The sequence below is a fragment of the Mustela erminea genome, chromosome 14 (assembly GCF_009829155.1).
Source record: "Mustela erminea isolate mMusErm1 chromosome 14, mMusErm1.Pri, whole genome shotgun sequence".
Classification (NCBI taxonomy): Eukaryota; Metazoa; Chordata; class Mammalia; order Carnivora; family Mustelidae; genus Mustela; species Mustela erminea.
The window spans coordinates 61,888,568-62,027,486 of NC_045627.1; the positions used below are offsets into that span (position 1 = coordinate 61,888,568).

At 47.9% G+C, this 138,919-nt stretch overlaps 8 protein-coding genes across 21 annotated transcripts in view; 6 read left to right on the plus strand and 2 right to left on the minus strand.

Annotated features, from left to right (window-relative positions):
* The first annotated feature begins 300 nt into the window (after positions 1–300).
* Positions 301–9,941, plus strand: ANKRD2 (ankyrin repeat domain 2). Its single transcript, XM_032312489.1, is given in 10 exon segments — positions 301–907; positions 909–998; positions 4,337–4,438; positions 5,377–5,535; positions 5,636–5,743; positions 7,197–7,295; positions 7,613–7,711; positions 8,531–8,629; positions 8,736–8,834; positions 9,631–9,941. Coding segments are annotated over 10 exon segments (1,092 nt in total). The 5' UTR covers positions 301–826; the 3' UTR covers positions 9,787–9,941.
* A 322-nt stretch (positions 9,942–10,263) lies between these two features.
* On the plus strand, positions 10,264–33,618 carry HOGA1 (4-hydroxy-2-oxoglutarate aldolase 1). Its single transcript, XM_032312490.1, has 7 exons — positions 10,264–10,950; positions 21,216–21,344; positions 21,573–21,700; positions 22,178–22,312; positions 22,565–22,661; positions 24,262–24,395; positions 32,671–33,618. Exons 1-7 carry the CDS (start codon positions 10,740–10,742, stop codon positions 32,818–32,820), a joined length of 984 nt encoding a protein of 327 aa, XP_032168381.1. The 5' UTR covers positions 10,264–10,739; the 3' UTR covers positions 32,821–33,618.
* C14H10orf62 (chromosome 14 C10orf62 homolog) lies at positions 14,168–16,482 on the plus strand. The gene has a single exon (XM_032312494.1). The coding sequence runs from the start codon at positions 15,228–15,230 to the stop codon at positions 15,912–15,914; it is 687 nt and encodes a 228-aa protein (XP_032168385.1). The 5' UTR covers positions 14,168–15,227; the 3' UTR covers positions 15,915–16,482.
* A 1,160-nt stretch (positions 33,619–34,778) lies between the features above and the next one.
* Positions 34,779–45,871, minus strand: MORN4 (MORN repeat containing 4). 4 transcript variants are annotated; one of them, XM_032312500.1, is made up of 6 exons: positions 45,757–45,855; positions 42,113–42,227; positions 38,695–38,792; positions 36,868–36,982; positions 36,378–36,487; positions 34,779–36,119 (listed from the first exon to the last, which is right to left on the minus strand). In XM_032312500.1, the coding sequence occupies exons 3-6, from the start codon at positions 38,759–38,761 to the stop codon at positions 35,971–35,973; spliced, it is 441 nt and encodes a 146-aa protein (XP_032168391.1). In that variant the 5' UTR covers positions 38,762–38,792; positions 42,113–42,227; positions 45,757–45,855; the 3' UTR covers positions 34,779–35,970. The 4 variants fall into 4 exon arrangements, with proteins under 4 accessions (XP_032168391.1, XP_032168390.1, XP_032168392.1 ...); XM_032312499.1 differs by lacking the exon at positions 42,113–42,227 and having other exon boundaries at positions 45,757–45,871; XM_032312501.1 differs by lacking the exons at positions 42,113–42,227; positions 45,757–45,855 and adding an exon at positions 45,555–45,745.
* Positions 45,872–50,735: 4,864 nt separating this feature from the next.
* Positions 50,736–81,041, plus strand: PI4K2A (phosphatidylinositol 4-kinase type 2 alpha). Its single transcript, XM_032312480.1, has 9 exons — positions 50,736–51,309; positions 58,647–58,847; positions 64,039–64,170; positions 64,527–64,680; positions 70,797–70,858; positions 72,295–72,394; positions 73,095–73,228; positions 73,741–73,800; positions 78,620–81,041. The coding sequence occupies exons 1-9, from the start codon at positions 50,875–50,877 to the stop codon at positions 78,779–78,781; spliced, it is 1,440 nt and encodes a 479-aa protein (XP_032168371.1). The 5' UTR covers positions 50,736–50,874; the 3' UTR covers positions 78,782–81,041.
* Positions 81,042–82,099: 1,058 nt separating this feature from the next.
* Positions 82,100–89,875, minus strand: AVPI1 (arginine vasopressin induced 1). Its single transcript, XM_032312498.1, has 3 exons — positions 89,579–89,875; positions 83,639–83,935; positions 82,100–82,687 (listed from the first exon to the last, which is right to left on the minus strand). Exons 2-3 carry the CDS (start codon positions 83,923–83,925, stop codon positions 82,528–82,530), a joined length of 447 nt encoding a protein of 148 aa, XP_032168389.1. The 5' UTR covers positions 83,926–83,935; positions 89,579–89,875; the 3' UTR covers positions 82,100–82,527.
* Positions 89,876–106,136: 16,261 nt separating this feature from the next.
* On the plus strand, positions 106,137–110,505 carry MARVELD1 (MARVEL domain containing 1). Of its 3 annotated transcripts, none has more exons than XM_032312715.1 (3): positions 106,137–108,533; positions 108,964–109,130; positions 109,544–110,505. In XM_032312715.1, exon 1 carries the CDS (start codon positions 106,187–106,189, stop codon positions 107,012–107,014), a length of 828 nt encoding a protein of 275 aa, XP_032168606.1. In that variant the 5' UTR covers positions 106,137–106,186; the 3' UTR covers positions 107,015–108,533; positions 108,964–109,130; positions 109,544–110,505. The 3 variants fall into 3 exon arrangements, with proteins under 3 accessions (XP_032168606.1, XP_032168607.1, XP_032168604.1); XM_032312716.1 differs by lacking the exon at positions 108,964–109,130 and having other exon boundaries at positions 106,137–107,839; positions 108,380–108,533; XM_032312713.1 differs by lacking the exon at positions 108,964–109,130.
* Positions 110,506–122,189: 11,684 nt separating this feature from the next.
* Positions 122,190–138,919, plus strand: part of ZFYVE27 (zinc finger FYVE-type containing 27) — a 38,780-nt gene continuing 22,050 nt past the window's right edge. For 7 of the 9 annotated variants that reach the window (XR_004278498.1, XR_004278499.1, XM_032311979.1 and 4 more), the window contains exons 1-10: positions 122,190–122,402; positions 123,633–123,830; positions 128,083–128,153; positions 129,643–129,829; positions 132,630–132,725; positions 133,067–133,179; positions 133,916–134,055; positions 134,623–134,694; positions 136,068–136,088; positions 136,252–136,396. Coding sequence is in view for 7 of the 9 variants with exons in the window: in XM_032311979.1 (XP_032167870.1) it covers positions 123,634–123,830; positions 128,083–128,153; positions 129,643–129,829; positions 132,630–132,725; positions 133,067–133,179; positions 133,916–134,055; positions 134,623–134,694; positions 136,068–136,088; positions 136,252–136,396 (1,042 nt within the window). In the remaining 2 variants the exon portion in view is untranslated. The remainder of the gene's footprint in view (positions 122,403–123,632; positions 123,831–128,082; positions 128,154–129,642; positions 129,830–132,629; positions 132,726–133,066; positions 133,180–133,915; positions 134,056–134,622; positions 134,695–136,067; positions 136,089–136,251; positions 136,397–138,919) is intronic. The other 2 variants (XM_032311980.1, XM_032311982.1) reach the window with 1 other exon arrangement.

Sequence of the window (138,919 nt, forward strand, 5' to 3'; positions counted from 1 at the left end):
ATGGCCCAGGGCTCACTCCCGGAGTTCTAGGTATGGAGCAAATTCAGGTCTGCTTTTTCTCCATTGAGAGTATTTTCCTTCTCAGCGAGCATGGCCAGACCCCGGTCAGGGTGGCCTGACAAGGCAGGATGATCAGAAGGGGCTGGTTGTCACCAAGGCTCGGGACTGCACTCTGGCCCTTTTAGGGTGGCTTCCTGACACCCTTCCTGAAGCAAGACCTTTTAAGTTTTGCAGAGGCCTGGTGAGACAGAGGGTCAAGGTTTTGTCAGAGGCTAATGGACCAGCAGGCACATACAGCAACGCCTCACTAGGGGGCGCTGTGGGACTCCAGAGACACAAAAGCCGGCCTGAGCTGTGAGCGAAGAGGCAGGCACCTGCTCTTACTCCTGCCCACCACCTTGACACTCCAGCCCCAACATAGCAGAGTCGGCCCCGCCACAGAGCAAGCAGAGTCTGTTCACAGGACAGCTGGGGACACAGGCCTCCATTGGGTCCTTACAGTTGTCTTTCAGTTCCCCTCACTGACAATGGTGGGCAGTTGCCAGGCGTCCAGCAGGTGGCACTGTCATCAGGGTTAGGGGCAGCCAGTGGGTCCTTTGTGCAGCCCAGCTGCCACCACTAAGGCCCAGCCCAACCCAAGCATTCAGGACAGAGGCTAGGCGGGCTCCTTCCTGCAGCCCTGCTCTTTTGGGGCACTGGGCCCTTCAGCTCCAGCAGGTCGGGGGTGGGTGGGGCAAACTGCCCCTGCTTCCCTCAGCTCCCCGGGGCTGCCCGGGGTGAAGGTGACAGGTGGGGGAGGCAGGTGGAGAATTGGGCCAGTGAGCTCATGGCAAAGGCGCCCAGCGGGGTGGGGGTGGGGGGTGCCCTGCCTTATAAAGCCCCCGAGGCCCTGGGGCCTGCAGAGGCCGGCGATAGACAGCACCATGGAGGGCTCCGAGGCAGTGCAGAGGGCCACGGCGCTTATCGAGGAGCGGCTGGCACAGGAGGAAGAGAATGAGGTACAGGCATGGGTGTGGGGACCCAAGGGGATTCTAAGGAGATCCAGCTCTACTGTCAAGGGAGGTAAGAGCCTGGCTGCCGCATCTGTGGTAGAAAGGAGGGCAGATGTCCCCAGGGGCCCAATGGCTCCATTCCAGCCCCAGGGTGCTCCTGGTGGAGGGGTTTGCTGCCAGTGGGAGACTGAGGCTTCAACCCCCAAGAACTGAGAGACGGTGGGGTGGGCGAGCCAAGCTGGGCTCCTGATATCCTGTACCCACCTGGACCTCGAGGAGGTGGGCCAGGCCGCACTAGAGCAGGACAGCTGGGATGCTGCCTGAGAACAGGGGAGTCTGGGGCCCTGAGAGATCCCAGCTGCTGGGCGGGAGGCCGAGACAGGAGAAACTCCTGCATTTGGTCCCTGAAGAATAGAGACTGGGAGCAGAGCAAGGAAGCGGTGCCGGGAAAGGAAGCATGGGTTTTCCCAGGACGACCATCTGCGCTCGGGGAGGCCACTGGAGCACTGCAGCTCTGGGCAACTGGCATTTGCTCTGGGAAAAAGGAGTGGGGAGAGGGGACGAAGGTGCAGGCTTGTCTACTCTTCATTCTGTTTAAACTACTATTTGACTTAGAGTCTGCTCTGCCAAGTGCCAGGGGCTGTGAGGAGTAAGAGGCTCAGTAGGGCCAGCCCCTGCCTCCTCCTTACCAACCCTACAGTCATTCTAGCCAGGATCTGTCAGGGACATAGTCCGCAGAGAAACAGGCAGAGTGAGGCAATGGTGAAATAGAGCTGTTAAGTTAGCAGGGAAGGGGCACAAAAGGTAGGTGCGTCACTCTGACTGTGGGTGCTCAAGGACTCCTGGGAACAAGATGACATTTGAGCAGGACCTTCAAGGCTGGTGAGTGGAGATCAGAGAGGGAGGGAATTCCAGGCTAAGGAAAAGATAGGCACTAAAAAGTTTAGGTGAGTGATGGTGGGGCCGTTGTGAGAAAATCTGGTAGGGCCTAAGGCTGGGTACAAACCCTCGAGGGCCATGGGAAAGATATTTATTCTTTGGGCAATGGGGAGCCACTAAGTGTTGCTGAGTGAGGGTGAGTGGTGCCATCTGACCTATTTTTAGGAAGGCAGCTCTGACAGCCTGGGGAGGACACATCGGCAAAAGACAGGCCCTAACAGGAATGGGAGGAAGGAGACAAATCAGTTTGGAAGTAGGCTCTGTTCACCAAAAGAGTGGCTGAATAGAGGTGGAGAAGAGGGAAGGACCAGGACTCTGGTGGAAGAAGAGATGTAAACCAGAGGCGGGGGGGGGGGGGCGCGGGGTAGGGGGGACAGGCTTGTGGGGGAAGAGTTTGGGCTGAGCCCAATGAGTCCAGGCTGGGGCATCCTTGGATCTCTAGGAATGCCACTTCTCCCCTGGGGCCAGGTAGGTGAGTCATGCCACTGTGCCATTTCTGGAGTGCTGGCGTTGGACAGAGACCTTCAGCAGGGGGACACGGAGCTGTCCTCATCCATCCATTCACCCAACAAATATAGCAGCACGGCTGTCGGGACACCGGGTGCCCACAGAGCCACCCTTCCCACCAATGCCTGCCACATGCCAGGCACTGTGCTAAGCTCTGTACAGGCATACTTTTTTTTTTTTTTTAAGATTTTATTTATTTGACAGCGATCACAAGCAGGCAGAGAGGCAGGCAGAGAGAGAGAAAGAGAGGAGGAAGCAGGCTCCCTGTTGAACAGAGAGCCTGATGCAGGGCTCCATCCCAGGACCCTGGGATCATGACCTGAGCTGAAGTCAGAGGCTTTAATCCACTGAGCCCCCCAGGCCCCCCCAGGCATACTTTCATTTAATCTGTACAATGATCTGCAGAGTAAGGTGGGCCCTTGTTTCATTGTGTTTCACCCACTAGCACCCAGTTCAATAAAAACTGAGTACTGACAGTGTGTCATCCCCCAAAGACAAATCTGAAGTGAAGGACTAGAGAGTCTGGGTAAGGCCTGTGTGAGCACGAGAGTCTCTAGTTGTTCCCACTAAGTCCCAGCCCAGCAAAATTCTCAGAGGGGAGCCTCTGTCCAGCCTGCTCCCCCTTCTTGGTGTGGGAGGCGAAGGAGAATCCCGAAGCCCAGGGCTTGGCTCTGTCACGGGAGCATACTAGGTCAGGTCATCACTGAGGACTTACGGGTGGGCAAAGATGCTGAGCGCCTCCTGTCGTGATCCATTCACTCACTCACTCGTTTATTCTCCAACATTCACTGAGCACCTGCTGTATGCTAGAGCCCATCATAGGTGCTAGGGCTACCAAGCTAATGGCAACCCAAGCCTACCCTTGGGATGCTCCATGAGGAACCCAGCCAGGATCCCCCAGGCTGCAGCTCAAGGTCATCTGTTGTTCCTGTAGGAAGATGTAGTGTTTCAGGTGAGGCCAATACTGGGGATACCTCAAACCATGTAAGCCCAACACAGAAGGGAACAGCCAGTGGGCACCAGGACCTCCTGAATGAAGACTGGAGAAATCGGCCCTCAAAACAGCCCTAGAGGAGTATCCCACCAGAGCTCAGTGGAAAAGGCACAAGGCAGCTGAGAGCTCTGTAAGGGTGGGCCATTCCTCCTAGCCGCCATCCGGACTCTGTGTCCTCTACCCGGGGTGAATTTCCCGGCACACAGAGATGGGTGTCAGCCTGTCACAAAAAGTGGCTTCCTTTAAAACAGAGGAGGGGGTCCTGAGAAAGCGGTCCAGGCAAGTCAAAACTACAAAGGGGGAGTTGGAAGGAGTTTCACCCATCCAATTACAATGAGAGTCCCTTCAAACTGAAGCCTTAGGTCGCTGTGGCTCTTGTCCCTCAGTTTCCCTGACAAGTTTCCAGCTCCAGGATCTCATGGAGCAGTAAAATCTGAGGGAAAAAAGTTGGTATCTGAGAGTTGCCACATTTTTGTATTGACACATGAATCTATTTAAAAAATAACTATCAATTCTTACCACAATCATTTCATCTATGTGAATCTTTAATGGCGGCAAAGAAATCACCACCACCACCACCACCACCATCATCGTCATCTCGGTGCTTTGAAAGTGAATATATTTAATTTCATGAAAACTCATTCCAGTAGCCCTTAAACTTGTCTTGCTGAGGACACATGACCACCAGTGGACAGGTGTTTGAGCTGAGGTTGGGATAGGGTTGAGCTGGAGAACTATGGGAGCTGGCTCTCCAGGACCAGTCGGGAGTGGGGCTCTGAAGTGCTCGGATGTCACACAGTAGGAAGTCCTTGGGGTTTCCTTGGAGTGGGTTGGGGGAGAGGCTACCTGCCGCCCTGGGTACTATGGGCAGGTGCTGGAGAACATCCTCTCCTTGGCTCACCAGAAACTCCGAGGAACCACACAGCAGAAGCTGCCCATGGACATGCTGGTGTTGGAGGATGAGAAGCACCACGGGGCTCAGAGTCTGGCCTTACAGAAGGTTAAGGTAAACGTGAGGAAAGTCCAACCTCTGCACTCAGGGGACAGGACAGGCAAGCTATGGCTTTGCTCCCCCTAGCTAGTATGCAAACCCATTATCTCAGCACCCCCTACCCCAGGAGCATGCTAACGACACAGAATCTTGGCCCCACCCCAGACCTGCTGAGTCACAATCTGCGTATGTACAAGATCCCAGGGGATGGACTCATTTTGGAAGCCCCCGCTGATGGGATCGCAATACAGCTGGGCACTATGCCCGTGTTAAGGGGCTCGGGAGGTTGTGTGTGCTGACAGGAGAGACCTCTGTGCTGCTGAGAGGAAAACCAGAGTTTCCAGAACACTGGTGTGGAGGGTGATCCCAAAGGATGCTTGTCTGAAGGGCACCAACCAGGCCATAATGGAAGTTACCTCTGGGAGAGAAGGGCTTTCTCTTCAACCCTTTTATGTTTGTATGTTTGTTTGTTTGTGTATTTGTTTTTTAGATTTTTTAAAAAATTTGAGAGAGCACGAGCAGAGGGAGGGGCAGAGGGAGCGGGAGAAGCAGGCTGCCCACTCAGCAGGGATCCCAGGACCCTGAGATCATGACCTGAGCCGAAGGCAGACTTTTAACTGACGGAGCCACCCAGACGCCCCTGTTTCTGTATTGTTTATGATCTCACACACACATGAAACTGCATGGAGAGCTGAGGACTCAGATTCCATTCTCAAGGGCTGGGCTACCTCTGAGAGTCCCTCCTCTTGCCCTTCACCTACATGAAGGCTCAAAGCTGGCAGCTCCTACGCCGTCACCTCAAGTCTCCCCTTGTCCCCTGATTGGAGCCGTCTGTGTCCCGGTCTCATCTGGATTCTCCCTCTCCTGAAAAGCTCTCCCTATCCATCTCCCCAAGCTTGACTCAGGGGTCCCCAAGGCCCCAGCATGGGGTTTGATGAGCCACCTCCATGCAGGGCCAAGAGCGTGTGCGCAAGACGTCCCTAGATCTTCGCCGGGAGATCATTGACGTGGGGGGGATCCAGAACCTCATCGAGCTGCGGAAAAAACGCAAGCAGAAGAAGCGGGAAGCCCTGGCAGCCTCCCAGGAGCCACCTCCAGAGCCTGAGGAGATCGTAAGGGTCTTGGGGAGGACCCCTGTGTCGGCGGGGGGAGCCCAGGAGGGCCTCTGATCACTGCAGGGCAGCCCTCCATGACTGCATTCGTTCCTTCCAGACTTGCCCTGTGGAAGAAGAGACATTCCTGAAAGCAGCAGTGGAAGGGAAAATGAAGGTCATTGAGAAGTTCCTGGCCGACGGGGGTTCCCCGGACACCTGTGATCAGGTGAAGTTCTACATGTACCTTCTGTCTGCCTCCCTTTCAGAGTTGCCTCCCCACTCCGCCCACCCACTTGTGGGCCTGAGAACAGGTGTTGGGGGTCCTTCGGTAGGGGGTTTGGGTGACCCCTTGCCCACGCAGGAATTTATCTAAGTCCTTAGGCCCTTTTCACCTTGAACTACCTCCAGAGTAACAAATGTCATGTTGTCTTCTAGGGAAGAAAGGGGAATGGAATTAAATAATAAGAGCCCAAACCAAGAATTTGGGGCTCAAATCCCATCTCTATGACTCCCTAACTATGTGACCTTCGGCTAGCTCTGGGCCTCAGTTTCCTCCTCTGTAAAACGGCCTGCTTCCCTCGGAGCATGTCACAGGGACCAAATGGAATATTAATTCCTCAGTTAGTATTTAGTGAATAGAGAAAAAAACGATAGCACATGTAGGATATGATATTGTTTTTGTGCTGCATTGTATATTACACTTCCTTTTAAAACGTATTGATTGTTGGATAGTGGCGAAATACATATAACCTGAAACATGCCACTTTAGTCATTTTAAGTGTACAGTTCAGTGCCATTCGTTGTATTTCCCATGCTGTGCAACCATCACCATGATTTTCAAAATGTTTCCATCGCCCCTCACACTTCTGTTTTCCCTGAAACCGCCTCTTTCACATTTCACATGCATCTCCTGGGACTGAGAAATTTGATGGTCCTCCCCTGCAGCCTGCATTACTGTGGGCTTAGACTACATGGCCTTTCCCTTCCCTGAGACTCAGGAGTCTCAGTCCTCTTGATCCATCCAAACACCTTCTACCTTCAAGCCCTGTGCCGGGTGCTGGGAGTACAAAAAAGGAAAGACCAGCGTTGAGAGAAGGGGGACATCCACACATAACCATATCTTCACTATGGGAAGATATGCCTCATGGCCTGAGGGTTTCAAGAGACCAAAGCAAAATGCTGAAGTTCATTCCTTCCTTGAATCAGGCATGGGTGTGCTCCTGCCCCTTCTGGCCCTGGGCTAGGCACCCAGGGGAAACAGTCTAGTAAGTCTTGGCCTGCCCTTCCAATACCCTCTCTGAAAGGTTCTCTGGGACCTCTGGGGCCAGCTCGGGCCTAGAGGTTTTAAGATAATGGCACTTGAGCTGTCCCGCCTCTTGAAGGAGTAGCAAGAATTCATCAAGCACTCATAGGAAGTAAGGGCAAAATGGGCATTCCCAGCAGAGGGAACAGCCTGTGTCAAGGCCTAGTTTGATGTGCTTGGGGGTGGGGGACGGTGAGAAGGTCAGAGTTCCCAGGATACAAGAGGGTTCCAAGGCTGGTCTGGATAGAACATGAAGGGACTGCCAGAACATGGAAATGATGGGGACCAAACACAGGGATCAGATTCAAAATGGTTGGTAAGGTCTATCCTCAGCCTGAGGCCAGAAATCAGGCCCTGACGGTCTCTCTGGGGACAGTTCCGCCGGACAGCACTTCATCGAGCTTCCCTGGAAGGTCACATGGAGATCCTGGAGAAGCTTCTGGAGCATGGGGCTACTGTAGACTTCCAGGATCGGGTGAGTAAGAGATGCCTATTGGGTGGGAGGTAGGAGGTGGGCCCAACACCAGTGGACCCTCCCTCCGGCCAACCTGGGACACAAACAGGTTTCCTCTGGGGCCAGCCCCCACCTCCAGTGAGTTGTATGGCCTGGCGCCATCCTCCATAAACCTGGCTTGGACCTGAGGCTTCTCCTGCTCCGCTCGGTCCACTGCCCAGGCACAGACGTGCCTTGCCCCTTCCCTGTCCTCTTTCCCTGGATTCCTCCAGCCCTCTTAGCTGAGGTCCTTTCCCCTAGGGCACTTCCTCCCCTACAGCCCCATCTTTCCCTTCTAGCTGGACTGCACAGCCATGCACTGGGCCTGTCGTGGGGGCCACTTGGAGGTCGTAAAACTCCTGCAAAGCCGAGGAGCAGACACGAACAAGAGGGACAAGGTGAGGCAATAATGCTCACAGGTGTTAAGACGGGTGGGAAGGGAGGGCAAGGGGCAGAGACCAGAAAAGCCCAGGAGGCAGGATAGTGAGCTAGTCTGATTTCTAGAGGGGCTGCAGAGTCCAGGAAGGGGTCCTTGGAGACGCCGTCTGGGGATGGGAGCAGGAAGGACAGAGGAGAGAGGATGAGAAGAAATCCACTATTTAGGGGGCTTTGAGATCACCCCAAAGAGGTGGGATTTGTTCATCCCTGTAATCCTTCATCATCCTTTGTCTATCTGTCCGTCCATCCCTCCATTCACTTATTCATCTGTTCGCTTGTTTCTTCATTCACCGTTTTTCTATTCATTCATTCCTTTGTGTGCAGCCTTGAACTAGGGACTGCCGCTGAGCCTCTGTGGCGCATCTATCACATGTCTTACAGAATTCTTATATAACTAGATGGGGAAGTGTATGTAAATTATTTATTGAGCATAAGGCTGATGTTTTATAAGCTTCTGCCATGCCCGTCCCATAGTTACCTCTCAGTAAATAGCACCTATTATAATCATTAAGAGAAGGGCAGCAGAGCTCACAGCTGTTTCCAGTTGGGTGAGAGGGGAACCATAGAAGGCCTCGCAGAGGACGAGGCATCAAATGCTTCTGAGGTAGACCACTGAATAGGATGGTGGAAATGGTAGAACTCCCAGTCCTTATGGGGCTCAGGCCCTGGCACTGGGACTTGGGGAGGGGATTAGGCTGGAGCTTGGACAACCGCCCTCCCAGAAGCACCACAGTCCAGATGGCCCTTGAGCCAGCGGTTCCTGCTTCCTTCCCACACAGCTGCTGAGTACCCCCCTGCATGTGGCAGTCCGGACGGGGCACATGGAGATTGTGCAGCACTTTCTATCCCTGGGCCTGGACATCAATGCCAAGGACAGAGTAAGTGTCCAGCTCCCCTTCTGCTCAGCCACATCCCAGGAGTGCAGGAAGCCCGAGGGTATCCACATGCCCCTGTGGGCCATACTGACTGTCACATTGGCTCTAGGAAGGGGACAGTGCCCTGCATGATGCTGTGAGGCTCAACCGCTACAAAATCATCAAACTGCTGCTCCTGCACGGGGCCGACATGTTGACCAAGAACCTAGTAAGTCCATTCCTTCCCTGATTCGGTAACGAGTGTGCACCGCTCACACAGGCTCTGCGCTGGGCACTCAGAGGAAACACAGAACCAAGAAAGACTCTGCCTGCCCTCGGAGCACACTCACAGTGGAGGGTCTCTCGGGGCATCCTGGGAATTTGGGGCCCACCCACCTTCCCAGATCTCTGTATGCTTATCTCTGTCCAGAGGGCAAGTGCAGAGAAACAGCCAGAAAGGACAGTAAGAGGACTTCCCAAAGGTCTCCAAATAGATCCGAGGGGGTCCTATTGTCCAGGCCTAAGGAGGCCAAAATCATGGAGGAACCCAACTGAAGGGAACCTAAGCGTTTGGTTGGCACGACCACCCCTAGCACACTGTGTGGGTCTAGAGTTCTCTTGGGCTCCTACGTTGCTTAGTCCACGCTCTTCTTTGGAGCCCAGAGCAATCACGAAAGAGGGGAATGGGAAGGTCCCCCTGACTCAAGAAAGACTAAAGGGATAGTGGGAAAGTCAGGAAGCTGTGCGGAGGTGGTGGGTGGGGATTTCTCAACCAGGACATTACTGACATTTGGGGCTGGAAATTTATTTGTTATGAGAGAACTCTCCTGTGCATTACAGGATCTTTAAGCAGCATCCCTGGCCTCTAGTCACCAAATGCCAGTAGTCCCCACACCCCTCACTGTGACAATCACAAACATTCTAAATATTGCTGCTTGCCCCTGATTGGAACCCCTGGTATAGATGAGGGAACCTACTGGTACAAACTTCTGAGCAGTGACAAGATCTCCGCTTGGTTCTCCCAGGCAGGAAAGACCCCGACGGACCTGGTGCAGCTGTGGCAAGCTGACACCCGGCAGGCTCTGGAGCCCCCGGAGCCAGAGCCAGGGTCAGAGCAGAATGGACTGCAAGGTCCCTCGGAGACCCAGCAGGAGCCCCCACAGCCTGTGCCAGTCCAGTAAACACCTGGCCCAGGCCAGCTGGGCACCCCTCTGGCCTGCGTGCAGCCAGAGGGTCATTAAGAACGGCCCACAGAGCCGAGGATCCTGCCATTCCTCTGCGTGCGATTCGGGACACCCACAAACTACCGCAATAAAAAAATAAAAAGTTTTTGCAATTGGTTATGTTTGTTTCCATTTGTGTCTGCAACATTCAGTAATGAGGGAAAATGGAACAAGGATAGGTTCAGGGAAGAGTGGGGTTGGAGCCCTTTGGACCCAGCTCTATGGTTTTTCCTACCCGGGCGTCTTCTTGCTTCTTTCCTGCCAGCGCTCTTCCCAAATCCCAGCGTGGGTCATCTGCTCCCGGCACCTCCGCTGCGCACCCCCCCACCCCGGTCCTGGTGACCGCTGTCCCGCAGGGCCGTGTGTAGCCAGCGCAGGCTCGTCACGTGGCGGCCCGCCCGCGCAGGAGGAGCCTGGCAGGGGATCAGGGGCCTTGGAGCGCCGGCGGGGAGTCAAGGTTCCCAGGCGGCAGCTCAGCAACCACGCTTCCACCCCGCAGGGCAGGGGCGGCTCAGCCAATCGGCTCGGGCTCCGCCAGCCGCGGCCCTACAAGCGGAAGTCGGCCTTCCGGGCGGGGCTGGCAACTGGAGGAGGAGGGCCCGACTGGGCCCCCACTAGAGAAGCTCTCCGGGGTCCGGAGTCGTACTCCAGGAACCCGCCCCCGCGCCTGGCCAGAGGGACACTGGGCTGTGGCATTTGTCCAGCCGCTCCCTAAGGGAAGAATAGCCATGGGGCCTACAGGCTTAGCCTCTGACCCTGGGGACGCTCAGCCCAGGCCTGCCCCAGCGCCAACAGTCAGGGGGCAGCAAATTTTTAACTAGACACACTGATCATTAACAAGGGTAGGAAGGAGTGTAAACTCTGTGTCACGCAGGGGCAGAGACCAGCTGGGCCTCGGGCCTCTCGCAGAGATGCTGGGCCGTGGAATCTGGTCCTCTGTGAGGCAGGGGCTGAGCAGGGGCTTGTCCAGGAAGGTGGGGGCCTGGGCGTCGGGGGAGGGGAGGAAGGTGGACATTGCAGGCATCTACCCCCCTGTGACCACCCCCTTCACTGCCACGGCAGAGGTGGACTATGAGAAACTGGAGGAGAATCTGCACAAATTGGGTACCTTACCATTCCGAGGTAAGTGGGATCTGTCCTCTGGGGGAGTGGGGGAAGATGGGAATGACCCCAGGCTCCTCAGCCAGGGAGCTGCTCAGAGACAGTCAGGTGCCCAGGGGTCATTTTATTATGGGAGAGGAGCAGATGGGACTGTTCTGGAGTTAAGAGGCAGGAAGCTCCTTGCTAGCTTGCAACCTTGACTGAGTCTCGTCTGCCTCAGTTTCCCCGGTTGTAAACTACCAGGGTGCCTTCCTAGCCCAGCATTATTGTGGGGCTCAGACTAGATAATGGGGACGAAAGTCCTTGTCAACCGAACACTGTGCGGCTGTGAAGGCAGCGAGGGGTGTCACATGGTAACGCAGCCAGTGGGCTCCTCTCCCTAAAAGCCTCGTTTGCACACTCTCTTCTGAGCCAAGCCTTCCTTAGCACAACTAATCCTGTTCTGGATCCTCTGACTCATTTCTCTCTTTACACATGGGTCTCCCCTCGCCGAGGTCAGGGACCAGACACTTATAACACTCCATGTGCGACACAGCCACAGGCACAGTAAGTGAAGGGAAGAAGAAGGGGTCAATTCCCCCCATCCTGCCCACCCTTGTCTGTCACCCATGACAAGTCCCTGAGGCGGTAACCTCACTAGCCCCATTTCACAGATGGGAAGCTGGGCCTCAGAGTGACACAGTCGCTCGCCCAAGGTCATTGCTAACACACGGTGGAGCTGGGATTTGAACCCAAGTCTGACTGAAGGACTACGCTGGGGTGTTTCACTCCACCTACACCAACCGCTGAGTTGCTAGACCACACTGTTTCAACGAATAAAGTCCGGTTGGCACCAGCTCTGGAAATGGGAGAGGTTCTGACTGCGGCGGGGCGGTGGACTCTAGATTCAAATCACAGCTCTGCCGCTGAGTTAGCTGTGAGATCATCTCTTTAAACCTCAGTCTCCCCATCTGACACCTGGGAGTAGTAATGCCCACATCGCGGGCTGGCTGGGAGAAAAATCTGAGAGAGGACAAACGAAAGCACGCAGTGAATAGGGAAGGGTTATGTACCTTAGAAGTTACAGATCCAGTGGTCACAGTCACTAGGACCACAGTGCTGTTGGCACTGTGGGCAGAGCCGCTTTGTGACAGTGACTGCTGGCCTGACTCAAACCCCATCCACATCTCAGGGCGGAGGTGCAGGCGAGCCTTCCCTAGGGCACGGTGAATGCCCTGTGAATGCCCACGGTGAGCAGTGACACAAACTCGAAGTAAATTTCTGCTCGGGCTCAGCTCGCTGGGGCCTGAAAGTCTGCACAGAGGCCAGGGTTTCTTGAAGCAAAGGGAGAAGCTCCTTGAATCTTTCATTTAAAAAAAAAATTTTTTTTAAGTAATCTCTACGCCCATTGTGGGGTTCGAACTCATGACCCCAAGATCAAGAGTCACATGCTTCACTAACTGGCACCCCTCACTTCTTGAATCTTAAGAGGCAGGAAGACTCTGCTTCACACTCCAGGTTCAAGGACATCCTGGTGCTGGGGGTGAGGTGAACTTTGTGTCCAGTGTCTGCCTGCGACCAAGATAATCCACTGACACCCCCAGGCTCCTCTCTGGATCCTTCCTTCCCTCCTACCTGATCATCCACTCCTGCCGAGGGCATAGGCTTGTCCAGGAGCACAGGCATGGGCGAAGGGTACCTCTACTTCCTGTTCTCATGGGTGCCCACTAGCCTGTTTCTCATGCAGCCCACACAGGTTCCTGCTCCTGCCCCATCTCTCTTTTACCCACACACCAGGGAGGCAGTGGGCTGGGTAGAAAGAGCTCAGCATCTGCAGTTAGAAGGCCTGGGTAAGAATTGTGGATCTGTCAGTTATGGCGACCTTGGAGAAATCACTGAACCTCTCTAATCTGATTTCTTCATTTTAGAATGGAACTGAGCCACAGGGTTAATGCATTCCTCCCCAGGAGCTCAAGTGTGAGGTCCTGGCACAAAGAATAGAGCCCATAGGGTCCTGTCCCTGCTCCCAGGACACAGCCAGAATGCCTGGGAAAGGAGCCGTGAACAAGTTTTGCTCTACAGACGGTGTTTCTCTGGCCCTATTCTGGTCTGCCGCTTTGGTTGTGCTGCCCAAGACTCAGGGGCAGAGGAGGAAGCCATCACATACCACATTGCCAGGGCCTCCTGCAGTAAGTTAAAGGTCATCTAAAGGGGAGGTGGGAAACTGCCCTTGATGAATCAGTGAACAGTTAGAGATTCTTCTGGAAGGTATTGCCTGAAACTGTAGTTCTCTTTATTTCTAATTTTTTCATTGTTAATTTTTACTGACAATTTGTATAAAGAGTATCATTTTTAAATGAAAGTTATAACTGGAGACTGGAGGGTAAAACTGTTGCAGAGGGGCCATTTGGCCCTGAACTCACTCCCACAAACAACCTCCGAGATGAACTTTGAATTGTTATTTCCAAATGAGGTCAGCAGACAACATAGATCTACTTTAGCAGGACTAGGGAGATGATGTTTCCCATAAAACTTTGAGCATATGTCTTATTCCTTTAGTATGTACACTTCTAATTAAATAGAAGTATTTTGCTTTAAAAAGTCACAATTTTATGGGGCGCCTGGGTGGCTCAAGGGAGTTAAAGCCTCTGCCTTTGGCTCGGGTCATGATCCCAGGGTCCTGGGATTGAGCCCCGCGTCGTCGGGCTCTCTGCTCGGCAGGGAGCCTGCTTCCTCCTCTCTCTCTGCCTGCCTCTCTGCCTACTTGTGATCTCTGTCAAATAAATAAATAGAATCTTTAAAAAAAGAAAAGTTACAATTTTATGGGGAGCCGGGGTGGCTCAGTTGTTAAGCATCTGCCTTCAGCTAAGGTCATGATCCCAGGGTCCTGGGATTGAGCCCCACACTGGGCTCCCCGGGAACCTGCTTCTCCCTCTCCCACTCCCTCTGCTTGTGTTCCCTCACTCACTGTGTCTCTGTCAAATAAATAAATAAAATCTTTTTTAAGAAATCACAATTTTCACAACCCTGCTTTGGCATTTACTTCTTTTTTTTTTTTTTTTTGTAAGATTTTATTTATTTGACACAGAAAGAGAGCACAAGCAGGGGGAGCAGCAGAGGGAGAGGCAGACTCCCCACTGAGCAGGGAGCCTGATGTGGGGTGTGATCCCAGGACCCTGGGATCATGACCTGAGTTGAAGGCAGACACTTAACTGACTGAACCACATAGGTACCCTGGCATTTGCTTTTTAAAAGTGAAAATTTTTTTTTTTTTTTAAATGTGTTAGATGCCTCTGGGAGAAAAACAGAGGAGCCCAGGCCTGTTTCTATCCTGAGAGGCTCTGGATGTAATTTGGGATTATAGGCCAGACTCTCCACTGTTTGTACCTACAGAGAGCCTGGTCAGGTGGCCCACCTGCTCAGCATCTAAACTGTGCCTATTTAACCAAGGCACAGGGGGAGGGGGGCAAATTCTGGGTTTGCAGGTGCATCACTAAGGCAATACATAGCAGCCGCCATTCTGGAATGGCCCCTGGGATCTGGGATCTGGTCAAGACCCTTATCCGACCCACTCTGCCTTCTCAGCTCACTGCTTGTCTCCTCTCAGTTGTGACCTCATGTTATTCTAGAATGAGCTCCTTCCTGGGCCCCTTTCCATCTGGACCCTGCTCTGTAAAGGGGTTGGGGCTGCAAATGGGGATGGAATGAGCTCAGCTGGCAGCAGGGGTGGCCCTAAATGAAAGGAGACACCAACGTCAGACTGCCAGGAATGGAGGCCAGCCCAACCAAGGGGGTCCTTCAGTCATGGTCAGTGGCTCCTGCCCCCTGGGGGGGCCACCGGATAGAGAGGGAGAGAAACCAAAGATTGGAAAAGAAGAAGGATTGAGTCACAGAATGGATCACAAGCAGAAGGCAGAAGGGACTCAAAATTGGGGAAGCTAGTTTCCCACTGACCTTGGGGACAGCTGTCAGTGTGGGAGACCGGACTTGGGCCTCAGGGAAGGCCTGCCAGGTTGGATAGGAGGGATGCTGTGGCCTCTCCCCACCCCGCCCCCTAGCTACCTTCCTCACAATGGGCTTCATTGCTGAGGTGGGAGGGGCATCCTAGGAAGGGTCCCATTGGTGGCCTGCCTGTCAGACAGCCTCAGGGAACCTGCCCTTTCAAGCATGAACCAGACCATCCGGGCTCCCTCCCTCCCAGTGTGCTCTTAGCTCTGCCTGCCTGGCTTAGGGTCCTGGAGGCCATCTTGGAGCTCATCCAGCAACCATCATGCAAGGTGGTGCTGGGGGCTGCCCTCTTACTCGGAGGTGGAGGCCTCATGCTGTGGAAGCAGAGGAAGAAGAGACGGAAGATATTCCTTGTGCCCTCACAGGAGGAGCAGGAGCCACCAGAAGGTCACAGAGCAAAGAATGAGAACTGGATTAAATCGCACTTTAGCCGCCTTTCTGAGGAGAAGCTGGCCTCCTGCAGCAGCAGCACCGCGCCTCCGCCTGAGAGCGGCAGTGGGAAGGCCAGCACCACGGTGCACGTGGAGACCGTCACCACCAGGCAAGGCGAGGTGGGCACAGCCGTGCACCGGGAGGCCTTCACCACCAAGCAGAGGTTGTCTGGCTCCTCGGTGACCAAAGAAACACACAGGGAGTCGGGAAAATCCTCGTCCACCGACGCGGCCACGTGGGCTGCTGTGGCTGCCTGCACCAAGGAGATTGACAACCTGGGACAGCAGCTGGCTAACTCCATGTTGCAGCGCGCCATGACGTACCAGAACTCAGGCCACCTGGAGTCCAAAGACATCAACCAGGAGGAGCTGAAGGCCCTTGAGGAGGTGGAGTTGAAGCTGAAGGGGAACTTCCTCATGCAGCGAGACACCGCAGTAGCTGGCCTGAACCACACGCACACCTTCCACGGCCATGGTCCCCACGGCCACCAGGGTTATCAGAGCCACCAGAGCCATAGTCTGCCCAACCGTAGCCAGCAGACCTACCACCCCTTTGAAGCCAACTAACCACAGATGGAGATCCCCTTCCCCCAACAGGGCTGGCACATGACTGCAGGCCTGTTTTCTCTCCTGTGGGGCACCCTGTGTGGCCCAGGGTGAGAGGCTGCCAGCCGAACCCCTTCCTCCGCAGCCCCCCACAGCTCCTGGACCCCTTCAAGTCTCTGAGGAGGGTCTGCTGCAGAGAATGGCTCCTGATGGAGGGGAATATGGAAGGAAGGGAAGCAGCTGAGACACACTCAGCAGGCCCCTGAAGACCCCCTGAGAGAAGATAGGCGAGGCAGATCCCAGGAGAAGCTGAGAGCCCCAGACCGACACCAGATGCCTGGAACTGAGCCAATAAAGCCTTGTATACCCTCATTCTGAGTCGGGGGGGCTCTGTGGCCAGCCTCAGGACTGGACGGGGATACGGGGAGAGGCTTCCTACTCCCACAGTCGTCTTCATGGGGCCCTTGGCCTGGGCTTTTTGCCGGGCTGATTCAAGACTCTATAAATCAGCTTCCCCGGGTCTCAGGTTCTGGGGATGAGACGTCTCCCGGGAGCTCAGCACCCACCAACCCACTGGTGGCCGGGGAAGGAGGGAGCAGCGGGTGTCAGGAGCTAGTAAGCAAGGTGGGGTGTGGGTCTCTTGTCTTCTTGGTGTCATCTTCACCTTGTCTACTGCTGCTCAAGTCCTGCACTGGAGGGCTCTCTCCCTGCTTTCCGGGGCCACTGGGATCCCCGTGAGTGCCTCCCCCTGCCTACCTTCAGAGCTGTTGTGCCCTATACTCTCTTCGTATACTCTCTATCGTACTATGGCTGTGGCTGTGGCGGCTGCTAGCACTAACTGGGAGTATTACTAGTACTACCAGCAGCTCCCTCTTTTTTTTTCTTTCCAGTTTTTAGCATATGCCATGTTCTGTGTGAAGCGTACAGCCTGGTCCCGTGGAGACAGTATTGCGTTATCTCCATCTTGCAGATGAGACCCCTGAGGCTCAGAGACGTGATTCGCCTGACAGGGCATAGACAGTGGTGTTGCTGGAGTTAGAGCCCAGCTCTGCCCGACTCCAAGGCTCAGACCCTGAGTCCTGCTGTGTGTTGCCCCTCAGTCCAGTGCCCCTTGGCCCTTCAGAGAGGGCTCCCTCTCTCATGCTTACCCCTGTCTTCTTACCCCATGTCCTGACTCTCTGTACCCTCCCTCAAGCCTGGGACTCCCCCTGCCTCCTCTTCCTGGGTCCCAAGAAGCTGTTTCTGGGGTAAGGGGTGACCTCCAGTAAGGGGGTTCAAGGGAGGCAGCTGCCTCTCCCATGAAAGTGGGGAGAAGTCAGCTACACAGCACTGTCTAACCCCCAGCGGCTCCTTTACACGGAAATGTACCATTGGCATCTGTTAATAAGCTTACCAGTGTTTCCCAGCCTGTGGGCCTCACACTCCCAGGAGAAGGCACCCAGAAAGATCCCTCCAAAAGATGGATAAATCGACAAACACCCTAAACATTGTTGATTGATTTTATGGGGCATAATTGGAAGTATTTGATTTCCTCTATCTATCCATCTATCTATCTATTTTAAAGATTTTAAGTAATCTCTACATCCAGCATGAGGCTTGAACTCACAAACCTGAGATTAAAAGTTATATGCTGGGGCACCTGGGTGGCTCAGTGGGTTAAAGCCTCTGCCTTCGGCTCAGGTCATGATCTCAGGGTCCTGGGATCGAGTCCCGCATGGGGCTCTCTGCTCAGCAGGGAGCCTGCTTCCTCCTCTCTCTCTCTCTCTGCCTGCCTCTCTGCCTACTTGTGATCTCTCTCTGTCAAATAAATAAATAAAATATTAAAAAATAATAGTAAAATAAAATAAAAGTTATATGCTCCACGGACTAAGCCAGCCAGATGCCCCAGTATTTGAATATTTTTAAAATTACTAATAAGTGACTTTATATAAATGTTAATATATATGTGTGTGTGCATATGTATATATATACACTTTAAAGATTTTTTTTTTTTTTTATTTGACAGAGAGAGATTACAAGTAGGCAGAGAGGCAGGCAGAGAGAGAGAGAGAGGGAAGCAGGCTCCCTGCTGAGCAGAGAGCCCGATGCGGGACTCGATCCCAGGACCCTGAGATCATGACCTGAGCTGAAGGCAGCGGCTCAACCCACTGAGCCACCCAGGTGCCCGTGTATATATATACACTTTAAATTTAAAATACTTCGTAACAGGGGCACCTGGCTGCCTCAGTTGGTGGAACTCTTAATCTCAGGGTCATGAGTTCAAGCCCCACATTGTGTATGAGGCCTACATTAAAAATAATTTATCAAATAAAAAACGTAGAAAAATGCTTTGTAACAAAAATGTCAATGGAAAAAAAATATTCAGTCACTCTAGAAGATGTTGGCGGCTCCCAAAGTAGACAAAAAGCAAGGGTGGTGGGGTGCCATTCAAATTCAAAGACTGCCATTGGTATTGTACCAGTGTTAATTCTCAGCGAACAGTGCTAGGTTCTAATCTAAGCACTTTACAAATAATATCTCATTTAAGCCTCACAGCTCTTTAAGGAGGGCACTGTATGGTCCCCATTTTTCATGTGAGGAAGCTGAAATTTGGTGAAGCCATTTTAACCCCCCTCCCACCCCCAAGAAAAATCTCATAGCTGATGAGTTCCTGTGCTGAAAATTACACTCAGGCTCTCGTGAGTTCAGTCTATGCATCTGAGCCACTCCACCACACTGCTGCTCCAACACCCACTGTCTTCACTCCTGACCCATCTGGGACCCTGGCTCTCCCCCTCCTCTAGTCTCCTCTCTACACCAGGGGAGGTACAGCAGGCCTAACACTGGATATCCCACCCAGAAGAGGGAGGGGGCTCTTGGCAGCATCAATGTAAAGATTTCAAAGTGCTTTCTTATGCATTTTCTTGTCTGGGCCTTTAAAAATGATTGAAAAATTTTTTAAAGATTTTATTTCTTTGACAGACAGAGATCACAAGTAGGCAGAGAAGCAGACAGAGAGAGAGGGAGAAGCAGGCTCCCCGCTGAGCAGAGAGCCCGATGTGGGGCTCGATCCCAGGACCCTGGAATCATGACCTGAGCCGAAGGCAGAGGCTTTAACCCACTGAGCCACCCAGGCGCCCCAAACATTGAAATGTTTTTATTGTCATCCCATAGAAAAGGAAATGGGGACTCAGAGACATGATGTAACTTGCTCAAAAGGGGAGTTGGGTCCAAGCCTTCCCCGACTCTGTGATACTCCCTCCTCCCCAGCCAGGCCTGATTTCCTCCTTAGGAGTCAGGACTGGGTCACATGCTCCTTTACTTGAGACAAGGGAAAGGCCACCGGGCGAGTCTTGAGCCCAGGGTCCTGCTTCCCCTCTGAGAGTGCAAAACAGCTGGGTCCAGGAGTCCCTGGAACTGGCCACCAGAATGGAGGGGGGCTTGGGGAAGAGTGAGCACTGCTGAAGAAGTGACTGGAGCAGGAACTGGCCCGGCCCAGTGGCCCACAGGGTTTCAGAGGGAGGGAGGGAGGGAGGTGTCTTTGGAGCCATTTCCATTGAGGGAGGGGCAAAAGTTCAGTCTCAGAATCCTCGACCTCGAAGTAGAGGATGCTGGTCCATTCCTCTCCGGGGCTAGCGACCCCACAGCTGGGGACAGGGGGACCCACTGGGAAACCACTAGCACCTTTTGTAACAAGACAGGAGGAGGCTCCTGGCCTGACATGGAGAAATGGACCCCGAGGAGGTAGCACAACAGAAGCCAAAAATTATTTGCCTCAAGATGCTCCCTGCAATGCCACCAAAATGCTACTTATTCAGGGAGCCATTGTGGCAATCCACCCCATGGGATCTGGTGCTGTTGTGAGCAGCATGGAAAAAGGTTCGTGGTGAAAAGTTGACTCTCCATCACACTGTGTCCCCTAAGGATGACTCACGGGAACAGTCTCTCTTGGTCCCGATGCCAGGAAACTGTGTGTCTCTGGGGCAGCTGCTTTGCTTTTATCTTGCGTTCAGCGATCTGTCAGCTGACCACATTTCCCTTTTAGCTTTGACTGTCAGGAAGCTCCAAATCAAAGTGACGGGCCCCGTCTCTCAACTGCCTGGCAGGGATTTTGTGGATCAGTATCGCCCCCCAGCTTTCTTCTCTTTCCTTTCTCCCAAGCGGTCTCCTATTTATTAATAATCTTGTTGTGTCACAGGCTGCATTTGTCAGCTATTTCAGAACACTGTTTTTGGAGGGGAAGGGAGTGGAGAGGAGGAAGAAGGGGAAAGAGAAAGTGAAATGATGGAAGCAGAGAGGAAAATGGTTTTATACTAACATTCCCTTCGGATTCAGCCAAGGGATTGATTCACAGCATCAATTCTGTGATGTAAAAGGGTTGACACCTTCCGGGGTGGCATTGGAAACCTCTCAGGTGATCGATCAAAGAGGAAAATTCAAAATAAGATCATGAGATGTCACTTTTCACCCAGAAAATTGGAAAACATTAATTCTCACTTTCATCCAGAAAATTGGCAAAAATGAATTCTGCCCAGTGTTGGCAAGGAGGAACACTAACAGACCCTTCCATGAGCCAACGGGGTGCGAACCAGCTAATGAGGCAGACGTTTGGCACATGAAGATACATGGAGGCATAACTCAGCAGTCACACACCCAAGTGAACTGTAGAGCAGCTCAGACATGGGCACAGAAGACTTTAGTGGACGTGTTTGTTTTAGCATTATTTGTGATGGCAAAACTAAGGAAACATTCTAAATGTCCCCAACGGGAGAATGAAAAGTAAAGTATTGTCAAACCTCACCATAGATTATAAATGGCAGTTAAAATGAATGAACCAGAACTGTGTACTGCTGTGGACAAAGGTCACAACATGATCTTGAGCACAAATAGCAAACCGCAGAACGTTGTTAAGAGCTTGATTCTGTTTCTGTAAAACTTACATGGCAAAAAATGTCTTGTGTCTTGTTTATGGGTCAATGTGTACATCTTAAGGGGATAAAGACATGAAGGGGAACAATGACACCCAAGTCAGGACAGCTAGAAGAGGAAGAAAAAGGTGATCCGAGGAGGGTTGCCATGGGTGCTGGGTACACACCTGTGGATTTTATTATTATCAGTTCTTTGGGGTATAGCTAAGATAGTTCATTAACACAAAGAAAATGGTGCAGACACTGCCGTCAGAACTGGGAAAAACATTCTGCCTGCATCAGGACAAAGATGGGAAGGAAATGTGTGAAAAGCTATGGTGTTGGGGAGGTAGTCACATGGGTGCATGTACCACCAATGTCCCGGTTGCTTGCAGAGGATGGGAAGGCATTGACTGTGATGGGACTTCTCTTGCAGGCTTCGTGGTCCAGGGCTCCAATGGCGAGTTTCCCTTCCTGACCAGCAGCGAGCGGCTGGAGGTGGTGAGCCGAGTCCGCCAGGCCATGCCCAAGGACAAACTCCTGCTAGCCGGCTCCGGCTGCGAGTGTGAGACCACGGTGCTCTGGGCTCAAGGGGTTGGTGGGGTGCCTGGGGCTGGTGGGGAGCCAGATTCCTTGGCCCTGGGGCTGGTTCAGGCTACTGGTTCTGTCTCTTCTGAACCCCTTGCTTGCCCTGGGATCCTAGCCCTGCCCTTCTGCTTCCTGCTGTCCCCTGTCATGTTGCCTGCTGTGGCCTATAGGCCACAGAGGGAAGACGCCGTCTTTCTTCTTATAGCCACTCAAGCCACCGTGGAGATGACTGTGAGCATGGCCCAGGTTGGGGCTGATGCTGCCATCGTAGTGACCCCTTGCTACTATCGTGGCCGCATGAGCAGCGCGGCCCTCATTCACCACTACACCAAGGTGGGTGTGAGGCGTGGGCATGGGTTTGGGGCCTGCAGCCAAGAGGAGGCTGGAGCAGGAGACGAGACAGTGAAGCTGGGGCCCGAGAGGAGAGCCTGTTTCCGATGAATGGACTCTGGGGGAACGGGGAGGGATGCTGCTGGGCGACTGACCAACTACACTGTATGGCTGTTTCCTCACCTCTCACAGGGGAGAAGTGATGGTGGCTTCCTCATGGGGTCACTGCAAGGACCTAACTCCATCAAAATACGGAGGACTGAGAACTGAGCCTGGCATATAGAAAGCACTCACGAAATGTTATTATTATCATTTATAAGCAAGGAACGCAGCACTGTGACTCCTAGTCCAGGAGGTTGGCCTGTCCAGGAGGCCCTGCGGGGACCCAGGCCCGGAGCTGCTGGTGGTGGGCTGTGCCTGGGGCTCCTCAGGCCTGGGGCAGCTGCCCTCTGCCTCTCCCTTCTTCTCTGCCTCCCTCAGGTCGCTGACCTCTCCCCCATTCCTGTGGTGCTCTACAGCGTCCCAGCCAACACGGGGCTGGACCTGCCCGTGGATGCGGTGGTCACGCTCTCCCAGCACCCAAACATCGTGGGCATCAAGGACAGTGGTGGTGACGTGAGTGGCAGCGGCTCCCGCCGGGGTCCTTCCTCTTCTCCCGGGCTCTCAGCTTCAGGGAGGCTCTGGGACCCACTTCAATCCTGGGCTCCTGTTGGGGTTCTTCCCACTATGTGGGCTCTCTGAGGCTCTGTCCACGTTTGAGGGGAGCTCTCTGGGGCCGAGGCGCTCATTCCCCCACCCTTGCCCAGCCCCCGTCTCGCGTGGCGTGGAAGCTCCAGGCTTAGCGCTCACACAGGTTTGCTGTTGCAGGTGACCAAGATGGGGCTGCTGGTTCACAAGACCAGGAGGCAGGACTTCCAGGTGTTGGCTGGATCGGCTGGCTTCCTGCTGGCCAGCTATGCCGTGGGTAGGTCTCCTGCTGCTCTCACACTGTTGCAGTGGGTGGTATAGCCAGGCCCCGCATGAAGGCTGGGTCTGGGTCTGCAGGGTCCTTTTGCCTCACTTGTCTGACTGTTGGAGGCTTACGAGTGACCTTTCTGGGCAGAAGACAGTGGCCATGTGTAGTCCTTGGGCTGTAGCAGGGATGCTTGAAGTTTGTTCTTAGTCCCAGGCTCTCTGCTTAGTTAACAAATTTATCTCTTCTAATCTCACCTTGTAAGTCATCCTCTGAGGACAGAGGCCTTGGGGCCTTTCCTCTGGTCCAGGAGTCTGTTTTCCCCTCCCCCAGCAGCCAGGCCAGAAGGAACTGTCAGACCTAGAGGGCAGGGCCTGGGATCTTCAGAGGCCCGATTCTGTTCCAGTCCAGGATCCGAGGAATGTCACCACTAAAACAGCTGTGCTGGTCTGCTGTGGGTCAGGCTCCTTGGGTTCAGGTTGGATTTGAGCCCCAGAGCCGGGAAGAGAGGACCCATCGGCTCCCTTGGGCTGAAGCCCCAGGAAGTCCAGATCTGCGTTACTTGCCCGGCGCTGCGGGGGCAATTATGGATCCTCTCCTCTGGTCTGCACAGACTGTGGCTTGTAGCCTGGGTCCTTGCACATCTCTCCTCTGCCACGTTGCAGTCTCCAAAGTGCAAGGCCAGAAGAGGGGACCCACTGAAGCCTTGTTCCTGAGGGCGGAGTAGATGGAAAGAGCCTTGGCCCTGCAGGCAGGGGGAAGTGAGTTGGAATCTCAGCTCGGCCACTTACTGAGTACCGCCGGGCGGGGTGTACAACCTCGCTGGCCTGAGCCTCTACTCTGTAAAGCAGGGAGGTGTTGTGAGAATGTGAGAGCCTCGGCGGTGTGTCTGCATAGTGACTGGCATAGAGTGGGGATCACTAAATGGTAGCTATCTTAGCTCATTCCAAATTTCCCACTCTCCGGTCTTGAGGCCACCATGCTTAGGGTCACCCCTAACTAGCCTTAGAATCACATCGCAGGTTGGCAGAGTGGCAAGGCCTCCCGAGATCACAGCCAGCCCGTTTTCACTGCCCAGATGAGAACAGAGGACTGGGAGGTCTGTGACTCATGCAAATTCATGCTGCCAGTGGGAGGAAATACGTGGTCTCCTGACTGTGTCCAGGGCTCCTTCCACTGCCCTCTACCCCCAGCATCATCCCAGGCTGAATTCACCGCGGAGGGGGAGGAATAAGATTTCAGAGGAGCAAAGGCTTCCCGTCCACTCCACCCCCTTCCCGGACTGATGAGTCAGAGGCTAGTGGAGGTGTTGTCAACTGGCCGGTGGGACTTCAGTCTGGGAGGTGTGTTGGGGGGTGCAGGGGAGGAACTGTCCTTAAGTTAGCCTCAGGCTCTGTTTCCTGACCTTCAGCCTGTGGGGTTCTACTTCAAATATGCTGGCAGCTTTTCACTCTGGAAATCTGGACTCTGGACTCACAGAGCGTGCCTTGGACATGGCTAGCATGGAAATCCATATCCTCTTTCCCAGAATAAGAGGGGAAGGGGCTCAGGGTTTGGAATCGCCCGTGAGAAGCAGCTCTGGCTGACGTTTTGCAATCTTACTGTGGGGCAGGAGCTGTGGGGGGCGTGTGTGCCCTGGCCAACGTCCTGGGGGCTCAGGTGTGCCAGCTGGAGCGACTGTGCCTCACGGGGCAATGGGAAGATGCCCAGAAACTGCAGCACCGCCTCATTGAGCCGAACACTGCGGTGAGCTCCCGCTCGATGGCCCCAGGGCATGGGGGAGGGGTGTCTGTGCCCTCAATGGGAAGTGTCTTCCCTTTCAGAAAGTCCCTTCTGGGGCGCCTGGGTGGCTCAGTGGGTTAAAGCCTCTGCTTTCGGCTCAGGTCATGATCCCAGGGTCCTGGGATTGAGCCCCACATAGGGCTCTCTGCTCTGCAGGGAGCCTGCTTCTCCCTCTCCTTCTGCCTGCCTCTCTGCCTACTTGTGATCTCTGTCTGTCAAATAAATAAATAAAATCTTTAAAAAAAAAAGTCCCTTCAGAGTACGTCCCAGCATGGGAACTCCTTGTGCCTCTCCAGAAAATCACAACTTCAGACAAAGTTGAGCCCTGTTAGTTGCACTGGAATTTATTTAGGGAGCCTGTTAAAATTTCAGCCCTGTAGACCTGGAGTAAGCATTGAGACAAATATCCTGGCTGATCATGGTGACATTAAGTAAATCCAGGGACCTTCCTTAGAGACACGCTACCTGGAGAGGGTGAACCATGGGCCTCTCCTTCAGCTTTAGAAGGGCTCAGATCCTGGAAAACAGAATGATTAGGGGTAAAGGAGGTGTTAGGAGGCTGGGTGTATTCAGAGCCTAGATTTTCCAGGAGAGTTTTGTCTTTGAGTAATCTATTCTGCAGTCAGAGGTGTACCCTGATTCTGTATTGGGCAAGTCAAGGAAACAAGCTGAGATGGAATGCCTGTCAAGAGCCCGGCCATGTGGTGCTGAGCCGTATTGGCGTCTGACGCAGGGAGGACGATGTGTTTTCCTATAGACACGTTGTATGCATATTTTATTTATTTATTTGATAGAGAGAGATCACAAGTAGGCAAAGAGGCAGGCGGGGTGGGGAGGGGAAGCAGGCTCCTTGCTGAGCAGAGAGCCCGATGCGGGACTAGATCCCAGGACCCCGAGATCAGAGATCATGACCTGAGCCAAAGGCAGCGGCTTAACTCACTGAGCCACCCAGGCCCCCCTGTATGCATATTTTATTTTATTTTTTTATTTTTAAAGATTTTTTTATTTATGTGACACAGAGAGAGATCACAAGTAGGCAGAGACGTAGGCAGAGACAGAGAGAGAGGGGGAAGAAGGCTCTCCGCCAAGCAGAGAGCCCGATGCGGGCCTCAATCCCAGGACCCTGAGATCATGACCTGAGCTGAAGGCAGAGACTTTAACCCACTGAGCCACCCAGGTGCCCCTGTATGCATATTTTAAATTAAACTTTTAATTTTGAGATAACCGTAGATTCAGATGAAGTTGTAAAAAATAATACAGGGGCACCTGGGTGGCTCAACCAGTTAAGCATCTGCCTTTGGCTCAGGTCATGATCCCAGAGAGACTGCTTCTGCCATTTCCCTGCATGTGCTCTCTCGCTCTCTCTTTCTCTCTCTAATAAATAAATAAAAATTTTTAAAAAAGAGAGAGAGAAAGAATACAGAGAGAGTCCATGTACCCATCCATCCCCCAGTTTCCCTCCAAAATATCTTACAAAATTAAAGTACAATATCACAACCAGTATTTGGACATTGATAAGGTCCAGACACAGAGTCTTTAATCACCAGAAGGATCCTTCATATTATGCATTCATGGGTACACCTGCTCCCCTCCTTCCCCCAGCCCCTCCTTAACTGCGGCAACCACCCATACGTTCACCATTTTTATACTTTTGTCAGTTCGAGACGCCCATATGAATGGGATCATAGAGTCTGCAACCTTTGAAATTGGCTGGCTTTCATTCTGCAGAATTCCCTGCAGATCCATCCAAGTTGTTGCACGCAGCAACAGCCCGTTTCTTTTTATTAATGAACGGTGGTTCACTGTGTGGCCAGGCCACGGCTCGTGGAACTGTTCACCGGTGGAAGGACAGCTGGGGTGTTGCCAGTTTGGGGCTATGAAAAGCTGCTTGAACATTCATGCACAGGGTTTTGCATGACTGTAAGTTTTCATTTTTCTGGGATAAATCAATAATTAGTGGATCATATGATGGTTGCATGTCTAGTTTTTTAAGAAACTGCCAAACTTTTCCAGAGTGCCTATGGCATTTCGTATTTACATCAGTGTAAATGTATGATTGACTCATTCTCTCTGCATCATCACCAGCTGTAAGCATTGTGACTATTTTTTATTTTAGCCATTCTGATAGGTGTGTAGTAACATTTCGTTGTGGTTTTAGCTTTCATTTCTCTGATGACTAATGCTATTGGACATCTTTTTATGTATTTACTTGCCATCTGTATATCTTCTTAAATGTCGTATGTTTCTTGCCTATTTTATAATTGGATTTTTTAAAAAAGATTTTATTTATTTATTTGACAGAGAGAAATCACAAGTAGTCGGAGAGGCAGGCAGAGAGAGAGAGGGAAGCAGGCTCCCTGCTGAGCAGAGAGCCCGATGCGGGGCTCGATCCCAGGACCCTGAGATCATAACCTGAGCCAAAGGCAGCGGCTTAACCCACTGAGCCACCCAGGCGCCCTATAATTGGATTTTTAAAAAGATTTTATTTATTTGTCAGAGTGAAAGAGAACACACAAGCTGGGGGAGCAGCAGAAGGAGAACTAGGCTCCCCGCTGAGCAGGGAACCCGAAGCAAGACTTGATCTCAGAACCCTGGGATCATAACCTAAGCCAAAGGTAGATGCTTAGCTGACTGAGCCACCCAGGCACCCTGGATTTTTTCTTTTTACCATTGAGTTTTGGAAGTTCTTTATATCTTTTAGATACCAGCAAATATTTTAGATACCATGCAAATATTTTCTCCCCATCTGTAGCTTGTCTTGTCATTCTCTGAACAGGTCTTTTACAGAACAAAAGTTTTTAATAGTTTTGATGATGTCCAATTCATCAATATTTTCATTTGTATTTATGCTTTTAATGTCAAGTGGAAGAAGGCTTTTCCCAACAGTAGACTGTGAGGACTTTTCCCTATTTTCTTTTCCTTAAAGTTTTATAGTTTTACGTTTTGAGAGCATTTTTGTATGGAGTGTGGACTTAGGTGGAGGTTCCTTTTTTTGTTTTGTTTTGTCTTTTTGCTTCTGGATATCCACTTGCTCCATTATCATTGTCAAAAAGATCATCTGTCTTCATTGAGTTATTTTTTCACCTTTGTCAAAAATCAGTTGGGCTGGGGCACCTGGGTGGCTCAGTGGGTTAAGCCTTTGCCTTTGGCTTAGGTCGTGTTCCCAGAGTCCTGGGATTGAGCCCCGTGTCCGGCTCTCTGCTCAGCGGGGAACCTGCTTCTCCCATTCTCTGCCTGCCTCTCTGCCTACTTGTGATTTCTGTCTGTCAAATAAGTAAATAAAATCTTAAAAAAAAATCGGTCAGGCATATTTGTGCCAGTTGATTTTTGGGTTCTCTGTTGCTCCCATCATTGGTGTGTATCCCTCTGCAAGACCACACCCGATTATTCTAAAGTTTATATGGAAAGGCAAAAGAATTAAATAGCTAAAGCAATTTTGGAAAAAAAAAAATAACAAAGTGGGAGGAATTAGTCTACCTGGTTTTAAGATTTATTATGGGGCACCTGGGTGGCTCAGTGGGTTAAAACATCTGCTTTCGGCTCGGGTCATGATCCCAGGGTCCTGGGATCGAGCCCTGCATCGGGCTCTCTGCTCCACGGAGAGCCTGCTTCCTCATATCTCTTCCTACCTGACTCTCTACCTACTTGTGATCTGTCTGTCAAATAAATAAATAAAATCTTTTTAAAAAAAATATTTTTATTTATTTATTTGACAGAGAGAGATCACAAGTAGGCAGAGAGGTAGGCAGAAAGAGAGAGAGAGAGGGAAGCAGGCTCCCTGCTGAGCAGAGAGCCCGATGTGGGACTCGATCCCAGGACCCTGAGATCATGACCTGAGCCAAAGGCAGCGGCTTAACCCACCGAGCCACCCAGGCGCTCAATAAATAAAATCTTAAAAAAAAAAAAAAAAGAAGAAGATTTATTACGTACCTACAGTAATCAAGTCTGTGTGGGACTACAGGAGGCATTTTGTCAATTGCTTTTCTGCCTTGATATGATTGTGTGATTTTTTTTTTCCTCTGTAGCTGGCTAATGTGGTGAGTTACATGGATGGTTTTCTAATATTGAACTAGACTTGCATCCCTGGAATAAATCCCACCTAGTCATGATGTGTAACTCTCTTCAAATATTGCTCAGTTCCATTTGCTAACACTTAGTTGAAGATTTTTCTGTCTATATTCATAGGAGATATTGGTATGTAGCTTTCCCCTTTTTTAGCACTGCGTTTGTCTGATTTTTGGTCTCCGGATAGTAATAGGTTCATCAATTCACTGGGAAGTAGTCTCTCCTCTTCTATTTTCTGGAAGAGACTGTATAGAATTGGTGTTAAATATTCTCTAAACATTTTCTAGAATTCTCCAATGAGATCATTTGGGCCTGAAGATTTCTTTTGGGGAGGGTTTTAAAAAATTATAGCTCTGCCCCTGACTTCCACTGATACTTCCCTGACAGAAGGGGTAGGAATGCCTCCTTAATGCTTCCCATGTGGCCTCCACTGACATTACAAATATGCCTGGGGTGGGGGTGGCCTCCTTCGGTGTGGGCAGTGCTGTGTAAGCCCTAACTTTCCTCTCTGCTAAGACCATCCATTGTTGGGGAGGTGGAGAGGGCACTCTTTCCTGCCAGAGTCGGGTAGAAGTTCTGGCTCCCAATTCAACCTTTGCTGGCCTGGATGGGGATGGTAGGGATGGGGCCATGGTTTTTGCAGGGGTGCCTGGCTGGAGTAGAGTGGTGATTGTCTTAAAGTTTTCCATTTTACCAGGCTGCTCCTTCCTGGTCCTTGGCTTGAATGAATAGGAGCAGGTGAACTCAGCTTTAGAGAAAGGACAGCTGAGGAGGAGGGCTCATATATTATCTGTACCCATTGGCATTTTAGGGTTACTGCCTTCTTAAGCTTCCAGCGAGGCCAAGGAACTCATCTCTGTGTTCCTTGGGTCCTGCAGTCCCTAGCTTGTCTTCCTTCTCTCTACCTTTCAGAGTCTTACATTTGTTTTTATATAATGTCCAAGGTTTTTAGCTGTATTTGTTGGGAGGAATATGGAAAAATACATCTATTCCATCTTTCTGGAAGTGGAAACTCTAAGTATTTTCCCTTCCTCCCTCCCTCCCTTCCTTTTACTTTTTCCAACCTCAAGATCAAGAGTTGCAGGCTCGGGGCACCTGGGTGGCTCAGTCAGTCAGGCAGTGAAGCAGTTAAGCATCTGCCTTCAGCTTAGGTCATGATCCCAGGGTTCTGGGATCCAGCCCCGCTTTGGGTTCCCTGGTCAGTGGACAGGTTGGGTTCCCTGCTCAGCAGGGAGTCTGCTTCTCCCTTTTCCTCTGCCTGCCACTCCACCTGCTTGTGCTGTCTCTCTCTCTCTCTCTCTGTGTCAAATAAATAAATAAATAAAATCTTAAAAAAGACAAAAGAGAGAGTTGCAGGCTCTACCAACTGAGACAGCCAGGCGCCCCTCTAAGTATTTTTCTAAATGGTGATTTTTGCCCCCCATAGAACATCAAGCTGTTTCAAAAAAATATATTGGAAAACTTAAAAATAGGTGCATTAAAACAGCATTCTTTTAGTTTTAAATATTAAAAACATAATTTATTATAATTTAACTTTCCTGGCTTGAATGGAAACAACTTCATCAAAAATTTTCTTCCTGCATCTATTCCTAGAAAAAAAAATGAACCAGAAAAACCATACAGAACACGGGTCTAGGGGCACACATTTACTTTTGCCTCAGGCCACAATATGGCAGGGCATGGTTCTGTTGAATCCTGTCTTTTTTTTTTTTTTTTTTTTAAAGATTTTATTTATTTATTTGACACACAGAGAGAGATATCACAAGTAGACAGAAAGGCAGGCGGAGAGAGAGGGAGAAGCAGGCTTCCCGCTAAGCAGAGAGCTGGATGCAGGGCTCGATCCCAGGACCCTGAAACCACGATCTGAGCCGAAGGCAGAGGCTCAACCCACTGAGCCCATGCAGGCGCCCCTCGGATCCAGTGTTTTATTTAAAACATTGACACTGGGGCGCCTGGGTGGCTCAGTGGGTTTAGCTGCTGCCTTGGGCTCGGGTCATGATCTCAGAGTCCTGGGATCGAGCCCCGCATCGGGCTCTCTGCTCAGCAGGGAGCCTACTTCCTCCTCTCTCTCTGCCTGCCTCTCTGCCTGCTTGTGATCTCCATCTGTCAAATAAATAAATAAAATCTTAAAAAAAAAAAACCCCAACATTGACACTGTTCATTGTGGGGTTTTTTTTGCATTGATTTTGATTTTTAAGAAAATATGGCACTAAATTTTACTTAACTTGATGACTGATTTTGTTGGCACCCCCTTAAGCTTTGTATCTGAGGTGATAGTTCCAGGCTAAGCAGTAATGCTTTGTTTGGGTAAAGTGGTGGGCTCTAGATCTCTCTCCCAGCTTTGATCTTTAACACCAAGGAGCAGGTGAACTCAGCTTTAGAGAAAGGACAGCTGAGGAGGAAAGCACAAGTCTCCTTGGGTATGAAGGTTCTCCTGGGATAGGATGCTCTATTAATAGGACACAAGAACTACAGAAATGAGGGCCATTCAGCTAAGCCCCATCAGGGCACAGACTCTCTGGTATGTACTGGACACTCCAGTGGGGTGGGACCTCTGCTCTCTATGCCCACCCACCTGCAGAGAGAAGGTTCCAGAACCAGCATACCACCAGGACAGGAAAAGGAGGAGCTTTTAGATCCCTTGGGGGTGTGGTTTTGTAGTGGTATTTTCCCCCATTTGATTCTTGTGACATGGGGTAGGTGTTGTCATCTCCTCGTTTGACAGATGAAGCCGTGGGCTGCCCCTTGGGAGGAGAGGATGCTTGCTGCCCCGCTAGCTCTCCGCGTGCCATCCTGCCTTACTCTTCCCTCGGGGCCTCCTCCTGTGCCAGCTCTGGGCACACACTCAGGAATGCCTGGAACACCTTTCTGCTGCCTGGGCTGTCGGCTCAGCCACCCCAGGAGCAGCTTGATGTCACCCTGTTGCCCTGCCTTGCTTGAACACAATGTCCTTCCTCTGCCTTCCCACCCAGCCAACCTCCTGCCCTGGCTATATTTAGGACTTTCTGTGTTCTTTACCGCCAAAGCATTCCGTTATTTCTGTGGGTCTGAGGAGGGGGCAGCTCAGAGACGTCACACACCCACAGTGGAAGAAAGCTTTTCTCTAGGTACTTCTTGTTCCCATCCTCTCCCTTAGGTCTTTTGCATCTCATGTTTTGAGTGTTTTGGGTGAAAAGCTGAGGTTATTAGAACATTATGGCTGGGGCCAGGCTGGGAGGAGGATGGTGTATTACTCATTTCAAGAAAAAATTCCCTGGTCACCAGTGGTAAATGGTCATCAGTCATTCATCAGCAGCTCTCAACTTTACCCCAGCCAACCTCTTTTATTATTTTACCCTTTGTGAAACCCATACTTCTAAGGTTTTACCTTCCTTCCAAAATAAAACTTTAGTAAGTAATGATTACATTCCTAGCTTTTAGGTAGTCAGAGATTCACCCAACACTTCTGATCAGCATGAAATAACCAGTTGCTGGTTATTATGCCAAAGGCGAAGAAACTTGATGCTTCATTTTCTAGAAGACCCCATGCATGATTTTAAGTTATGACAATAGCTTCTGGTCCCCCTCACAATGGAAAACCCTCCAGATATCATGTTGTCCAGCCCCTCATTTTTTTAGGCAAGAAAACTTGCTTGGATGTAGTAAGTTTGTGATATGTGGCTACATAATGGAATTTCTCAGGACAGCTGTCACATTGTTTTTCAGATTTGGGGTCAGGAGGGAGCTATGCGTGGATCAGTGTCCCTCCTACAGGGCCAGTGGAGGTCTGGGCTATGGCCGACGCTCTCACAGACCCTTCCCTTTCTTGGCCTCCCAGGCCTGTGCCCTGGCCCTAGGTCCCTGGGAACCAGGCTGCAGACCCACGGCCTTACAATCGTCTCTGGTCCCAGGTTGATGAGTGAATGCCATGTTTCTCCTCAATGGGGTGGATTTTTCTCCTAAAATCCAAAGAGGGGACTTCTTTAATCTGAGTTGTTAGCATTGTGTTCTCTACTGCTGCCCTGCCTTCTGGTCTCTCAGTCTGAATTTCCAGTCAACCAATGTATTACCAATTTGGTAAAGTTACTTTACCAGGGGAGGTGGGGAGGAACCCTAACTTTCTAAAGTGACACGTGTGTCTAGACATGTGCAGGCAGGGACTCCCCAGTATGTTCTAACAGGCCCTGCTCCACAGGTGACCCGGCGCTTTGGGATCCCCGGGCTGAAGAAGACCATGGACTGGTTTGGCTACTACGGAGGCCCCTGCCGTGCCCCCTTGCAGGAGCTGAGCCCCACGGATGAGGAGGCGCTGCATATGGACTTCAGCAGTAATGGCTGGCTCTGAGGGCATGTGCCCCGCCTGAGCCCATCTCAGCTTCCTGCCCTGTACCTGCAGCTGAAGAGGCACATGGGGGTATGAGATTTCAAAGCCTGTTTTCCTACTTCAGTCCTCTAGGGAGCCTCTCCCAGGCTCTGCCATGCACACCCATTTCCTATGCTTGCAGCCCCATGACCACTGGCATTTGTAGCCTCAACTTTGGCTCTCTAGAGACCTTCCGTCTGGGGAGGAGGAATTGCTTGTCCCTCTCCTGTGCCTTCCTATGCCCCGCGACACATGACCAGGAACCAGCCGGCAAGAGCAGGGGGCAACTGGGGCAAAAGTAAGGTCATGTATTTTACAGATGGGACGGCCGCTTAGACTTGGGGGTACACACCTAAACCCAGCACAGTGCAGCAGGGAGCCAGGGCTCTTCCTAAGAACCTGACTCCTTCCAGAGGAACCAGGGGGTGGGGGGCAGTTCGGAAACCTAATCAGAAAAGTGTCTCTGGCCTTTGAAAGGCCCCCAAGTTACATTCTAGACACAGTGCCTTTCCTAAATCCATTTTGATCATCTCATATTCTCATCTCTACCCTTGATCTCAACTATAGAGAGTGTGGAGCTGGCCCAGGGCCTTGCCAGAGTTGGTAAATAATGACACCTGGTGGATAAATGTTACATTTTAGACTTCTAGCCAACCTGGTCTGAAACATTAGGGAAAGAGACTTGGTCTGAGACCTGGCCATACTCTTGCCTTAGGCACTGTGCTTTCTTTGTTAAAAATAATACTTTGTTCTTACAATAAAGTTGAATAACTGAAAACAGTGTGGCCTTGTACAAATAGGTCTTAGGTTTCCTGCCTGGATGTCAAGAATTGCCTAGAAGCAATTTAACTTTCAAGGTCTGCTTTCTCCCAGCTCTGAGGGAGGCCCTAGCAGTCTACAGCAAAGAAGGTATTAGATCAGTGGTGGCCTAGGGGAAAGGCTTGATGAAGTTCTGGGTGGGAGGTAGGAGGCAAAAATGTTCAACTAAGATATTTAGAAATACCTTAGCACATTAGCCAAAAAGGCTGCTTTCTCTAGAAATGTTTAACCTTATTCAGTGATACTTAACTAGTGGCATAAACCAGAGATGAATGTTTTTAAAATTACTCTGGCTAAAAAGAAAGGTAAATAGGTCCTTGTTTAGGACAAAGGCTAGAGGAGAGAATATAAAAGGTATTAATCTTCAAATGAAATTGGCCATCAGGATGGTAATGAAGCTTGGGGCTTAGCACCTGTGCTCTTCTCACAGGCAACATCAAGAAGATCTGGGCTCAGAGGAGAATCCAGCCTAGGGATGGGGCAAAAATTGAGGGCTTGGGAGGCTGGCTGGTGTACTGGTAAAGCACTCAGCCTCTGGGCTTACGTTAAACAGGCCTGGGTTTAAGTTCTTAGACCTGCCCCTTCGGGTTGGTGGGACCTTGGGCAACTACTTAAGTGCCTGATCTGATCTGTAACTTGGGGATTATAACAGTTCCTTTCTCCCAGGGCTCCACAAGATCATGCATGTAAAGGGGTTAGCACAGTAGGTGAACACTGCACATTAGCTCAGTTGGGGAGGTATTGCTGCAGGAAGAGGGGAAATCCAGGCAGGAACTGACTTGCCCAAGGTAATCCAGCAGATATGAGTGCCCCCATCTCATGACGCTCAGGGCAAGAGAAGTACAGTGGAAAGTGATTTGGAATCAGAAGAACCGGGATACAAATCCCACCCAGCTCTGCCACTTTCTAGTTTGGGCAACCTGAACCCATCTGATTTAAAAAAAAAAAAAAAGGCAGGTCATTCCCTTCTCATACCTCTCATACCTCTCGGAGGTATGGAGAATTAAGTACTGTGCAGTAGAGTCTGCAGTGTCGGTCCCAAGACCCCATCTGTGATGAACTTTTAGAAACGGCAAATGGGCTGATTCATGAGGAGGCAGAGCCAGAGTCGAGAAACTAAGTATAGGCAGTTCTGCTGATTGTTTATTCCTCATAAACACTTGTTTCTACAGTACAACTCGGAGAATAAATAGAGGCACAGGGCTATAATTTCCACCACAATCTGCTGTTAGGGTAAGGGGCTGGGAGTGGAGTGGGCATGTCTGGGTTCTGGGGTAACTGGAGGCCTCCATCATAAACTACGCAGGGGTCCCATCCATCCAGATCTGACCCCCAGGGCTGACAACCAAGCTTGTGATGGAAGAGTTAACCATGAACCAAATGCAAGGAACCAAATTCTCTTTTGGTTCACTGCAGTCCTAGAACCCATCCAATTCTCCCCAAGCTCCAAGGGGCTGAGGTGGGTCTGACCTATGGGTCCACTGGGAAGGGGCTGTGTCAGCCCAAGCCATCCCTAAAGATTCAGTTACTCCATGGTAGGGCCTGAAGTGGCCCAGAGATGTCTGTCCTCTGCCCCGGGGTAACAAATACACGTTATGAGATGACTCCTCGTATCAGTTTCTTGACTGTCCCCCAGAGGGATTCTGTCCCGTGTCTAAGGAAGGAGAGAGGCACAATGGGGCACAAATTAGCTGCTGGAACTCAGGTAAGGAAGACAGCTTGTACAATCAAGGGAGAGGGAAGTCGTATTTTTACCGAACCCTTCACAGGGGGACAAGCAGACACAGATACCAGCCTGGGGAGACAAAGTGGAAGGCCCAGAGTTATGAAGCCAACCAGCAGCCAAAGAGGGGGCGACACACAGAAACACTCTTTGACTTTCATAGGACTGAGGAGCTGTCTAAGTCACCCCCATGTTTCTCCCTGTTTCTCCAGGGTAACACAAAGCACTCACCCTAATCTGGGGCTAGGATCAACTGCCCCCAGTACAGGCAGAATGAAGAAATTCTGCCTCCATGGGCAAGAAATCAAGTAGAAGCAGGTCTGTGCTGGGCGACCTGAGGCATTAGGGACAGAGAATACCAATCAGGGAGAGAGGCAGAGACAGAACTGGTGACCCTGCTGCAGGCCGCGGGGGCCAGAGTCCTCATGACTTTCGTCATGGAATCCCCACCTGGCAGGTGAGGGGGCTCGTCTCCAGGCCTCCGCTCCATGGGCATTCTCATCTCTCACATCCAGTTCACGTATTCACCATGAGTGCATCATGGGGGCCTGCGCTGTGGCCCGAGCCCGGGCGCGGGTGCACGACGCCCGTCAGGCAGCGAGATTTCTGGCTGACTTGGAGGCGCTCTGGGCCCGCTGCACGACCGCGGAGCACTTCTCCCGCCGCAGCAGCTTGTTGTTCTCAAACAGACCTTCGTTGCGGGGTATTCCGTGAGAACCGTCAGGGAAGGTCAGCAGGCCTTTGAGGGGAACAGAGCAAATGTGGGACTGATAAGGGCGTGCGTGACTCAGAGAGCAGCTCGGTATCATGGAGCAGTGGAGAAGGAAAACCTGCTGCCCTCACTCCCGAACCCTGAGCCAGCAAGCTCCACAGGCGGGCATCGGGCCTGATCCTATGGATGGGCAGACGTCCTGGAAACATCCAAGCTAACCAGGTGTACCTCCACCCCTGGCATGCTCCCACCCCCGGGCTCCCATCCTGTGGGGCTGGGACTTACCAAAACCGTCTACTCTGCCATTTTTAAATTCCCCTTCAAATGTCATGTTGTCATGTCGGATGAAGACTCCGACGCCGTTAAACTTGCCCTGGGCGAACTCCCCCTCATACCTGCAGGAACAGGAGATGGAGGTAGTGAGTTGTCAGGTTAACTGTGTGAAGCAGCTACCAGTGGGTGTTACCTATTAATGCCAAGGAGCGGAGCGGATTCTGCTTGCCTCAGAATCCCTGCCCCCACTGCCCCACTCCCAGAGGAGGGCCAGAGGGCATGTGTGATATGCGGCTCTAATCTCAAGGAGATAACGCAAGAGAATGGCAGTCGAGTGGAAGGTCACTTGGCTCCTCGCCATTTCAAATTTTAGATCTATTTATAAAATAACTCATAAAAGAACTGCTTACTTCTTGCCTGTTTTCAGAGGGCCTGGGCCAAGCTCAGATCTGAGCAGCTATTTACCACTAGCAAAGCTCATAAAGCAATGACCAGGACTTACCTTGAGCCATCGGAGAAGGTCAGTACCCCGAAGCCATTAAAGAGCCCGTTCTCAAAATGACCCAGGTAGGTGCCACCATCTGCAAACATCAGTTGACCAAAACCATGTCTGCGGCCTGAGCAAAGAGAGACAGTTGTCAGGTTGGGATAAGGCAGCTTCAGGGACCCCCTCGCTGCCTAACATCCCTTGTCGCTCGTCACCCTACCCACAAGGGAATGAAGAGAGGCAGTGATGTTAGCAGGGCAGAGAACTGCTACCCAGAGTCAGACACCAGGAAAATCCGGCTCCTGGGACCTTCCCATCTTGTCACCAACATCAGATGTGGAGCAGGTCTCTCTCGGTATGAGTGAGAGCGCTGGAAAATAAAACTAACTACCATAGTGCCTTGACTATGGTCAGACACTCTTCTGAGCACTTCGCATTTATCAACCTATCTCATTCTCGCGATGTTAAGAGGTACTATTACTATTCCCATTCACAGACAGAGAGCACAGCACTATTATTATTCCCATTTCACAGATGCAGAAAGCAAGGCTAGGAGAGGCTATCACTTGCTCAAGACCAGAGAGCTGCTGAGTGGCAGAGCAAGAAAGCAAATGCCGCAGACATCCTGGCTGGAGAGCCCTCACCACTGACTTTTGCTGCCTCTCGGAGAGGAGACAGTGCCACAGGGCACCGTGAAGCTAGGGGGCACACCTCACGGGCTGACTGGCAATACCGATTCGGGCTTTGTTACGTCAGGAGGGCTGTGCTTACCCACGGAACTGACCAGAACACAGCAAGATGCTGGAGGAGCAATCATGTCCTTCCAGCAGCTGGGACAGAGACCGCCTGGCAGAATGGTGCCCCTAAACAGCCAGATTTCAGGGGACGGCAGGTGTTGGGGAGGTAGGAGAAAGGTGGGAGATGTACCGGGCACATCCCATCTGCCCACTTGCTCCTCTCAGGCCTCAAAAATTCACGAGCTGTAGGGATCTAACGTGAGAAGAATGGGGTACATGTCGAAACCGCCGGAACTTCTCTTCACTGGCACCACTGTAAGAAGTCAAGGCTTCTCGGGGCAGCTCGTGGCTTGCTAGGACTGGCCCCACGAGGCTTTGAAGTGGTCAGACTATGTTTCTCAGGCTCTGAAGAATTTCACCAATCCTGTGACTAGATGCTTCCGAATGCAGTGAGCTGTCACAGGTAATTCAAGGCAATGACTGTCACTTACTCTTGAGTATCTCTCTGTCCTAATTTCCAGATCTTCCTGAACTTTTAAAATTCACAGGAGCCAAGTCATTGCAATGAATTCTGCATTTTCTACTTTATAGGCACTCAAAATAATTCATTTTACTCTGCCTGGTATATAAGTATTTATAAAAAGAATTCCCTGGGGCACCTGGGTGGCTCAGTGGGTTAAAGCCTCTGCCTTCTGCTCAGGTCATGATCCCAGAGTCCTGGGATCAAGCCCAGTATCAGGCTCTCTGCTCAGCAGGGAGCCTGCTTCCTCCTCTCTCTCTGCCTGCCTCTCTGCCTACTTGTGATCTCTGTCTGTCAAATAAATAAATAAAATCTTTTAAAAAAATGAATAAAAACAATTCCCAATAATACCACTAAAGAATAAAAAGAGGTTAAAACACTTTATATTCTGACGTGGAAAGGTTTAACTCATTGCTGGAGATTGGGCAAACAATGGCATTTTCTAATGCCTTTATTTAGTCCTAAAATCAAAGAAAGGAAAGGCACTATTCAGATTAAATCCTGGAATTAGACTATGAAGACTCATCCAGTTGGCTTCTCAGCCAAAGGAAGTGTTCATCACTTGATTCCCCGGGGTCCTCTCACCTTCCTTCCACTCGCCGCGATATTCCTCGCCACTGGAGTAGGTGAAGGAACCTTTTGTCAGGGTCATGGTGACAGCTTACGGAAGAAAAGGATAAACACTGCAGGAAACAGAGGCGAGAACCAGAGTCACAGGATGGCTGGAGGAAAGGTCTGCAAAGCAATTTTACAGATATATTCTATCAACTAACCAGCTAAGTATATGTTATCTTGGATACATTTAACAAACACAACCACCTTTCCAACCCCCAACTCCCACTCCCATCATCACCACCTCTGCTCAAGCAGTCTTATTTTCCTGCTGGTTTTAAAAGTTATCAGCCTTGGGGCACCTGGGTGTCTCAGTGGGTTAAAACCTCTGCCTTTGGCTCAGGTCAGGATCCCAGGGTCCTGGGATAGAGCCCCACATCGGGCTCTGTGTTCAGCAGGGAGCCTGCTTCCGCCCCCGCTTCCCTCCCCCCGGCCCCCATGCTCTGTCTCTGCCTGCCTCTCTGCCTATTTGTGATCTCTGTCTGTCAAATAAATAAATAAAATCTTTTAAAAAAATATTTAAAAAGCAAGCAAGCATGCAAAGGGCAGTCACCCATGGAGAAAACCTGGGGAATGAAAGCACAAAGAGCCACATAACCCGGATGTTCAGTGGGAAAATAATAAGCTGGGTCTTACTGCAGTGGAAGGTTTATTTACAGAGTAAGAGGAAATAAGTTTGTCTAGGTACTCAGCCGAAATCTGAAATCTGAGGACCTTTCAGATTTAAACCTAAACTCTGTTGTTTCATAGATGGAGAGAGAGAAGTGAAAAGCTAGGCTGTGGCTGGGCTGGACTAGTGTCCCGGCCTCCCCGACTGCTGCTAGTTCTTTCTTGTCTTGCTCGCTCTGCTTTTCCGGTCAGGCTACTCTAAGGAGACCTCAGAAAGCTAGGCAGGAGAGTTTCCAGCTAATGGGGAGGGGGAAAGACGGAGGCCCTGGGGGGGTTTATGAACAGGCACATAATTCGAAAGCAGTGCTTACAGAAAATGAACATGGCAGCGGGAAACGGAAGGCTTTGGAGCATCAAGAGCCCACAGCCAGAAAAGCCTGCAAGGCAGGAGATGTAATCCTTCAGGAGACTGTGCAAATGAGCACCAATGACTCTCCTGTGCTCGCACCCTTGGGATGTGACATGGCAGCACCATGTGTCCATTCACAGGCACTTTATTCCTCCGCCCCCTGGGTCTGGGTATTATGGGACTCAGCTTGGACTAATGGAACATTAGCAAAAGGGATATAGCAGAGGTCTGGGAAGTGCTCGTCCACCGCACTTGGAACTGTCCTGCCCCCAGGTGGATGAGCCCGAGCTAGTTGGCTGGTGATGAGGGGTCATGTGGAGCTACTGTCCCAGCTGCCAACAGATGCCTGGATGAGCTTGGACATGACCAACAGACCTGCTCCTGAACCCAGGCCCAATTTACTGAGTCACAGAATGATGGACTAAATATATGGTGGTTGTTTGAAACCACTATGTTTTGGGGTGGTGTGTTATTATTACCCAGCAAAAGCTAACCGATATACCCAGGTACGTGATCATAAGGCCTGAACTAGGGGGATAACAGTATAATGGGAGCAGAAGGAAGAAATGGCTATGACAGAGATATTAGAGAAAAATAAACAACCCAGCAACATTTGGAGACTGGCCAGGTATGGATTCACATATGCACTAAATGCTTGCATTCAAAGATATCCTATAAGAAGGGGATTAAGATACCTGACTAGCATTAAATACAAACAGAAGTATTTGACACATCTTAAAAAGTGTGATCCCTAGTTCTTTTTTAATTCCCTAGGTCTGTTTACTCACCTCTTCATCTTTTCCAGATCTAAGCAATACAACAGTTTTACAAGTGACAGTAACAATGCAGAGTCCTAGACCCACCCCCAGATCTACTGAATCAGATTCTGTAAGTTAGAGCCTGGGAACCTGTAGTTTTAACAAGCACATCATTAGATTGCTACACACTTGAAAGCATGAGGACTACTACTCCTACAAACAGATACACTAGGCGTGAATGTTCTCTGATCTATAAATCACTCTATTGAAAGGTCCCCTCTTAATAAGGAACCTAGAGGGGGGTGCCTGGGTGGCTCAGTGGGTTAAGCATCTGCCTTTAGCTCAGGTCATGATCCCAGGGTCCTGGGATTGAGCCCCGTGTCAGGCTCCCTGCTTCTCCCTCCCCCACTCTCCCTGCTTGTGTTCCCTCTCTCGCTGTGTCTCTCTCTGTCAAATAAACAAATAAAATCCTTTTTTAAAAGCCATAATCTAATTTCAGCTCACAGCTTTATGAGGTGGGTAGTACTATCATTTCCATTTTACAGATTAGGGAACTGAGGGGCAGAGAGGGTAAGTAAATTCACCAAGGTCCCCCAGCTAACATGCGCAAGTTAGAAGCAGAAATTTAGGGGTCAGCCTCTGGGGCCCATGCTCCTAATGGAGAAAGTATACCTACTTCAGAGAATTGTTATGGATTGAATTAAATAAGATACACTGGGGCGCCTGGATGGCTCGGCTGGTTAAATATCTGCCTTGGCTCAGGTTATGATTTCAGGATCCTGGGATCGAGCCCCATTTCAGGCTCTCTGCTCAGCGGGGAGCCTACTTCTCCCTCTCCCTTTCCCTCTGCTGCTCCCCCTACTTGTTCTCTCTCTCTGTCAGATAAATAAAATATTTTAAAAAAATTAAATATGATACATGAAAGTACCTACACCACCACTAGGCCCTGTCCACTAAATGTTATTCTTTTCCTCCTTCAAAAACAGACGTCTCAACTCACACATTCACTTACTATAATGGAAATTTCTCCAAACTCTCAGTATAAAAATGCTACCAATATAATTCAAATAACATTTGGAAAAGAAAAACCAGCAATTTTGCCTGAGGTAAATTCTAAGCTGAGAGAAAGTAAACTACAATTGCCACTTGCCTGTTTTTTTTATCGCCACACTATGGGATATTTTAATTTTGACCTACGCCATGATGTTTTTGGATACAGATGCCGTAAGCCCAGAAACATTCTGACGTGCAAACAGTTGGGCCTAAACAGAGAAGGGCTCAGTCACATCTTCTGGGCCCCGGCCCTGTCTCACAGCTCTCATTTCCTTCTAGCTATGAGAACAGATGACTTCTGAGAATCTCTGGCTCTCGCCCAAACGGGAAGCAACATTTGCTTCTACCCCCATAATGAGGCCAGCTTGGGAAGCTCTTCCAGTGGTGTCTGCGAGCCCCTCCCACAGCTCCACCAGGGATTTTCTCTCTATTGCTACTCGGGAGCTCCATGCCCAGGCTCTCTGACACAGCAGAAGATGCCCCGAGGTAGGGATCATTTTCTTCTTGTCTTAAAGCCCCTTGAACGCTCTGGGGCTATTTCTTTGACTGGTGATGCTTATACCTGGTGTGCCATCTCTGTTCCACCAATGTTCCACAAGGTTGGCATCCGATTTCAGGCTCAACCCTCTTGTCAGCCCAGCATCAGTGTGCCTGGGGTAGAGGTCAGCACGACTCCACTGCAAATACAACATTAATGAGAGGAAGAGAAGCAGTTTTCCATCGAAACTGCAGAGGAAAACTCTTTCCAGTCCAGGCAGGCTTTGATAACTACAGGCCGTCTTCAGCGCTTCCCAAAACTAATGAAGTCAGCGTACTAAAAGTCAGCTTATGGAACAAATCTGAAATATTTCATTCCTTCAAAACAAGTCAGAATCTTAAAAGGCCGTATCTTATAATACATCTTATCACTAAACAACCATTCCGAAGCATAAACACAAAATCATGATTTATGCAGGGAGATGGTAAGACAAGGGCTATTCCTTTTGAAGTCTGGCAGCTGTAAACTTGTCCTCACTCAGAGGTCTGGAAGGAGTTACTGTGGTGGCGTGTGAGGAGTCGGTCTGACTGTCCAGGGGCTTGGGGGAGCAGACTCCAACATTTGTTTACTTTTTCTCAAGGCCACGTGAAACTTCCACATAATGGCATCCCCAGGGACCAGGAGAAGGTCGCTGAAAGGAAGGGAACAGTGTTTCTCCAGTTTGAAGACTATCTTTGGACACGGTACTAGTCAGCCCCTCAAATTGTAAACCTAGCCCCTCTTCTGGTATGCTGTGGCTCTGAAGGAGAATATTCTAAAGTTTTTAAAGAGGCCAATGAAATGGAAAAGATCATCCTCTAATTACCAAACGTGGCAGATTGTAACTTCCAAAGACATTTGTGGTCGTATCTCCTGTATTACGCGTTCTATAATTTGACCTTGCCACTGCCCCATCAAAAGGTAGAGTCTAACTCTTCTTCGAATCAGCGTAGGCTTGCGATTGCTTCAACCAATAGGACATGATGGAAGAGATGGTGTGTTCCGAGGTCAGATCAGAAAAGGTGACGCATCTTCCCTCTTGCTCACTGGTCTGCTTGCCCACGGAGGTCTGACTACCCTGGGGCCACTGTGCTGCGAGGAAGATGAGCCACAAAAAGCCACATGTGTTGGTGCTCCGGTTGGCAATGCTCATCTTTGAATCAGCCGAGCCCAGGGACCAGCTGTAAGCCAAGGAGCCTTCAGATGATTCTAGCTCCCAGCCACTGAGTTGGCATCCCATCTGAGGTATCATGGAGCAAAGCGAGGTCATCCCCACGATGACCCAGAATCTGTGAGCATCATACGGTGGTTTTAAGCAGCTATGGTTGGGGTATAATGTTACACAGCTGTAGTAACTGGATCATCATCTCTCCACCTAACCCTGCGACCTCCTCTCTCATTTGTTTTTCCAAAAGTAAATTTCCATTCCTTTCTTTATCTAGGGAGACAGAGCAAATTCCCTTCAATAGTTGCTGGTCAACATGATGTCCATTCCCAAGAGCACAACTGGAAGTGCTAACTAAAGGACACACATGGACACTATGGGTCTCAGGCCATGGTTGAACCCATTTGACTAGAAACTTCTACCTATGTCCAAATAATTGATACTGTCACCGCCAGGGACAGTGATGTCCATTTATGACTTCTAAAATTAGCCAGGCTAAGTTATCGTCAGCTGTACAGTCACTGACCCAAAAAGAAATCATGGTCATTGAAACAAATCTAGTTTAATACAGAATAGCCAGTACTGATGAAAATGACTGAAAACCCAACACTTTAATAAGGATCCAAATCAGTGTTTGTATCAGTGACCCAAAAAAATCTTCTTAGAGAACAGGTTGGGGTGCCTGGGTTAAAACCTCTGGCTCAGGTTTTGATCCCAGGGTCCTGGGGTCAGGCCCCACATTGGGCTCTCTGCTCAGCAGGGAGCCTGCTTCCCCAGAGCTCTTTCTCTGCCTGCCTCTCTGTGATCTCTGTCAAATAAATAAATAAATAAAATCTTAAAACAACAACAACAACAGGTGGGCTCGGAGTTTAGGCTTCAGCTATACATATGAAATGTAGTCTCAAACCAAGAAGATTCAGTCTTCTAAACAGATACCCACCCTTTCTGATCTTTTGATAAATGGGTTGCAAAGGATCAATCCAAACATTTACTTAAAAGAAATTGACTTTTGTCCGTGAAACAAATACACTGTTGCTCTGCACAAAAGATGATACCCCTGCTATCTTTATTTTCTCCTGATCCAGATATTTCCAGATAGAACTTGGAGACAGGAATGTTAACTTTTGTTTCCATTCCATTTGTCTTTTTTTAGAGTTTAGGAATCAAACTTGCTAAAAAAAATATTATGCATTCACACTATCTTGCATTAAATTTCGGAGTATTAAAAATCACACACACACACACACACACACACACACAAAGCTACCACGAGGAGGAACAGATTTGGGGCACCTGGGTGGCTCAGTGGGTTAAAGCCTCTGCCTTCGGCCGGGGTCATGATCCTGGGTCCTGGAATTGAGCCCCGCATCGGGCTCTCTGCTTGGCAGGGAGCCTGCTTCCTCCAATCTCTCTGTCTGCCTCTCTGCCTACTTGTGATCTCTGTCTGCCAAATACATAAATAAAATCTTAAAAAAAAAAAATAAAAAAGAGGAACAGATTTTTCACTTAAAAAGTATTGTTTTGAGGCAGCCTGCTTTCCCCACATATACCTTTACATTGTTCCTCCAAAGCCTCCCCAGAGTATGAATACCTTGCCAAAGTTCTCTTAATTATAAAGAAAGCAGTCTTTGGCTTTTAGAATACTAAAGAGAAGAAAGGAAGACTCTGGTGAACAAAAATTCTGGCTTGTAAGAAACCTAGAACAAAAAGTCACACATTCCTTTTAAAGTGTTTTAAATGAGTTTGAAATAACTGTTTTTCTTATAAATTTACAAGTCTTTTTACTATAAGTCTTCCTTGAACTCAAAAAGAAAAAAAATGTTTTGCTACTAGACAAAGGTCTTATTTAGGAAGACTGTGGGACAGTTAGATTGAAGAAAGTGGGAAGAAAATCCTGATACCAGAAAGAAGATTTAAAAAAAAAAAAAAAAGGCTTGGGGACGATGAGGACTGCCATGATACTATCCTATTTCATGAAAAAGGAAATGCGTGGAGCGGATTCTAATAAATCCGAGTTACTCCTGCGGATACCTAAGCAGTTTGCAGATGCTACCTAGCCGGTGTGCCACCATCCACAAGCCTTGTTGTGTGGGACGTCTCTCCAGCAGAGTGTGACAGGCCGGCCCAGGCCAAACAAAGCCCTAGACCCAACTAAGAACATTTCCTAGTCGATCTCCCACCCCGTTCTTGGATCCCAGCACTGATCCTTCCCTCCACCCGAGCTCTGCTCTACCGCTGGGGCCAGGTCTCTGCTCACACTGGTCCACCATCCCCTCCGGACGCAGCATCCCCCCGCCCCAACCCACTCTCCAAGCCAGGTACCGTGCGCTCTCCCTGGACTCGGCCCCACGGGTAGAGACCAGAGGTTCTCTGGTCTCACGGGTTCGGTATCCCACCGGCCCCGCCCTCTAGTCAGCGCCTTCTGGATGGAATCCCGATCCCCAGCCGGTCATCTCGGGATGGACTCCTCCTTTCTCACCGACCACAAGCTCGTGGCCCCCTCCCTCCTGCGCTACGGGCCAACCTGAGCTCCGCCTTTCGGGATGACAATCACGCCCAGACGCGGGGCTCCAGCGGCCGGGACGGCGGCTCCGCCGGGCTCGCCCCTGCCACCAGCCTCTCCACCACCTCCACCAGCGCCTGCCCCACTTGACGCCGCCATCCCGGGCGGCCGCACTGGGCGCAATTCCGGCTGTCCATTGGCTGTTACCTAGGCAACCAGTAGCAACGCCACTCTCCATTGGCTCAGCGCGGACTCTGCGCCATCTTTGTGCGGGGCGGAGGGTCTCAAGAGCTCGGGTCAAACAGCCGAAAGAGGGGTGGGGCTGAACCCGTGGTCCTACCTCGGCCACTTGAGGGAGACCTCAGGTCTCGTCTGCTCAGAGACATTCTAACCGAAATGTGGACAAAAGCAAAACAAAACCAAACCTGGGTAAAAAAAAAAAAAAACGGACCACCAACTCGAGCGCTTCGGGTCCTACGCGGACCTTCAGAGCTGTAAATGACTCTTCGCTGGAGTTTAAGCGCAGAACCCAAACCTGGATTTTGAGTTTCACCTTTGTGAATTGTAACATGCTGGACCAGGCAGCTGAGGTTTAATGAGTGTCAGCCCCGTGCCAGCACCGTGATACCAGGACACTTATGCATTCACTCGTTGTAAGGAGTTGTGTTGTCATTACTCAGATCTTTGTGTTTAAAATGTATTATCGAGATTGGAGCGAATTCTCCAAATATTACGTATGCCGATCCTTTTATCCATTTATTTACTTATCAATGTGAATGCAGCTAGAAAAGAGGATCGCTGCCCTCATGGGTCTTACAGCCTAGATGTGGAGAAGAAAAGATTCATGCACAGGGAAAAACATCAAGACTATATTTAATTATTAAAAGAAGGCAAGTGCATGAAGACAGTAAACAAACTGCTCCAATTTGGGTGTTTCTTCATCTGTGAGATAGAAAATGAAAATAATAATAATAATAATAAAAAAGACTCCCTAGCACTTATATGAGAATATAGTGTAAAATTCTCAATACTGTGTCTGTGACATTATGCTCCATAAACACCAGTTTCACATTGTTTGACAAGACTTGGATTCTATGTTCAAATTCCATGTCTGCCACCAAGTGTGTGTGTGACTCAAGCCAGTTATTAAGCTCTCCAGTCTGTAAAATGAGTTGGACTAGCAGACCTATAAGATTCCACCAGCTCTAACACTCAATGGTTAAGCATGCTAAACTGTGTGGTAGCTACTATAAATAAAAACACAGTCTTTGAGAGAATGGCATGTCAAGAAAATCCTATTAGATTAAAAAGGAAATCTAATCTAACCTAATAAGAAGACCTTATTAGATTAGAGAATGTATATTAGGGAATTTGATGAAATAAGGTTAGGTAGATTGTGTGGTTAAGTTATGGAGAAACCTGAAAAATTTGGGGGAAAATATGGTTTGCAAAATACAGTGTTTTGAATGGGCAAATTCATAAACACAGAAAGTAGAAGTTACCAGGAGCTAGAGAAAGAGGGAGTTATTGTTTAATGGATACAGAGTTTTGTTGGGTTGATGAAAAAGTTTTGGGTATAGGCAGTGGTGATGGTTATGCAACATTGTGAATGTATTTAATGTTACTGAACTGTATACTTGTGAATGGCTAAAATGATAAAAAATACATCATTTTACTGCAATAAAAATGTAGTTTCTTAATCAGAGCAGTGACACCAGGAAATCAGTGTTCTAAGATAATTAATCTGGGGGGTGCCTGGGTGGCTCAGTGGGTTCTGCTCAGGTCATGATCTCAGGGTCCTGGGATCAAGCCCCGCATCAGGCTCTCTGTTCAGCGAGGAGCCTGCTTCTTCCTCTCTCTGCCTACTTGTGATCTCTGTCTGTCAAATAAGTAAAATCTTTAAAAAAAAAAAAAAAAGGAAAAGAAAATTAATCTGGTAGTGATGTTCAGAGATAACCAGAGAGATTGGAAGTAGAAGAGCAAACTCAAGCTATTTTAATAATGTAGAAAAGAGGGGTGCCTGGATGGCTCAGTGGGTTAAAGCCTCTGCCTTTGCCTCCGGTCATGATACCAGGGTCCTGGGATCAAGCCCTGCATCCAGCTCTCTGCTCCGTGGGGAGCCTGCTTCCTCCTCTCTCTCTGCCTGCCTCTCTGCCTACTTGTGGTCTTTGTCTGTCAAATAAACAAATAAAATCTTTAAAAAAAATAATGTAGAAAAGACGTCTTGAGAGTCTCCAAAGTAATGTGGCATCAGAGAATATGGAAAGAAAGGGAGTACATAATGATGTAGGAAAGATGTTGGGGTTCAGAGCCAATGGCCTAGAAAGAATTTTTGAGACATCTTCAGTGTAAAAAGGTGGTTTTATTAAAGCATAGGGACAGATCACAGGGACAGGACCTGTGGGCAGAAAGAATTGTACTAGGGTAATGAAGAGTGACTGGTTATATACTTTCAAGTTGTGAGGGGGTTATACATAGTGTAAATCTATAAGGAATTTTGGAAATAAGGTTTCCAAGACCTTGAGGGGACTAGCTCTTGTTAGGAAAAGGTCATTTATTACTTTCTAATAAAACCTTAGTCATGAGACCCTTCAATGTGTATTGGTGGGTCATAGGATTGGGCTGATGGCCAACAGATATCTTGGGGGTAGAGATAAAGGAAGTTTCCAAAGAAATTTTTATATGTTGAAGTAGACTTACAGGATGGGGTGTGGGGATCGTTGGGATAATGTTAAGCTAAGCATTTTCCCTTAGCAAAGTATTAATGTCAGGACAGCTGAGTTCCTAGAGAAATGTCACTCTGCCTGTTTTAAGTACTTGTGAGTGGGCTTTAAGTAGCAGGGAAATTTAATTCTTCTTTTGCCTTTGCTTCCCACAACACATATGAAACACATCTCATAGAGATATTTAACAAGAGACAATATAGTGTTAAAAGCATTGAGCTAGTCTGCCTAGCTGCATGACCACATGCAAGTCACTTTACTCATTTTCCAAAATCATAAGATCTGTAATGCCGTTTATGTGTAATTCAGTTATATTCATGTAATTTACAAGAAACAATATCTGGCATTTGGTGAGTGCTAGCTCTTCATAGGTAATAGAGAATATATTAATATATATTAATTATATATATATTAATATATATTAATATATATTATATAATATATTATATAATATATTAATATATAATATATATAATATATTAATATATTAATATATTGACCTTTTTTTTTTTTTTTTTGGTCCAGTAGAACAAGTTCTAAGTGGTAGAATCAAAAATAGATTTTGAGAATTTCCCTTAGAGTTCTCAAGGGAGAACTCTAAATCTTGCAGCTTTCCTTGACAATAATTTGAAGCTTATGGGCTAAATGAGATGAATAATACCAAGAGATCATCTTTGTGGATGTGACCCCTGGGGTGCAAGAGGCAAGTATTACTGAATTATTTGGTGTCTGGATGGAAAGGAAAATACATGTCTTCTAACTAAAAGAGGAAACTGTATGGAAAACTGTATGAACCTTTGCCTAAAATGCCAAAAAAAGTTTAAGGCATTCTCACACTTACAATTAAACAATAGTTTTTTCAGTGCAATTCAATGCAGTTCAGTACTTCTAGTATTTCTAGTACTGTGACAATAATTTGATTCAAGGAAGAATGACTATGAAATATTGGTTACAATATGGCTGATTATCTCCTGTGAAAACCCATGTCTCTAGTCTGCTGGTGATTCTAAGCACAAAAACAAAAACAACATCAATGATAAAAATGTGGTACCATTTGTTGAGTATACTAATCACTGTGCTAAGTGTTTTACTATCTTGATTCTTATTTGAGGGAGGGATGATCATTTTTAGTGCACTTTTTAGGTACTAAGCACTATGCTCAGTGTTTTATATACATTATTGTCATTCTTATTTAATTGAGGAAGGGATAGTAAAACACTTAGCACAGGTGGCCTTCAAACTCAAATGACTTTGATTCCCTCTTTTCTCCCTCTCCCCTTATCTAATTACATTCTTTCTTTAAAACCTATCTCATACAACGACCTCTTTAAGGCCTTTGCTGACTTTCTAGCCTACCCCCAAATCGCTGAACTTCTATTATGAGTTTTCAGTTTTCAGTGTTGGCGCCTTTTCTCTTGCTGCCTCAGAGAGCTGTATGTCTTCCCCTTGAGGGCAAGGACAGTTTTTTCTTCTCTTTTCCGCTAATAAAAATATACAGAGTCCCTATCGTGTCTGGACAGCAAGGTTTTACAATGGTGAATAAAACAGTCACGTACTCAGCTCAGGGAACTTTCTAATCTAATAAGATCATATCTTTCTTCAATGGACAAAGAAGCATAGAGCATTCGGGCCGGACACTGTGTAAATTGCATTAAGCCTGTGGTTTTTATAAACCTTTTTATTTAGGTAGATTAGGGATTTTTTTTTAAGATTTTGTTTATTTATTTGACAGAGATCACAAGTAGGCAGAGAGGCAGGCAGAGAGAGAGAGGAGGAAGCAGGCTCCCTGCCGAGCAGAGAGCCCTATGCCGGGCTCGATTCCTCATGACCTGAGCAGAAGGCAGAGGCTTTAACCCACTGAGCCACCCAAGCCCCCAGATTAGGGATTTTTGTTTCTTTGCTTCAGTTTTGTCTCTCTAGAATTTAGGACATAGTAAGTGCTTGATAAGTGTTTTATGAATGCATGATTGAATGAATGCAGATACAAAGATTAGATTTCTCTACTTTCATAGCAGGTTGGTTCATAGTACACACTCAACAAATGACTGATTAAGTAGTCTACTGAAAGCTCCTCAAGACAGCTCAGCAATTGAAGCTAGGGGAGGGGCTGGGTTGGTAAGAGCAGGGGGCGTGTCTGACCCGGGTTTGGCTCCTGGAGCATGCGCAATCTCCACAGACGGTGACGGGCGAAAAATGCGGAGGGCGCGATTACGTAGACGCTAGTTCTGATTGGCTACCGTTCGCGCGCGAGGGGTCGTGCCTACTCGTCGCCAAGTAAACAGGCTAGGTGAGGGCGGGGCCAACGAGGCGCCGCGACCTGGTTGGCCAGGCGTGGGTTGGGGGTTTCGCGGATTGGTCCCGGCCGGGAGCTCAGCTGTGTGGAGCGCACCGGGACTCGGAGCCGGCGGCCTGAGGGATGGACGAAACGAGCCCACTGGTGTCCCCCGAGCGGGCCCAACCCCCGGACTACACCTTCCCGTCCGGCTCGGGCGCTCACTTTCCGCAGGTGCCGGGGGGCGCGGTCCGAGTGGCGGCGGCTGCCGGCCCGGCCCCCTCTCCGCCGGGCTCCCCAGGCCACGACCGCGAGCGGCAGCCGCTGCTGGACCGGGCTCGGGGCGCGGCGGCCCAAGGCCAGACCCAAACCGTGGCGGCGCAGGCCCAAGCCCTGGCCGCCCAGGCGGCGGCGGCGGCCCACGCCGCGCAGGCCCACCGCGAGCGGAACGAGTTCCCGGAGGACCCCGAGTTCGAGGCGGTAGTGCGGCAGGCCGAGCTGGCCATCGAACGCTGCATCTTCCCCGAGCGCATCTACCAAGGCTCCAGCGGAAGCTACTTCGTCAAGGACCCTCAGGGGGTGAGAGCGGGGTGGGGGCCGCCGCCGCCCCCGCCTTCGGGGAGGGTGGGCCTGTCCGGGGGAGTTAGCCGCTTCGCACAGCGAGAGGGAGAAGGGGGGTTGAAAGGCTGCGAAAGGGAGAAACTTCACAGTGCAGAGCCCCTTGGCAAGATTTTGGAATGCCCCTGAGGACTGGAGATGGAGAAGCTCTGCGAACTGAAGAAATAAATCAGAACCTATTTGGTGGGGGAGGAGTGAGCGGAGAATGAAAAGAGGAAATTGACCAGATACAGGCGAGGGGCCCGGCGGTGTGGTGGGGCAATCGGCCTGTCGACAGAGACGCGCGGGGAGATGCTGCCTTCTAGTAGGTTCCTTAGCTTTAAACTACGGAGACTGCTATTCGGCCATTGTCCTACAGATTTGAGCTTTGGGCCCATTTTCTCTTTTTGGACCGAACCAGCGTTGTCGCTGTTCACTGGAGGACGGGTGATCGATCAAGGGATCTGAGGGTTCAGTTCCAGCCTTCTGTGTTGTGGGGATCTACCACCGTCCCAGGGCTCTTACTGGCAGACGTCAGTGATGGAGTGGGTGGACTTAAACCAGTTTCATCTGTCCTGGTTATTGCTCACTTCTGGGAAATTGTTCAAATTCTTTTTTATCGTTCTTCAGTAAAGAATGCGGAGTTTTAGAAACAAAGGACTGCCTGCTACATTTTACTTTTATTTCTCTCCCAGGACTATCAGCAGTTTGCTTTTTAGCTAAGGCAAAGCTGACCTTTATTTTGTCCCTTGTATGTGTTTAAAGGGAGATGGGGATGATTGGGTTGGGAATGGACATGCGGTGACCAGGGCAGCTGAGAGGTGACTATTCTTTTGATAGCTGCAGAAGAATTTAAGGCATTTATATCAAACCAGAGGTATCATTGGAATATCAGTGGGTCAAACCATGTTTTTCCTGTCAGAGTTCTCAGATGGGCCAGAATGGTTTATTGGAAAAATACACTATTGTTATACTTATTAAAATAATGGTTGTCAAATCCTGAGAATTTTCATTGCATTTCTCCCGTGTGAACTCTTTAGCTGGGTGGTGTGCTGTTCTTCTTCTTCTTTTTTTTTTTTTTAAGATTTTATTTATTTATTTGACAGACAGAGATCGCAAGTAGGCAGAGAGGGAGGCAGAGAGAGAGAGAGAGAGGGAAGCAGGCTCCCCAGGCTCCCCAGGCTCCTCGCTGAGCAGAGAGCCTGAGGCGGGACTCGATCCCAGGACCCTGGGATCAGGTCTGACCTGAACCGAAGGCAGAGGTTTTAACCCACTAAGCCACCCAGGTGCCCCTGGTGTGCTGTTCTTGTAGGAGTGCTGAGTGGCCAGGATGGACTCTGACTTGTAGCCCTTGGTTGGGTTCATTGAATGATCTGGTCATTCTCCCAGATGTTGTTGTTCCTTAATTATCAAGAACCAGAAGGCAATTCTGCCATCAATGCAGTTAACATAAACTGAATTGGGGAAGTTGGGGAAAACTTTGAGAATAAGAGTTCTTTCCAAGTCTGTCAAGTAAGGGAGCAGTGAGTTAAATTGAAAGCTCAAAGGGGAACCATTACTTCTAGAAGAAAAGGAGAGTGGGTATCCTGAAGCCTAAATGTTAGCAATATACTTTTGTTTTTTATGTAAGTGTTTTTTATTTTTTATTTCATTTTCCTTTTTTTTTATCTTGTTGGCTGATGTAAGAAGGGGCTAATTATCTTTAATAGGTATAGGAACAGGAGGAAGGTTTTTATTTTTCTTTCATGACACTATTACAGCTTTGTTGGAAGTGTGTCAGGTCAGCTGAGAAGTGATCTGGTGCTCTGGCAGGTGGGAGTAATAAGATCTCTCACTTCTACCTGGCAGGTAAAGCACTACCACCTCTGTGCATAGGCTACAGAGAATGACAGATTACGGGTATGTTTCTTGGTGATTTGTAGGACCCCAGGGTCTAAAATTTCCTGGCCACTGCCCTTTCTTAGAGAGGAAGTCGAAACACATATGCCCTGACAAAACTTACTGATATAACCATCTTGCTCACATTGAAGAAAATGTGGTTCAGAGCAGAGGACCACTTCCTAAATGCTGTGGTGAGTTTCAATGAACCACAGACCCCCTGTGGTTGGTCGTGTCATCTTTGACCCTGCTCCAAATGTGTTTGTTTATTTTATTTAATAAATGCATAGATAGCACTTACTATATGCTATGTAATGTTTTAAGTGCTTTACGAATAATAATTCACTTAGCACTTAGAGCAATACCCTTGGAGGTAGGTACTGTTATTATCCCCACAGATGATGACAATGATGACATCAGGGCACATAGTGTAACTAATATGCTTAGGGTCTTAACAGCTAGTAAGTGGGAGGCAGGATTCAGACCCAGACCAACTGGCTCCAGAATTCATGCTCCTAAGCATTATGCAGTGCTGCCTTAAAGTTAGTCATCTGAATTTCTGCTTCCCCTTTTCATCTTCCATATTGGTTAAGATTATATTTGGTTATTTGGCAGAAAATTTAAAATAATAATGACTCGAATAAAGGTACATTGAACTCTTTGTAGATGAACTCTCATAGATGAGCTCCCTAGGCTGCCTGGGGCTGGCATGACAATATGAACAGTGTGCATCCTTCCATCCAGCTGGTGAGCCATCCCTAGCATGTGGGTTCCACTTCATGATCCAAGATGGCTGCTCAGACTGCAGACATCTTGTCTGTTTTTCAGCCAGTTGGATGAAGGAAAAGAGAGGAAGAGTATGCCCTCTTCCTTGAAGATATTTTCTAGAAGTCTCACCAGACTGTTTTTATATTCTGTTGTCCAGAATTTAATGGCAGTAGTGGTTGGGAACTGTAGTCTTTATTTTGCCTCACTAAAAATGCGAAGTCCCACGTCCAAGGAAGAAGAGGGAACAGAGATTGGAGGAACCAGCAGATTCTGCCAGAGCTGCTTTTGGAGCTAAAGAGGATGGAAGGTTCTTGAAGATAATAGCCCTGATTTCATTTTCCAATTTAGGATGGTTTCTCCCTCAGGGCAAGCAAGTGGGGACCTAGAGACAAGTAAGATGGAAAATGCTAGATCAGAAGGCATGGTAGAGAGTGCTCATATTACCCTCCTCACTTGCATTCTTGTGCTTTCTGGTCTTATGCTCAATCACCTATGAAAATATTTTTTGAGCATTTTCTGTTTTGTGAGGCTAGTAATACTATATGTTCATATTGCCAAGAATCATAGAATAGCATGTGATTCATTAATTGGTTAAGAAGATTAAATGCGAGAGCACACATGAGAGCCCCTTGGCATAGTTCCTGGTGCTTAGCAGGAGCTCAGAGTGTTTTGGTTTTTGTTAGATTAATGCCCACTGACCTCTGGATTAGCCTTTCTTGGATACATGGCACTGAATAAAGCAAAAGTAGTATAATTTTGAGATGATGATTTTATGAACGCTGAGAATAGTAATTTAGTAGATAATGCTAATTGGTGTCTGCTTCATAATTTTACAGATACTGCTTATATGTTTTAGGAACTAGGACTTATATCAGTAATTTGCAGTCTTTTAAAAATACTTATCCATCAAGAGCTTGTCATGAAAATTGTACAGGTTTTTTTTTTCATTTTTCAAATATAAAATTATGTTAGTATGTAATACTGAGTGTACTTCTTTCAACTACCTGTGCCCTCCACAAAGAAATTCTGATGTCCTTACACATGGTTGAGAGCAACACTGATAGCCCAATAAAGAATAAAGATCGCAAAGAGAATAATTCTCTTAATTCTTATTAATTTATTTGAGAGAGAAAGAGTGAGAGAACGCGTGCAAGCACAGAGGGAAAGGGATATGCATACTCCCCATGGAGCAGAGAGCCGAACTTGGGGCTCAATTACTGGGACCCTGAGATCACGACCTTAGCTGAAGGCAGATGCTTTCACTGACTGAGTCACCCAGGCACCCCAAGAATAACTTTTTTTTTTTTTTTTAACTAGAATGTTAAGAGGTAGTCAAGTTTGTATGTCATATTTAGATGTAGTTCTTGAGGTTTTTAAACATCATTACCGCCTATTTTAGGAACCTTTCCTAGGCCACCAGTTGTAATGGTTGAGACAGGTTGGGTTATTGACAGTGGATAGGAAAATAAATACAGGCTAAATCTCTTCTGTTGCATTTTATTTGGATCCCATCTTCTTTCAGGGCCTAATAGATTTGGAGTAACCCATCCCTCTCTTTTCTAAGAGTTAATATGTAAGTAAGGCTTCTTTGCCTAAATAGGAGTGCTATTTCTATCCAACTGTTAATACAGAATATAGGGGTTCTCAGAGTGAGGCTGTAGGACCTGTAGGCATCTTTTTAGGGGTGCACAGTGAAAATTATTTTTCTAGCCGTTTTAAGACTGCCTGCCATTTTCATTCTCACTTCCTTATGAGTGCATAGTAGAGATTTCCAGAGGCTACTTGATATGTGATATTGAAACAGATTGAATATTAAGGAAGATGTGAAAATGCAGTTGCCTTTTATTAAGCCAGACACTAGAGAGATTTGCAAAATTAGAAAAGAGTGCCTCCCTTTTCATTAAAAATTGTTTTTGAAAATGGTTATATTTCTTTTTTTTTTATAATTTTTTATAAACATATAATGTATTATTAGCCCCAGGGGTACAGATCTGTGAATCGCCAGGTTTACACACTTCACAGCACTCATCATAGCACACACCCGCGCCGAAAATGGTTATTTTTCATAAAGACATAACATCTATATTAACATATATTAGGTTTATTTTTATTAAGTGAATTAACAGTCTTAACATTTCAGTTTTAATTTGTAATACAGCAGATGTAGGTTTTACCCACATAAACAAAAGTTTTGTAGATCTTTAATAATTAAGAGTTTAAAGGAATCTTCAGACCAAAATGTTAGAGAATCATCAGCTTCACGTTTACCAAATTAAAAAGAAAAAACTTTTATTAGAAGTTATTTCTGGGTATTTCACTGTACAATATGAGTGATGTGCTTGAACTATCTTAAATTTTAGCCTTGCATAATGCCCTCCTCCTTGGGGCTGCTAGATAGAGAAACCCTTTTTCTTTCCGGTCCCAGAATTTGGTTGTGGGTTTTGACCCCTGCCAGTGAGTAAGTGGCCTCTTGATTCCTGTGCAGTTCTCTTTGGATCCCAAGCTCCATTGCTGCTGCTGCTTAAGCTCCCTGTACCTCAGCCCCTTCATTAAAGGAAGGTTAGTCAGTGGGTGGTAAGGAAAGGTGTTTGAAAAACATCGGCATCAAACAGAAGCTTACTGCAAACTAAATGTAAGAAAGGAATTGAAAGTAGAGTAAGGAGGAGAGAGGTGAGAGAAAAATCAGGCAGTGGACATTTTCTTTCTCAACCAAATAATGGTGGGGTGCCTTTCTGATTCAACTGGTTCTAGAATGGTCTTAAGTATTCAGTCTTAAGTATACAGCTGAAAATGTGAAGTTCATATTAGCTTTGGAAATTAGGCCTGAGGCTGTGTCTTGTATCAGCTAGCAAACCTGCAGTGCTCACATACTGTCTTACACAAATGACATACTGAGCACGTTAGCAGAACTGAATTGAACTGAAGGCCATGCTTAGTCCCAAAGGGCACTTGTCTCCCTTTCTGCCTAATACCTTTCTGTTCCTCCATCCTTCTCACACTACAGTCCCTCCATTTGTCCAGTCCAGACGTTATTATTTAATGAACCCTGTGTGATACTGAGGTAGTGATGATCACTAATGCTTTCACAGTCCTCAGGATGCTTTTCAATTCTCCTGTCAGAGGGAAATGGCGAAGTTTGAGAGGTGAGTCTGTAAATGAGACTTTGGCTGTGATCTTGGCCTTCAGGTTCTGCTTTCTTTAATGGAGGTATTTAAGCCTCAGTCCTAGTGTCTTTCAGCCTCCATAATAGGGTTGTCTTGGTCTTCCTCCCACTGGGAACCGGTCTGCCGAACTCCACTTTGTACCTCAGTTGAACTGACTCAGGTTGTGGCATGGGCCTCAAGCTGTCCGTGGTTTTATTGTCTAGTTCTAGAGCATTATCATGGACTCATTGGTCATTCTCTGAGTGACAGGAACTCCTTGTTACTGCTGCTGTGTGGTTTGGAGCTCAGGGTTCCTGGGGCAGAGACAGAAAGATTGCTAACTTGGGCCTTTTGCTAGACATTTTGGATAAAAAGGTAATTCTGAAGACTTAGGTTATGAATTTAAGCACTTGACTTTTCCCAGTGAATCAGTAAGGTTGTTTGTGTTTAAAATAAAATTATTCCTTTGGAAGGAGGAGAGTTCTGTATTTTTCTAGTCCGCTCAGATTCTTGTAAGACTTGAACCAGCCTCAAGAAGGACCAATTATTTTTGGAGACATGCATCTAGCCAATTCCTAATATGAGCACATACTTAATGCAGGCAGATGGGCGTATGTTTTCTGCTGTGACCTGCCTGTCAGGAAGTGACACCCACAGGAAAATGTCTTATGACCCAGACTAGCTTGAGTGGCTGTGGAGTGAGAGAGAGGGAGAGTCATATGATACAAAGATGAATCACTTGGATAGCATATTTGCTTTTCTTCCTTTGAAAGTACCAGTTTGGGGACTAGAGGGAATGAGACAAATGTGAAATAACCATGGAGGGCTGCCTGGCCTGGGGAAGAAGACTCCAGAAGGGAGGCCCATTGTTTCAGGGTTAGAGCAGCATCCCGGATTTCTAAGAACCTCTGAGGGTTAAGTTTTCACCTGCAAGAGAAGATGGGTTTTAGTCTTTGTGGCCTCTCATGTCCTGATTTCTTGTCTATCAGAGTTACTTAAAAGAACCCAATTCTAATCAGGTGGCAGATTCTTTTTCCTGCTGTGAGTTTTCCCTTCCATTGCTTTCTTAGTTTGTCATTCCTAAACTTTTTATTTTAAGATTTTGTTAACACCCGGGGAGTGGGATAGTAAGGCTGATAGAGGAAATCAAACACTGATGGAGTTAACCTCATTCCATAATACCTTACTAATTTCCTTTCAGTTGGTACTTTTTTGAGCCTTTACCTAATTGTTGCAGAACAAGTTTGTATGAATTCACCTTGGAAGTTGGGGTTTGATGGTGTTAAAGTCTGTTTTACCATGTATACTAGGCATGGCATCTTCTTTGGCCACAGCCCTTTCTGGCAGTGGGACAGTTAGCTGCACACATGAGCCGTGTCTTCCCCTTACAAGCTGGGGAGAAGCCAGTGTCTGTCTTTAAGGATTGTCTTCCTATGCCTTCTCGTTTCTTTCTAGAGTCCTGCTGACCTGGTCTGTGACCCACTTTAATTAATTTGCCTTTAACATCCTATTTTTCTTTTCTCTCTGTAGAAGATCATTGCTGTCTTCAAACCCAAGAATGAAGAGCCATATGGGCACCTTAATCCTAAGTGGACCAAATGGCTGCAGAAGCTATGCTGTCCCTGCTGCTTTGGCCGTGACTGCCTTGTCCTCAACCAGGGCTATCTCTCAGAGGCAGGGGCCAGTCTGGTGGACCAAAAACTGGAACTCAACATTGTACCCCGTACAAAGGTCAGTGACCTGTCACCAGGGAGCCTTGATCCCTATCCAGAGTTTTCCTGGGCCTAAGTCCTGCTACATGTTAACCGAGCTATTATGTCTAAGGAGGACTATGTATGCCCTGAATCTAGGGCTCTCAGCCTTTTTGGAGGGAAGGTGGTAGGTTTAGGCTCATGATTTGATGGAAGCTATCCTGAGAAGGATACACGTAAAAGTTTTGCATACAATTTCTGGAAATTCACTGACCCTCTGGTGCATATTTATGGGTTTTCCAGGTCTTTTGGTCCCAGGTAAACTGCAAGCTGGTTAGAAATCTGGCTACTTTTGTAGCTCGTTGTCTTAAATTTCCAAGATATTCCTTGATTTAGATATGTTCTAAAATGGACTAACTGATGTTAGCTAGTCACTAAAGTAAAGTCTGGCAGGAAGGAGTCTAGGGTGGGCTGAGGGTTAAAGTAAAGTAAAGTAAAGGCTTGGACATGTACAGAGAACTGACCTGGAATTCTCATCAATCTTTATGCTATGGGAGACTGGTACTTAACTGAACATAACAAAATTGGGGTCCCAGATCTAGGTAAATCCACACTTAGAATGAATTTGCACACACCTTATATGTATGATAGACTTAGCTTAGGTTCTAATCCCTACCACCCCCCCAGTATGCTGAAATAACAGAATTGATTGCATACATTTTAGGAAGTTTACTGATGCCAGGTGAAGAGCCCCTGTACTACAGGGTGTCAGTGGAACTTTCCAAGGGTTGTGAGGGGAAGGAATGCCTGCTGGTCAGCATATGAACATTCAAGGACACATCATCACCCATTTAGTATGTGTGGCTACCTGAGATTTAGTAACAACTTAAGGTGAAGCTCTGATCTGCTGCCCTAAGGCTGCAGGGGCATCTTTATAGCTATGGGCTTTAATCCTCTGAGAATTTGATGAAGGCTGGAGATCTCACTCCCAGAAAAAATTCATATATTTGCAATTGTTGTTTTGCATGTAATTTCACGGAGATGGTTCATGGATTGCTTGGAGTCCATTCCTCGGCCTTGTAGAGACCATGCCAATAGACTAAAGACCCCCGCTTGAGGTTTTCTTTGCAGGTTTAGGTAGTAGACTCTGGCCAAAGAGATGGATCAGCAGACAGGAGCTTCCCTTCAAACCTCTTTTTTTCTGTTTTCCCAGGGTATTTTAGAGAAATTATGATTGTTTTGGTTGTTTAACTGCTCTTTTACCGCCAAACTCCAAACAATAAGCCAGCTGGTTTGTAAGTTTGTAGAAGTCAGGGACCATTTCTTGAAATTTCCTTTTATTCTCAGCCCCTAGCAAAGCACTGTGGTTTTTTGTTTGTTTGTTCTTTGTTTTGAGAGAAAGAGTATGCATGTGAGACGGAGGGTGGGGTCGATTTGGGAAGCAAATCGCAGGCAGGTTCCATGCTCAGTGCAATCCCACAATCCTGAGATCATGACCTGAGCCAAAATCAAGAGTCCGACACTAAACTGACTGAGCCACCCAGGTGCCCCAAGCAGAGTACTGTTTTTATAGTAACTATTCCGGAAGTGCCAGCCGAATGACTGAGTGAATGTCAAACCATGAGGGACAATCCTAGAGATCCCCCAACTCCAATCTATTGGGAGAGTGTTTGCTTATAGCTCCCACTGGCATCTGGCCTTATACAGTTCATTCTTCCCTTTACGCTTTTGTTCTGTCTGTACACAGAGTTAAATAGCACACTTGAATGTCTTGCATGATAATTAATGCTCCAAAGATCTCCTGCCTAACCTGAATTCCTCCTACTAGGCCCTTCCTAGACTCTAAACATTCTTTTAAATACTTGTGCTCATTGCTATAATTGCCTTTCTTTACGGTAAGTAGCAGTCTGCACAGGGCCTTGTGCCTGTCCTGCCTGTGCTTTTGGAGTGTAGTACCTAGGAATGAGGGCTGGAGTCCAAATTCTGGCTTTGCAACTCTTTATTGAGTGACCCTTGGCAAATCACTTAAGACAGTCTCACACGCTTTGCCTGCTCGGTTCCTCACTATAAAAATAGGGTTATAAATAGTTCCTACTTTATGGGGTGGCTATTAAGATTACACAGGATAATCCATGTAAAACACGTTGCCTGGTGCCTTTGCACAATGTAAATGCTCCATATGTCTTAGCTTGTGGTACTTTTATGACCATTCTTACCATAACAGAATGTCACCTGCCAGGATCCTGTTCTTCCCCATCTCTGCTCTTCCTTTTTCCCTGTTAGAGAATCTTAATGTGGCTTGATGATCTTTTGCATCAAAGCAACAAAATATTCATCTTCCATGAGACTGAGATGAGACAGAATCTTGCAAGTTTAACCTATAGCTTCTGGAGAATAGTGAAAGGACGTCTCTCCCCTCCCAGCCTCCCCACCTTTGTGATAGGAGTCTATCCAGTTGATGAGAGCAGCTGTCACTGTGGGAACAGGGCTCATGTTATGATGGAGCTTCAAATAGTAAGGCTTCAGGTCTCACTCGATAGCTTGTTTTCTGCTCTCTGTTCCTGTGAGGTTTCGGGGTATGATAGTTTCATTAGTCATAGAGAAAAAAGCGGGTTGTTACAGAGAGTGATCGAAAATAAATCTGGGTGGGGGGGAATGGGTGGTTTATTGCTTGAGAGAGTGAGGGTTTTCACTGTGGAAACTGGCAAGATATTCTTAGGAAAGGCTTTTTTCTCCTTAATTCCTGTGCATGTGTTTCCTGGGCACAGAGTGCCAACCTACTATACCTAGCACATCCATTGTAGACACTTGCATTAACTTTGGATGGACTGATGAACGGAGAGGAGGGAGGGAATGATTCTATCCCTCTTTCTGAGTCATAGGCACAATAATTAGTTATTTGTAATGAACTTTGCAAGGCTTAAAAAAGAATTTTCTTTTAAATCTGATTTTAGTTTTTATATGCTGAGACTCAGTTGTTGCTCTCTCTGAAAGAAGCTTATAACTCATTCATGCATTCACTTAATAAATATTTAATGAGCATGTGCCAGGCACTATGTTAGATACTGAGGCTGCTAATATGCATAAAGTAAGATGTTCTCTTTTTCCCCAGATCTCTTTAGTCTTAAGAGAGAGGTTAGAGGGGTGCCTGGGTGGCTCAGTGGGTTAAAGCCTCTGCCTTCAGCTTGGGTTGTGTTCCCAGGGTCCTGGGATCGAGCCCCGCATCAGGCTCTTTGCTCAGCGGGGAGCCTGCTTCCTTCCTTCTCTCTTTCTGCCTACTTGTGATCTCTATATGTCAAATAAATAGATAAAATCTTAAAAAAAAGAGAGAGAGAGGGGTTAGATGTACAAGTGGATAATCACAAGACGGTGTGATAAGGGTGATAATGGATATATCTACGGATTACAGTGATATCACTACAATTTGACAATCAAGTGTAATGATTTTTTTTTAAAGATTTTATTTATTTGACAGAGAGAGACACAGCGCAAGAGAGAACACAAGCAGGGGGAGTGGGAGAGGGAGAAGCAGGCTTCTCTCCAAGCAGGGAGCCCAAACCGGGACTTGATCCCAGGACCCTGGGATCATGACCTGCCGAAGGCAGATGCTTAACAACTGAGCCACCCAAAAGCCATCTGCCTTTGGCTCAGGTCGTGATCCTGGGATCCTGGGCAGGGAGCTGGGAGCCTGTTTCCACTTCTTCTGCTTCTCCCTCTGCCTCTCTAACCTGCTCATGCTCACTCTTTCTCTCAAAAAAATAAATCTTTTAGGGCGCCTGGGTGGCTCAGTGGTTAAGCCGCTGCCTTCGGCTCAGGTCATGATCTCAGCGTCCTGGGATCGAGTCCTGCATCGGGCTCTCTGCTCAGCAGGGAGCCTGCTTTGCTTCCTCTCTCTCTCTCTGCCTGCCTCTCTGCCTACTTGTGATTTCTCTCTGTCAAATAAAGAAATAAAATCTTTAAAAAAAAAAATCTTTTAAAAAAATGTTTTTTTGAGTAGGCAGTGCATGCATCTGGTGTGGAGATCAGAAGGCACAATAGGGTAAACGGAGAAGAGCAATTCAGCGTCTCTCCCTCTGTCTTCCAGCCACTCCATTTCCTTCCTCAGAGGCAGCTTCCAGTACTAGTTTCTTGTGTAATATTCCAGATATAGTCTGCACAGATATTATATATATATATATATATAATCTATATGTATATTGCTATATACATATATATAATCTATGCAGACTATATATTGTATATAATGTATGTAATATATAAAATATTATATATATCTAAATATATTATATATTATATATTGCTATATACATATATAATCTATGCAGACAATATATATTTTATATATTTAGCAATTCAGTATATATATAGCATATTCAGTAAATATATAAATATATAGCAATTCAGTAAAGATTAAAGCCCATTTTAATGTTTATCTTTTAATGTTTAATGTTTATTTTTAAAATGTGAATAAATTGGGGCACCTGGGTGACTTGGTCATTAAGTGTCTGTCTTTGGCTCGGGTCATGATCTTGGGATCAAGACCCGCATCAGGCAGCCTGCTCAGCGGGAAGCCTGCTTCACGATCTTCCACTCTCCCTGCTTGTGTTCCTGCTATCGCTGTCTCTCTCTGTCAAATAAATAAATATTTTTTAAAATGTGAACAAATTGCACATAGTGCAGAATTCAAAAGAAATAAAAGGATATAGAGTAAATTGCAATTTGTTTTTATCTGGAGAGAAAATAGGCATTGGGTCCTCTTCTCCCAACCTAGGAGATGGCTTTATTAGTCAGGAGAACTCATGCTAGCTGCTGTAACAACTCCTGAATCTCGGTGGTTTAATGGATTTTGCTCACATCCTAGATTCGTGCCAGTCAGGCAGCTCTCCCTGATCCCGTGTCACTCCCTCTGTGTAGTGACAAGAAATGTAAGATCTTTCTATGATGTGGTTTTGCCATCTCAGAGCCCTTCATTTCCGGCTACACAGATTGGGGAGTGTGAACTAAGGATAATGGGAGATTTTAGGGGCCAGCCCCAGAACTGATAGACATACATCGCTTTGTCAACATTGCATTGGCCTAAACTATTCATATTAGGAAGGCCGAGGAGTGCATTCCTTATGCATCCACTGGAAGAGGAACAGTGTTGGTGAGTATCCAGCTAGTCTGTGCAGTAGTGGTATGGTTCCTCATACTCAACTGTAACCTAGGTATCTGTTCTCTTTCCACTCTAGGTAGTGTACCTGGCCAGCGATACCTTCAACTATAGTGCCATTGACCGAGTGAAGTCCAGGGGCAAGCGGCTTGCGCTAGAGAAAGTGCCAAAAGTTGGGCAGCGATTTAATCGCATCGGGCTACCACCAAAGGTATACCCAGCACCTGTGTGGCTAGGGCAAGGTGATGATGTGTGTGGTGTGACTATCCCAGTGGTGAAACAAGGCACCTAGAGACTTGTCTATAGGCATGAATATGTCTGAGGCTCCTGTCTCCCTCATTTCTGAGGCCCTAAGGTTTGGGGAATAATTCTCCAGAGAACAGAGCCCTTCACTTTCTCACTTTACTCCTCCCGCCCATTTAGATGGGCTTCTTGAATTTGTATGGGGAATCCCATGACCTTTTTCTGATATAAACGCCACAGGGCATTATGGGCCACCTGGCTTACTTGTGGGCTCTCTGGACTTGAACAGTGGAGAGATACCTTTTTCCTCCTCTTTGGCTGCAGGTTGGTTCATTCCAGCTCTTTGTTGAAGGCTACAAAGATGCAGACTATTGGCTCCGGCGTTTTGAAGCAGAACCTCTCCCGGAGAACACTAACCGGCAGCTACTGCTGCAGTTCGAGCGGCTGGTGGTGCTGGACTATATCATCCGCAACACTGGTGAGCAGCGCTGGGCAGCCCGGGGCCCGTGCTGGACCACCGGGAGGTGCGCAGAGGCCTGGGGGCTTGCCAAGCTCCACACCGGAGTGCCTTCTTGGGATGAAGCTTTCCTAAGTCAGAAGGGCCTTGAAAATACTTTTCCAAGACAAACTTTGTTCAGGCACACTGTGTGTGGTTACCAGAGGTGGTGAGTCCTGGAGCCAGCAGTTACTAACGTTTTATCTTAGCCTCTTTCCCCATCTCAGATGGAAGACACATTGGCTCTCCCCAAGCGACATCAAGAGTACTTTTGTTCTTGATCCCTAGTCACTCATAGTAGCAAGACTATCCCAGGACAGTTTTATCTTTAAGTACCTCATATCCATGCACTCATTTGGTATTTGTCACTTTGTGACTGGCTTATTTTACTTAGCATATGACCCTAAGCTTCATTCATATTGCAGCATATATCAGAATTCTTTCCTTTTTAAGGCTGGATATACATTGTATGTATATACTGTATTTTGCTTATCCATCCATCAGTGGACAGTTGGATTGCTTCCATGTTTTAGCTTTTGTGACTAATGCTGCTTAACACGGGTGTACAAATATATTTGAGACACTACTTTCATGTCTTTTAAGTATATACCCAGAAGTGGAATTGCTGGAGAAAATGGTAGTTCTGTTTAATTTTTTTAAAGTGAAATATGGTTAACCTATGTTTAATTTTTAGAGGAACTGCCATCCTGCTTTCCACAATGGCTGCACCGTTTTACATTCCCACTGGTGGCGCACAGGGGTTCCAGTTTCTCTACCTTTTCATCACCCTTGTTGTTTTCTGGGTTTTGTTTTGTTTTTCACTCATAGCCAACCTGATAGGTGTACTGTGGTCTCTCATTGTAATTTTGCATTTCCCTAATGGTTAGTGATGTTGTGAACATCCCTTCATGTACTTTTTGGCCATTTGCGTATCTTTGGAGAAATGTCTGTTCAACTTCTTTCCTATCTTTGAATCAGGTTGTTTTCTTGTTGAGTTATAGGAGTTTTTTATATACTCTGGATATTAATTCCTTATCAAATACGTGATTTGCAAATATTTCCTCCCATATTGTTGGGTGCCTTTTTATTTTGTTTATAATATCTTTTGATGCAATTTTAAATTTTCATGAAGTCCAGTTTGTCTATTTTTTTAATTTATCATCTGTGCCTTCGGTGTCATATGTAAGAAATTATTGCCAAATCTAATGCCATGAAGCTTTTGCCCTGTGTTTTTGTCTTATAATTTTGGGTCTTAGAGTTAGGTCATGGATCCATTTTGAGTCAGTTTTTGTATATGGTGTGAGGTGAGGGCCCAGCTTCATTTTCTGTATGTGGATATTCAGTTTTCCCAGCATCATCTGTTGAAAAGATTATCTTTTCATCATTGAAGGTTCTTTTCACCCTTGTCAAAAACCATTTGATCATATATGCAAAGGTTTATGTCTGTATGGTATTTCATTTGTCTCTGTCTGTCTTTATGCCAGTACCACATTATTTTGATTTCTATAGTTTTGTATTAGGTTTTATTGTGAGAGTTTAGTTTAGTTTGTTTGTTTGTTTGTTTTAAAGATTTTATTTATTTATTTGACTGAGCGAGATCACAAGTAGGCAGAGAGGCAGGAAGAGAGAGGAAGGGAAGCAGGCTCCCCGCTGAGAGGAGAGCCCGATGTGAGGCTTCATCCCAGGATCCCGGGATCATGACCTGACCTGAAGGCAGAGGCTTTAACCCACTGAGCCACCCAGGCACCCCTTGTTTTTTTGTTTTTTTAAGAGAGAGAGGGCGTGCTCATGTGCATACAAGTTGGGGAGCAGGGGAAGAGGGAGAGAGAATCCTAAGCAGGCTCCATGCCCAGCACAAAGCCCAAAACAGGCTCCATCTTATAACCCCAAGATTACAACCTGAGCTGAAACCAAGAGTTGGACATCAGCAGACTGAGCCACCTAGGCGCCCCTGCATGGTGTAGTCTTTAGATTTTGTGTTTCTAGGAATTTGGCCATTTCATCTAGGTTATCCAGTTTTTTGCCATACAGTTGCCTATAGCACTTCCTTATAATCCTTTTTTTTTTTTAAAGATTTTATTTATTTATTTGACAGAGATCACAAGTAGGCAGAGAGGCAGGCAAAGAGAGAGGAAGGGAAGCAGGCTCCCTGCTGATCAGAGAGCCCGATGCGGGGCTCGATCCCAGGACCCTGAGATCATGACCTGAGCCAAAGGCAGAGGCTTAACCCACTGAACCACCCAGGCACCCCGCTTATAATCCTTTTTTTAAAATTTTGATATAATTGGTAATAATGATCTACTTTCATTTCTGATTTTAGCAATTTCAGTCTTTTTTTTTTAAATTAAACTAAATAGCTAAATGGTTATCGGTTCTATTCATCCAGTGAGACAACTGTTGTAGTTTAGTTTTAGAGCATTTAGTTTATTTATCTATAATGTACATACAGATATATTTGGATTTTCATCCACGATCTTATTATTTCCTTTCTATTTTGTGTTCTTGTCTTTTTTTCCCCGCCCCTCCTTCCTATGATCTCTTTTCTTCCTTGTTTTCCAATTAGGAGCACCTGGGTGGCTCATCTGGTTAAGTGTCTACCTCTTGATTTCGTCTCAGGTCATGATCTCAAGGTCTTGAGAATGAGCCCCATGTCAGACTCCGTCCTCAGCACAGAGTCTGCTTGAGATTTTTAATTCCTCTCCCTCTGCCCCTCCCCCTGCTCACACATGCTCTCTAAATAAATAAATAAATAAAGATCTTGATTATTTTGTAAATATTTCATTTCTCCTCTTTTCTAGCTCAGGAGTTTAAATGCTTTGTCTTTTCTCTTGATGGTTAGTCTAAAGATTATCATGTGACTTTTTGATTTCCCAAAATCTAATTGGTAGAAACCCTTAGCTTCTCCAGGCTTTTGTACTATTAGCATCATACATTTTAGTTATATATGCATGTATGAATGTATATGTGTCTGTATGTTTGTACATATGTTAAACCACTTTTTTGTAAAATCATAAGGTGATATTGTCATTATTATTACTGTTATTAATAATAATTATGGAGACGTTTGAGCATATATGAAACCTGTAGGCACTGGTCATTCCAGCCATAACAACTATGAGTCCATGACTGATCCTATCCCATTCACATTTCTGTTTACTTATCTTATTATTATTTATCTTTTTAAATATTTTTATTTATTTGACAGAGAGACAGCAAGAGAGGGAACAGAAGCAGGGGAATGAGAGAGGGAGAAGCAGGCCTCCCCCTGAGTAGGCAGCCCAAGGTGGGACTCGATCCCAGGATCCTGGAGTCATGACCTGAGCTGAAAGCAGACGCTTAACAACGTGTGCCACCCAGGCACCCTCTTCTTTTATTATTTTAAAGCAAATTACAGATCTGATTTTAAAGATTTTATTTATTTATTTGACAGACAGAGATCACAAGCAGGCAGAGAAGCAGGCAGAGAGAGAGGAGGAAGCAGGCTCCCCGCTGAACAGAAAGCCCGATGTGGGGCTCGATCCCAGGACCCTGGGATCATGATCCGAGCCGAAGGCAGAGGCTTCAACCCACTGAGCCACCCAGGCGCCCCCAGATCTAATTTTATTCATAATTATTTAGTGTGTGTCCCTACAAGATAACTTAAAAAAACTATCATACCACAACAAAGTTAATATTTATCTAGATTTACTAATATATTTACCCATTTTATTGCTCTTTAACTTTTTCCTATATGTCCAAGCTTCTGTTGGGGATAATTTTCCGTTGACTTAGAGAACATATATACATATTTTATTAAAATGTTATTTTTGAGAGAGAGAAAGAGAGCACAAGCAGAGGAAGAGGCAGAGGGAGAGGGAAAAGCAGACTTCTTACTGAGTGGCGAGCCTGAGGCAGTGCCAGATCCAAGGATCCTGTGATCATGACCCAAGTCAAAGTGAGGTATTTAATCAACTGAGCCACCCAAGTGCCCTGACTTAAAGTTTTGTTTTTTTTTTTTTAAAGATTTTATTTACTTATTTGTCAGAGAGCACAAGTAGGCAGAGAGGCAGGCAGAGAGAGGGGGAAGCAGACTCCCCGCTGAGCAGAAAGCCTTATGCGGGGCACAATCCCAGGACCCTGGGACCATGACCTGAGCCAAAGGCAGAGGTTCTAACCCACTGAGCCACCCAGGCACCCCAACCCTGACTTAAAGTTTAATACTAGTCTGCTGATGACGAATTTTAGTTTTGTTTGTCTGAAAATGTCTTTATTTCACCTTCATTTTTGAAGGCTATGTATGCTGGGTATAGAATTTGGAACTGGCAGTTTAGTTAAATAAATCCATTCCATTGTCTTCTTGTTCCCATGATTTCTGTGAAGTCAGTTGTTCCTGTATTATTGTGGATTCTTTGAAGGTAATCTCTTTTTCTCCAGCTCCTTTGAGATTTTCCCTGTATTTGATTTTCAGAATTTTTACTGCAATGTGCTTGGTGTAGTTTGCTTTGTATTTATCCTGTTAAGGATTCACAATTTCCCTTGAATCAGTAGTTCGATACCCTTTGTCACTTTTGGAAGATTCTCAGCTATTCTCTCTTTTATTTATTTATTTATTTATTTAAGTTTAAAAACACTTAACATGCACCTCTATACCCAGCATGGGGCTCGAGCTCATGACCCCAAGATCAAGAGTCACCTGCCCTTCTGACTGAGCCATCCAGGCGCCCCTGTTCTCTCTTTAAATGATTACTTCTGCCCATACTTTTCTCCATTCTCAGAAGAGAATTCAGTCACATATTGTTAGAAACACTTTTTTTCCTGGTTGCTTTGTTCTTCTCTTTTTTGTGTGACCTTTCAGATTATTACTTCTGTCTTTGGCAAAATCTACTGTTAAGCTCATCTGTCAGATTTCTCAACTTGGTAACTAAATTTTTCAGTTGTTGAATTTCTGTATGATTCTTTTTTATTGATTCTTGTTTTCTGCTACTATTCTTTTTTTTTTTTTTTTTTTTAAATTTATTTGACAGAGAGAGAGACATCACAAATAGGCAGAGAGGCAAGCGGGGAGGGGGGCAGGCTCCCTGCTGAGCAGAGAGCCTGACTTGGGGCCCGATCCCAGGACCCCGAGACCATGACCCAAGCCGAAGGCAGAGGCCCAACCCACTGAGCCACCCAGGTGCCCTCTGGTACTATTCTTAATCTTGCTTTTTATCTTCTTAAACATATCAAGGATTTTATCTTGAATATTTTAGTGTCTAGATCTTCATTGTTTGGAATCCCTGTAGGTTTTTAAAATTTTTCTGTCTTCTTATTTTTAGTCGTGTCACTATATCTCTTTTTATATACCTGGTTATTTTTGATTGTCAGATGTTATATATCAAAAATCGTAGAATTATTTGGAAGCCTAGGATGCTGATAAGAGTCCTGTGTAGAAGTTGTTTGCATGTGGCAAGCAGCTAGGGGTACCAGCAATCCAGAGTCACTTTAATTCCAGGTATTGAAGGGAAACTCTGCTTAGTTCCAAGGTGTAGTGGGTCAGGTTTCAACCCAAAGCATGGGTTATTTACCATGGTGTCCTCCCCTTATCAGTCACTGAACTAGGATTTTGTCTTCCCAGCTCCACAAGGCTGTTAGAACACTGTTGCACCTCTCATCCTCTTTATCAGCAGGTGCTCTAGGAGAAAAGAAGCCACAAATAATGGACTTCCTGTCTGAATTGCCTTTCTCTCCCAAGTCTCAACACTTTAACTCTTAATGGTCTTGTTAAAGTCTCCAATACCTTCAAGAGATTTAAAAATATTTTAGGGCACCTGGATGGCTCAGTCGTTAAGCTGCCTTTGGCTCAGGTCATGATCCCGGGGTTCTGGAATCTGAGCCACACATTGGGCTCCCTGTTCAGAGGGAAGCCTGCTTCTCCCTCTTCCACTCCCTCTGCTTGTGTTCCTTCTCTTACTGTGTCTCTCTCTGTCCAATAAATAAATAAAATCTTTTAAAAAAACTTTATCAGTTTTTTATAGTTTTCTCAGTAGAGTGATTGGACCAAGTGCCCAAAATATGTAGTCCATCATGACTGAACGTGAAAGTCACCCCAGTTTTTTCTAACTCCATGTTTCTGTTCACAGATCGAGGCAATGACAACTGGCTGATTAAATATGACTGTCCAATGGATAGTTCTAGCTCTCGGGTAAGAGGTTGATCTATGGTAGTGTGTATGCATAATACAGAAACAAATAACAATCAGAGATTAAGTCACATAGATTCAGAAGAATCTAGATAGCACATGTATTTAAAATTGATGGGTTAATATTTGATAGAGTTTTCCCTCCATCTGTTTTTTAAGTGGTATCTTATTGAATGATGTTCATAGATACCGAATGAAGAAGGGTTCAAATATATTTGGATATATTTGGTCTGAGACCAAATATATTTGGTCTGAGAAGTAGTCCATTAAATGAATCTATTTAATTTTGTTTGGCCAGTAATTTCTAATCTTTTTTAGAATACTTTTCTCATAATAGACAATTCCATAGAACCTCAGTTTAGAAAAAGCTGCTTCCTGCAACTTTCCTTACTTTCTCATTGCTTTCATCCTCTATCATGCTTTTCTATTCCTGCTCAGTCTGCACATTTTAAAGAATTAGTAGGAATGCTACCTAGAATAGGAGAGTAAGGTTGACTTTTATTCTTTATAGTAAGTGTTTTTTTTGTCCGGCTTTATTTAAATAGAACTGACATATAACATTGTGCAGATTTAAAATGTGCAACGTGGTGATTTAATGCATGTATATTTTGCAAAATGTTTACCACAATAGATGGGTTAACACATTCTCATAGTGTTTTTACTTCCTTCTCTAATAGTGGTTCTCATATTTGGTACGTGAGAATCATCTGAAGAGTTGACTAAAAATAGTACAAACTCTTTGGGCCTTTCCCCACTAGGTCTTGGGTAAAACTCAGGATTCCATTCTTTTAATAAGATATCCTAGGGGATTCTGATGCAGGTATCCTCAACCCACATATCCTGTTTCTGTGATGGCACTTGTGAACCTGAAGTAGGGAGCCAAACAGTCACGAGAATGTCTGATGGGCTCTCATAGGTAGACTGCCCTACTCTGCAATCAGCCTTGTCCTTTTCCCTTATCACTGAAATGGCAAGAGACTCTTGTGCAAGAGCGGCCAGCTGTTATCTTCCATGGTTCTGTTGTGTCACAGGAAAATGTGGTCACCAGTGAAGTGGCATCTGGTCAAAGTCTACACAAAAGGACCTTGGCTGGCTGATGATTTGCTTTTTCCTTTTTCTTTTCATAGTCTCAGAACTCTCACTGCCTTTCACTAGGAGGAAAGGCACAGAGTTATCTTTGTTATTGTCAGTTTCCTTCTTACCAAGGGCTGTGGCAGCTCCTGGGGAAGTGCACCTTTCCTAAGATAAGGGACTCTGAGACCCTTGAATAGGCCAAATCAGAGGTGCCATAAATGTCCTAAGACTAGGAGCTGTGGAAACTAGTCAGAGGTCGACCAAGGATTGGTGCCTGTGAGGGTTGAGGTAGGGTGCTCTGCTACTACTATAAAGGGCTTGAGGTAGGTGGGACCCCAAGTATTTACTCTTCCCTTGCTCTTTAGGACACAGACTGGGTGGTGGTGAAGGAGCCTGTTATCAAGGTGGCTGCCATAGACAATGGGCTGGCTTTCCCCCTGAAGCATCCTGATTCCTGGAGGGCATGTAAGTCTAAGACCACTGTGGTCTGGCTCTTTTCCTGCTCAGTCTTAGTTTCTCATCTATGCAGTGAAGATAATAATACTTCTATGGCAGGATTGCTTTAAGAATTGATGGAATAATGCAGCTCATGCATTTAGCACAGTAGCTGACATATAGCAAGTACTGCAAAATACAAAGTATTATTGTCATTTTTACCTTACATTATTCCTATTAAAAGCGCACAGCTGAGTTTTCTCATCTGTGTTTTTGTTTTTCTCGTTCTTTCTGAGGACTATCTTACTTATCCCATTTGTGTTTCTAAATATAAGCTGTTGTCAGTGTTCTGTCTTCCTTGTTGATACCCTGGAAGTCAGCCCCTGTACTGTTAATAATGGAGAAACTCTTGGAAAGAGAGAGAGATACAAGTAGGAAGTCATTAGCCCCTTTGCAGTACAGTCTGTCTTCTCAGAAGGAGCATCTGAATGTCTTCATTGGCAAGTCACTGGACGGTCACGTAATGTCTGAGAAAGAGCACCACCTCTGAGATTCTGCGGTCCTGGCCTTGAATCCTAATTCCTCTACTCTATAGCCTTTAGGATTTACATCCCTTGTAATTTTCTTTCCTGTTGTATATCATGTGAGAGGGGCATTCTGCCTTCTGCAGTGCTCTGATAGGTGGAGGACATAGATGGACAGCTTTGCTTTGTGCCTTTCTTTTTTTCAGATCCCTTTTACTGGGCATGGTTGCCCCAGGCAAAAGTCCCATTCTCTCAGGAGATCAAAGATCTGATTCTTCCAAAGATATCGGACCCTAACTTCGTCAAGGACTTGGAGGAGGACCTGTATGAACTCTTCAAGGTTAGCCCTGGGAGCCTCAACCTTATAACTATATGGAAGAAGGAATTTCTAATGGCTTTTCTAATGGCTCCTGATACAAGGAAGAGAGAATGGCTAACACTCCTCTGACCTGTGGTAGCCAATGAAGAGTAAGCAAGATTCCCGCATGTGGACAGCAAGACCTGGTTTGGGGCAATTTGGACAAAAAAAAAAAAAAAAAAAATGACGGCTGTGGTGAATCACCGTGGGTTTATCCTGCGTGTCATGGGCTGCACCGTGTCTGCAGAGCTCTCCTTGGCAAATGGAGCACTAGAGCCTGGAGTTCTGTAGAATCAGATAATAATGAGACTCAGGACAAGATATTTACTTGTTCCCTTTCCCCATCTGTGAAACAGAGTTCTTTGGGTGGTAGTTAATTTGACTAAGCCTCATAAGCTCCATGTAAGTTTTCTTTATTAGAAAGTTTTTGTTTAGGGGAAGAAAATGGGTTCCTCTGAGTGATTCATGAAGGCTCTATCTCTGCCCTTTTGCAGAAAGATCCTGGTTTCGACAGGGGCCAGTTCCATAAGCAGATTGCTGTCATGCGGGGACAGGTAAGCCTGGGACTTCCTCCTGGCGTCATCCCTGGGATCTCTCTGGGAGGGTCATGTGCTCATGTTGAGTAAATGTGTAAAGCTTGTGTTTTATACCTAGTCTATGCCTTACTTACGACTCTGTCGTAGCATGTGGGAGAGGAAAGGGAGCTCTTGCAAATCTCCCACCTTTTCCATGGTATCCAGTGCTTGGTGAGGCACTATGTGCTCAGCTCTGTGCCAGTTGCTGGGTGGTTCATTGGTAAATTTACCCAGTGGCCCCTGTCCTCAAGTTGCTCAAGGAAGGCCATATGCTTTGGTAGTTAAGAGCTAGCCTCTGGAGTCAGACTTGTTCACTACTTACAAGCTCTGTGTCCTTGAGCAAGAGCCTCTGCTGCCTTGTTTATAAAATGTGACAATAATAACACCTTGCAGAGTTGGGCAGCGGATTACATAAGATAATGCATATCAAGTGTTTAGTAAAGACAATTACCTAGCACATGGTTAGTACTCATATATTGGCTGTGGTTATAATTTTTGTTATCATGGTTACAAGTTACATTATTTCTTTTTTTGGAGATTTTATTTATTTGACAGAGAGAGACACAGCAAGAGAGGGAACATAAGCAGGGGTAGTGGGACAGGTAGAAGCCAGCTTCCTACCGAACAGGGAGCCTGTTGCAGGGCTCAGTCCCAGGACCCTGGGATCATGATCTGAGCTGAAGGCAGATGCTTAATGACTGAGCCACCCAGGCACCCCTACAAGTCATATTATTTCTTCTCTCACCACTTCACCTTCAAAGAGAGCTAGAGAAACTCCTAGAGCACTGTTGATCTTCCAAAATATAGTAAAGACTATGCCTGAAAAATTGTTTTAAAACTCGTAGGGCACTGACATTCTTATCACTTTAAAGAGATCTGGGATGGCCTAGTGGTTAAGGGGCACACACTGATCTTGGTGCCTGTGTTTGGATTCTGGTTCTGTCATTTATTGGCTGTGAGGTCTTGGAGAAGTTGCTTTATCTCTCCTTCCTTTAACTTCTCCATTTGTGACCTAGGGTTAATAATAGCACCTATATCATAGGGATATTATGAAATAAATAATTTGGAGTAGTGCATGATGAAGTTCTCAGTGTGCATTAGTTGTTTTATGATTTGGTATATAGATAAAGCAGCTTTCACCTCCTTAAAGGATGGGAAGGTCTTTCTAGTTGTAATTAGGCATTTACCTCTTCCTACCGTTTTGGTAAAGGGTTCTGGTGAGAGCAACTCTTGGGCTTACTGAGTCCATGTTTCCTTGGAAATGGGACATACAAAGGTTTTAAGAGCTGCAGTTGTTACAGCTGACTGCATATCAGTAACGTGGCCTTCCTACATTTCTCAAGTCATGTAAGGGCCCAGTTAAGCTGGCAGGATATTTGGAAACCTTAAAAACCACATAATGTACTGTGATATTATGGAACTCAGCATAAAGGAATGAACTTCTTCTCAAGTTTATGCAGCCTGTGCCTCTGTCCCTGTTGTACTATCTTCCCTAATCCCTTTCCATCTTATTCCCTTGTCAAAACCATAGCACCCCTCCTCTCTTATATCCAGTTAAGGATGTTATCTAGAGTGGCAAAAGAGGGGTGGGAGAGTGTAATTTTCTTTCTCTCCGTTTTATGCCCTTAATGTCCTTTGAGGGCCTTTTGGTCTCTTAACCTGGAGTGCCTACCTCTGAAACACCGGAAGCTTCATGAGCATCCAGCTCCTTTTTAGCTTACCAGTCACACACGCCTAGGCAGAACAAGCCTTTGCCTTCCAGACGCCTGACCTGCCACAGGGAAAGGAGGTCACAACCCTTTACCTATCCAAGCCTAACCACAGAGTGCCTGTATGAGGGCCCTGAGCCAGAGGGGAAGAGTCCAAACTCCCAGAGAGACGGAGTTGGATGACAGAAGTTGTTACTAACTGTAAAGATGTCACACCAGGTGTTAGAAAGAATGCCGAGTCTGAGGTAAAGCCTCTTTAAATGGCATATTTGAAGACAATGTTTATCCTTTAGCATTATATGCCTGCTATCAATCTTTCGTCAGCTTTTTAATTTGAAAGATTTCAAAGCTTCAGTAAAGAGTAGACTCTTTCCCTGGATTCGCCAGTTGTTATACTTAGTCAGCTACGCCTGCTTTACCTCTATCTATTTGCTTATCTGCCGATTATCTATTGGAATAATATCTATCTCTATATATCCCTGTAATTTCCCTCTTTAATATACCTGTGTAACTTGTCTCCTCCTTGGGAGATTTATATATATATATATATATTTTTTTTTTTTTAAAGATTTTATTTATTTTATTTGACAGACAGAGATCAGAAGTAGGCAGAGGCAGGCAGAGAGAGAGGAAGGGAAGCAGGCTTCCTGCTGAGCAGAGCGCCCAATGCGGGGTTCGATCTCAGGACCCTGTGATCATGACTTGAGCTGAAGGCAGAGGCTTTAACCCACTGAGCCACCCAGGCGCCCCTGATCGATATATTTTTTTTGGCCAAATCTTTAGAAAATAAGTTGTAGATAATTTGACATTTTACCCCTGCTGCTTGAGCATGCATGAGAGGCAGCTTGTAACCCAAAGAACAAAAGGAAGCACAGGAAGAACCAGCCAGGACAGGTTTAACATCCTCTTAAGTTGGGTAGTCTCCTGCACAATTCACTCCAATTCCATTTGAAGCTCCTTTTCATTCTCTACCCTGAGTTTTGTGTTCAAAGGTTTTGAAGCAGTGGAGGATTCTATTAGATACCAAAACAATTAAGTAAAAAAATAATTACTGGTAGGTTCCACGTCAGACCTCCCCCTTCTGTTTCAGGTGTATCTCTGCCTCTTTATGGGCAGCATTTGCAGACCAAGGATATTTGTGGTTTGAGGGCTATGTGTCTGTGTGATTTGGGGGTGCAGCCTTGCTTACCCTCCCCTGTGTCAGTGGCCTGGCTAGGAAAATCTTCAGTAGTTTAAAGAAGGCGCTCATCAGGGCATCTGGCTGGCTCAGTTGGTAGAGCATGTGACTCTTGATCTTGGGGTTGTGAGTTTGAGCCTCATGTTGGGCGTAGAGATTATTTAAAAATAAAATCTTAAAAAGAAAGGAAGGAAGGAAGGAAGAAAGAAAGGAGGGAACTTTTAAAAAGCAAGCAAGCGTATAGGCTATCATAGGACAACTTCCATTTTTGTACTGTCCTATCAGAGAAGATAAATGGTGGTGATTCTAATTTTGACAAACATTCCTGTAAAAATATATACATATATTTTTAAAATATTTTATTTATTTATTTATTTATTTGAGAGCGAGAGAGAGAGAGAGAGAGAGTGAGAGAGCACAGTTGGGGAGAGGGAGAAGCAGATATCCTGCTAGAGCAGGCAGCCCAGTGTAGGACTCAATCCCAGGATCCTGGGGTCATGACCTGAGCCCAGGTAGACACTTAACCCTTAACCCACTGAACCAGCCAAGCACCCCTCCCATGAACACATTTCTTAAATATCTGTAAAATATGGACAAAAGTTGGTAAAGAGCTAAATGCAATGTGGTTTCCCGAATGGGCTCCTGAAATAGAAGAACAGTCCTGGAAGTCTGAAGTTTGGTTAATAGTAATGTTTCAGTGTTAATTTCTTAGTTTTGGTAAATGGACTGTAGTTATGTGAAAATTTAAAATTAGGGGAAACTGAGTAAATTGTGTGCAGGAACTCTCTATACTATCTTTTAACTTTTCCTTAAGTTTAAAAAACTGATAAAGAGACAGCATTTGAGAGACAAGCCAAGTGAAATGCTGGCTTTTTTCAAAATACATAGTCTTTGCAGGAAAATCAGAGAATATAGGATAAACAACAGTGAACAAATAAAAATCACCTATAATTTCTTGACCCAGAGATAATCACTGCCAACTTGCAGAATTTTTCTTCTCTGCAGATAGGTAGATTGGAAGATAGAATTTCAGAAAATGAAAGTAGAGTCACATTATAATACTGGCTCCTATCTCCTTCCTTTTCTGTCTATTGACATCAGGATCAGCTTTCCATGCCAATAAAGTAGATCTTTTAATTGCTGTTTCTTTTTCTTTTTTTTTTTTTTTTTTTAAGATTTTATTTATTTATTTGACAGAGAGAAATCACAAGTAGATGGAGAGGCAGGCAGAGAGAGAGAGAGGGAAGCAGGCTCCCTGCTGAGCAGAGAGCCCGATGCGGGCCTCGATCCCAGGACCCTGAGATCATGACCTGAGCCGAAGGCAGCGGCTTAACCCACTGAGCCACCCAGGCGCCCTAATTGCTGTTTCTTATCCCTTAGATCGTTAACTGATCCCATACTCTTGGGCGTTTATACCATTTTCACTGTTATAAACAGTACTGCACTCTATTCGTGGAAACTATGCATATATAAGATTACTGCTTTAGTTCCTATAAATGGAATTGCACACTCAGAGGGCCTGTTCACTTTTAAGCCTTTATCATCCACTTGCCTTGCTGAAGAACTGGCCCAGGGTCCAGCCCCATAGCCTGGCTCTGAACTCTCCTCAAGTCTGAGGCCTCATCTTCTTCTTCTTCTGTATCCTTACTAATAAGAAAGGCAAAAAGTGGGAGGTTTTGATTTAAAAAAAAAAAAAAACAAAATTGCGTTTTTTAAATGACCAGAGAGATTTCCATTTTCTATATTTTGCCCCTTATATTCTACTTTTGGAAACACCCTATTTGTATAATTTTCCATTAATGTGTTTAGTTTTGTATTGATTTATGGGAGCACTCTATCAGCAGGTCACCCTTCAGAGGCAGACCAGGATGCCTTGGTCTTTCTCTCACTGATCTTATTTTTCCTGCTGCAGATCCTAAATCTGACCCAGGCCCTGAAAGACAACAAGAGTCCCCTGCACCTTGTCCAGATGCCACCCGTGATTGTCGAGACGGCCCGTTCCCACCAGCGGTCTTCTAGCGAGTCCTACACACAGAGCTTTCAGAGTCGGAAGCCCTTCTTCTCGTGGTGGTAGCCCGAGAGGCAGACAAAGACATGTTTGAGACTTGGGCTAGGAGGAAGCCTGGGGAGTGGGTTGCAGGAAAAGCCAGAGATGCTGGTGGAGAGCAGTGCCCTTAAGAACCCTTCTTCTCTGCTCACCAGCCCCTCAGGGCTTTCCCAAGCACAGGGAGAAGCACAGTCGGAGGGACAGTGTGTGCTGTTGGGCCCTTCTGATTGCTAGGGAGGGCTGGAGCCTCCATGCGAGTGAGTAATCCAGAAGCCCCGGAAGGAGCATCTCCCAGCATCCCTTGGGGGCAAGCTGGGAAATCCCCTTCCCTCCCTGACACCCTGCTCTGTGGCAATTCTCATTATATTCTGCATCAGAAAACGAACACACAAATACGAATTTAAATATTAGTAGCAAAACCCAGGCAGAATCCCAGATCCTCTCAGGTCAGAAACCTGTGATCAAGACCTAAATTTGCATGGGCCCAGACACTCAGGTGCCTCAAAGTTCCTTACTCCCATGGACCATACCGGCTGGGTGATTCAGAGAGCCACTGGGTGACTCACCAGTTGGGACAGACAGAAGCCACACCTTTCCTTTGTTTTTTTTTGCCAGGTTTTCTTCCCCTTCTCCCACCAGTGCAATAGGCTGACTAAAAGCCTCCCAACCCAGTTCTGGCCAGGACACTTTTGCTCCAGAACTCTCAGTCGTTCTGCATATAATCATAGAGATCGGCTCTGCTCTCTGCCCTCCCTAGTCCAGGCTTGCAGTTTACCCGTCATTCAGGCAAAGGCAAGAGGGAGGAAGTGGCCCTCCCAGCATGCAGAAGCAATCCACTTGGCCTAAGTGCATGCTGGGAGCTATAATTGGCCTATAGGTAAACTTATCCCAGCCTTGCTTTCTGAGTCGGGGTGATAAACTCCCCCAGGTCCTCTAATTTGTTCTGTTGTTGGGTATTTTTTTTCTCAACACTTTTGACTTAGGGGTTCAGTTCTGGGTCTCAGTGAGTTGCATCTCAGCTCATAAGAGAATAGGATATTAGGTCCCTGGATTTCTTTTTATGTTACCACTGCTGCCTGGTGGGAGTAACGGGACTCATTCTCTTCCTAGTGGGCAGCTTCCCTTTGCTCCCGACTTCTTGTTACTGGCCAGTGTTTCCTCGGCTCCTTGGGAGGGGCAGGGCCCAGAGGAGAAGGGCCTTCAGACTGCCCCCCAGCGCCTGACCAGCTCAGTGTGCATCTTCATCCTTCCATGTCTCTTCCCTCAGCTGGCCCCCTTGCCAGGTGTCTAAGCCCTTTCCACACCAAAGCAAAGAATGGCCTCCGGAGGCAGCAAAGAGGGTGCCATCTGTGGCTAAGGGGCAGTTCTGCGCTACTGGACACTTCAAGATTCTGGCACCCTGCGATTGGTCAATCAGCCTTGGAAAGAAACTATCTTGACGGTTTGAAAAACAACCAAAGAAAGGGAGCGAGGACTATGGCTCTGTGCCCTCTGCTTGCCCAGCTCCCGCTGCCCAGGAGGCAGAGCAGAGATGTGCAGTCCTTTTGTCAGCTGGGCCAAGTCGGTCCCTTTGCCTCCCAGCCCCCAGGAGCCAGTTTCTGGTGGGGTTCCCTCCAGCTATCAGGAAGAGTTTCTGGGAGCTGGCTATGCATGCCCTGTGGACAAAGACACAGCTCTTAGCCCTGACAATCTCATTTGGCCGACCTGGAATCTGGCCTTGGGGACCGTGGTGGCGACAGTGCCTGCGCCCAGATTACAGGAGCAGCAGGGCTTCCGGAGGCCAGAGGGGACCCAGGTGTGTTTAGCTCTCCGAAGACCTCTCTATACAGACCTGTTGGTAAAGCTTCCCACATGGGCTATGAGAGAGTCCAAGCAGTCTTAGAGGAAGCTGGTTGCTTCCCCCAGCCAAGTAGATCTGCACATCGCCCTCATCTAGACCACCTCTGTGATGAGAAGGAAATTGGGTCCAACGAACGAGGGGGCTGGTCCCAGTCTTGGCAGGCAAGAATGTGGGGTATCCTTTCTTGGCATGTCTCCATTCTCTTTGAGGTCTGTACTCAGGTTGCCTTGAATGTGGACTTGGGGAGAGCTGGGGGCCCAAAGTGCCAGGGAAGGCTTCTGGGTGACACTCATGGGACAGCCCAGCCCTCTGCCAGCCCCAGGTCCTGTCCCCGTGTCAGGGAGGTGAGGCTGGGCTGGGAGAGTGCTGCTGCCTGTGTTGTTCTTCCAACGCACTGTAGAACTTGTATGTAATGTATTTAAATCAATGAAAATGTATGAATAACAAGTCCAGTTCTGACTTTTTTTGTCTAGTGATCTTGGGTAAAAGGAAGACAAGGTAGAATGCAATTTTAAGGACAAAGGACCATGTGTTTCCATGGAGTTGCTGAGATAATGGCTCCTGAGTTATACAGGTCCTCATTTCCGAAGTCTCAGTGCTTAATATTCTCATTAACTCATTTGACACCAAAACGTGACCTGAACCTACACTGGTATGAATTGAAGCTATTTGTAACCATCATATTTTTCTCTTAGTGTGTGTATATTTGTTGCAGAAATATTAATGTTCTGTTACGAGTTATTTCCCTGCTAGGGATTAGGCACTATTTGCACTGATTACTTCCTAAAAGCTGGAAAAATTCTGAGTAACAAAATCATCTAGCTCTAAGGGTTCGGGGTGAGGAACTGTGGACTTGGCTTCTCTTCTGGGCCACAGGAGGGCAGCCCTGTTCTGTGTGCACATCATAGCCTGCTTGAAGCACTTTGAACCCTGAGTCCTTTAAGTGATGGGTAATAGGACAGATAGGATTCCTTGGAGCAGAGCTGAATGCTAATGAGCACATAATATGCTATTGAGACAAAGCTGGCAGAGTAATCAAAAATCCTCACCTTAAAGGTTTTTAGGCTAGGAAACCTCAGATAATGCCGGAGGCTCAAGAATAATTGGCCCGGCTGTTGTCCCACCTCAGTAAGCATGGTTGGCCCATGGGGGTAAAGAAACCAGCTGAAGGGCTGGCAGGCAGCACATTGACTGCAGACTCACTGCTCACTATGCAAGGCCTACTGGAATAGCCCTTCCCCCTTCTAGACCTGGCAGGAGTCCAGGAGCCACCTCTCTCCTGTGGATCAGGACTGCCTTAGAGAAATGTTGCCATCTCCCAACCAGATAGCTTCTGGAAGAGAAGGCTCTGGCACAGGGGATTGGGGGAGTTCACAGGGAAAAGGAGGCCTGTCCTGTTTCCTCATTCCTGGGAACACCTCTTCCCCACAGTAAGCACCACCTTTCATCCCATGGCTCCAGAGTGTCCATTTGGGGATCGTCTTTTTGTGACAGACAAACTGCTATTGATATGAATGTTTTTATTTTGCCACTTAAACCATGGTTTCCTTGTGCTAGCCGGACAGGGGCGGGGTGTGGGCCGGCTGCTGGACCATGGGTTACAGGAGGAGCAGGAGGGTTAGTAGCAGGAGTGGTGAGATGCTCAGTCCGAGTGCCCATCACGTGACCCTCAGGGAAATATCATGCAGCCCAGGTATACTGTAAGATGGGAAGAGCTGAGGCGCTGTTTCTCATTCTGGTGAGGAATGGGTCCCACATAACCTAGAGCTCAGGGGACATTTCCAGTCCTCTTCTGAGTGGGCTGTGGTCTTTCATTTATCCCTGTGGGGGTGTCTGCCTCAAATCTCTCTTCCTTCTTCACCTCCTGGGCCCTTTGGCAAAAGTCCCTGTGATTCCTGGGGAAGATACTGCCATTGCCAGCCCCTTCCCTGGATCAGTGTCTGATCTGATGGAGGTAGCTTGTAGGGCCTGGCTTCTTCCAGTTCCGGCGGATCCTGGCACTTGTCCTTCTGGAGTTCAGATACTGATCATCAGAAGCTGTCTCTGTGGTACCACTCTGTGGGTCGGCCAGTGGAGCACAGGACTCAGGGATTCTGCGAGAACAAGTGTGTGATAGGCCCATGTCAATAGGAAGAGCAGAATGGGGACTAAAGAGATTGTGGTCATGAGGATCTATTAAATCACACTGTTTGGAGTAAAATAAGCCCAGGGCTTTGGCCCTCTGAGAGCTAAAGACCAGACAAAGCTTTCAGATGTCTTTTCCATAAAGAGAGCTGGGTTTGTCAGGGTGTGTGATACTCGGCATTTCTCCAGCTTCCTCATGCTGTACTCGTGACAGCCATCAGTGGTCAGCCGTGATAGGAGACCAGAGGAACCAAGTAACCTCCTTAGCAAAGTGTTTTAAAACAGGGATTGCAAGTCAGCTGGAGTTGGTCTGAGGAAGGGCCCAATCAGCTTCCCCTGGATGTCCTGACTCAGAAGACCTGTTCAGGTCTAGTGCTCTGACTGGAGGCCCCGAGAAGGCAGCGGGAGAATTAGAGCCCAGAGCATAACCCACAATTACTGGTTAGGCCACATGTTTCAGCTTGACCTCCTGGGGCTCACTGTTCTCAGGCTGTCAGTGACCTAGGCAAAGGCGGATGACTAGGGAAAATTTAAAGTTCTTCAACACTTTTCAAACCTTAGTACCTCTGTGGAACCCTCCTACACTATAGTCTATAATTCCACAGGCCAGATTTTAACCAGGCTTACTTGTGATTGTTACCTGTTCTACCACAAGGAAACAAATTATCTTCCTTCCAAACGATAGTCCCTCCCTGCATTCCCACAGAATCTCTGCAAATCACGACCCAGGCCTGCCTTCCCGTGGAAGTTCACAGGGTCCAGTATGACTCCCATAGTAACAGAGATCACGGGCATGGAATAGACCTTGCCCCTGCCATGGCCGGTACTCACAGTGAGGCCAAGTCAGTAGCGCCGGGCAGTGGTGGACAGGGCAGCCTTAGCGCTCACCTTCCCTCTGCCCTCCAATTCCAGGAACCCACCTGAGCCGGCTGCAGTGGTGCAGTGAGTTGCCCAGGGGTTTCGGCCGGGGAGGCCTCTTCCTACGCAGCCTCCTCAAGGCCTCTGCCACACGGTGGTCTCCTGCACACTCCCAGATGATCTGTGCCCGCTCCTCGGCCAGCTGGTCCCCACTGCGCTCAAATAGGCCCTGGATCTGCAGCAGCTCAGCATCCTGGAAAATGTTGGCTGATGCCTGCTTGCGGCCCCGGGCCTCAGCTGGGGCCTGCCATGGGGGCGGCTCGCTCACCACAGAGGCTGGGGTGCCCATCCTGGGTGCTCTGGGGAAGGAAAGCATGGAGAGACATTAGCTTATGGGGCCCTTCCCAAACCTGGGGTCCTGGTGAATGCAAGCCTTCTGGCGTTTCTATTCTCCAGGCACTTAACGTGCAGAAAGTCTTGACTTAAAGTCACTCTACCTTCTAGGGCACTTGAGGGAAATAATATCACTAATGACAGTTAAACTATTACAAAGTGCTTATGTGTGCAATGCACATACTAGCTTACTGAGGAGTCCCAGCAGCCTGTGACGTCAGAATGGTTTATCCGCACCGTACAGATGAAGAAATGCAACTCAGCTAAAATGATCCTTTGCAGCCACAAAGCCTTGCATAAGTGCGGAGCTGGGAGCAGAACCCAGGTCTGTCTGGCTGTAAGCCCAGGCCGACCCCAGGATACCTAGGTCCTAAGGATGGTGCTAGGAGTAGCCACCATGCGGTATTGAGCATGTAGAGGTACGGAGCATGGCTCTAGGAGTTGTAGTCATGTGACCTCCTTGACACGTGAGCACGGCAGCCCTCTTTGCGAAGGCCCAGGTTCTGTAGCACAGAAGAGGAGGGTTATGGGATTGGGCCGACCACCCTGGAATCCCACTTCCAGCCACCTCCACCACTGCCTGGCTCAGCTGGTTTCCATACCAATTCTGCTTCACAGAGTCGCAGTGAGGACTGAGGGAAGACAGTGGTAAGAACAGTGCTCAAGGTTCTAAAATTCTGCTTTCCCATTTATAACATGGAGAACAGTCATCCCACCTATTTTCAAGACCCTGGAGAGAGCCCAAGTTCAAATAGTTTAGCAAACAGTATGAAATAGATCTAGCTGCAGTCCAAAAGGCCATGGCAAGGAACACAGGGGCGAAGAGGCGGCTCCAGGGTTAGAATATACAACCATGGGCAGAGGCTGAAATCTATAAGAAAATTCGATAAAAGGAAGCCTCATGTCAGTGCCCCCTCATAGGAAATAAAAATTCAATTAAATGATCATCCTCAGTTCTAGAGAGTTCTATTTGAATAATAAATAATAATAAAAGGGGGCTCACTCACCCTACCCTTGTCTCCAGTGCAGCCTGAAAACGCTATGAGATTGAGATTGGGAAGCAGACTAGAGACAAGGAAGACCTAGGACCTCGGTATTACACAGAACTGGACTCAAATCCCAGTCTGCCACCTTCCTAGCGGTGACCCTAGGCAAGTTACTCAACCTCTCTGAGCCTCTTTGCTCAGCTTGTAAACTGGGACTCAACCACTTCTCAGGATTGCTCTATGGACTGAGCGTGCCTAGTGTGGTATCAGGTACAGGGTAAGGGCCAAATAAATGCAGATTCATAACCCCCACCCCCATGCCCGTTTTGACCTTGACTTTTGTACTTGGGTCAGGGTATGATAGGGTCCCTTTTCCGCTGTTCGGGCCTGAGCCAGCAGAGGACTTGCCTGTGCTCCCTCCACCCCTCAGCGCCAGGCCTAATGGCAAAGGTCAGGTAGTTACACCAGACCTCACCTCATTCCAGAGAGCTACAGAGACACCTGTCACCCAGGAACTAGCCTAAAAAGGGAATAAAAATTAATACATTTCAATACAAAATGTCCATGCTCCCTGTAACAAACAGAAAGGAAATCATATAAAGCATTCCCAGCTTCTCTGCCCTTACTCTCACCTGCCTTTGTTCTGAGAGTTTGAGACCTCTCTCCATTGCGTTCAGACTCCTCAAATGTAACTGGCCCTTGCTCCTCACCTCAATAGCAGCCCTCCTTATTGCAGTAATTTCCACATTCACCCTGTCCCAGTGTCTAGACCTCTCATAAGAACCCCACTCTTGGGGCGCCTGGGTGGCTCAGTGGGTTAAGCCTCCGTCTTTGGCTCAGGTCACGATCTCAGGGTTCTGGGATCGAGCCCTGCATTGGGCTCTCTGCTCGGCAGGGAGCTTGCTTCCTCCTCTCTCTCTCTGCCTGCCTCTCTGCCTACTTGTGATCTCTGTCTGTCAAATAAATAAAGAAAATCTTAAGAAAAACAAACCCCACTCTTTTTTAATAGGGATTTCATTTCTTTTTTTTTTTTTTAAAGATTTATTTATTTATCTGACAGAGACACAGTGAGAGAGGGAACACAGCAGGGGGAGTGGGAGGGGGAGAAGAAGCAGGCTCTCCACTGAGCAAGGGGCCTGACGTGGGGCCCAACCCCAGGACCCCGAGATCATGACCTGAGCCAAAGGTAGGTGCTTAACGACAGAGCCACCCAGGTGCCAAGAACCCCACTCTTCAAAGAGTTCAATAACTAAAATAAACCTTCAGAAAACTTTCAGATGAATGAACTCCATAAAAATTGTGCTTTTATCTGGAAATGGGAATTTTAAAATCTACCTCTCCATAGGCACTATTACAGAATCCAATTAAAAACCTAGTATGTGTGGTAATGAACTCTCCTGAGCTGGATGATAAAAATGTACTGTGACCAGAAAACAACAGTCACCAGGGAACACTTTCAGGCTGATAAAAAAGCTGACTCTGGGTCATCTACTCTGCGTCAGGCGACACGACAATATGCATGATGGTTCATCCTCAACGTAATTGCAGGAATCGGGCACCGTTACCCTCCTCCCAGCTCAGAGGAGCACAGGAAGCTGAGACACAGATTCAATGCCTGGGGCTCGGCCAAGGCCAGGACCTGGTGTGAAGGGCTGCAGCCGTGTCTGAAAACCTCAGTTGCCTTCACAACCAAGCTCCAAACACGCTGCTGGCTCGTCATCTCTGTGAGGGATATTTCACTATTCTCACCGAAGTCACCAAGTTGGAAACCTGCCGGTGGAAAAGGAAGAGCCATGGCCAGCCCACACATAAGGCAAGGGCGGGGCTGTACAATTTATTTTAATCTTTTCATTAGCGTCAGAGCTGTTGACTCTGTGGCCCGCTGTTCTAGCCTTGAACCTGTGGCAGTCTGAAGAGGAATATCCCCAACTTCCACAAAACAAATCTGGAACTGCAACGCAGCCCAGGGCACACAATGCTGGCTTCTGAGTCAGAGCCCTAGTCCTGCCACTCGCTGGCTGGGCCTCCGTGGGCCTCAGTTTCCTCCTTACATCTGTAAGAACAGGTTGATGCCTCTGGTCTCCAAGGGCGTGTGTGGTGTTAGGGATTCTATGATGAGGCTAGGTCTCTACGGAAGCGGTGACTGGGTCTGCCTGGCTGCCAAGGCCTAGACGCAACATGTGTGGACAGGCCTGGCTAATTAGGTGCCAGGAAATTCCCCAACCAGTAGTTCCTCTTTTCTGCCCTCCTCAATCTTCCCTGGAGACAAGACAGTGTTTTGCTGGTGGGATGTGGGGTTAAGGTCTGGGAGAAGACAGAGAACTCACCGCTCTAAAGCACTCCAGGGACCTAGGCTGGCTACGGCCAAGCCTGGGACACACTCCTAGGCTGGTCTGGGTGGTGGGAGAAGAGGTTAGTATCGTATCTCTCAGATTCGGGCAATCTCACCCTCTCCTCAGAGAGAATGGCAACCAGCTTAAGTAGCAGTGCTGTCTCAGGGATGGCTTGGAGACTGACTTCCCAGATATTCCTAGCCACCACATGTGTATGGCTAAAAGGCCCTACACGGCCCAACCTCCAGCTGCTTGTGTCCGAGTTACAGTGAATTACAAACACACCAACAAAATTTCTGGGGGAGTCTAAACCTCCAGCTTCAAACATACCCTCCATGCAACCTGGGACAGGGGGCCTTGGCACCTCCAGATTTCAAGGATCCTCCCTCTTAGCTCTGCCTGCCACCCTGGGCTTGAACCAACAGTCAGACTGAGAATGAAAATCAGTGGAGTTTCCATAAGATTAGATGCAAACTTCCGGAAAACGAGTCAGAACACTTGTATTATCAGAAGAAACTGGTTTTTTTTTTTTAAAGGTTTTATTTTTTAAGTAATCTCTACACTTAATATGGAACTTGAATTTATAGACCGAAATCAAGAGAGCCATGCTCCGCTGACTGAGGCAGCCAGGCACCCCAGAAGAAACCTCTCTTATTCAATGTGTTCTTCCCCCCCCTATTTTCTTGGACAAGACCTGAATCTAGGAAAATCAGTGTATACTTGAACAATGGTACTTTTTTTGAACTGGAAAATGCCACCGCAAGGATATTAAAAGATTATAAATGGATCTTTCATTCCAGAGCTGACAGCAAAGAATATAAACACAGGTCTGTGAACAAATGAGTAAAAACTCACTGCAAAATACTTCAGTTTGACATAAACTAGCTTAAAAATGAACCCACAAAGTAAATACCAAATGTGGAAAATGGCGAAGTTCAACTTGTTTTGACATAGGCAATAAATGAATGAGAGAACTCTAACGAAGAAGTATATTTAAAAAGTGACTCACCAGACAATGAATTTGTAATACATAAATAGGGTACACAATGAGCATCCTTTGTAGTATGTGAAGCTCAGTTTAGACAGCTATTCCGATCATGGTCTCAGGGAGGCTCAGGTAACCACGAGAGGCAGAACACACTTGTGTGAGCTGGGCAGCAACTGCTTTCCCACTCAGCTCCCCTCCTTCAGATAACCCTGCTGATGGTAATAGTCTGTAATTGGAGGCAAAGGGCCTCTTGGATAAAGAACTGGAGGCTCTGGCCCAAGGCCCAAATCAACGCTGTGGCCCTGGCCTGCTCCCCCGCCACTGGACAGCAGCCAAAATCTGTGGCTCCTCCACTGGGAGGCCCAGTCCACATGGCCATGTGAGCCCCCCAGGCCTCAGGGCCTAGCCTCCTCCAGAAGTGCCTGAGACAACTGCATACATATAGGTCTCCAAACCTGATGTGGAAGCGGAGAAAGGAACAAGGCCCTACCCCTAGACCCATACTCAGATACGACTGGAAAATAAACTCTAGATGAAGGAATAACTCTTTTCAAGAGTTCAAGAACCCTGAGTTCTGGCTGTGCTTCTGAAAACCGGGTGACATTGACAAGCCTGTTTCCCCCTGCCTCATTTTGCTCATCATCAGAATAGTGAGAATAAATAACTTGTAAGGGAATAAGGGAGATAAAAGTATGTGAAAGCATCCATCCCAGCACACTGCATCATGAATGAGTGATGTAAGGGAAAGACTGTTTAACAACTAGGCCCTATAGAATCATTGTCATTTTCATGAAACTCCCTCAAAACAGACCTTCACTCTTGGGAAATGAGGGTAAGGGAGATGGATTCATCTGTGCACTTTTAAATCACAGCTGCCACTGAGGCAGCTTGCTCCCTGTCAAGCACAGAACATCGCTTTCAAATAGGTAATCTTTTTAATCCTCACCCCAAGAGTCGGCGCTATGGTTATAGGTTATACCCATTTTACAGATGAGAAAGCTGAGCTCAGAAAGGTTAAGTAACTTGCCCAAAGTCAAACAGGAGGTAGGTGGTGAGGCTGGATATACCCAGGTAGTATGACCCCAGCGCCCAGCCCCTCCACCACTGTTATTTTTGTTCTGCCAGACGGCTGACGAGGTCGTCGGGGGAAGGCACGACCCAGAAGGCTCTGAAACCTCTCCGAGCCTCCTATCTGCTTCTGCGGGTTTCGGAAGGCGCAGGGATTGAAAGTCAGGTCTCCCAAGCCAGCCTCGGCGCCCTCAGCGCTCCACGGCCCCGTGAGGAGTAAGAGCGATTACTCACCACGCTGAAGGGCAGCGCCGACAGACCTCAAATCGGGATGGGGCAGGCTAAGATGTGCGCACTCCAACCCCTTCACGGCCTTTCGAAAGGGCGGGCGTAGCTCTACGCTTCCTGCTGCGAAGGTGCTCACAGGGACCTGGCGGCGTTCACCCACAGGACGAGAGCTTGGGAGGGGATATCCTGGCCTAGGTCGCAGGGCGACATCCCCAGCACAGGTCAGCCCCCGGGGCTCAGACGTGGCCGCTTCGCACAACGTCGGGCCCTAAGTGGACCTGCGGGTTCGGGAAGCCGCTGCCACCCGGGTTCTGATGGCCCGCCACCCGCTCCCACCGCAGCGCGAGCCAGGCCTCCAATCTACGTACCTGGCCTGGCCGCCCAAGGCGGGCCACCTAGGTCACAGCCCCGACTCCCGGGAGAAAGCGTTCCCCAGCCGGGGAAGAGCCAATCCACGGCCGAGCCTTGGTGAGAGCTTCGGTCGGAGCCTTCCAAAATCGAACGTGGAGACTCTGTGGGCCAATCATCAGCAACAGAGGGGAGAGGGGCGTGTCAAGGCTCCGCCCCCTTCCCTTCGCCGGCCTCGAAACCTGAGTGCGAAGATTCCGCGGGCCCAATCAGCCGCGGAGCAGCGGAGAGGGGCGTGTCCGCCGGGGCCCCTTCCCTCCGCCCTCCGCCCTCCACCGCCCCAGCGCGGCGGCCGAAGGCGCCCCCTTCATTGACGTCAGTGCCCTGGGAGAGCGCGGTTTTGCTGGCGCGGGAGCGGGGCGGGGCCGCATTCCAGCCTCGGGGTGCGGCGGCAGCAGCAGGCCCTGCAGGGTACACGTGACGCGTGCCCCCTCTCTTGGGCCTTAGGCCAGCGCGCGCCGCGGCGTGCTCCCTGCAGCTTGTGGCCCTCTGCAAATAGATCCGCAGTTCCTTAAATTCACCACCCAGACGGACCACTTATCTTCTGGCTCCAGCTTTGGGGGAAAGGAAGGGATGGCGAGATTTTTGGGCTTCAAAGCTAGAATGCCGTGGGTTCAAATCTTAAATCAGCTGTGCAACCTTGAGCCAGTTATCTAAATAAGCAGTATTAGGAAGGTTTTATAATTCATTGGACAATGGTCCATTAGGGCCCACACTGTCCAAGTTTCTTAAGAGGTAGTGAATATGGGAGGGAGACAAACCATAAGTGACTCTTAATCTCACAAAACAAACTGAGGGTTGCTGGGGGGAGGGGGGACAGGAGGCGGGGTGGGGGGGTGGGGGATGGGTATGGACATTGGGAAGGGTATGTGCTATGGTGAGTACTGTTAAGTGTGTAAACTTGGCGATTCACAGACCTGTACCCCTGGGGATAAAAATATATGTTTATAAAAAATTTAAAAATTAAAAAAAAAAAGAGGTAATGAATAGGAGACGCCTATAAGCTTGAGACCTGGGGGAATTTACAGCCTAGTAAGGAAGGCAGACTTTAAAAAGCTTAAAACATTTAGTGGTGATTACAATTGTGATAAACATTATAACTATAAAAGGGTCTGGAATGCTTGGGTGGCTCAGTCACTAAGCATCTGCCTTCTGCTCAGGTCATGATCCCAAAATCCTGGGATGGAGGCCCACATGGGGCTCCCTGCTCAGCGGGAAGCCTACTTCTCGCTCTTCCACTGCCCTGCTTGTTTGTGTTCCCTCTCTCACTGCGTCTCTGTCCAATAGATTTGAAAAAAATCTTCTAAGAGAAAAAAATAAAACAAAATAAAAGGGTCAAACGGAGGAAACTCAACTCCCTGTAGGAGGTCCTGGGAGGTAGAAGAAGTAACATTTAAGCTAAGATAGGAAGGAGAAGTTGAAGTTGGTCAAATGAAGAGAAGTGGGTCTGGGAAGGTGTTTAAGGAAGAGAGAATGGCACGTGCAAAGTTTAGGAGATAGCTCGACTCAGGTCTTGATATGAGACTTGGAGCGAGGCTAGGAAGGGGCAGAGTGGTGAGAAAGCAGAAGGCAGAGGCAGACAGTGAAAAAGTTTCCATTTGACTCTCTGAGGGGAATGGCATTATATATACTGTTTAACAGATATTTCATGGCATTTACCATGTGCCAGTAATGCCAATTACAAATGGTAGCTCATTTCATCCTCATGAAAAACTTGTGTTTTTAGAAGGTCACTTTGCCTACAGCTTGGAACTTGTATAAGAGGGTTTGGGAGTGGATGGAGTATCCAGTGTTTTTGTTTTTGTTTGTTTTGTTTTTTAAGGTTTATTTATTTATTTGGGGGGCATAGTGGACAGAAGTAGAAGGGGAGAGAGAGAATCTCAAACAGACTGTCCGCTGAGCACAGAGCCCAATGCTGGGCTCCATCCCATGACCCTGAAATCATGACCTGAGCGGAAATCAATAGTCAGATGCTTAACAACTGAACTGCCCAGGTGCCCCCAACAGGTTCTTGATAAACACTTATTTAGTTCTTTGGAAAGTGAGTTGTTTGTTCACTGGTTCAAATATGGTCAGGAAGGTGTCTGGGAATAGGAAGCTAGGTCTCCCTGACTTCTTTTTGACTCCAGAGCTGACCTTCATGGTCATTTAAGTGTGATCTCTCCTCTATAAAAGTTCCAAGGGGAAAAGAGTAAAACGCAGCAAATAAGGATTTTTGGGTCCCTTTCTGCAAGATGGAAGGGATATTTGGGAGCTGTTCTTCCTCATCCCATGGTCTCCAGTTCCTCTTTCTGTCCTGCACAAAAACAACATCAGCAAGTGCTTTGCTGTAGTTAAAAGGGCGTTAACAACAGTTTCTCTTTGCTTTTCCTGAAGACCTAGGGAAATAGCAAAAAGAAGTCAGCAATGTTCGTCTCCAATAGAAGGTGCTCACTGCTGCAAAGCCTTTTCAGCCAACTGCTTGGCTAAAAAAAGGAGTGTGTGGAGTCCTAAACAGGGACTCCCTGTTCCCTGGTCTCAGAAATAGGAAGGCCAAACTCTTGGCATCTCAGTGCTTGGAGAGCCTAGGATGTCTGATGCGGCAGCTCAGACGAGCATACCAGGGTGGGAATTGGGAACTTGTGGCTTCTGGGTCAGATGTGACTAAGGCTGGGTGGAGAACATCTGGTGTCTCCCAACATTTTTGCAGGCATGTGACCATGCACTTATCACACAATGGAAACATTTCTATTGTTACAGCTTTATGCATCTGTATGTCTGATGAGAACAACAGGGATGGCCCTGTTTGGAAGAGAAGGTGAGCTGTGAGGAAGGGAGCCCTGGTGTAATTCAGGCCAAGACCTGGTTTTACCAGCGATCAGATTATGGTGAGGGGAGTGAGGAATATTCCTGGGTGCAGTACTTAAGGGGACACCAAAACCAACCAACCAACCAACCAACCAACCAACCAACCAGTAATCATGATAAATATTTTAATGTAATATTTTTAAAAACCAAAATTAATGTAAAACATCCACAGTGAACAAAATGTCAACACTTAAAAGCAGACTGTTGTTTGTCTTATGACCTGGTATCATTTTGCAATGGGAATAGTCATTTCTAATCAACTCGTGGTTCCCACATGGGTCGTCCTTATGCTTTAAGAGAATTGAAAATAGTGTGTGAATCAATTGGGCGACACAAGGGTTTATGTATGGTCCTGTTTTTTGATTGTGGGGCTTTCATCAACTTTTTTCCATTCAATTCAGAGACGATTTTGATAGGTGTGTATAGGAGGGCACATGTTCCTGTTGCCTCGGCTGGCATTACGGCTCAGCAGAGTTCTAGTTTCTAGGGGAGTAGAGTCTAGGAAACGGGTTCCAGCTGTTCAACCTTAGGCAAATAACCTAACTTCTCTGCTTTCCTAGTTTCTCTTCTATAAAGTGGAACTGACCATCCCCACCTCTGTGAGGATGAAGTGAGGTGCAGTGGGCATAGGGCTCAATACAGACCTTGCTACAGACGATAAACCAGCATTTGACTCCCTCCCTCTCTGTCCTGCAGGGATCGTTCATGCAGCTCTTGCGAATGGTTCCCTTCCAATGGGTTTGTTCTTGCTCTCTGTCCTGTTCTGGGGAGACCAGAGAGAACGTCCACCCTCCACTGACAAGCAGTAGTGTATCTCTTGAGTACTCTCTCTTTTTCTTGATAAATGCTCTTGGTAATTGTAAACTTTTTAAGAAGCTCCCCTGTGCTTGGGACATTATACAAGACAACTTACTACAGCCTTCTTCTCTGAACTTAGCAACTGAGAATAGCAAAGCCCTACAGGCAAACAGTACAGTATAGAAACACCACCACGGAAACAAAACAAAACCTCGAAGGCAAAACAAAACCTCCACACCTAATCTGACTCATGTACATTAGAATTAAAGGTCAATTTTGTATTAATCTGCTTGGGTTGCCATAACAAAATAGCACAGGTTGGGTGGCTTAACGACAGAAATGTGTGCTCCTCACAGCTGGGCAGGCAGGAAGACCAAGATCAAGGTGCCGGCCCATCTGGTTTCTGGTGAGAGCCCTCTTCCCTGGTTGCACATGGCCGCCTTCTCACCGTGTCCTCATATGGTGAAGGAAGAGAGGGAAGATTCTGGTGTCTCTTCTTACATAAATGCTCTAATCCTATCAGATTGGGGCTGCACTCTTACAGACCTCTCACTTAACCTTAATGACTTCCTTACTCCAAAGACAGTTATGTTGGAGGGTAGGGCTTCAGCATGTGAATTTGGGGAGACACAATTCAATCCATAGCAAGTATGAACTCATGTCCTTTTTTTTTTTTTTTTAACAAGTACTTAGCTCTTTTTTTTTTTTTTTAAGAATTTTTATTCATTTATTTGACAGAGCAAGAGAGAACAAGCAGGGGGAACAATAGAGTATGAATAGGGTGAGGGAGAAACAGGGTCCCTACTGAGCCAGGAGCCTGATGCAGGGCTCCATCCCAGGACACTGGGACCATGACCTGACCCAAAGGCAGATGCTTAACCATCTGAGCCACCCAGGCGCCCCAGAACGCATGGTTTTTAATGTACAGATAAATAGATATAGAAATAATTAAGTTGTAAATGTATGCATATGTTTAAATGTATATGTGTACATATATACATGTATGTATCCACACAAACACATTTAAACACACACATTCTCCAGCTGTGTCTGCTGAGAGGGCCTAGAAGTGATGATGCCCCAGTTGGAATAAGCACATTTACAACCCACATTCTGAGTTTTCAATACCATTCTCCACAAAAGGAACCATGACTCCTTGGAGAAATGATTGATTCACCCACTCGGGTTGAGAAAGTTCAGGATGATTCTAAAATATCGTGTCCTGAAAAGTAAGGAAGAGCTCAGAGAGTGATGGAAACACATCAAAAGGACGAGGAGTCCATTTATAAGGGCTCCCATTAGCAAACGCAGAGCACCAAAATGAAGCATGACAGCAACAGATTGTAACCCAATGAGTGAAAGAATACCCAAGTCCACAGCAATATGAATAAGTGAATAAACAGGTAAACAGAAGAGACGCAAAAGGCCTTCCTTATAGTAGAATATCAACTGATAAGTGTATAAGGAACGAAACTACTAGAAAACCATTAATGGCTACTGAAACAGCCCTGTGGCCAATTATAAAAACAAACCTTGTAATAGCTTTGCATATTTTCCCTCTGTTTGTTATATATACAGGGTGTTTTTGTACATATTAACCTTTTTCTTTTTCTCTCTCTTCACGTTTTCATTTCATATGTAAGTTTCTTTTCTTTCTTTCTTTAAAAGATTTATTTACTTGACAGACAGAGATCACAAGTAGGCAGAGAGGCAGGCAGGGGTGGGGGGAAGCAGGCTCCCCAATGAGCAGAGAGCCCGACATGGGGCTTGATCCCAGGACCCTGGGATGATGACCCAAGCCGAAGGCAGAGGCTTTAACCCACTGAGCCACCCAGGTGCCCCATATGTAAGTCTCTAAGTCAGTTGTTGGACGTTAACGTTACCATGTTAGTCTTTAGTTAACAGTGTATTCTGAGGGACTCTGGCAAAACTTGAGAAGTGTTTCTGTTTTTTTGTTTTTCTTTCTGAGCAGTATTTAATGCAGACTGTTGGGGCTGTGTATCTCCTTATTGTGGAGAGAGGGGGTGAGAACGTCACCTCCAAGAAGGACAGCTGTATCTCATTAGGTGGAAATACAGAGTTGTTTCATTGTTGCATGGAGGTCCAATTGTATATAGAAGGTTGCATATGGAAGCTGAGTCTCCAAAGGGTAGAAGGCACCAGTTATCTCTGTGAGAGCCGAGTCCTGTAAATATTTCTCCTTTTCCACGGGGCACAATGCTTAGCTTTGTCAGTAGAGGGAGCCGGCAAGACGCGGTGGGAGGAAGGGTTTCTTTCTTTGGTTCTGGAGTATCCTCTCACTAAGCTCCGGCAGCTTGCCAGGCTTCTCCATGGCCTGCTCCTGAAGCTCAGGTGTCTTCTCAGGCACCTGGTCGCATGGTGTGGACTCCTGTGATGTGGACTCGGGCAGTGTGGGCGGCTTGTTCAGCGCCTGGGTCCTACAGCGCCTGGCAGCCAGCGACACACAGGGGCTAGGAGCTTCCCTCATCTTCTTTGGTGGCTTTGCAGTTACCCTTTTATTTTATTTTATTTTATTTTATTTTTTTTAAGATTTAAAAAAATTATTTATTTATTTGAAAGGGAGTGAACTTGAGTAGGGGGGCCCCGCTGAGCTCGGAGCCCCACACAGGGCTGGATCCCATGATCTATGAGATCATGACCTGAGCCAAAACCAAGAGTCAGACACTTAACCGACTGAGCCATCCACGTGCCCCATTTTGCAGTAACTTTTGATGTCCCTGCAGTCGCATCCCAGATGGCAAGTTCTACAAGGGCAGCACCTCAGTGACTTCTTTGCCATCTACTGAGCCACAGCTATGTCCTCTTTAAGGAGATCTGAATCTTCGCCCTGGGAGCAGGGAGAGGAGGAGAGCTCTTCTTAAGGGCCTATCTCAGCCCTGGGAGTCGTAGCTGTTGCTTATATCTTCTTCTTCTTTTTTTTTTTTTTAAGATTTTATTCATTTATTTGATGGAGAGAGATCACAAGTAGGCAGAGAGTTAGGCAGAGAGAGAAGGGGAAGCAGGCTCCCCGCTGAGCAGAGAGCCCGATGAGGGGCCCGATCCCAGGACCCTGAGATCATGACCTGAGCCGAAGGCAGCGGCTTAATCCACTGAGCCACCCAGGCGCCCCAATTGTTGCTTATATCTTCTTTTCCTGGTTTCTTCAGAGTGCTCTTTAATACCTCAGCTCTCCGTTAGAGTAAATGATAATTCCTTATGCTGAGGTTCCCCTATGCAAATTACTGTGTGGCTTCTGTCTCGAGATCGGGACTCGGGCTGAATCAGTGGAGGATAGTGAGACCGGTAGTGTGATGAGGGTGAAAAACGTCAAGTCAACAAATCCACTGACACCCTGAATCCAGTGAGCTGGGTGTCAAAGCTCTTTCAGAAAACAGTACTGATGATAAAGCTAACACTATGAGCTCTGGACACTTTGCATCTCATTGAATCCCAATAGCCCAGTGATGCTGAGCTGTTAATCTCCTTATGCCAATGACAAAGCTGAGGTTAGAGACCTGCACGATAGCAACATGTCTTCCAGCTATACCTGTTGCCTAACAAATCACCCCAAAACTTAGTGTCATAAAAAGACCATTTTTTTATGCTTATGGATTCTGTGGGTCAGGATGTTTTATTTATTTTTTAAGAGGTTTTAGCTATTGGGGCACTTGGGTGGCTCAGTCATTGGGCGTCTGCCTTCAGCTCAGGTCATGATCCCAGGGTCCTGGGATCAGGCCCCAAATCCAGCTCCCTGCTTGGCAGGAAGCCTGCTTCTCCCTTTCCCACTCCCCCTGCTTGTGTTCCCTCTCTTGCTGTGTCTCTCTCTGTCAAATAAAGAAATAAAATCTTTTTTTTTAAGTTTTTAGATTTTATTTATCTATTTGACAGAGAGAGAGAGAGAGAGATCCCAAGTAGACAGAGAGACAGGCAGAGGGAGAGGGGGAAGCAGGCTCCCCACTGAGCAGAGAGCCTGATGTGGGGTTTGATTTATTTTGAGGGTGAAGGAGAAGAAGGAGAGGGACTCTAAGGTAGACTCCAAATGGAGCACAGAGCAGGATGGTGGGACCTCAGGTCTCACGACCCTGAGATCATGACCTGAGCTGAAAGCAAGGGTCAAAGGCTTAACTGATTGAGCCACGCAGGGGCCACAGGTCAGGATGTTTTTTTTAAAAATGTCCTCAGGGTTTTGGTTTTATTTGGGAATAGTGAGGCCAACAGATTAGGCAACGGCTGCCATTGAAAAGATAGCTTCTTACTCACAGGTCCCCAGAGGAAGGGACATGCCACATCACACAGAGCCACATGGGGAAGCCTCAGAATCGGTCAGGAGGCAGAAGGAGCAAGAGAAAAGCATGGAAATGAGCTTTTATTGTAGTTTTTTTGGGAAGAAATGGATGAAACAAAGTAAGCAGCTAGGCGGGTTTAGGATTGACTAATTTGAATAATTCCCGCCGGCTCTAGGGCGTAGGGACGGTCTCCAGTTGCCCGACACCTTTCCCTGGGATGATTAGGGGAGAGGAATATTAATTGCCTCCTGGAGTACAGGAGCCCAAACAGAGGAGGTGGTTTTGGAGTGTGGGCTCAGGATTGGTTGGTTTGCATGGCAAAGGCACACTCACAGTCACATTATTTGCTATCTTTAGGAATTAGCTAAATCTGGGAGGGGCTAAATCTTGGGACCTTGCAGATCCTCCCTGGATCTGCAAGGTCCCAAGATGTCAAAACATCAGGACACAACAGAAAATAGAAAGCATGAATGATACACAGGAACTGAGATAGTGGACAGTGGGGGTGGCTTGTCTCTGCCCTGTGATGTCAGGACTCCAGCTGGAAGTCCTGAATGTGAAGGTTGCCTTGACAGCTGGGGGTTGGAATCATTTGAAAGCTCATTTCGTATGTCTGGGGCCTAGGCTGGGAGAACTGGAAGGCCCAGACTGCTGACTGGAGGGCTTTGGTGGTTTCTCAGTATGACCGGGAACAGAGGCTTCTTTCATGGTGGCTCAGGGCTGTGGCCTTGTCTTTTGGACAGAACTTAGAAGTCATACAGTGTGGTTCCTACCATCCTGCTTGTTATAACTGAGTAACAAGCTCACCCAGATTCAGGGAAAGGGAGGCATAGACGCAACCTCTTGATGGATGAAGAATCAAAGAGTTTGTAGCCATTTTGTTTTTAAACCACCACAAAGTGGAACTAGGAGTGAGACACTAGCAGTTAGGATCCGAGTCCTACTTCCTTCATGCCAGGGCCATTATAAGAAACAGAAATCAGTTTAAGTTGTCTCAGGTGAAGAAGCATGGGGGGTGTTGTTACTGGAAAGCCGCAGTGAGTTCACAGAATGAAGTCTAGTGGGACAACGTGAAGCAAGTCATAGGCGCTTGTTACTCTCTCACCATCTTTTGTCCCTGCATAGCTGCCTGTGATGGTTAATTTTATGTGTCAATTTGACTGGGCCACAGAGCGCCCAGAGATTTGTTCAAATATTATTCTGGGCGTGTCTGTGAAGGTGGTTTTGGATTAGAGGAACATCGGAATTGGCAGACCAAGAAAAGCAGATTGCCCTTCCTCATGGAGCTGGACCTTGTGCCATCAGTTGAAGGCCCAAATGGAATGAAAAAAAGGCTGACCCTCCCATGAGTAAGAAGGACCTCCTTTTTTTTTCTTTTCAAAGATTTTTATTTATTTGACAGAGAGACAGCAAGAGAAGGAACACAAGCAGGGGGAGTGGGAGAAGGAGAAGCAGGCTTCCTGCTGAGCAGAGAGCCTGATGTGAGGCTCAATCCTAGGACCCTGGGATCATGACCTGAGCTGAAGGCAGAGGCTCAACAACTGAACCACCCAGGTGCCCCAGAATGACTTCCTTTTGCCTGACTATTTGAGTGGAGACATTGTTGTATTGTGGGTTTTTTTTTTTTTTTTTAAATTTTTGAGAGAAACGTGTGTTTCTCTCAATGTGTGTGGAAACGTGGGGAGGAGAGAGAATCTTAAGCAGGCAGGCTCCTTGCTCAGCACAGAGCCTGATGTGGGGCTCAGTCTCACAACCCTGAGATCATGGCCTGAGCCAAAATCAAGAGTCAGAAGCTTAACCAACTGAGCCACCCAGGCACCCTGAGCCATTGGTTTGTTTCTACACCCTTCTTTGGACTCTAACTAAAACACTGCCTCTTCCTGGGTCTTGAGCCTGCAGCCTTTAGACTAAACTACGCCCTGGCTCTCCTGGGTCTCCACCTTGCCAACTGCACGTTTTGGGACTTACCATCCCCCATAATTCCACAAACCAGTTTCCTATGCTAACTATATGTATGTGTTATTTATCTATCCATCCTGTTCCTCTAAACAACTCTAATAACACACTGCCCTTTTCTCTGCAGATCAACTTTCTCTGCCAACTCAGGGTTTCTACTCCCCCTAAATTTGCCTCATGCTCTGGCTTTGGTTACTCCAGCACTAGCTTCATTTAGGAATGACCATTTGGCCAAATTCCCAGTTCGGGTCAGAAGAGGAGATGGGAAAATAGCAACAGAGCTTTTTGGTATAAATATTCCTTCTCTGTCTAGAGCCACCACACCGACAGGGGCTGCGGGTACGGGGAGAAGGCTGCCAGGGGGCGGCAGGCAGACCTGCCAAAGCATTTCCATACCACAGAAGATTCTTGGGGCGTCTCTTGATCCTTGAATGCCATGATCTTAGCTATTCTGGCATCTTCTTGATGGGTCAGGACAAGGTCCTTTTTGGTCTCCAGTGGCTTCTGTGACCTTTGATCTCTTTCAGTCACGGCAGTCACGTCCTCTCTGCCTGTCTAGGTTGTGTGGCGGGGGGAGGGGGGTACTTTTTGGCAGGAGAGAGAAAAGCAGAGTTGGAGAAAATCTCCATGATTCGCCACATCTGAAAGAGTCCCCAGTGGTCATGGGAGTTGGAAAACAAGTGGTAGTGGAGGGGATAGCACGATTGCTTTTGCTCTGTGGTTTCAGTGAATAACGTCTTACAGAGTCTGGTGAGACTAGACGTAAGGGGCAAATTCATGGTTAAAGTAGACTCAGGGCATCTCAGACAGCTGTAATGTTTCCAATGGTCCAGAAATCTAAATTTAGTTCCTAGCTTAATCTTTCTGAATCTCATTTCCCTCAGCTGTCAAGCGGAGATAATGAATTGCCTATCTCCTAAGGTTGTTGCAAGGGCCAAGGAGGAGGTGAACACCCCATACCAAGCATCCTCTGAGGGCAACCCTCGGCTCTGCCCAGTCCTTGAGCCTCATTCCTCTTGCTTTAAAGCTCCAGCCATCGGTGGGCTAGAGAGTTCAGGGGACAAATCCCCCTTTCCTGGAGACCCTTCACATAGCAGGATAAGAAACAGAAACAACATACACAGCCAGGCTCCCCAAGTGTAGGTCTTGGGGCCTGTGACAGCCACACCCACTCTCCCTGCCTGGCCCAGTACCTGCGGACCATCTCTGCAACATGGAGATCATTCTCTTTGTCACCGCTCAGGGGCAGTCCTGTGATGTCTTGTGACCTCCAAGACCAAGGCTGGAGTCCGAGATATATGCATTGATTACAAGCCTGGATTCGGAGATCAAATATTTGAATTCCGTTCTCCATTACATATGGGATGTTAGATAAGTCACACAAGCTCCCCATGCCTCAGTTTCCTCATTTTAAAGCAGAGGTGGTTTTAATGGACCTACCTCAGAGAGCTGCTGTGAAAAGTACGTGAGACAAGACTGGCAAGCACCTGGCATTTGCCGCCTGGCATCTGGTAGATGCTTTGCATATGGTGGGTGTTCCCACTGAGTCTCTGCCACTTTTACCCAAGGCTGACTGATAGAGTGGTGGTGACTGATTCATTCCCCCTGGCCCAGAGTGTCCGTCCCTGCCCCAGGAATGTGGTCTGCTGGGGTCTGCCCACCCCACCATAGGTCCCAGTAGGAGGTCATCTTCAGTAGCTCACGGGCAAGCCGATTAATGGTGAAGTCTCATGGGCGTCTCCCTTGGACACCATGGTTCCCTAGCCTTAAGGACCCAGCCTCACCAGCCAGTGTTCTGGGTGGCTTCACACAAAGTCAAGACTCAGAGGATACCTGTGGCTCTGGGTCTGGACCTGGCTGGCTTCTCCTGGGGAGTGAGGGCTGAGCTTTGCCAGAGTCAAATGCCTTTACCACTTCATGCCCAGACTGAGGCCCCTTGCTTCTGTCTGCCCAAAGAGGCCCAGAATCCAGGCCACTTTTTATAGCTCCAGCCAAGGCCAGGTCCTCCTTGGGGGCTGGAATAACAAACTCAGGAGCCCCCCCTTCCAAGTTCCTACCCAACTCCAACCCAGAGGGGACTCCACCCACCCCACCCACCATTCCAGAGCTCGGTGTTCCCACAGCTTTGGGAACTTGCCTGGAGGTGTGAGCCACTTGGTGACCAAAAGAGTGTTCATGCGCAGAGCTCCCTGCCCCGAGTGAGCACTGGACAGTGAGTCAGGAGACCTAAGTTCTAAACTTGGCACTCCCATCATCAACCAGCTGTGGGACCTGGGGCTAGTCACTTACCTTCCCCAGGCCATAGCTACCCCTGCATAAAATGAGAAGCCAGGAACAAATGATCTTTAAGCCCTCGTCCAACTCAGGTATAGGATTGTGGCATAATGCCAGGTACATACACAGCAGGTGTTCAGGAAGTGTTGATTTAGTAATTTAACTCTAAGATTCTAGGCAAGATTCTGCAGGTGCCAACACCCACCTATTTCCTTGCTGTGAGTTCTGCCTCTGCTGTTAGCTAATTTATGTCAAGGGCCAACACAGGGCCTGGCACGTAATAGGTATTAAACCAGTGCGAGTTGAGTCTATGAATGCCATGATTTACAGTAGCCCGGAGACTAAAGAAGGAACTGACCGACCAGCAGGAGCAGGTCGTGGGATCTCTAGGGGGCCATGCTTCCCTCCTTGTTATCAGCTGCCTCCCCTTCTGGGCATAGTCAAAGTCATAGCTTTGGGGCATAGAACAACGTCCAGCAAGCATCACTAATTCTTGTTGCCTGAGCAACGGAGGCCTTGCTCACACTCTTCCCTTTGCCTATAGCATCTGTCAGGGGCTGTGATTCAGCCCGCTTACAAGCTAATATGCTAGCTTGCTTTTGTTCCATAAATGCAGGCAGAAGATATGGTCTCCTGAGTCAGACTCGAAGGATTTACCACTCTTGGCACAGCAGGCCGCACGAGCATCATCATTATGTCTCTTTCCCTCACTCCCTAGTTTGATGGGGGTAACGCGGAGAGACCCTGGTGGATGTTACCCATGCAAGAGCTTTATGTCACAGCTACGCAGCACTGAGCTTGGGGAGCCCACCTCTGTCCCCTCCTACCACCACCACGCTTACAGTCAGCAACAACCAAGCCTACTGTCTGCCTGGGGGTGGGTATTCCTTCACCCCACAAACTTGTTGGCTGCAGAACACAGCAGCCAGAAATGGTTGGAAAGTGAATGGGTGACCATGGCTTTGCGTTCTCAGCACACTCAATATTAAGAGCCACGGCTGCTAAGGACCCATGGGGGACCGCCTTGCCCAACAATGCCTAGTCACCATCTCTGCTTGTCACAACTCTATCCGCCCTCCAGAGATGCTCCATTCTGGAAGCTTTCCCAGCCCTTCCATCACACATACTCTCCCTTTTAGATTTCCTTGCATCTACCTTCTTTTCCCTTTCGTATCCACAGCTGTCGCTGTACTATGGAGAAAGTGCAAACACAGTGAGGGCAGGAGCCGGTGCTCCCAGATGGTCAGCATCCCACAGGTGCTTAGGCCATATTTGTGGATATCTTCTTGCATGCTTATGCTTTTGCAGCGTCTCCTGGGACTGCCCCTTGGAATGTCTTCAGGATTCCAGAGACTAAAAATATCTCCCCAAACCACCCCATTGGCTTCCTTGTAAGGAGCTGGGCTTAGCTGCGAGGCTGAAGATTTGTGCCCACCAGGCGGTGCACCACCCTTAAGTCTGCAGATGCCTTTCTTAGATGCCAGAGGACTCTTCTCTCCCTCTAAGTGTTGATTTGGTTAGGTCCCCTGCTCACAGATACAGTTTATGGAGCATAACCCCATCATCAGCCCAGCACCCAGAGTCAGCCCCCAGGTGCCTGTCCTAGCTCCAGCCTTTTTCATAACCGGCACCCTGAGGACACTGAGGATGTCCCAGGAGGGATTGATTGTTAAGGGAAGCTGAGAGGAAAAGGGCCCCAAAATTGGGATCAGAAGACCTAGGTTTGAGTCTCCACATGGACACTTGCTAGTTCTGTTTCTCCCAGCAAGTTATGTAACCTCTCTGGGCCTCTGTAACTGTAGCCAAGAATAAAATCTGAGAAAGTAACATATAAGCACTTTGTGGTTTTTTTTTAAAATTAATTAATTAATTTATTTGACGGAGATCACAAGTAGGCAGAGAGGCAGGCAGAGAGAGAGAGGAAGGGAAGCAGGCTCCCCGCTGAGCAGAGAGTCCGATGCAGGGCTCCATCCCAGGATCCTGGGATCATGACCTGAGCTGAAGGCAGAGGCCTTAACCCACTGAACCACCCAGGCACCCCAACATATAAGCACTTTGAATGTGAACCTGGAGCCAGCCACACGTGGGCTCTTGTTTAAACTGTCACCCGCCAGCTCTGTGGGCATGGTCACCTTCCTTCACCCTCTGAGCTCTGGCTTCCCCACTGGCAAATCAGAGTTAACATTGCCTAGAATATAGGGGTGCCTGGCTAGCTCAGTTGGTAGAGCGTGTGATTCTTGACCTGGGGGTGAGTTCACGCCCCACCTTGGGTGTAGAGCTTACTTAAAAAACAACGACAAAAAACAGTGCCTAGAGCATAGAGAGCTTTCAGTGAATAATGATCACGTATGTCTTATGGATCCCTAGACCCTCAAATGGTGCCCAGTGCGTAACAGGTGCTTAATATCCATTTGCTTAATGAAAGGATTTCACAGATGAGGAAACTGAGGCACAGAGCAGTAAGTATGAGGTCCCGGCACAAGGGAGTGGTGAAGCCGTAATGCATAGCCAGCAGTCTGCCTCCATGGCTTGCACCCTTGTCTCAATACCATGCTACTTTACACGGTGATGGAGGTTACACATCACCTTTTACTCATTTAAAATAAGCGTTCACAGCTTTCCCAGGTCCCTGCAGGCGGGGCTGTGCAGCAAGAGGCCTCAGCCCCCTGAGAAACCACATATACTTTCTCCCATAAGGAATGCCAGGGTGCTGGGAGAGGAGAGACCTGCTCAGCGAGGCCAGGGGGCCGATGGACACATTCCATGACCAGAAGATGAGAGAGTAGTTCTGCACTCTGCTGACATTTATTGAGTCTCTTATTTCCGGGCAAAGATAGAGGTGACAGCCAGCAGTTGCAAGCAATGTATCAGACTCAGGAGCACTGCATAACTTCTGAATGCTCCAAGAGAGGGCCTAAAGAGCCAGCAATCAACAGCTTGGGAGTCTGGACCAAAGGGAGGAGCATTTAAAAAGGGCCTTGAAGGGTAAGTAGGAGTTTTCCAGCCAAGTGGGGTCTGAGAATGAAGGGCTTTTTGAGCTTATTTGGGGGGGGGGAATTTAAGAGGTTAGGTGGGGTTGGCAAGCCCCATGGGAGCAGGGGTAAGGAAAGGAAGTGGAAAACAAGGAAAGTGAAAGTCAGTTGGAGCCAGTTTGTGAAGTAAGCCCATAGAAGAGAGAAAACTGTATCCTGTGGTCAGTGGAGGAAGCAATGCAATGCCAGGTCTGTGTTTTAGAGGGCTGTCACAGTGAACAATGGTTGAATGGGATGGGGAGACAAGGGACACCAGCTGCAGTTACGGTTAATGGGCTTAACTCCTCTAGACCTCATTTCTCCTCCTCAGTAAAAGGAGGAAAAGAATTCTATCTCTGAGGCTGTTTTGAGGCTTAAGTAGGCTTACGTGTAAACGCATCATTAGCTTCCACTGGACGCTGTTCTGCCTAGTGTCCTAGTTAAACAGGGGGGCTTTGCTCTCTCTTACCCCAGGCTTGGTGCCTTGAACATGCCGGATAGCACATTTTTAATCTAGGCGACCCTGGATGGCTAGGAGGTTGGAAAAATGAGGATGGACTGATAGAACTTGGCTTTGTGGTGTGTGTGTGTGGGGGGTGTCTCTGGTGGGGGACCGTCCCTTTCTCTGATGTCTGAGAGCCCAGCTTTGGACTGGAGAAGAGTGAGGTGGGCACATTCCAGATGTCCAGCGGAGAACAGATGTCAGCTTCAGGCCAGCGCCGCTCTCTTCCAGAGCCAGGGAAAGGCCAAGAGGCCCGAGTGGGCCCTAGAGCAGGACAAAGTAGAAAGAAAAGGCCCAGCGAGGCGCTGAGAGAACGCTCCAGAATACAGCGTTTCCCCTCTGAGGCTGGACGGGAGCTGGGGTGGCAGGGCAGGCAGGGCAGGCAGGGTGGACCCAAATGTGCCAAAACTTGGCCCGGGCGGCCAGAGCGGAAGGCCCTCGGCGGCCCGGAGGTGCGAGTGCCCTCCGCCGCGCCCGGGGGAGAAAGGAATCCGAGCTGGGAGTCTGGCGCCGGCTGGAAAGGGGGGCCGGGATGGTGAGCGAGGCCCAAAAAGAGATGGCTGGAAGCCGGGAGGAGCGAGTGGGGGTGGAGACGGGGAGGGGAAGCCAAAGGGCGGGTAGCAGTGGTGGAGACGGGGAGAAAGAGAGGAGGGCTGGAGGGAGGAGAGAGTGGAGGAAGGGTGGGGAGAAGGGGAGAGGAAGCGCGAAGAGGACTCGGAGGGACGCGAGGAGGCCGCCGCGGGCGCAGCGGGTACGTCGGCCGGGCCACCCCCGCGAGCCCGGCGCCGCCATTCCGCTACTCGGGGCTCCGCCGCCGCCGCCACCGCGCCCGGGGGCCATGCTCCCGCCGCCCCCGCGCCAGCCGCCGCCCCAGGCGCGCGCGGTTCGCGGGCCGGTGCGCCTGCAGAGGGCCTTCCTGCGCGGCCCGCTGGGCGTGCTGCGGCTGCTGCAGCTGCTGGCCGGCGCCGCCTTCTGGATCACCATCGCCACGAGCAGGTACCAGGGCCCCGTGCACTTCGCGCTCTTCGTGTCAGTGCTCTTCTGGCTGCTGACCCTGGGCCTCTACTTCCTCACGCTGCTGGGCAAGCACGAGCTGGTGCCCGTGCTGGGTTCGCGCTGGCTCGTGGTCAACGTGGCACACGACCTGCTGGCGGCCGCGCTCTACGGCGCCGCGACGGGCATCATGATCGCCCAGACGCAGAGCCACAGCTACTGCAACCTCAAGGATTACCAGATGGCCTGCGCCTACCACGCCTTCTTGGCGGCCGCCGTCTGCGGCGGCCTCTGCCTCGGCCTCTACCTGCTCTCGGCCCTCTACGGCTGCTGCCGCCGCTACCAGGGGGAGCAGGAGGTGGCATGAGCCGCCGCGCCGCGGGGCGGGGACCCTCCCGAGACCGGCGCCCCCGTCCTTCCTGCCGCCGCCGCCCCGCGCCCGTGCGCCCCGGCACCCACGCGTCGCCCCGCGCTCCCGCCCGCGCCCGGGCGCCCTGGCCCGCAGTTCCCGTCCGACGGCAGAGCCGCCGCCTGGAGTCCGGTCAGACGCGCCGCCTGCGCCGTTTCCTGGGATCCGGGCAGGGCCGCATCCGAGCCGCGGGCCCCCAAGCATCCTGGCCGTCCGAGGCGAAACCTCGCGCTTCCTCGCCCCCTTCCGTGCCGAGAGCGAGACGTGGACAGGCGCCGCGTAGATCCGGGGGAGGCTCCCAATTGGAACCAGCCTTCTGGCTGCGCCACTACCCCTTCCCTCCCGGCCCGCCTTCGGAAGAGCATCCCGGTTCCCTGGCCCCTCTTCCAGCTTCGAGTGCTGTGAAGGGCAGGCTCGCAGCCGCGGACAGAAACGAGGACAGGCCTCCATTGGCCTCAGGATGAGCGAAGAATTTCGTTTCAGCTCGGCATTGTGCGCGCATCCTGCGCGGTCCGTGCTCTGACATTGGGGTGGGGCGCGTCTGCAAAGGTGAGGATGGATCGGAAATGCCCGCGGGCTGCACCTTTGCACGTTTGGAATCTGCTCTCACCTTTGCCTGTTCCGCCTTTGGCCTCGGGGTTCCTGGAGGCCAGGCCCAAACGCACACTAGTTTCCCTGGCCTCAGCTTCCCAGCGTTTCTCTCACGGGCTTCAGCTCCACCACCCCCACCTCCCAATGTCTTTTTGCATTAGGGATCCTACAGGACCCTGAAGGAATGTCAAGGTGAGCCTCACCCCTTGCCCTTGGTAAAGCCAGAATAAGATTAGAACCCCCTTTCCAGTCTCGCAGCCCAGCACTGTTTACATTAAAGCGGTGGGTGTTCCCAGGAACCCCGGCTCAGGAGCTACAGTCTAAAAGACGGTTTCATTTTCAAATGGGTTTGTCAAGGTGCTATCTCTCGTCCACCTGAAGATTCACGATGCTCATTAGCATATAAAAGGCTCTGAGAAGTCCTGCTATAAAAGAAGCCCAAGTAATTTAGTTTACAGTGTTAACTGCCTGTGGATCTGGAGCAATTAGATTTTGCCACCTAAGACTTCCAAGCATCCCTGTATCTTGGCTGTCATTCATTCCCACCGTTTCCAGCCCATTGGCTCTGGTGTGATTGAAGATCTGGGGTGCTCCTTCTCCTTCCCAGGGTATTTCTCTAGCAGAGGGTGGGCTTGCCTCAGTGAGGGAGAAGATAGCTGTCCCTGCTAGGCACATGAGAGACCTGGGAATTGGCGGACCTGAACATTCCTCTACATTGTTTGGAAAATAAAGTCAAGGTTATCCAGATGGTGTCCCTGTTAAGAAGAATATTGCCTATAAAAGATACTGGCATGGACCGTGAGCAGCTGGCAGGAGTGGGACTCACTCACCAAAGAGAGGAGAAAGCTCCGAAGTTGGGGTGAACAGCTGGCCCAGCCTCCATAAGGTAAGGTGCTTCCTGAATTTCTGGAGGGGTCATAGGCCTTTGAATAAAAAATACAGAGCCCCCTTTGCCAAAAGGTGAGGGGTTTTTATTCAGGGAGCAAGTTGGAGGGGTGACAACCACAATGCCCAAAGACTTGTACCACCAGTTCAGCCATTTTGCCACATCCCGCAAAGGTCTGCTCTTGGAAAAAGCTCAGCCCTGTCTGGATTAGAAACTAGAACAGGGGAGACCCGAATGTGTTTTGGGGGGGTGTGTTTTTGAAGCTTAGGTAGAGAGGGTGAGGCTTTCTGTTGTACCTGCAAAGATCGGGGAGGGGCGTGTTTCATGCGGAACATGAGAGCATTTATGTGGGCACTGCTTAAAGCATTTAGATGTATTTCTTTCATTCTTTCGACACTGTTGTGGCGAGCCGTGTTCTCCTTTTCCCTAGGAGGCAGATGAGTCTACCTTGTCCAGAGTCTCCCAGCCGCTGTGATGGGTGGAGCTAGGAGCTGGACTCTGGCGATTTGGCCTCCTCAGGACAGGGCTGTACTCTCTAGAGAAGGGGGTCAATACACATTTGAGACTGTTCATGTGGCTACTTTAAAAAAAATCATGGTAAAATATACATGTAGCATGAAATTGACCATTCGACCATTTCAAAGTGTATGCTTTGGTGTCCTTATGTAGGTTCCCAGATGGTTGTGCAACTATCACCACCATCCACCTCCAGAACGTTTTTCACCTTGCAAGACCGAAACTCTGTCCCATTCAAATTGTGGCTGTTTTGTTGTTACTGTTGTTTTCTTTCCTTTGCGAACTCCTAGAACACTGAGCCCTTTGCGGTCTCATTTAGGCTGGAGTGCTGCTGCCTTCCTCCAGGTGGCGCACCCATTCTTTCGGCCCCCACCGCTGGTGCTGGCCAGAGCCAGGGGAGGCCGGGGGTAGGGGGTGGGGTTCGGGTTGGCCTTTCCTGGGATACTTACTTGGAGGTACCTTGGCTGGCCATGACTTTGGTTCTTCTTTTGCAGGTTTCCATGTTTCTGAGGCCATGGAGATTCCCGTAGTGGTCATGCCGACCTCTCCCAGGGCTCGCTTCCCTGGCAACGGGCACCATTCTGGGCTGGGCCAGCAGAGCGCTGCAGAGTGGCCAGCAGAGGGGAGAGTGGATGACCTCTGCCCAGCAGCTTCCCTTCAGCATTGTCCAAACGAAGATCCAAGAAGCGTGAAGATTCATTTTGCCTTAACACAAGAGAAATTCCGATTCTCCTTATGCTGTGACTTGGTTCCAAGATTCCAGACACCTGGAACTGAGCCGTGCACCTCCATGCCCTAAACAATGGGTTTAAGCTCCAGCTTTTGTTCCTTTTCTCTTTTTCCAGATCACTGTTGAAGTTGCATCCTCAGCTCAGAACCAGCGCCCTGAGGATCCTTTCCTAGCCCCCAGAGCTCATGGTGCTCTGTCTATGGTTGGGTGACCTTACTCAGGAGCAGACGTCTCCTTTGCCTTCACGGTATCTTATCCAACCAGATGTGCCTGAAACATTCCAGAGCTCACTGGCTCTTCTAGATGTGCCTTCCTGCTTGGCTTCCAGCTGCTTCTCCAGATGCGAGAAGGACATGTAAAACAGCCCCCACACCCACCCCCTCCTCCCGCTGAGACCCTGTACCATAGGAATGGCCACCTGACCTGGCCCAGAATTTTTGAATACTGGAGGCCGCCTCTTTGGCATCCCTCATTCGACTCCAGGACTCAGTCCAGCTTGAGGTAGTCCACAGTGGACTGTGGACTCCTACCAGTCCAAAAGTCTGGGACTACTTGCGGATCCAGTAGAGGAATTTTCTAGTATTCTACGAAGACCAAAAGAGAGGGTGGGAGAGGGTGGGAGTGGGAGGGGTGTGGGCCAGTAGCGAGGGGGACTGATGTGCCTCATTTAATAGTTTAGTGGTGATTACTAATTTGCTTTTCAGAATAAAGTTTGGTTTGTCTGTTGTTGGTGTATAGGTCTTCTCTCCCCTGCAGTAAGCCTGTGTACTGGTTCTCCCAGCCTCCATCCATCCTCTTCTTCTTTCCTTCTGGGAGGGGAAGAAAAATGAATTCACAGGTTTTCAGTGCATTAAGGCAGGACACAGGAAGCAGAGAAAGAAAACCTCCTATGTCTGCCCCCGACAAAAGCGGGTGGGAATTCAAGTTGCTCCTAGCCCAGCTCTCAATGACCCCTCTGTTTTTGGAAGCTCCACTCCCTAACGGGGAGGCACAGAATGACTATGGTTAAGGAGCCAAAGGGTCCCTCGACTCCCTGATTTTGCAGAAAGGGAAATGAGCCACAGGGAGGAATGGTGCCTTGCCTAGTGTCGCAGAGCTGAGAGGGGACTGAGTGAGGTCTTCTGGGGCTCAGGTTCTGATACGGACTATAGTCCTCCTCTGGTATTGCCTCCCAGACACACCCCACCTGGTGTCCCCCAATTCCAGTCACAGCCTGATGAATAAGGTGCTTTGGAAAGGGTAGGAAAGCAGAGTGAGCAGGCTTCCTTGCCAGCTTCTCCCTCCTCTGCCTGAACCTCAAGTCTGCAGCCAGAACGTAGGATTCTAGGGGCAGATCTCAGAACTCACTTAGAACAGCTCTAGGCAGAGATCGGATGCTGGGTGTGTTCCACACCCACTTTCTTCCAAAGCACCCTCCTCGGCACAATAAACACACACACACACTCACTCTGTCTTCTTCATGGTTTGGATTTCCAGGGTGGAAAAAAAATGCCAAGGACCCTCCCTTATTCCCCTCTTCCCTCTCTGTCTATTCATGAATTTTGCACTAAATAAAATGTGGCCTCCCTTTATGCAAAGGCTGGTAAGCCCCCCACTCTACCGTTGCTTTGTGGAGAATTTCGCAATGGAAAATATGTTTCTACTTCATGATCTTTTTTGATCCGGTGAACAGTCTCAGTGGTTGGCATTGTCACTCCCATTTAATAGGGGAAATAGAGCCTCAGAGAGAAGGGCCTTGTCCATGGTCATAGAGCTGGCTAGTGGCAGGACTGGGACTGGAAGGCAGAGGGTCTTTCACTACCTTTGCCAGCTGGTAAATCCTTGTGGTCCTCCAGCAGGCTCTGAGGTTTCGATGGAGTTTGGTTTTCATTCCTGCAGATCAGGTGTTCAGGACTGGTCTAATCTGACATTTCCTGTTTAATGCTGGGGGCACTTTGAAATAAGACACGGCTCTTCAGGGACATAATTGAGTCTGGGGAATCTGAGGGATTTGCTCATTTATGTCTACTATTTTTCCTGCTTTTCTAAGGATGGGGGTGGGGGGGTCAGTGGTAAGAAAGGAAAGCTAATAAACCCACATTTGCAGGGATAAAAGGAAAGAGGGATGTGAGAGAGAAAGGTTAGCATTATTCATTCATGTTTGTATTGTTTTGTTTGTTACAGTAGTTATTTGTTAAAATACCAACATATATATCCATTAAAAATAATAACAATATATACCCATTAAAAAATTAAGCTATACAGAAGGGTACAAACTAAAAAGAAGCCATTCAATTATCCTAATCTCAAATGCTAGATATAAATCATTGCTAACTACCAACTCTCTTTTTTTTTCAAGGGTTTTATGTATTCATTTGAGAGAGAGAGAGAGAGAGCATGAGCTGGGGTAGGGGGAGAAGCAGAGGGAGAAGCAGATTCCCCGCTGAGCAGGGAGCCAGATCCCAGGACTCGATCCCAGGACCTGGAGATCATGACCTGAACTGAAGGCAGAGGCTTAACCATCAGAGCCACCCAGGTGCCTCTTAACCCTTCTTTAATTTTTATAACGAACCAAACGTACATGGGATACGTGTGTGTGCGTGCACACACTCAGACACACATATACATTTGACTCTCTTACAACTTGCTTTTAATGATTAACGATAATATAGTTCTAAGCCTTTCTAAATGTTCATGTATATAGCCAGGGACTGCAAGAACTTTGTGTACTTTCTGGAACGTTTATAACTTTCCCACATTGGTTAACTTTGTCACTCCCTTGGCTGCTTCCTGTGGAAATCTTAGTAAAGCCCTTAAGAGGGTTTTTTTTTTTTTTACAGATGAGTAAATAGAGGCTTAGGTGGGGAAGTGAAGTGACTCTCCAGGTCTGTGCCAAGAGTAGCAGGGAGCAGAGGGAGCACTGGTGTGGCTGAAATCCACTTCACCAGTCTTGGGGGAGAGGAACGTGCCACAAACCAGTGGGAGCAGCTGAAAAGAAGTGAGGAGGGCCTAAGACTCTCCAGGCCCTTAGGCAAAGGGGAGGTATGCTGAGGTAGCCAGAACCCAAAGGAGAGCCCCTGACATAGCCAGAAGGAAGGTGTGGATCACCCACAGCAACTTCGCCTGTGGAAATTCCAGTCAGGCTCCTAATTGGAAAGCCCTTTTGCCCTCCCTGTTCCATGACCCCATTCCTTTCAAACCAGATGGCTATTTGGGATCTTGCTGGCACCAGGGCTGTGACATTCTTTCCTCAGCTTGAGGTGAAGGCAAGCTCCCAGAGGCAGTTCTTGGCAGTTTCCTGTATCTCCCACAGGTGCCCCACAGGCTGTCCTTGCCGCCATCTCCAGGAGTCCTGAAGGGGGCGCTCCGACGCCCCAGTTGTAAAGCTTCTGAGTCAAGGTTGGCAAGAGGGGAGAAAGGGAACGAACTCACTCTATGAAGTGTGTGCAGTGAGTCAAGCACAAGTCGGAGGATGCCTTATATAACATCGCTTGTCATCCTCACAAGCCCAAGAAGTATTTAATTCCCCCATTTGATGGACGCGCAGACAGGCTCAGAAGGGTCAACTGATTTCCCCAGGCCACTCACGTGACAGAAACCAGATTTAAATCTCAAGTGTGTGCCGCCATGCCTTGCTGTTTCAGAGGACTTCCCAGCAGACAGACTGTTTCTCCCGGCCATCCAAAGACCCCACAGAGAGCTTCTGGGTTTTCTAATAGCTATGTTTTGAGCTAAGGCAGGGAGGAAAGACTGTAAAGAAAGTGGTATCATTCAAGTCTGAATAATGTGAGCTACTCCCTTCTCGGTTGACAGGGAAGTTAGGTTTAACGCACTCACTGTGCTGAAGCCACTCTCCAGGTTCCTGGAGACCGCCTCTCTGTCTACCTGATGTAGGAAGGACTCAGAGTGTCCCTCCACTCAGCCCTCCCTCCTCCTGAGACCTTGTGCCGCAGGTATGGCCACGTGACCTAATCCCAGACTTGGATATGGAACCCTGTGCCTTACGAAGTCTTGCTCTGTATTCTGTGCTGGCTCCTTCTGTGTCCCCTAGGCGGTTAATATGAAAGGCTCTAATTCTGAGGTGAGCTCAGCCTGTGACGTCAGGAGTGAGGCCAATCTCTCCCTCTGTTCTTAGGCAATTTGCTAAATTCTTCCTCTGTTTCATCGCTCCCTAAATGGGGTTAATGCACGTAGATGCCTCCCCGGTCCATGGGAAGGGCTCACCGAGACGAGGCACCCAGAGCAGTGAACCCGGCAACTAGTCTCTGCAGATCAGCTCTCAGCTGGTTAGTGTTGTTGGGAGGACCTCGGGTGATGTTTGTCAAGTGCAGACCTGAGCCACAGTACATGCTCAGAAATCTTACTTCCCTTCTCCCCAATTCCACCCTGGCTGTCTTCCTGCCTGAGAAACGAGAAATTGACTCCTCTACTGTTCTTTCTTGTGGTCCGATTTGAGCTGTCCTGAAAGATAGCACAGAACTGTTAAAAGTCACTGTCATCTATGTGAAGGTCGGGATCCTCTTTTCTCCAGAGTCCAAGGTCCTTCTTTGCCTTCCTTTTGATTCCCTGGACCACGCTCTGTGATCCAGGGTCCAGAACCTAGCAGTAGGTCCTGGTCCTGGTCCAGGTCCCTAGCAGCACTCCCGTCTGCCTCCTCTCAGCCTGGAAAGAGGATGCCCTCTTCTCATCTTGTTTCTTGAGGGTCCAGGCCATCTACAGAGCAATGAACTGACCTTGGATTCTCGGGTGTCGGGAGTGAGATGTTCACAGACTCCCCTCATTATGTGTTTGCAGGCCCCTCCATGACTGCACTCAACTCAAAATTTGTCTGGGCACCCCGGCGGGGGTGGGCGGGGTGGGCGGTGTTTCTAAGTGCTTGGCTTCCCTCGCTGTTCTGTATCTGGGCATTTCACAACACATCTTTCCTCACTTCCCTGGTAAACTGTAAACTCTGTTGTATTTATCAGCTTGTCATCTTGTCCTCCCAGCCATCCCTAGGAACTGGTGAACTTGCAGGGTTTGTTTTTTAAGTTAAAATTATGAACTACCAGGGTGCCTGGCTGGCTCAGTTGGTAGAGCATATGACTCTTGATCTTGGGGTTGTGAGTTCGAGCTCCATGTTGGGTGTAGAGATCACTTAAAAATCAAACTCTTATCAAAAAATGGATTACCGGGATGTGTGGGTGGCTCAGTTGGTTGAGCAACTGCCTTTGGCTCAGGTCATGATCCTGGAGTCCCAGGATCGAGTCCCGCATTGGGCTCCCTGCTCAGCGGGGAGTCTGCTTCTCCCGCTGACCTCTCTCATTTCATGCTCTCTCTCTCTCTCTCAAATAAATAAATAAAATCTTAAAAAAAATTAATTACCTACCTCTGTGATTTTTTTTAACCTTAGTGATCTTAACATAGGTGCCAGAAGGTGGATGGAGGCTTTTTGCAGTGAACATGATGGTGATGGCAATAAGATTATTGTTGATAATGGCATTAACAGTAATAAAGATTACTCAATGTCCCTGTATTCTTGTATTCACAATTTGCAAAATATTTTTACATCTATTTCTTCCCATCCTTATATGAACTGGTAAACAGTTCAGATAATACCTGCATTTTGTAGATGATGCTCAGAAGAGGGAAGTGTTTACCTCGGTGTTTTGTTTGTTTGTTTTTAGAGAGAGAGAGTGCATGTGCTCACGAGGTGGGGGAGAAGGGCAAAGAGAGAATCTTAAGTAGGCTCATTGCCCAGTGTGGAGCCCGATGTGGGGCTCCATCTCATGACCCTGAAATCATGACCTAGGTTGAAATCAAGAGTTGGATGCTTAACCGACTGAGATACCCAGGCGCCCCTAGATATTTCTTTTTTGAAACAGATTATTAGATATACTTAATGTACATTAAACTGCATATAGGTTAAATGTACATTTTGGCAAGTTTTGACATATGTACACATCATGAAACTGTCACCACAATTAAGACAATAGACATATCCATACTAGCCCCAAAGCTCCCTTGTGCCCTTTGGTAATTCCTTCTTATCTCCCCCACGCCAAGCTACCATTGATCTGCCTTCCGTGACTAGAGATTAGTTTATAATTATAATATGTATGTATAATATGTACTTTTTTTCTGGGGTAAGGGGAGGTATTTGGCTTCTTTTATTTAATGATTTTGAGATTCATTCATGCTACTGTGGTAATAATAGTTTGTTCATTACTATTACGTATATTATCCTGTTATAATTCGTTTATCCATTCACCTGTTGACAGACATTTGTATTGCTTTAAGTTTTCGGTTATTGCAAATTAAGCTGTTGTGAACATTTAGGTACAAATCTTTGTGTGGACATATGCCTTCATTCCTCTTGCATAAATAGCTAGCAGTAGAAGGATTCAGTTGTATTCTTAGTATTTTTAAATTGGTTATATTCCAGATGATATTTGGGGTGTGTGTGTGTGTGTGTGTGTGTGCGTGCTATTCCCTGGCACTTGTATCAGTGATGGTAATTCTGGACTCACAGAATCATTTGGGAAGTTTGCCATCTTGTTTTGTTTGGAATAATGTAATAAATCATTTTATTGATGGGTTTGATAAAAATTGGCTACAAAAGAATCTGGGCTTGACGCCATTGAGGAAGTTTTCAAATTCTTTCAATTTTTTAAATGGTAATTGGTCTATTAAGATTTTTCTTGGTGGGTCACCTCCAACAGTCCACTGGTGGCGTATTTATTTTAGTTGTCTCCCATCAAATTCTCCAATTTAGGATGAGTTTTTTAAAAAAATTTAATTTTTAAAGTAATGTCTACGTCCAATCAGGCGCTCAAACTCATAACTCCAGATCAAGAGTCACATGTTCTACTGACTGAGCCAGCCAAGTGCTCCTAGAATTAGAACAACTTGAGGAAGGAATTCTGGGCTATTCCTTTCTGTATTCCCCTGAAAGCCACATAATAATTAGTCATTCAGTGAAATAAACAAATATTGATGTTTATAGCTGCATAACAAATACTCTCCAACAATTTGGTAGCCTAATTAAATAAAAATCTCTTTGTTATTCACATACAAATCTATTTCTTCTTTATATAACTGTCCATTGTGGCTATCCCAGGTCAGTGGACGCCTTTCTACTATAATGATTCAGGGACTAGGGCTCCGTCCACCTTGTGGCCTGGCTATTCCCTCTGCATTGAGCTGGCACTGGGGAGAAGAGAGGAAGGGGGAGGTTTTGGATTTTTAAATGCCTTGGTCTGGAAGTGATACTCATCGCTTCCACTCATTTCCTTTGGTGAGTCACATGACCCACTCTATATGCAAGGGGCTGGGAATGTAGTTCCTGGCTGGGCATTTGCTGCCCAGCTGCAGCTCTTACCATGAAGGGGCAGACAAGACTTTTTGGTGGACAGTTAACTGTCTCTTTCACAGGAGGCCACAAGGTTTTATTGCTGAGATTTTCACTGCTTTGCTCTGTGAGGTTTTTTTGGTGCCTGTGTTTGATGAATGGTTGTTTTCATGGCTGCCAAGAGCTGTTGAGTCAGAATGTAACTGCAGACATCCATTTCCTTGCTGTGTTTGTCTGGCAACTCACTGCCTCACAGCTGGGAATCTCATTACTCAAGAGCACTTCTTTCCCAGGTACAAGAACATAAAAATGTATTTATTGAACTCTTTTCAGAGCAATGGTGGTAAGCGATTAATCAAAAACTATGCTCAAATATTAAGCGTAAACACTAGAGAAAATGCAAATATTAAAGACAGTCTAAAAATACATACCAGTTAAATATTTATTAATTCATTCACTTTTTTAAAAAAAGATTTATTTGACAGAGAGAGATCACAAGTAGGCAGAGAGGCAGGCAGAGAGAGAGGGGGAAGCTGGCTCAATCCCAGGACCCCGAGACCATGACCCGAGCCGAAAGCAGAGGCTTTAACCCACTGAGCCACCCAGGCGCCCCTCATTTACTTTTTAAAAAAATTTTTCATTTATTTATTTGGCAGACTGAGAGACAGCAAGAGAGGGAACACAAGCAGGGGATGTGGGAGAGGGAGAAGCAGACTCCCCTCTGGGCTAGAGCCCAGGACCCTGGGACCATGACCTGAGCTGAAGGCAGATGCTAAACGCCAGAGCCATCCAGGTGTGCATCACTTAAAATTTCACACAATGTAACAAAAAGTCTCAGTTTTAAAGTGTACAAATCAGTGGTTTTAGTATATTCACAAAGTTGTGCAACCATCACCACTATCCAATTCCAGAATATTTCCACCATTCCAAAAAGAAACCCTGTACTTGCTAAAAGTCGCTCCCAATTCCTGCCCTTCCCCTGCGCCACCCCGCTCACCCGCCCCCTGGCCCCCGGAGCTTGGCAAACACTGATCTACTTCCTGTTTCTACAGGTTTGTCTATTCTGGACATTTCAAATAAATAGACTCATACAGCATGTGGCCTTTTTGGTTTCTTTCATGTGATATATTGTTTTCAATTTCATCGATGCAGTAGCATGTGTGAACACTTCATTCCCTTTTAGGGCTGTTTAATATTTCCCTGAATGGATATATTACACTTTGTTCATCCGTCATTCTTTCATTAAAAAATTTCTAATTGTGGCGAAATACACATAACACCAAGTTTACCATCTTGACCATTTTTTAAGTGTACAGTTCAGTGGTATTAAAGTATGTTCACATTGTTGCACAACTATCTCTCCTCATTTTGCAAAATTGACAGTCCGTTTCCACTAAACAATAACTCCCCACTCTTCTCTGCCTCCAGGCCCTGGTGGCAGCTATTCCACTTTCCATCTCCACGAATTTGACTACTCTAGGTACTTCATAAAAGTGGAATGGTACAGTACTTGTCATTTTGTGACTGGCTTATTTCACTCAGCATTCATGGTCCTTAAGGTTATTCATGTTGTAGCACATGTCAGAAGTTTCCTACTTTTTTTTTTTTTAAGATTTTATTTATTTTAAAAGATTTTATTTATTTATTTGACAGAGATCACAAGTAGGCAGAGAGGCAGGCAGAGTGAGAGGGAAGCAGGCTCCCCGCTGAGCAGAGAGCCCGATGCGGGACTTGATCCCAGGACCCTGAGATCATGACCCAAGCCGAAGGCAGTGGCTCAACCCACTGAGCCACCCAGGCGCCCCATAAGATTTTATTTATTTATTTGACAGAAAGAGATCACAAGTAGACAGAGAGGCAGGCAGAGAGAGAGAGAGGGAAGCAGGTTCCCTGCTGAGCAGAGAGCCCGATGCGGGACTCGATCCCAGGACCCTGAGATCATGACCCAAGCCAAAGGCAGCAGCTTAACCCACTGAGCCACCCAGGCACCCCAGAAGTTTCCTACTTTTTAAGGCTGGATAGTTTATTGTATGTATAAACCACATTTTCTTTATCCATTCATTCATTAATGGAAACGTGGGTTGCTTCCACATTTATGGCTATCGTGAGTAATTCTGCTATAAACAAGGATGCATAAATAACTCTTCAAGACCCTGCTTTCAGGGATGCCTTGGTGGCTCAGTTGGCTAAGCATCTGTCTTTGGCTCAGGTCATGATCCCAGGGTCCTGGAATTGAGTCCCACATCAGGCTATTTGCTCAGAAGGGAGCCTGCTTCTCCCTCTGCCTCCTGATTCCCCTCCTTGTGTGCTCTCTCTCTCTGACAGATAAATAAAATCTTAAAAAAAAAAAAAAAAAAAAGACCCTGCTTTCAGTTCTTTTGGGTATATACCCAGAAGTGACATTGCTGGATCATAAAATAATCCTGTATTTAATTTTTTGAGGACATGACATACTGTTTCCCTTAAAGGATGCACTATTTACATTCCCAACAACAGTGCACAAGGGGTCCAGTTTCTCCACGTCCTTACCAACTCTTGCTATTTTCTGTTTTATTTATTTATTTTAAAAGAAGCATTCATTGAATATTTACTATGCCAAAGCCCTATACTTGGCAGACACTGGGGCTGCCAATATTGTTAAATTGTAGTCTCCCTGCTCTCAGGAACAAAAGGAGATTCTAGAGATAGGTTGAAATGCAAAGTAATAGGTGCTTAGGGGCGCCTGGGTGGCTCAGTGGGTTAAGCCTCTGCCTTTGGCTCAGGTCATGATCTCAGGTCCTGCAATCCAGCTCCCCACCCCCCAAATTGGGCTCTCTGCTTAGCAGGGAGCCTGCTTCCCCCTCTTCCTCCGCCTGCCTCTCTGCCTACTAGTGATATCTCTCCCTCTCTGTCAAACAAACAAACAAAAGTAATAGGTGCTTAATAGGATCAGAGCTTTGTGTAAACACAAAGGAGGAAAGGAGGAATTATTTGGGTAAAACTTCACAAAAGACTTGACATTCAAGCTGGGTGTTGAAAGGTGTGTGGGAGGAGGTCAGGTGGAGGAGGAAGGGTATTCTAAGCTTGCAGAGCAGCACCTAGTAGCTAGCCTTCAAGCTGGCCTCCAAGTTGGCCCCAGTGACTACCCCTGGTAGTCACACTCTTGTATAAGCCTCCCACTACACTTTGGGACATTGAATAGTTCCGACCTGTAAAACCAGTAGGATATTGTGCAAATGATGGTGTGTGACTTCTGAGGATATATCATAGAAGATCTTGTGGTTCCCTCTTGGATTTCTTGCTCCGGAGGAAGTCAGCCACCATGTCAAGAGGGCACTCAAGATGCCTTCTGAAGAGTGCCAAGTGAGGAGGAACTGAAACTTCCTCCCAGCCTAATAGCATAAGAATGCCAGCATTGGATTTGTCTGCTGTGTGAGGAAGCCACTGTGGAAGCCAATCCTCCAGCCCCATTAAACTTTCAGATGATGGCAGCTGTGGCCAACAGCTGACTGCAATCTCATGAAAGTTGGAGCCAAAGCTGCCCACGAAGCCGCTCTCCATTTCCTGACCAAACCACCCGAAAGCCAAAACTCAATGTGAGAAAATATAAATTTATTATTGTTTTAACACAGTAAGTTTTAAAATAATTTGTTACACAGAAAGATATAATGAATACAGCTTGAAGTGTGACGAAATCTGGTATGTGGTGGAAATGGTAACAGAAGAGACCACAGACAGAAACTCCCAAGTTAAAAGGCGACTCGCCCAAGGTTTGAGTAAGAGTGGGTGAGGGAGCCATCTGGTGGAGGTGGATGTGCTTAGACAGTCTCTTCTCTTCCCACACTTTTTTGTTTTTCTTTCTTTCTTTCATTTTTTTTTTTTAAGATTTTATTTATTTATTTGAGAGAGAGGGCGAAAGAGAGCATGAGAGGGGAGAAGGTCAGAGGGAGAAGTGGATTCCCCATGGAGCTGGGAGCCGGATGCGGGACTCGATCCCAAAACTCCAGGATCATGACCTGAGCCAAAGGCAGCCGCTTACCCAACTGAGACACCCAGGCGCCCCCCACTCCTTCTTCCCAACTTCTTCCACCTAGCATTTCCCACAAGTGTTTCTCCAAGGGCCACAGTGAGGTTTATGAGTCTATCATGTGGGCCATACACACCCTCGCTTAGAGATGTAAAGACTAATCTTTAGGAAAATGTCAAGTTATTAGTTATCCTCTTTTACTATTTTATTTTCTCCTTCAGTCTCTTTCACTTACCAGTGACACTAGGATTTGGGGCGAAGAATGAAGACTCAGAATACTGGAGAAGGGAAAGAAGGAACTGGGAGAACTGTATTATACAAAATTCAGAGTTCGAGTCCCAAAAGCAGAGTCTAGCTGACCAGTGTGTAGTTACCAGGGGGAGCCTTTGTTTATTGATATTGGCCATACTGTTGACCCTTTCTGGTCTTTAGAGCCTTCTTATATCCTCCAGAGTTCCCCCCAGATAACGTCTAATTCTTGAATAATATCTCTCAATTGTAGAGCTGCCAGAAGAAAGAAACAATAATACTACTGACCCCAGGCAGCGTGAGGCCAGTGGTCCAGGACCACCCAACAAGGAATTGCACAAAACCAAAATTTGCCTTTGGAGTAAATGACTGATTTACTTAACTACCTGGGAAATTTCGGGTAGCTTAGATATTAAAGAAAAAAAAAATCTTTCTAGACTTCTAGACTCATCCTGAAGGAGAAGAGGCTGAGTCCAAGCAGACAAGTCTGGACCAGCAACAAGGCCAGGCCCATCTAAGAAGTAGGAGGATTTCCGACTATAGTTCAGTAGTTGGTGTGGGGATTCGGATCTGTCTTCATTCCAGCTGTTTGGAGGAGTAAATGATAACCCCCAGATGGGTCAGCCAGACGAATGTATTGGATTTGAACCACAGCGGTGACATGCACGGTGGTAAACCTCTTGCTCCGCAATCCTTCGCGAACCGCAGTCACGCCTGGACCCAGTTGAATCTGGGCGGGGTCAGCGAGGAAAGACGCGCAGGCGCACTGCTGAAGAGGGCGCTCACCTGTGCTAGAGTGGGCGGAGCTAAACGCTGGAACAGGAGGCGGGGCGGGCGTAATGACGTCACGGATACGCCGCCGCAGAGCAATTCGCGTCCCGGAAGCGGTGGCAGCGGCGGGGGAGGCAGAGGAGGCTATCGGATTTGCTACTTCGGAGAGGCCCTTGGAAGAGGCGCGTCCTAGGGGTGGGGCGGGCCTGAGGAAACGCCTCGGGGTCTAGTGGCTTTTCCAGTGGTCCCTGGCCGTCCCCGCCCCTCCCCCAGCAGCCCTGCGACCGGGTAGGTGAAGTGCCACCCCTCCCGCCCCATCTCCGGGTCTCTGCCGACTGTGCGGAATTGGGCGCCTGGACGTCGCGGGGGCCGCCACCTGCTGGCCCAGCGACTTTGGGCGTGGCCTTCCCGGTCGGGGCAGCAGGGCCCGAGCCGGCTCCGTGGGCTGCAGAGGTGATGGTAGTCCTGGCCTCTGCCAGCGCTGACCACCTTCACCCTCTCCAGGACTTTTTACCTTGCACCGTCCCTGGATCCTTTAGTTCGAGCTCGGCCTGCGGGTATTTGGGCTCCCAGTGGCCCCTTGGTCACATCCCCACCCCCAGTCCCCGTCAGGTCTCAGTCCACTGCGAGGGACTAGCTTATGCTGCTGTGTGTCAAGGTTCCGCCCGTCCGTCCCCGTCCCCTCCTTTTCTTTTTAGGTTTTGAGGTAGGATTTTGAAATTAGGAAGAGGGTAAGGGTCTCCCCATCGGAGTGGGGAGGTGGAAATGGGGCCTTATGGAAGGAGGTGACTGCCCTGTGGGGTTCGAGGGAAAAGGGAGGGTAATGGGCAGGAATGGTCCAGGAAGTTGTTGGGAACAGAAAGGAGAAGGAAGCTTTAGAAGATGTGGTGGGGCAGGAGAAAGCATGGGAGTCCTAGAGGATGGACAGTTCGTTCACTCATTCAGTGAGCATTAATTAACCTTCCACTGTGTGCAAAAGCAGTGGTAAATGGAAGACATAGTTTTTGACCTGGTGGAGCTTCAAGTTAAGAAGCACAGGCTGGCAAGAAAGCCAAAATTTTACTTTAGTGGAATAAATGCTTTTAGGGCAAGTGCATGATTGGGATCATTGGGGAGGGTCTCCCATTCCATACTGGGGTGGTTGCCAAGATCCTCTCAGATCAAGGGAGCAGTGTTTCAGCAGTTACCTGAAGGGTGGGTAGGAATTAAGCAGGTCAAGAGTAGGTGAAAATATTCCAGGTCATCTTTTCTTTCTAGACATCAGAATGCCTCTTTCCAGCAGCCATAAGTACTCCGTCTTTATCATTTAGGCTCTTGATGGATCTCTGGGAAAAAGAACAGGATTTTTAATATCTGGGCAATTCACTTTATCCTGCTGAATGTGTCTTCTGTCTGTGAAATGGGTATTTCACCTGTAACCCTTCCTACCTCACAGGTTTATTATAGGCACCACATGTACTAATTTAAGTAGAAGGGTGGTGGGTACAGTGCAAATGCCAGGAATTATTATGGTTGCAGGATGCAGACATCAGAGCGTGAGGGGAGTGGGCCAGAGGTGAGCCCCAGCGTGATGCCTGAGGCTCCCCTGGAGTCTCCATCTGCCCCTACCAAGTCCCCGGCGTTTGATCTTTTCAACTTGGTCCTGTCCTACAAGAGGCTGGAGATCTACCTGGAACCCCTGAAGGATGCAGGTGACGGTGTCCGGTACTTGCTCAGGTAACAGACTTCGCAGAGTTGCTCTGACCATCTAGACCTTCTGCTTTCCTGCTCCATAGTTGTGCTGAGCGTTTAGGCAGTTTCTGGGCTATCCCTTTTGCCCTAGAGAGGAGTGGTTCTGGGAAGTCCATTGGTTCCCTGGGTTGATTCCAGACCCACCTCAGGAAAGGTAGGGCCCTGGGAACCATATGGTCTTTCACCAGAGTTTCTGCTATGTCGTTCAGTAAGCTCATATCTCAGGACTGCTAACTAGCCTCGAACATCAGGCCTTCTAAATCTTCTTAATTTTTATTTTTTTTTTAAAGATTTTATTTATTATTTATTTGACAGACAGACCGCAAGTAGGCAGAGAGGCAAGCAGAGAGAGAGGAAGGGAAGCAGACTCCCTGCTGAGCAGAGAGCTGGATGCGGGGCTCGATCCCAGGACCTGGGGATCATGACCTGAGCCGAAGGCAGAGGCTTTAACCCACTGAGCCACCCAGGCGCCCCAGGCCTTCTAAATCTTAAAGGAGCCCTTTTTTTTCCCTCCTTCTCTCTCAGTACTAGCATAATTAATATTAAAATTAGTTTGTAATTTTGAACATACTAAATACAAATACCTGTGAATAAGCAGGTACCCCTTTTGCTAATTTAGGATTGTGGAGCTCCAAATTTTTTGTTCTTATTTTGCTTTGACTTTCATCCTCTGTGATTCCTTTTTTCTCTTTTCAGCTCATTCTATTTCTTATCTTAAACAATTTTAATTACAGATACATGCTATTCTACTCCCTAAATACTTCAGTTTATTTCTAAATAATGACTTTTTTTAATGAGAAAAAGCAATATCACACCTAATAAAGTTAACAGTAATTTCTTGATAGCATCTTATACCCAGTTCTGATTTTCTCAGTTGTCCCAAGAATGTCATGTTTTGGCCAAATCAGATTCCAATCCAGGGTCACATTCTATGTGGTTATTATGTCCCTTAAGTTCTTTTTCAATCTAAAATGGTTTCCTTTTCATGATACTGACTTGCTGGAGACGGAGCTGACGGTCCTGAAGAATTTCCTACTTTGATTTTCTGGTAGCTTCCTCCTGGTGCAAATTAGAAGTTAGATTTAAAGGTTGGATCATATTCAAGTGAAACTCCCTCCCCCACAAAAGTCATGTGTTCCTAATATAGGGAGCCACGTAAATCCTGGTTGTCCTACAGAGCAACCCTTCATAACTTAGAACCTGTGAGTGGGGCTAATTTAGGGCTCACAACCTCCTGAAACTACATGTAAAACTTGGTACGTGCACACATGTTTATTTCTAAGGGAGAAGCTTCTAGTTTTCATCAAGCTCTCCAGTCTTCTGAGAGAGGTAAGAGATAGGGTGAGTGGAGTGGGGTTAACCTCTAAGAGTACTATTGAATATCATTCTTACCTCAGTCTGGAAATAGTGGGAGGTTTATTTTTTAATTCTCTGAACAAGGCCTTACATTTTTCTTGTTCCCTTCAGAACCCCTTTTATTTTATTTTATTTTTATTTTTTAAAAAAGATTTTATTTATTTATTTATTTGACAGATAGCGATCACAAGTTGGCAGAGGCAGGCAGAGAGAGAGGAGGAAGCAGGCTCCCTGCTGAGCAGAGAGCCCGATGTAGGGCTCGATCCCAGGACCCTGGGATCATGACCTGAGCCGAAGGCAGAGGCTTTAACCCACTGAGCCACCCAGGCGCCCCCAGAATCCCTTTTATTTATGGCTTTAGGCTAGAGGTGAGCTAGTTTATATTTCATAGCAATATTCTCTACCATTAGTTCACTTTCTCCTTGGTGCAAGGAATAGGGGACATGATGGTATGAGAGGTTTGATTTATAATCCCACCATGACCATATAGCTGAAATGAATTTTAGTTTTCCTTAGTGGAAGGGATGGGCCCTGGGGTTTTCTGCTGTGCACACACGCAGGTGTATGTGCATGTATGTGTATTTTACTCTTTTGTGGCAAAGCACAGAAGTTAAATACAGCCTGCCCCTTCACCTTTCTAACACTGGTCTCTTAGTGCTTCTTGGGACTCGTATGTTCGGGTTTTTCCGTTTTATGAAATTAGAAATCTGAGGGTGTGGTGTGATTCATTAAAGCTGGATGGAGGGGGAACGGCATTTGGCCTAAAGAGCCCCCAGGAGCTTGTGGTTCTGTGCCACTGGGAGACAGAGCGCTGGTGTGTGAAAATGCCTGTCAGATTAGTTTGTGCTTTTGATTGTTCTTTTCTTAGTAAAGAGGATTTGACTTTCAAGAGGGACCTAATCTTGAGCTTTGTCTGATAGTGTGAAGCCTACAGCTGCAGTAGATTTTTAACAGACTCCTCAGTTCTGGGATCAGCTACTCTAGTAGGTGGATCTCTGTGACCAAAGTGTCAGTAAAGACATGAGAAAGAATGGGAGAGGCTTTATAGTGTAAGTGACTTGAGTGGCTGTATGATGTTTTTATTTCTGAAACGGAGTTGGCTTTAGACCAGATTTTTAATTTGCTCTTACGCTTATAGCTGCCACTAGTTGGTTCTGAGGCCTAATTAGGGTGGCATAGTGGGGGATGCTGGGTTTCCAGAGGAAAGTAGACAGAGGTCATTTCATTCCCTTACTAATAACTTCTATGAAAAAATAAAAGGGGCACCTAGATGGCTCAGCTGGTTAAGTGTCTGACTCTTGATTTTGGCTCAGGTCATGATCTCAGAGTCATGAGATCAAGCCCTGTGTTGGTTCAGTCCATGCTCAGAGGGGTGTCTGCTTGAGATTCTCCCTTTCCCTCTCCCTCTGCTCTTCCACGCCCTCCTTCCCCCACAAAAAAATAGAAGCACTTAAATCAGTGAACCTCATTTAGCAACTGAAATACCTCAATCACAGCAAAAGAAAATACACTGAAGTTCTGAATACATTGCTTACCAGCAACAAACCTGTTTATTTCTCTTTGACTCTCCCTCAGTTGGTTGACCTTATAAATGCTACACTGCTGTTTTTTTTTTTTTTTTTTTTAAGATTTTATTTATTTGACAGTGAGAGAGGGAACACAAGCAGGGGGATTGGGAGAGGGAGAAGCAGGCTTACTTCTGAGGAGGGAGCCCGATGTAGGGCTCGATCCCAGGACCCTGGGACTGTGACCTGAGCTGAAGGCAGACGCTTGACAACTGAGCCACCCAGGCACCGCTACACTGCTGTTTAGAATTTAGGCATCCATGCTTTCATTGTTACATCTTTGCTCCTTTCCCCCTATTAAATGTCCTTTATCAGGGATGAAGCCAGCAGAATTTGCTTGTCCTCAGCAACTCAAGTCTCTGGTCTTCTTCCTTTCCTCTTTGGGGGCTTCTGCACTGCTGTTTGGTGGTGATGGTGGGGGGTGCTGGTTCTGCATGTGTTTCCAGATGTTCCAGTTCACTTAGGGCGTGTCTGCTGAAAGAATGCTATACCCCGGTTTCAATTTCTTTTTTGATCTATTAAAACAAAATCTTCATTATCTTTTCTCCTTTTGGATTGCCATGTTAAGATCTCAAAATTTCAGAAATAAGTGAAGTCACAAACGCGGTCACATAAATCCTTCACATTCTGTTCTTTTGATTTCTGTATTAGATGAATCTTGCACAGCAAGTATATATATGTTCCTGTGAAGTTGTACAAAGAATAAGTGAACATTGTCAAGAAGAAAGTTCATCATTGTCACCTCTTTTTTTTTTTTTAAACGTGCTTTTTTTTTTTTTAAAGATTTTATTTATTTATTTGACAGAGAGAAATCACAAGTAGACGGAGAGGCAGGCAGAGAGAGAGAGGGGGAAGCAGGCTCCCCGCTGAGCAGAGAGCCCGATGCGGGACTCGATCCCAGTACCCTGAGATCATGACCTGAGCCGAAGGCAGCGGCTTAACCCACTGAGCCACCCAGGCGCTCCCATTGTCACCTCTTAAAGAGACCAGAACATTACAAAACACAGTTAAACAGTATTAACTGGGTTTCTTAACAGGTATTTTATAATTTTTTCTCCTTCTGGGAGAAAGTTCCCTAGGTCTTCTAGTTCTGAGAGGACACCTTTTCTTGTCCTGGGGCCTAATGGGTGACCTTAACTCCTCTCCCAGTTCCCTATCCACGTGAGTGGACACTTTTCATTTTTCCTTGACACTCAGAGCTCCAGACTCCCTCCTCTTGATGACCCACCCGTGATGGCCATCTCCTCCTCCCACCCTCTCACGCCCAAATTGGAGGAGTGGCCATCTTTAGTGACCAGGACTTTCTTGTGTTGTAGGTGGCAGACGCCTTTGTGTTCCTTGCTGACCTGTCTGGGCCTCAACGTCTTGTTCCTCACTTTGAATGAGGGTAAGAACTGATTCCAGGGGATTTTTGTGAATGAACGTGGGAAGGAATTCCAAGAAGTGGCCCCTTGTCTTGCCATGGAGTTGGCCTCCTTCCCTGTCTGCTTGATGTCAGAAAACCGGCTCTGGAGCGACACACTCTGGGCTAGAATCCTGGCTGGATTGTTGAGGTGGCACGTTCTTTAATCTGTTTGTCAAGGCCTAATTTTCCTCATCTCTAAAGGGAGGATAATAATAGTGCTCTCCTCAGAGAGTAGTTGTGAGGAACGAGGTAGCCTGTATATTACTTTTAGCACGGCACCTGACACAGAGTAAGGACCCGCTGTATTGTAGCTATTATTATTGTTTCCTTCTTGACTGAATGCTGGTGTTTTAACCTTTTTCCATTTTTATTTCCAAGCTGATTCCAGGGTCAGTGAGGGCATGACATGTGGTGAAGGTGCCAGGGAGGTGAATGGTTAAGAGATTTTTGCCACATCCATTGATTTCCTCTGGCTCAGCTGGTGAGCCTGGAGGGGGCTGCTGAGCAGTCACCAGCTCTGAGGGGTCTGTGGCATGAAGGCTTTGAGGTAGATGTGTGGACAGGTGGGTGGCTCTAGAGATCTTGGGTAGTGATGTCTCCTGGGGACTGTTTGTGACAAGATATACCAGGACCCAGGCCTTTTCCTTTTTGAACTGACAAGTGGCTGCAGAAAAAGCTAACCCCCTGGGGGGAGATGTGTAAAAGGCCTGAGACAGAGTCTTCTGAGGAACTGGGTCCTTTATTCATGTATTCATTCTTCTGTCAAACTTGCATTTCTCAAGTGTCTCCTTTGTTTCCTATGGAGATGCGGATTCAGTGGGTTGAAAACCCAGTTTTTACATAAGACCTCCATTATCTGTTTGTCCAATGACAGATACTTAACTAGCATTTACTGTGTGCCCAGTGCTCTCTTAGTTTGCTTTGGGGGTACCATGCTACATGGAAGAAGGTCTTTCTTTGGATTTTCTCTCAGCCTCCCCATTTCTCAGTCCACAGTGGTGTGTCTGTGGTATTCTAAAAGCCAAACGAAAGGCTTCCAATCTGCCCCGGTGGCCCAAAAGGTCAGAATGTCAGTCACAGGGATCTGTTAACGGCCAGACTCCAGGCAGGAGCCCCCTACTGTGTGCTCACATAGATTTGTTAATGTTAAAAAACAAAAAGAAAATGAGTCTGGGGCTATGATAGTGACCAAACTGGATGGAGTCCCAGCCTTCAAGATCCTTTTTATGGAGGAGAAAGCAACTATGCCTATAATCAATCAGTCATGTGGTGAAAAATTTTGTGAGGGAAAATAAAGCTGGGTTAAAGGCTTGGAGAGTGAGCAGGGGAGACACTCTTTCACCTGAGGTGATCAGGGAAGGTCTCTTGGACAGAGCCCTGGAGGAGGTGAGGGAGCGAGTATGTGGGCCTCTGGTGGACAGAGGCCCCCGGTCCTTGCTCCTCATTTACCTGCAGTGTTATTGATCCGTAGGCGCATGGTACTCCGTGGGTGCCCTAATGATTTCAGTGCCTGCCCTTCTGGGCTACCTTCAGGAGGTTTGCCGGGCACGGCTGCCTGAGTCAGAGTTGATGCGGAGGAAGTATCACAGCGTGAGGCAGGAGGACCTCCAGAAAGTTCGCCTGTCTCGCCCCGAGGCTGTGGCTGAGGTGAAGAGCTTGTGAGTATGGAAGGGGCCGGGGCGGTGGGAGATGGTCACAGTGGCAGCGGCCACCACACTGAGTGCTTGCATTGTATGAGGCGGTCTTTCCTCTCATCTGTCGGGTTCTTTCCTCTCATCTTTTGAACAGCTCTGGGAGGTAGCTACTGTTAGTATCCTCCATTTATGGATGAAGAAAAAGGCTTGCATGGCGAAAAGGGGACCAAGCTGGAATGAGAATCCAGATCTAGCTGATTTCACAACAACCTGTGTTCTTTCCACTAGAGAGACAGTTCTGGGTCTTAACGGAGCGTATGCATGCATGCATGAGCCACGGCCAGGGTTCAAATTCCAGCCCTCCATTTACCGGCTGTGTGGCAACCTGTGGCATCTCTGCGCCTCGGGTTCCTCACCTGTTAAATGGCATAATAGTAGGCTTGCCTCATAGGTGGTTGTGAAGAGTGAATGAGTGAGTGTCCAGTACCCAGGAAGTTTCCGATAAGGGTTAGTCATCGTTACTACACTATCAGGAAGCTTCCTAAATGTGACAGAGCTGGTACTTCCGAAGAGCCACGTTAAGACCATTGAATAACATTAACCATAGCAACTGCAAAGCTTCAAAAAAAAAGTTAAAAACAAAATGGAGGCCTGGGCCTGACCCTGTCTGAGTCCATTTTCTGGAGTAGGGTCTGGGTCTCTGTGGTTTTTAATACCCCCCCACTCTTTTTTTTTTAAAATAAATGACTTTATTTATTTATTTTTAAAAAGATTTTATTTATTTACTTGACAGAGATCACAAGTAGGCAGAGAGGCAGGCAGAGAGAGAGAGGAGGAAGCAGGCTCCCTGCCGAGCAGAGAGCCCGATGCGGGACTCGATCCCAGGACCCTGAGATCATGACCTGAGCCGAAGGCAGCGGCCTAACCCACTGAGCCACCCAGGCACCCAAATAAATGACTTTAAACTCAAGTAAGAGTTGCAAGAATAATACTCCCAGATGCCCTGTGCCCAGCTAGAACAGTGATTACATTTGCCACATTGGCTTCCTCTGTTGCTTTTCTCTTGCATGTTACTTTTTTTCCTTCCGAACCATTGAAAGTAAGTGCAGACATCATGCCTATTTACTCCAAATACTTCTCTCCTAAGGACAAGACTTTCTCTTATGTATTTATAATTGTATAATTAAAATCAGGAAATTTTACATGGCTAACATCAGCATTCTTGCAATTATCTAATAGGTAGTTAATAATCAGATTTTACCAATGATATTAATAAGGTTTTTTATATACATTTCCCTTCATCCAGAATCCAGTCCCAAGTCCTACATTACATTTAGTTTTTATGTCTTCTTAGTCTTCTGTAACCTGGAATAGTTTCCTTAGTCTTTGTTTCTCATGACCTTGACACTTTTAGATAGGATGAGCTTATTATTGTGTAGAATTTCCCTCAGTTTGGGGTTATTTGGCTCCTTATGATTAGGTGGAGGTTTTGCCTTTTTGCAGGAATATGACAAGCAGTGTGTTGTCAGTGTATTGTATCAGGAGGCAAATGATGTCATTCTGTCCCATTAAGGGAGATGCTGAATTTGGTTGTTTGGTTAAGGTTTTTCTGTTGTAAAATGGCCATTGTTGGGTCTTGTCTTTAACACTTTATTACTGTGATAGTTGCGAAGGTGATTTTCTAATTGGCGTTGTTAGCCAGCATCTGCTCTAAGAAAGAGCTCTTCCGTCTTATCAGTATTAACTTGAGATTCTTAATTTTATTTAATAGGTTGTAATCCATTATTGTCATTATTTTGATCTCAGATTGTCTTAGGTTTGACCTAGGAGCTCTTTTGAACTGGCTTCTGTGTTCTTTTGATATGTCCCATCCTTTTTTTTTTTTTTTAAAGATTTATTTATTTATTAGAGAGTGTGGGAGCACATGCGCATGGGGGTGGGAAGGTGGGAGTGGAGGGGCAGAGGGAGAGAGAGAATCTTTTTTTTTTTTTTTAAGATTTTATTTGTTTATTTCACAGACAGAGATCACAAGTAGCCAGAGAGGCAGGCAGAGAGAGGGAAGCAGGCTCCCTGCTGAGAGCCCAATGCAGGACCCTGAGATCCCAGGACCCTGAGATCATAGCCTGAGCTGAAGGCAGAGGCTTAACCCACTGAGCCACCCAGGCAGCCCAGAGAGAGAAAATCTAAAGCAGATGTCCTGCTGAGCACGGAGCTTGATGCGGGGCTTGGTCCCATAATTCTGAGATCATGACCTGAGCCCAAATCAAGAGCCGGGTGCTCAACCGCCGGAGCTCAACCACCCATCATTTCTGAGCGCATATAATATTCAGAGTCATCTTATGCTTGCGCTGCCGCCACTCTGGAATGAGCCATTTCTCCACCGGGCCTTTCAGAAACCAAGATCTGGGTGCAGCATGCATTCATTACTTCTGGGGGTGGATCCATTTAAAAAAACCTCTCCAGGTGAGTCTGCCTTACAGCCCAGGTGGAGACACAGTGCTCTCTCCTGCCATTTATCCTACAGCTATAGCATGTCTGTCTGTGAGGGGGGTTCCTTGCTCCTCATTGTCTCTCAGCCTGGGGAAGTTAAACAGCTGGCCCTACCCCAGCAGCTAGGAAAAGACCCAAGCAGGAACATTTGTCCTGTTTGCATCTCTGTAGGGGTTCCAAAAGGGGGCCTGAAACGTACGCAGTTTCTTCTGAGCTCTCTGCCCCGCCTTTGGGTTCGAAGAGACCAGCTGTCCCTGGCTAGCTAGCTATGCCCGTGAGGTCCTAGCTCCTGTGGCTCCGAGCTCTGGCTCACGGCAGTGCCCTGTGCCCACAGCCTGATCCAGCTGGAGGCCTTCCTGAGCCGCCTTTGCCGCACCTGCGAGGCCGCCTACCGTGTGCTGCACTGGGAGAACCCCACCGCATCCTCACAGTGAGTGGACGCCGCTCCCCCCACCGCTGCCCTGCAGGGATTTGCCAGGACAGGGAGCTCCTGCTCCCCTTGCTCGGCGGGGAGAGCCTCTGAGGCTCTTGTGTGTAGGCCTGCCTGTGAACTTGGGGGCTGGGATGTACTGCTTTTGTTTAGTCACCTTTTAGGTGTGGTAAAAATATTTTGAGAGTAGAAATGTAACTCACCATGTAATCTCACCCACTCGTTTGATTAGCAGATGTCATGTTTATGAAGTGTGCCCGTTGCCGAGTGGCTGTGTTCCAGAGTGATTTCCTTCTGATCTTAGGAGTTTCTGACGCTGTGGTTCCTCTCTTTCGTTGCAGGTTCTATGGGGCTCTTCTGGGCACAGTTTGCATGCTTTATCTGCTGCCCCTGTGCTGGGTCCTTGCCCTTTTAAACAGCACGCTCTTTCTGGGGAATGTGGAGTTCTTCCGAGGTAAGCCTCGGACAGCTTGGACAGCTCAGCAGAGGCTCAGGCTCTGCGGGCTAGGTTAGGCTCCCGGGTTTGTCCAGCCCTCCAGCTAATCATCGTTTGCTGTGCCTTCCACAAGGGGGCAGCACCACACCAGGGTAGTTTCTGGGAGGGCTCCTGGGCTCTGCATCTGAGATGTCAGGGGGCATCCAGGGGGAGGCTGCTACTGTGGGAGGTCCCTCTCCCTTCCCAAGACTGTGAATCCCTACTTATGTGATGTGGTGGCTTCTGGGAGATGAGGGAGGGATGTTTTCCCAGTGTTGCCACCCGCATCCTGGGATGCAGCCACCTGGAGGGGCTACTTCGAGTGATCCCGGAGTTCTAGTCTGCCGTCTAGCTTCTAAAGCGGGGAGGCAGTCTGGAGAGGTCCTGAGCCACAGAAGCCCGGGTTTGCACATGTGTTTGGTTGATTGCTGTGTTTGTTTGCCTTCCCGTAGTTGGGTGATTAGTTACCGAAGCCGTAATTCATCCAACACAGTGCATTTAATCCCCCTGTAGCCGTCAAATGGGGTGGGTGGGGGTAGCCCTGTTCTGCTTATGAGGCTCAGGTTAGGTGATCTGTTCAGAGTTAGGAGGGTGACTTTCTTGCATCTGAGAGCAGGCTGGTGCAAGAGGCCAGCTACCTGTAGAAGGGGGGATCCCCAGAGCACCACTTATTCCATCCTGTTTATGCCCCCCACTCTGTTCTTGCCCTGGACAGTGGTGTCTGAGTACAGGGCACGTCTGCAGCAGCGGCTGAACCCCAAGCAGAAAGACAGCGTCTTTGAGAGCCCGGCACTGCTGGAGGCTGGGGAAAAGTGTGCTGTGCGGGACTGCACACCTGCACCCACGCCCACAGAGGTGAGCGCCCCCTACCAGAGGGTAGAGCCTTCTGCAGGCAGCGGATGGGGCCTTCTGGTTTCCCAGCTTGTTCATGCCCCGGAGCTCCTGGCCTCTTCACAGTTCCTGCTGCTTCCCTGGCCTCCTTTTCTCAGAAATGTTTAATAATGATAAGCGTAATGATAACAGCTACTGCTTGCTTTGTTGAATGCTTACTCTGCTGATGTAAGGACTTTAGAGGTACTACTGGGTGAGGTGTAGGTTGCTTCCGAGAATGAGAGGGTTTGCTGCTGCATGGGACAAGGCTGAGGCCCAGAGTGCTTGTGCCAGTGTTGGGGGGGAGGCAGGACTCAGACCAGGCCCTGTGGTTCTAGCACCTGAGCTGTGCAGCCACTGTGGGGCCCAGGTCGCTGTCCCTCTAGGTCAGAGAGGGCCCTCCTTCTCATGACTTCTTTCTCGAATATGTGCCATTTCCCCTGGGGCAGGAATGGATGTTTTAGGGAACCTGGATGTTGGCTCCAGGGAGCTGGTGGCCTCTGCCTTGGGGGCAGGGCTCCCCTCTCCTTCTGTAATAGTCTCTCTTCCCAGGACCTCACGCCCGGCAGTGTGGAGGAGGCTGAGGAGGCTGAGCCCGATGAGGAGTTCAAAGATGCGATTGAGGTGGGTGGCCCTTCCCTACCACACTCTACTGATCAGGCGGGAAGCCAGCTGGTCTGGAGCTGGGTGGCTTCTCACATCCCAAATCCAGGTTTTTCAGTTCTCTTTATCCAGATGAGAAGCCAGAACTTGTGAGCTAGAGCTCGCTGGATGAAAGGGTACCTCTGAGCTTCCTTCCGTTCGCTGACTGATCTACTCCTCTGTCATGCGTGCTTAGGGCAAGGATGGCTCTGGAAGCCTCTGGGAAGTGCCCTGTATCGGGGGCTGGATCATTTACCAGCTAAGCTGGAGACTCTGGGCTTGGTGCCTTGGTTGTGGGGAAGGCAGACTTGGGGAGGGCACTGGCCCAGGTCTCTCACTGCTCTTATGCAGAATGAGATTCGAAAGATATCTCTTTGGCGGGTAGAGGGGGGGGAAGCTGGAGAAAGTGGTTGCAGGCCAAGGGCTAGGTCAGAATCTTCCTGATTTTAAGACAGTGACTCAAACTGATAGTTTGTAGAAGCATTTTATTTGGCATCCAAGATTTAAAAACATTTACAAATGGATAGATTTCAGTGATGAGTCTGGATTTTCAGTTTCTCTGAACAGTCAGCAGCTCTGGTAGTCCCGAGTGTGCAGTGGTCAGTGTGGCTGAGGAGTGACTGTCCCCTTTAGAAAAGCCCCTGCCCCCACCCTCCTTGTCCCCGGTCACTGAGTGCTTATGTGGTGGCTGTTGTCACAGCTGTGCTGTTGCATTTCCATAGAGCAGGACATCATTTCCCTATCTCTCTGTAAAGGAGGAAATTGCAGTATTGAGAAAAGGGGTCTTGTGCATTGCCCCGGGCCTGTGATTTACCCTAGCCCACTTCCCTCTCACCTCAGCCTCACCCACATCCGCATTTACATTTTCAGCTGCTTAATGACTTCCCCCAGACTTGAGTATGCCACTGTAGACTGTGCATCTCGGGGTGGTGGTGGAGGGAGTGAGGACAGCCAGGGTCTTCGGGCTCTTTTGTTCCTGACCCACAATAGCGAACACATTTTACATCTTGGCCTAGTTCACACTTATGTCTGCAAAATATGTAAAACTTAAATGGAGCAAAAGTTTTCTGAAAATACATTTTAAGGGATATTTTCTGTTCTATTGAAATCATGAGCTACTTTTAGTGAATTATCTCACCCAGTTTGAGAAACCATAGTACCCAGCTTCTCTCAAGCTGATGCGATGCTGGGCTCCTCCCCCGGGGGCCTCTGTGGACGTTATCCTCTGTGGTGTGCTCAGACAGAACTCAGGGGCGCTTCTGTATTTCTCTCGGCCTGTGGGACCCCTCCTGGTGGCGTCCTTCCTGCTGTCTATCTCTGTTTTCTCTCCTTCTCCCGCACACCTTGGGAGGCAGGAGACTCACTTGGTGGTGCTGGTAAGTAGGAGCCTTGGTGAGGCGGGCAGGGACTGGGCAGGGGGAGGCTGACCGAGCCGGCTGGCCCCGTGCCTCGTGGGGTATGCTGTGCTGGGGGCATCTGCACGTGGCTCCCGGAGCCCTGCCACAAGGTGGGCAGGACTGGAAGCAGCTGTTCCCACAGGAGGATGACGAAGGTGCCCCGTGTCCAGCGGAAGACGAGCTGGTCCTACAGGACAACGGGTTTCTGAGCAAGAATGAGGTACTACGCAGCAAGGTGTCCCGGCTCACGGAGCGGCTTCGCAAACGCTGCCCTTCCAACAACTTCGGTACGGCCAGGCCTGAGAAAGGGGGCTGTGTGGGTGTCGTGGGGCCAGAGTTTGGGAACTGTGGGTACTGGTTTGTGATGAGAGTAAGGAGTAACGCCATGTGCCCGGGCCCCAGGGAGGGTAGCAGGCAAACAGTGGCACTGCCAAGGGAGTGAGTCTGCATTCCTTCTTGTTCCTCTGTCCTCCTTGAACGTTAACTTGAGGGAAGTTGAGGCGCTCTGTTCCAGAAACGCCACTCCAGGATTGGAGAGTGGTGTCATCCTGAGGCAGAGGCCCAGAAGGCAGTGTGGCAGGATGGCTGAGAACAAGATGTAGCGTCTGACTGCCCCCGGGGTAAATCCCAGCTCTTCTGGGTGTCCTTGAGCAAACGATATAACCTCTCTGTGCCTCAGGTTCCCGTTCTAAGAAACGGCAGTAATAACAGTTCTTATCTCATGGGGTTCTTGGAGGTCTCTAATTTGGTGATGCTTATTAAGTGGTAGCACAATGCTGGCTGGGTGACAGTAGGTTGCTTAGTAAGGGGGGTGTGAACATGAGGGGTCCTGGTCCGTCCCGCAGGTGCCTAGCAGCTTCTCTGGATCTTTCCTGTCCGGCTCGAAACAAGTTGAAGCAAAAAGTATCTTCCTTTGCACATGATAGAATCCCGAGTCCCTTCTCCTCAGCCAAGTTTGTGGACTGATCAGTCCTTATTTTACTGGGAGGGTCAGGGCGGCTCAAGGAAGGCAGCTTTGGAGAAAGGTAGACATGACTGTTAGCATGGTGGGAAGCCCGGCTCCGACCGGGAGAGCAGTTGCTGAGCCAGATAAAGTTCTGGCTGAAGAGAGCAGGTGACTTGGGGGTCATGCTGGTCTGGAGGAAGAGCCTTGCTTGTGCTTGGTGTTGGCCTCCAGGAGGATGGGGCGGCTATGCTGTTCATTCCGGTGGGAGTGAGTTCTAGAGTCTGCATCCTGGGAGAAGCCCTGGGGTTCTTTTGAGGAATTTGGCCCAGGGCATCCAGGGGCCTGCCTTCCTGCCCCTGTGGCACCAGGGCCCTTGTTCTCCAGGATTAGAGGTCCTGGGCATGCTTTTTCTTTCTGCTCTGTGAGTGCGCCCCAGTCATTTCCAGTTCCCTTTTGTTTGTGGTGATCACAGACTTCTCCGGGGCACTGTGTTCAGTGCACTTGCACGTACATGGTCTCATCTAGTCCAGATGGTAGATGCGATAGGGACAGGCAGTTCTTAGGGGCTTAGGAGCATCTGGGTTCCAGAAGTTCCAAGTGACACTATGTAAGAATTCGTATTCTTGCTGTAGCATGTGATTCATCCATGTGTATGAATTTTAAGTCAAGGCCTTTAGACGTTCTCATTTGCAGGTGAGTAACCTCAGGTGAGAAAAAGTGATTTGCCTTATGTCTTCAGCCAGTTAATGGTCGAGCTATGACTCAAATCCAAGCCATTTGATGTGGCTCCTGTGTTCTTGTATTTTTTTCTCACTCATCATGCTCCCTTTGCCTTAGTGTCTGAAGTCCTCTGGTTTTATGTCTTATTTTATTTTATTTTTTTAAAGATTTTATTTATTCATCAGAGAGAGATCACAAGTAGGCAGAGAGGTAGGCGGGGGAGGGGGGGGGGAAGCAGGCTCCCTGCTGAGCAGAGAGCCTGACTCGGGCCTCGATCCCAGGACCCTGGGATCATGACCTGAGCCAAAGTCAGAGGCTTTAATCCACTGAGCCACCCAGGCGTCCCTATGTCTTATTTTAATACTTGGTTTTTGGTTCAGGTAGTCCCAGCTGGGTTGGGTGAAGGCCTTTCAGGTTCACATGAGGCTGGCAAGGGCAGAAAATGCTGCTTTTTTGGTAAGCCTCTTTTAATTCCCATTCTTTAAGACTGCTCGATGTCCTCTTCCTGAGATGTTCTCAGACTCCTTGCTGTGAGGGCAGGTGCAGCTGCTCTGCTTCTGGGTCTGGCTCCCACAGGCTAGGGGGAGGTGAGCCACATTCAGCACAACTCCATTCTGGCTGCCCGTGGAGGGCGGGGACAGGGACAGACGAGGACAGGCTGCTCAGGGGCTTCTTCGTGGCCCTGCTCTGTCCCAGAGGCTCTTTGACCATTACCCTGGCAGGGCCCACGAAATCTTAGGCTCCTTCCTGCTCCCGTGGCATCATTACATGGTGCGTCAGGCCCTTTGCTGAGGGTGGGGACAGGGAGAGTTGGTAGATGTTGGAACAGGGCTGCTCTCCTCCATATACCTGTTTTGAGCTGGTGTCAGCATCCTAAGCCCTCCTTGGCTCAGGCTTGTGCAGTGATTACATGTTGGTTTCACCAGACCACATGGCTGCCCCGGGATCCTTGGCCCTGATGTTCCATCCTGGACTTGGGCCTGAGTGTCAGTCTTTGAGTGGCTTCAATCCTCTGCCCCGTGCCTTTGTCCCCTTTGCTAAGGAGAAGCAGAGATGGATTGCTTCTTTTTTTTAAAGATTTATTTAGTGGGGCACCTGGGTAGCTCAGTTAATTAAGTGTCTCAGTTGATTAAGTGCTGGTCAT

Excerpts from the sequence above, each read along its gene's own strand:
- HOGA1 (XM_032312490.1), top strand. The coding sequence starts at position 10,740 with ATGCTGGGCCGTGGAATCTGGTCCTCTGTGAGGCAGGGGCTGAGCAGG. Across the intron at positions 21,701-22,177 it reads TCATTCACCACTACACCAAG|GTCGCTGACCTCTCCCCCAT; the intron begins GTGGGTGTGAGG and ends TGCCTCCCTCAG. Across the intron at positions 22,313-22,564 it reads TCAAGGACAGTGGTGGTGAC|GTGACCAAGATGGGGCTGCT; the intron begins GTGAGTGGCAGC and ends TTGCTGTTGCAG.
- C14H10orf62 (XM_032312494.1), top strand. The coding sequence starts at position 15,228 with ATGCTGTGGAAGCAGAGGAAGAAGAGACGGAAGATATTCCTTGTGCCC.
- MORN4 (XM_032312499.1), bottom strand. The coding sequence starts at position 38,761 with ATGACCCTGACAAAAGGTTCCTTCACCTACTCCAGTGGCGAGGAATAT. Across the intron at positions 36,488-36,867 it reads ACCTTCTCCGATGGCTCAAG|GTATGAGGGGGAGTTCGCCC; the intron begins GTAAGTCCTGGT and ends CTGTTCCTGCAG. Across the intron at positions 36,120-36,377 it reads TGGCAGAGTAGACGGTTTTG|GCCTGCTGACCTTCCCTGAC; the intron begins GTAAGTCCCAGC and ends TTCCCCTCAAAG.
- PI4K2A (XM_032312480.1), top strand. The coding sequence starts at position 50,875 with ATGGACGAAACGAGCCCACTGGTGTCCCCCGAGCGGGCCCAACCCCCG. Across the intron at positions 64,681-70,796 it reads CTATATCATCCGCAACACTG|ATCGAGGCAATGACAACTGG; the intron begins GTGAGCAGCGCT and ends TTCTGTTCACAG. Across the intron at positions 73,229-73,740 it reads ACCTGTATGAACTCTTCAAG|AAAGATCCTGGTTTCGACAG; the intron begins GTTAGCCCTGGG and ends GCCCTTTTGCAG.
- AVPI1 (XM_032312498.1), bottom strand. The coding sequence starts at position 83,925 with ATGGGCACCCCAGCCTCTGTGGTGAGCGAGCCGCCCCCATGGCAGGCC. Across the intron at positions 82,688-83,638 it reads CACCACTGCAGCCGGCTCAG|AATCCCTGAGTCCTGTGCTC; the intron begins GTGGGTTCCTGG and ends TTGTTCTCGCAG.
- MARVELD1 (XM_032312715.1), top strand. The coding sequence starts at position 106,187 with ATGGTGAGCGAGGCCCAAAAAGAGATGGCTGGAAGCCGGGAGGAGCGA.